General features: G+C 41.8%; 1 protein-coding gene, 1 long non-coding RNA gene and 2 pseudogenes across 2 annotated transcripts; 1 reads left to right on the top strand and 3 right to left on the bottom strand.

Annotated features, from left to right (window-relative positions):
* Positions 1-2,702: 2,702 nt before the first annotated feature.
* On the bottom strand, positions 2,703-11,190 carry LOC122233212. Its single transcript, XR_006210719.1, has 3 exons — positions 11,012-11,190; positions 9,391-9,522; positions 2,703-3,226 (listed from the first exon to the last, which is right to left on the bottom strand). It is a non-coding gene; the product is annotated as an uncharacterized LOC122233212 (long non-coding RNA).
* Positions 11,191-29,337: 18,147 nt separating this feature from the next.
* Positions 29,338-42,148, bottom strand: LOC102954985 (ubiquitin-conjugating enzyme E2 N-like). The gene is given in 3 exon segments (XM_042963494.1): positions 29,338-29,532; positions 29,534-29,779; positions 42,074-42,148. Coding segments are annotated over 3 exon segments (516 nt in total).
* Positions 42,149-42,581: 433 nt separating this feature from the next.
* Positions 42,582-99,299, bottom strand: LOC122232955 (annotated as a pseudogene).
* A 240-nt stretch (positions 99,300-99,539) lies between these two features.
* On the top strand, positions 99,540-102,239 carry LOC102954424 (annotated as a pseudogene).
* The last annotated feature ends 19,657 nt before the right edge of the window (positions 102,240-121,896 follow it).

The raw sequence follows: 121,896 nt of genomic DNA, 5'->3' as shown, positions 1-121,896 counted from the left end.
CCGGGCTAAGACTGTTTCAGGTAAGGAAATAAGTCAGTGTTTATAGCAGTTGGGGATTTTAAAATTGTTTGCCAGGGGTGAGGTCTGCCCCAGTCCTCTTCATCATCATTTTGTAAAGGCTACATTGCTCACTAATGCTTTATGTGAAAGTGGACACTTTTGGGTAAACATAAAGGCGGAGTTGTATCCTATGTCTGCATTAATGCTGGCTAGGAATCTGGAATTGAGAACAGGAAATCTTGAGAATTTAAATTCCTGGGAGTTAGTAAAAACTCCTGGAACAACTTCACATTTTCAAAGGCTATATAATTGGTAATTGGTAGGATCAAAGCTGAGGTGGCCAAGGGGGACAACTCAGATAATATCTGGGGTTGTAGGAGGCATAAGTATATCTGTGATATGAAAAAAGGATGGAGTTGGAAAAATACTAAGGCCCAGAGAAGGATGGAAGGATCTAGAAGGCTGGGGAGGAGTGAAGGGTTCTACTAGGCTGGATGCTGTGGAGAGGGATTGTGGATTCACCTTCCTCTTTAAGGACCCTCTCCCACATCGAAAACACTGTCACTTTTCCATAACTCCATGGTGGGGACCTAGAACTCTAGTCTACAGTACATTTTCTCAGCGCTCAGTTGTTTGAGGCTTCTGTGCACTTCAGATAAACTCTGCTTTCAGATACTTTCTCAATGAGCGTTGGGGCACTAGTTCCATTTTATATTTTCTGTGAGTATGGGATTCCTTTTTCTATTCCTCTACTATTTACAGAGGAAGCAAACTTTACCAACATTTAGGAAAAACAGACACATCAATATGGCAAAGGAACCTTAGGGCCAGCCCCCAGCAGAGAGGAATCTTCTCCTCTTCCTACTTTTCTACACCAGTTATGTTGATACAGAGAGCCACCTGAGATGGAAACTCTCAGGAAAGGCTAGAATGTCATCACAGGGCACAGGACAGGCATAGGAGTGGGAACTGGGATTTATATCTGAAGCTCACAGTCCCTCTATCTGGGATGATAGAGGGCTCCTATAGAACCCTGATAACAGTGAGTCACCTGCCATAGACTGGATTATAAAGAGTGTTCGGGGTACCTGTGGAGGACAGAGTCCCTCAACTCTATTCATCAGTCGTGATTCCAACTCCGGTATCTCTGGGCCAGGGCCTCCCTTTGTGTTGGGGCTGATATGGAAAATAGTGCTCCTCGCCTTTGAAAGCCTCAAATCAGATGCTGGAACCCAAGCTCTGTCATCAGGGTCAAGTCCGATGTGAAGGAATACACATGAACTTTCTGTTCTGGGCAATTTGTGTCCTTTACCTGAAGAGGATAGGGACTGAAAAATAGTTGAGATTGACCTACAGAAAACCCTTTTTGAAATTTTTGTAGAAGGAAAAGTGGACAATATTCTATTCACTTTAAAGTGACTAACAGAGCTCTAATAATTTAGAAAATCAGATTATCCGTGAATAATGAATAATGAATGTCTGCAGCTAATCTAGAGAGAAGAGCGTGAAAATTTGGTCCTAGCCACTCACTGTAGTCTCTTAAGATCAGTGCACAGTCAGAAAGAGGAACAAAGGTCTAGCATTAAAAGGCAAGGTTTTGTATCGTCAACCTTAATCTCACCTGTCCATGAGGACCCAGGTCCACAATCTCTGCGGATGGCAGTTCCTAGAGCAATTCCCATTAGAAAACAGAACTCTTAGAGGGGAGGTTCACAACAAGGATTCCCTGTTCTGCCATGGGGAGGGCCATGTGAGATATATTGGAAACACTACTGGTTTTGGAGGCAGAAACCCCAGATCCTGATTTTGGACAAGCTGTCTGACTTCCCAAGGTTCAGGTTCCTCCTCTGAGGTATCATCTGGTCTCCATACCTCACAGGGTTGTTGTGAGGATCCCATGAGATAATGTCTGTGAAAGGCCTTCCTATTATTGTCATGGCCTATTCTATCTTGTGTGTTAATTTTGTTGCTTTCAGAGTCTTAGTCCCCCAAGAGTCTGCCCCAAAGGATCATTCCACTCGGCCCCTAAAATATCACTTTGCTCCTCTCTTCACCACAAGTAACCCAAGCTCTTGGATTCTCACATTGGAGAGGATGACTGAAAGAACCTAATGAAGCACAGGACGAGCTTTTCTGGTGAACCGGAGATCAATCTCTCTCCCCTCTTTCCTGTATCCCTCTTCCTAGGATGACTTATGCAGTGACAGGGCCCAGTGCAGCCTGGGATTGATACTGGCTCAGAAACCTATAGGGAATATAGGGAATATAGTCTGTGGACTCTCCAGAGGAATATTTCCCTCTGTTGCCTCTTTGCCCGAGTACCTTTTTGGAGCCTATCTCCCCTCAGTGAACTCTTACCATCTTTTCCCCCTCCTTGTGTCCTATTTTCTCAAAACTCCTACTTGTCACTTGTTTTACCACCACCACTGGCTTTCTTTTTGTGAAAATTTGCGTGGAACAGCTAATTTTCACAATGCTAATTTTCTGAGCATTGTTTTGTTTAGGAACCCATATTTCCTTTCTATGTATGACATGACAGGGAATTTTAGAATTCTAGTTGTTTGACCTGTTAACAATATTGTCCATCCCTAGATCCCTTCTTGGTTGAGTCTTATCACCTAGGAAATCATTTGATTAATTCCATGATACTTCTAGCAAAGGAAGTCGGATGGCACCGAAGGAAAGTAAGTACAAACCCAACAGACAGTGTAATTAATTGCATGTTGTAGCCGGGCACTGGACTCGTACCGAGGAGTGACTAAGGTAAACAAACAAACAAACAAACAAAGAGTGTTAAAGATAAAGACCTTGGAGGTATCCTGGTTAACAGACAAGAAGTGTTAATAACTGAAACCTTAACTTTGCAGAGAGGAAAGAACAAAGGAAAAGAGCAAAAGCACGTGCAGGTTAAAGCGCCGCAGCGGGTGGCTCTGGTGGTCTTGTCTGGTGGATCTTGAGGGAAGGTGGCACTTCCTGTGGTTACCAGTGCGGTCCCAATGGTCTTGGGTGGGAGGTGCAACTTCCTGCTGTTATCTGTTCTGGAATGATTCCTCAGATTTCTCTGTGTGAGTGAGGTCTCAGGATAGCCTCCCAGGGATTTCATGTGGCTTATGCCTTTTGACTTGGGAGGCATGGGTTCCCTGTTGTGTTAGTTGTTAACAGTACCTAGTAAGGTCCTTCTCACGGAGGTTTGACTGCATTCTTTCTTTGAGGTCTGACGTAGTAACTTAAAAAAGTAAGGAAATTTGTGTTATTATTCAAAAGGATGCTAGGACAGAGAGTTAATAGAATATTTTGGTGATTCAAAAGAAAACTCTTATCTAGGCACAAAATAACTGAGGTCATTTTATGGAAAGAAAACACGAATTTTATTCTTTTTGTGTATTGTCTATGTTATAATTTGCAGTAAGAGATTTAGAAGCCTTTTCTGTGAATAAATCAATTAACATTGAATATATCCTTGAAATTATCGTTTTGTCATTTATAGAATTAAAGTTTATTAATGTACCTCTGTATGTATATGTAGACATACATAAATATGTATGTATAATAAAGTTAACTTTAATCTTAAAATATAATTTATCTAAGAGGCATCTGGCTGGCTCAGTCAGTAGAGTGTGTGATTCTTGGTCTCAGGGTTGTGAGTTTGAGCCCCATGTTGGTTGTAAAGATTACTTTAAAAAAAATAAAATCTTTAAACATTTATACATTCTATTAATCTATAGTCCTTATATAACGTATGTGAATAAGGATAAATTAAAACTATTATATATATTACACATATATTTCAAAGCTTAGAAACTGTTCAGGTATCCAAATATTATATATCAAGTAATTCAACATTTTTCTAAAGTCTTAACATTTTAATTAAGTATATGGAAATTATAATTTTAGTTAAAACATTAAATCCTTATGATTCATAGTATTGTACGAATTTTATAAGATCAGAACCCTTTAAAAGACATCTGTCCTATGATTTTACTTAAACACAATTTTATATTTTGTAATCTTGAAAAGTTTGCTTCAACCGTGATTCTTTTCTTGTCCCATAAAACCAACATACAAAATTTAGAAGGTTTAAATCTTGAAGTTTTAATCTTAGTTTTATATAAACTAGAATACTGTCTTAGCATTAATCTTATATAATAAAACCAGGGCAATAACTTTATATAATAAAACCAAGGCAAGGGCGCCTGGGTGGCTCAGTCAGTTAAGCATGCCACTCTTGATTTTGGCTGAGGTCATGATCTCAGAGTTGTGAGATCAAGCTTCGAGTTGGGATCCATGCTGAGCATGGAGCCTGATTGGGATTCTCACTCTCCCTCTCTCTCTGTCCCTTCCCTGCTCATGCTCTATCTCTCTCTCAAAATAAATAAACATTAAAAAAAAAAAACAACCCACAAGGCAATATAGGCATATATTGTCTCTAACCAATATGATTAACTCATTCTAATTTATCCAAAATTTATTTATGAGACAATTACAGGATACTTTAAAAAATACACTTTATAAACTTTGTATTCATGAAACAAAATTTGAGTAAACTTAAAGTCATAATTAAAAGCTCTTATATTAGGGGCACCTGGGTGGCTCAGTCAATTGAGCATCTGACTTTGGTCCAGGTCATGATCTCACAGTTTGTGAGTTCGAGCCCTGCATCAGGCTCTGTGCTGACAGCTCGGATCCTGAAGCCTGTTTCGGATTCTGTGTCTCCCTCTCTCTCTGCCCCTCCCCAGCTCATGCTCACACTCTGTCTCTGTCAAAAATAAATAAACTTAAACAAAAATTTAAAAGCTCTTATATTGAAGCTAAGATCTCTCATAGCTATAGTAATGAAGGCTACTATTTAAATACATTTGTCTACATTTTATAATGCAAAATAGTTTACTGACATTTTTATTTTCTTTATTCTTTGACATTTTTGACTATATAGTATGCAAAATAATGACCATGATTTTTTTTTGTCTGAGCAATTGATCTTTAAAAATTCCCAAGTGGGGGAAAAACAGAGGGACAGACCAACAACAAAGTGAGTGGGGTGCCTGGGTGGCTCAGTTGGCTAAATGTTTGACTTCTGCTCAGGTCATGATCTTGTGGTTAGTGAGTTAGAGCCCTGCATTGGGCTCCCTGATGGCAGTGTGGAGCCTGCTTGGGATTTTTTCTCTCTCCTCTCTCTCTGCCCCTCCCCTGCTTCCTCTCTCTCTCTCTCTCTCTCTCTGATAAATAAATAAACTTAAAAAAAAAGTAAGAGGTAGCTTTAGACAAATATGAAATTATCAATGTAAAAGGTTATCTTTTTGGGGCGCCTGGGTGGCTCAGTCTGTTAAGTGTTTGACTTCGGCTGAGGTCATGATCTCACGGTTCATGGGTTTGAGCCCTGCGTCGGGCTCTGTGCTGACTGCGCAGAGCCTGGAGCCTGCTTTGGATTCTGTGTCTCCCTCTCTCTCTCCTCCTCCCCCACTCACGCTCTGTCTCTCTCTCAAAAAATAAATAAATATTTTTAAAAAAGGTTATCTTTCCTCTGTAAGGAGAAGGGAGAAAGTTTAGATGCAGGAAAACCTGTTTCATATATACATAGACCCAAAAGAGAAAGTCATTATAGGTTTAAACAGTAACTCAAGCCCTTGACAATTTTATCAAGCCATACAATTAAAAGCCAGTGTTTATTAATCCCTACAGAATGGAAACAGAGGGGAAATCTACATTAATCACAGTGATCTCTCTCTTTTAGACCAGTTATACGATCTCCTGAGAGTTTCTGTTCCCTTTTTGCCTTAGGCATTTCTCAAATGAACATTCCTGTTCATGTCAAAGTTCCCCTAGTGGCCACTATAATTCTAATTTATCCTCGGTGAAGTTATGCCAGGTGCTAGCACAGACTTATTAGCAGACAAGCCCATGAGAGATTTTTTGACTGTTGTTCAGAGGTAAAATATCACTTGTGTTTTAAGTCCTCAGCCCTAAGGTTAGGCTGCTTCTACTTGCTGACCTGGGAAATCAGCAGCCACCTGGCTCTGTGTGGAGAGATCTTTCAAAGCCAATTTCTCATACCCAGAGAAGACTGGAGAAAGTTCTCATAGACAAACAGAAGCTGGTGGACAAACATAAGGCAGAAGATGGTGTTAAAAGTCAAACTTCACCAGGGGACACTCAGGTCTGACCAGAAACCAAAAATTCTAGCAGACAAATATTAAACTGGTTGTATCTTTGGTCCTTTGATATCGGAATCTAAATTCAGTGTAAAATCACACAATCAGAGACAAAGAGACCTTCAATGTCTTGGGATTCAAGGAATCTCAGATATGCACATTAGTACTGAGTTAAGGAGGCCAAAGCTTAGTAAGGGAGGGTATTGACCAAGTATCAAGAGAACCTTCAGGTGTCCTAATCAGGACACCAGGAACAAACTTATAGTTGACAAAGTCAGGTTTATTGGCTTGTTGCAACGAGGGAGGTCACATACCAGAGGAACCATGGCATGTGCCACCAAGAAAGGGAAAAATTATGATGCAGCTTTAAGGAGGGATGGCATTTAGGTGAAATTTATTTTTTTTAAACATTTATTTATTTTTGAGAGAGAGAGAGAGAGAGAGAGAGAGAGAAAACGAGTGGAAAGGGGCAGAGAGAGAAGAAGACACAGAATCCAAAGCAGGTTCCAGGCTCTGAGCTGTCAGAACAGAACCTGATGCGGGGCCCAAACTCACGAATTGTGAGATCATGACCTGAGTTGAAGTCAGACGCTTAACCGCCACCCAGGCGCCCCTGAAATTGATATGAAACAGTATTTTGATAAGTTAAAGCGAAGGAGGGCTGTATGTAAAAGAGATAACATCAGGTCTGGATGGTGAAATGGGACACAAGGTCTCCTTTTCTTAGAAACTACAAATTAAGATAGATGTAGAATGTTACACCCCTGAACCCCTATCTTGAATCTGTACCTGGGTTGGATATCAAGGCAGTTGCTCTGTGTCAAAGTGAATTAGATCCTGTAGGCAACAGTAGGATGTTTTGTTCTTACTGAAATTATTTCAAAAATGAAGTTTCTGATAAACTATGATTTTAGAAAGCAAGATTTCTTAGTAACAAAGTAATAGTCATGCTACTGAGTGTCATTAGGACACTTTATAGCTGCAGTGTTTCCTTGGGAGAAATAGAATTTTCTGCTAATTTTGCAGCTGGCTTTATCTGTGTTCTGTGTCTGTTTTCCCAGCTTGATGAATGACATGGTGGATTTTCAGTGTCTCAGGCCAAACTAATTTTCACTTTCTCAACATGTAACTCAGTCTCTTGTTTTACCAGCCTGTAGAACTTGCCAGAAGGAAGCTGTGGTGGCATGGGACTTTTTCTGGAAGTGATTAATCTCTTCCCTTCTTTTCTGTTTCCCCGCTTCTTAAGATGGGCTGTGCAATTTTGGGGCCCCAGTGATGCCTGCGGTTGTTCCTGAAGGAGGAACCCACGGCGAACAGAATGAGAAAGCAAGTCTTGGGATGAGGTTTATAAAAGGTGTACAGCTTTCTCCACTATCCAAAACTAGTGTGTTCCTATGAAAACTTTCATAAGCCAAAGAAGAAAAAAATAGCATAAAGCAAACATTACCATTTCTAGAAATTATTTTGAATGTTCCCACCTTCCCCCCCCCCAAAAAAAAAAAAACTTCTTAGGCTTTTCTGATACCTTAGGGCACATCTTGCTAAGGGAGGCACAGAATAAATTGAGATAGAGCACAGATGCTCACAGACATAGTTCAGAGCTCTGGTGGCTGGAGGCTGAGATGCTGAGTGTAGTTCCTGGGGAAGGACCTTGGTGGGGTCGCTCTCACTGCCACTGCTGCTGCTTGGGGTGCGACCTGCCTCTATAACTGCAACACAAACGCTGAATGCTATTTTCACTCTTCACCTTTTGATGGTAAAAGCAAAAATTCTCTTTGGAATTCTTTCGGGTAGTGAAAACAGGTAGCAATGTAGGTCTTTCATAAAAGCAAAGTGAGGGAAGTACATGTATCATGGGTATAGGATGTTCTAATAGGCAGGGGCAGTATGCCTTAGGGGCCCTTACCCTCTCCAGACCCTCTTGTTCCTATTCTGTGTCAGTAACTGCTGGGTCAAGACCTGAGCAGGGAGGGTTGGGAAGGCATCCGTGTGGAGGGTGACCTTCTGTTTTTAGCAGGCCTGTGAAAGATGCTGCTCTGTCAGTGTCCCCTTTGTTCCTTCGGCTCCTCTGCCTGAGTTGTCTTTAACTCTGGCCTCCACTCTTTTACCAGACCTTCCAGAAAACCCATTACCAGCCCTTCAGGCTGAGCCCATTCACTGTTTTTTTTTAAACATTTTTTTTTTTAATGTTTTATTTTTGAGAGACAGAGAGACAGCATGTGAGCAGGGGAGGGGCAGAGAGAGAGGGAGACACAGAATCCAAAGCAGGCTCCAGGCTCGGAGCTGGTGGCACAGAGCCTAATGTGGGGCTCGAACTCACAGAGCTGTGAGATCATGACCTGATCCAAAGTGAGACACCTAACCAACTGAGCCACCCAGGCGCCTCTGAGCCCATTCACTTCTGACCTATTTATCAGCCTCCCTTCCCGGGACCCTGCAGAATCCTGTCAACCCTTGCACCTCCCTAGCTCGTGTCTGACTCTGCTCCCACAGAGCCTGTTTCCTTCTCTCTGTGCTCTGCCCTTCACAGTGGGCCCCACTCCCTCATCCCTGCTTTCCCCCTATTACTGCCGCCAGAGGCTCTCCCAAATTCTCAATCCTCTCTTTTACCACTCCAATGATGGCTTTATCTCCTCTGCCTGGGAATCCTCCTTGCCTTAGTCTCACCTCATCTTTCACTATCCTTCCTTCATCCCCACAAACCAGTTTCCTCATTTTTTCCCCCAAGATCCCTCTGCTTCCATTTGACCCCAGGCTCCCTTATTCAGTCTCATCACTGGGCACCAGATCCCTTTTTGCCTCTGGAGCTACAATCGTAACAGACCGTCTTCTACTCCCCTCATTTACCCTTTCTCCTCTCCTCTGGAACACACAGAACTACTAGACCCTCTTACGCAACCAGATCCCACCTCTTCGTATGATGCTACCCTCTTTGTAAGGACCTCAGCTTCCCATTTCTCACCAATACCTCGTTCCATTCACTCCATGAATCCCACTGATTCATTTGCCTGTCAGCCCCCTCCACCAACTGTCTCTACCCCACCATTGCTGGACTCTGACAGTGTTGGTTTTTGGCTTGATTTCAGTCTTACTGAGCACTGTCCCAGAGAGCTCATCTTCAGAAAACCCCCTTCTGTCTGGCCTCTTCTGTTGCAACAACCTCAAGCATTGATTGCTCGAAACACTTGCTCATTTCCACCTTCTGGTGGCAGGTGTCTGCTGAGGACTTGTTTCTCCCTACCTTCTCATACTGTGATTTCCAGCAGGAGTTTTTTTCTCTTTGTCCATCAGGTTCTATCTCTGGGTAGATCCTGTAACCAGATATGTAGATGCAGGTAGACATGCTTTCCTCAGCTCTACTGTCCAGAAGCTCCTGGAGGTACAAGTCACAAAGAGTACAGATTTCCAGATTTGGGAGGACAAAGAGGAGGGGATCATTTCTTTAAAAACTTTTTTTTAATATTTATTTATTTTTGAGACAGAGAGAGAGACAGAGCATGAGCAGGGGAGGGCCAGAGAGAGAGGGAGACACAGAATCCAAAGCAGGCTTCAGGCTCTAAGCTGTCAGCACAGAGCCCAACGCAGGGCTCGAACCCACGAGCTGTGAGATCATGACCAGAGCCGAAGTCAGAAGCTTAACCGGCTGAGCCACCCAGGCGCCCCTTTCTTAAGGAGGGGATCATTTCTAAAACAACAGAGGACACATTACCAACTCCATTGTTCTGTGATTCCCTTAGTGTCACTTGCTGTTCCATAGCCCTCTGACCCTTCTGGATATGTGAAGGTGAACTAGAGAAATTGCATAGTCTGTAGGAACTTACAAATCCCCAAACCTTCAGAGACTCTGCAGCAGAAATGTAGCTAGTTCTTCTGAGGTCCTTACTCTGCACAGCAAGTTGGCTACTCTCCTGTCCTTTGACCGTTGTCCCTCACCACTTTCTCTTATTTAGTCTCTAATGCCCTCCTCCTGCAACCCAAATGCAGATAACCAATCCCCAGACCTTTCCCCCCACCCTTGGAGGAAAGTTCTAGAGAGGAAGAACTTACCAAAGAAGGAGGGTACCTTCTCTAAGTTGAGTTTCCACTTTAGGAATATGATAATGGAGATAAATTTAGGAATGAATTGGAATTCTTTCAAGGATTAAACAGTTGAGGGAGATAGTCAAGGTCAAAGCATCCCCAGCTCTGGAGCAGCCTGGGTCAGCAGAAGCCCTGTGTCCATAAGCTTCAGGCCCCAAGGAAAAGCCAGAAAAAGAATGTAGCCCCAAAGGATGAGATGGCCCTTAGGATATCCAAAACATACATGCATCAAAGAAAGGAGGTAGGACTTGGGGACATACCAATCCAAGCAGTCACCCTCCCAGCCCAGGGACTTAGGTGACACCCTAATGAACAAGACCCATAGTTTTTGCCCCAGCTGGAATAAAGTACAAAACATCACTTGGGAACAAAGGACGAGATGCTGTTTCAGCGGCTTTGTCCTGGGACACAGGCTAAGGGCAAGTAGGTTGCTTCCAAAAACTCCATCACCTGTGCGTTGTCCATATCCAAATTGAAACCAGAGGGGTCTGGGTAAAGTATCACAGTCATTGTTACAAGCATTTGGGACACATCAGTGAGAAAGACAAAACTCCCTGCCCTTGTCGAGTTTACATCATTGGTTCTTGAGTCTCCTTCCCCTCAAACTGCTCAAAACTCTATCAGACCTCCTTCATTTTCCTCAAGCCCCCTCCTCAACACCTCCTCAACACATTTTGCTGTGTGGCCTGCTCCTGAAAGGTACTGCAAGCCTTCCCATGGGAGCCTTTCGTCATCAGATCTTCTAAAGGATTGCATCCCACCCTCGTTTCCTCCTTCCTTACTGCTGTGTGAAGGAGGGATCCTTCCGGGAGGCCTTCCTTGACCCTCCCAAAGAAGGATGGGTGTCTTCACTTTCATCATCACAACTCTTGTTGCACTATGTTGCAACTCTGGGCGACCTTCCCTCTTCTCTGAGCTTCCCTGGGGGGCCTTCTCTCTCTCCCTCACTGCTGGCCTGTGTGTCACACCCAGGTAACGGTCAATAACCGTGAGGGAATTGACGACAGAGATTGGAGGAAGCCTCTGGGGGCGGGGCTGCATCCCGGGGCGGGGCCACGCCAGGGCGGGGCCACGTCAGGGGCGGGGCCGAAGTCTGGGGCGGGGCCCGCTTGGGGCTCTCTTCACGCTTTCAGGGGGTGGTCAGCCTAGCTTCCCTTCAGGATGTTGAGTCGGGAAGGAAAAGCTGGGGCTTCCCCCTCACGGACCGGGTTAGGATGGGGCCTTCCCACTCTGCCTGCGGGGCTTCACCAGCAGTCCCTCACCTCAGCCCGCAGGGCATTACATTGGGGCCGCACGGGCCCGGGTCGGCCTACGAAGGCCCGGAGAGGCCTCAAGAGGCCCTGAGCGCCTGCCGCCCTCTCTGCGGGAGCTCGGCGCAGGTCACCTCCATCAGCCTCACTGACTGCTGCCTGTTGAGGCCGCACTGCCCTGGCTGCCCGGCAGGTCCCTGGGCCCAGGTTCCAGTGTCATGGTCCCAGGGGCTGGAGCGCTATGCACACCCGCCTAGTGAGGCCGCCGCAGGGGTGGAAGAAGTGGAAGGAGCCGGAGAGCCTTGTTCAACGCCGGGTTCCGGCTGGCCCACAGCTGCCTTGTTCAACGCCGGGTTCCGGCTGGCCCACAGCTGCCTTGTTCAACGCCGGGTTCCGGCTGGCCCACAGCTGCCTTGTTCAACGCCAGGTTCCGGCTGGCCCACAGCTGGTGCTGCAGCTGCCGCGGGGGCTTGGCGAGGCCAGCGTCTCACGCTCCCCCACGACCAGTATCCACCGAGGGTGCCCGGCCAGCGCTGGAAACTGTTTTCTGGAAAGCTGCCAGGAAGGCCCGGGCGCCTCTAGCAAGGCCGGGCGATGGCTCGTGAGAGCGCCGAGGGGAAGGCCCTCAGCGCAACCTGACGGTGGAGGCACGAGGTCACCCCTGAGTGGCAGAGACGGAAGCCCGTGCAGACTCCGGAGTCCCAGGTCCTACCGCGTGGCGCAGGCCTCCAGCACAGCGCGTGGAGTTGCTTCCACGACTCAGGTAGGCTTCTACTCCAGCCTTGCTTTGGTGGGGGGGCTCTCAGCGTCGGGGTCTCCGGGTGTGATGGTCGTCGCCAGAGATGGGAGTAAACGCTGCGTTTCTTCTTTTGGACAGGTTTTCTTGCATGAGTGTTATCTAGCAAGTTTACAAGATACGGATTACCCCGTAATAGTCGTGCTCATAGGCTCGACCCCAAACATTTAATGCTAACACGTGTTGCATTTCTTTCCAGACTTTGCTATGCCTATTTTCAGTGTTTAAATAATATACATACATATATTATTTGTGAAAGGTGGGGAAACATTTAACGTTTTATCGTAAGCAATTTCGGCATTGTTATGTACTGTTCGTAAACATCATTTTAAATATGTTCCATATTAGCTCAGCCTATTTTTTCTTTGATATTCAGGTTTGTTCTAAGTTTTTGATATTATACATTTTGTGCATAATTGCACTTGGTTCTGAACTGTTATTCCAAAAAATCACAAAGCTTTTCCAGAAGTTATGATTTTTTCTTTCTTTCTTTTTTCTTTTCTTTTCTTTATTATTATTATTTTTTAATGTTTATGTATTTTTGAGAGGGAGAGAGCACAAGCTGGGGAGGGGCAGAGAGAGAGGGAGACACAGAATCTGAAGCAGGCTCCAGGCTCTGAGCTGTCAGCACAGAGCCGGATGTGGGGATCAGACTGATGAACGGTGAGATCATGACCTGAGCCCGAGTGGGTTGCTCAACCAACTGAGCCACCCAGGCGCCCTGTGAATTTCAGATGATTTTCTAATCCAGGATTCTACCCTTGAGCCATTTCTCTTCTTTTCTTATGGTCTCCTTAGGTGAGATATCTACCCATCAAGTAAGTTATTTCAATGCTGACTTTTCCCTTTTGCTTCAAATTTATACATCCCGATGCTTGCTAAACATTCCCCACCTTGGTTTCCCACAGGTGCTCCAAACCTAAAATCCATAAATTTAGCTTATCATCTTCCTCTGCCATCACCGCCCTTGCTATCCTAGTCCCAGTATCAATTGGTAGCACCTGGTCACCACACCAGAAACAGGTGAGGCTTTCTATGCTCCACCTCCTTCATTCTTCCCACGTTTAGTCACCAATATTTAGCAACTATCTGCTAAATATTTCTCAGATTTTAATCTCCTTTCAGTTCTTACTCCCCCCTGGTAGTTCAGATCCTCATCATCTGTCACTAAACTATGCAGTAGCCTCTTAGCTAATCTCTGTTTCTAACTTATCCTCTATTTGCTGATCTCTACTTTTTTAGCTTCTTTTGTTACTCTCTACTCTGCATTTTTTTACTCCGGTAATAAACGCCTGTTTTTTTCAGTGTTTCCACATCTTTACTCATTATGATTTTTCTACTTGGAGTGCCTTAGGCAGGTAAATACTAGAATTCTCACTGTCTACTACAGTAGGTCATAGGCTTTATTATTTTTTTTAAAGGAATTTGCCTATTTCATATAAGTTGTTGAATTTATTGTCATAGTTCATAATATTTTCTTATTTTTCTTTTAATGTTAGTAGATCTGGTGATGTTCCTTATTTCATTTTTGATATTGGTAATTGTGTCTTTTGTGATCAGGCTAACTAGAGGTTTATTGTCATTTTCTTTGCAGAGAAATAGCTTTTGGTTTCTTTGATTTTCTTATTTTTGTTTTTTATTTGATAGATTTCTGCTCATATTTTAATTTTGTTCTTCCTTCTGTTTGCTTCCTTCTCTTTCCTTTTCCTATTTCTTCAGGTAATACTTATTAGATCACTAATTTGAGACCATTTTTCCCTTAATATAATTTTTTTTAAGTGAACATAACCTCAAGATTGTATTGTCTTTATAATAACGATCATTTAGCCTTTTCTCTTGTTATCTCTTCCTAGTTCAAAATGCCTGCAGTTCCTAATAGGCAGCTTTCTTTTAGATCCATAGCTGGGCTCAATGCATTCTAGCCTCAGTATAATCTTCTTTGTCGTGTTAACCTTTTTGTGGAAAATTGGCTTACTCTGCTTGCCACAGTCACTTTGCCTCCTGTCCTAGCACTGCTTCCCCTGGACACATGACAATCCTTGCCTTTCTTGTACTGTGTTATTTTGTTGGCATTTGCCACACTTCTTAGAGAAAGTCTGATGGGTTTTAGGAATGTTTACCATGTTTGCATGGCTATTTTCATTATACATGTTTAATGTTACAAATCTTCTTATATATTCTGATTTATCTGTAGCCCATAAATTTTGATACTTTGTATTTATTTTCAATTGAGATTGTTATTTAAATTTCTTTTTTTCAAAGTTTATTTTTGAGAGTGAGTGAGTGCAAGAATGCAAGTGTGGGAGCGGGGGAGGGGCAGAGAGAAACCAAGAAAGAGAGAATCCCAAGCAGGCTCCATGCTGTTAGTACATCAGTAAGGAGTCCTCCATGGAGCTTGAACCCATGAACCGTGAGATCATGACCTGAGCTGAAATCAACAGTTGGACACCGAACCGACTGAGCCACCTAGGCACCCCTATTTTTTAAATTTCTTATTTGGCTTTTTCTTTGAGTAATTTAGAAGTATGTTTTTAATTTTCAAATTTTGGGGATTTTTCCAAATACTTTTGTATTTTGATTTCTAATTTAATTCCATTATGGTGAGAACATACTTTGTATAATTTCAATATTTTAAACTTGAGGTTTGTTTTATGAACAGTGTATGTTCTATCTTGGTGACTGTTTCATGTGTACTTGGAAAGAATATGTATTCTGCTGTTTGTTGGCTAGAGTTCTCAATAAACATTAGGTCAAGTTAGTTTATAGTGTTTTTCATGTCTTCTGTGTCCTTCCTAATTTTTTTTCACTTCCTTTATTACTGAGAGAGCATTGTTGAAGTGTCCAACTCTAGTCATGGAGTTATTTGTGTCTCCTCTGGGCTCCGTCAATTTTTGCTTAATGTCAGCTGAAGCTCCACTGTTAGATATAATACAGTTAGGATTCTTACGTCTTGCTGGTGAATTGTATCCTTTATTATTATCTAATGACTCTCTATATGTGGTAATACTCCTGTTCTGAAGTGCACTTTGTCTGATCTTTACAAAGGCACCCCAGCTTTCTTTGCATTAGTGTTTGCATGGTATATCTTTTTGCTTCTTTTAAACTTTTAACCTAGTTATGTCTTCATCTTGAAGGTAAATTTCTTGTACACCATGTATCATGGTGTCTTGCTTTTTTATCCAAGATTTTTATCCAGAGATTTTTATAATCTCTGTCTTTTAATTGAGGTGCATAGGCCATTTAACATTGCTATTATTGATATGGTTTTATTTATGTATTTATTTTTTATTAAAAAATTTTAAGCTTATTTATTTTGTGAGAGGGGGAGGGGTAGAGAGAGGGGGAGAGAGAGAGAGAGAGAGAGAGAGAGAGAGAGAGAGAGAGAGAGAGAGAGAGAGAATCCCAAGCAGGCTCCACACTTGGAGCCCCACGTGGTGCTCTAACTCAAGAACCATGAGATCGTGACCTGAGCTGAATCAAGAGTTGACGCTTAACTGATGGAGCCACCCAGGCTCCCGATATGGTTATATTTAAATCTACAGGATTTAAATCCTGTCAGCTGTTTACTCTTTGTTCTGTTTGTTCTTTGTTCCTTTCTCCTCCTTTGCCAACTTGCTTTTGGATTATTTATGATTCTGTTTTCTCTTAACTCTTGTCTTGTTAAACCTCTTTTAATTTTTTTTTTACAGTGCATATCATAAGATTTAAAATATTCATCTTTAATTTACACATTTTAAAATATTCATCTTCAAAAAATACTCATCTTCAAATAATATACCACTTCATGTATAGTGTAAGAACCTTACAACAAGATATTTTTTCCTTTACCCCATCCTTTGTGCTATTATCATATACCTAGGGGCTGTATTATTTCAAATTATTTTAAATTTCTTAAGTAATATAAGATTTGTTGAGTAAAAATATTAAAACATTTCAGTCTGAAGTCCCCTTGACCATCCCTTCCTTGGAGGTGAACAGTGTTATCAGTTTCTTATACATTGTTCTAAATCTTTTCTATGTCTGTACCGTGTGTGTGTGTGTGTGTGTGTGTGTGTGTGTGTGTGTTTGTTTAAATACATATATATACCCTTAGAATATGTACAGTTTTTTTGTTTTTTTGTTTTGTTTTTTTTACATATAAGATATCATACTGTCCATACCAGTCTATGGCTTCTTCTTTTATTCAACAGCATATCTTGTCTGTCTACTCATACTAGTACTCATAGATCTGCCTCATTCTTGAATTGCTACATAGTACTCTGTTAAATGAGTTGCTTACCATGTTATTTAAGTTGATGGACCTTTGTTCTCTATTCATTATATTGAACAAGCTTCCAGTGAGCATCCTTCTGTATTCCTTATTGTGGACATATGCAAGTTCTTCTCTAGAATATCTGTCTAGAAGGGGAAATACATTTTTCATAGAACCCTCTAGCCAGAAATAAAGGGGAGAGGGGAGCAGAAATTAGCAGCCCACTGGGGCTGGTGGGTGTGGTAGTAGGGGTGGTTGGTGTGTTTGGGTTATGAGAGAGGATTCAAAGCCTTGGAAAGTCTTTGGAAAATCTTAGGCAGTAATGGCATAATCTTCGGAACTCAGGGACATCTGAGGGGACATGGATTGGGTGTTTTTTTCATGGCTTGGGTATAAAGAATCCACTTTTTGGGTGCCTGGGTGGCTCAGTCAGTTAAGCGTCCAACTTTGGCTCAGGTCATGATCTTGCGGTCTGTGAGTTCAAGCCCCATGTCGGGCTCTGTGCTGACAGCTCAGAGCCTGGATCTCACCTCGGATTCTGTGTCTCCCTCTCTCTCTGTTCCTCCCCCACTTGCACTCTGTCTCGCTCTCTCTCAAAAATAAATAATAAAAAAGTTTTAAGAATCCACTTTTTTTTTTCTAAATTGTGAATGGATAAGGGAATGGTGTGACTCACTTTGATGGTCTATCGGAGGGGTTAAATAACTTGCCCAAAGTCATATGGCTAGTAAAGGGCTTATTTTTTGGTTACCTCACAGCAGAATGAGGGACAGCCCAATGGGCTTGGGAAAGTAATTGAATACAGAGGTCATCTGGTTAGACACCTTCACTATTCACATGGGAAGAGAGGCCTTGAGAGAAGAAAGGTGACTTGTTCAAGGCCCATTATCAAGTCAGTGTTAAAGCCGGAGCTCCAGCCCTAAATGCTAACCTGTTTTGGCCTGGCTGTGGGAGGCAGAAGAGCAGAAACAGGAAGGAGATAGCGTAGTCCAGCTAGGAAGTGGTGGTGGGGGACCGAGGAGACAGAGAAGCAGACAGCATTGCCGCCTACTCCGCCCCCTGTAGCCCACTCTCTTCCTTTCTCCAGATTCCTGCGGACTTCTTTCTTCAGCAGCTTCAAAGGAGTCCAAAAAGGAAAACTAAACAATCCAAATTATAGGATAGAGAAAAAGACCCATTTCCATGTAAATGTTACCATTCTGCAGCAAAACAAACATAGTGGAAATAATGAGGCTTTGGTTTGAATCTGCGATGTGGAAGATGGGAATAAATAGTCTCTAAGCCAACAAGTGGAGCCGCAGTAATTCTCTCCTGGATGGTAGAGAGATGGGGGCTGGGCACATTACCCAAACACTGCTGTTTAAAGAGCGGTCTAGATCCCCTTGCAATAATCATTAATTTCAGGCAGCAAAACAAAATAAACAAAAAAAAACAGCAACAACAAAAGGAGGCATGGGTCATTAAAACGAAAAAACTGGGCACTCAAAAGACTTCTCCCAGCTGGAAAGTTGTGGAAGAAGGATTTGAGACTGTCATCAGGCTTTTGCCTACTTATTACAGCAGAAGTCCTCAAACTGGCCTGTCTGCAAGCAGATTAAGGATGCTCTTGGAGAAGTACAGTATCTTGGGGTGCTATCTTCTGAGTACTTGGGAACAGAATATTCTTCCAGTTTAGAAATGCTCCATGGGAGTTTTCTTTAGAGCAATCTCTGTGCCTTGGGATGCCTGGGATGCCTTTTAAGAAGGCAAATTCCTGAACTACCCTAGCCCAACTCCAGTACTGACTATGGGGGTAGGCCCGGGAATGCTCATTTTAAACATTGTCCAGGTGATTCTTGTGCCTGTCTGCCGATGTTTGGCCCAGGATGGGCTTGTCAATCCTTTTGCAGTGATAAAAGAACGGTCTTTTTGAAAACCTGCATCAATTATGTTGAGCCCTATCAATTTGCTATGTATTTTCTTGTAAGTCAAAAAATAGTCAAATATTGGTAACTTCATATGGTCCAACCTAGTATCTTTGTTTTCTTTAAATTTCTACTGAGCACTAGAAAATGAGTTATCTAGATTTTTGATTGGAGACACTCAGGGTGAAGGGAATTTTCCAGGGTGTGAGTATTAACTGGTAAATGACCTAGGGCAGAGGTTTCCATGCTTGGCAAGTTTGGAAACCATTTGAGGGGGCACCTTAGAATTCCCATTTCTCTTTGGAGGCATGAAGTTCAAGCATCTATTTTATGAGGTAGCAGGTCCTCAGGTTTTGAAGGTTACAATGTTATTTCTGTTTCTGACCTAATCCCCTTTCCAGGATCTCTACAAACACAATGGGAGGAGTTTCTCCCCATATTGAAGAAAAAAAAAAAGGATTTAAGATGTTAAACTTCCTCTGGAATAATGCAAGGACAAACCCATCAATCAATCAGAACAAAACTCCCAGTGGTGAATTGATAGGGCCGGGATCTCAGACATAGCAGGCAACTGGGAGAATTAGGCTTTGGACTTAAGTTTTGGGGAAACAACCTGGTTCTGTAAAAAGAGTATGAATTAAATAAAACTTTGATCCTGAATGAGGATCACCATTTATGAGTCATGCGGTCCTTGTCAAATCAAGTCACCTTCTGGAGCTGTCTGCATTTCTAGAGCAAGGAGGGTGATTTACAGAGCTGGTGGGGCTGGCAGTGCTGCTCTTTGGGTCGGGGGGGGGGGGTGTAAAACACTCAGAGCAGTGCACACCCATAGGAGTTTCTTAGTAGTGGTTATGATTAGTGACTTCCAGGCTGAAGTGTTTTCATAAATGCGCAGCAACATTTCAGGTAAGAAAAGAAGTCTCCCGGTGCCTTTTAGCCTCACTGCAATTCTTCCCCTACTCCCCCTACCACCCTGTTCACACATTCAGCTGCCCTGGGGCATTTGCCCTCCATGGGATAAATCCTTGTTGAAGCTGGCACATCTACTATGGGCACCAGTAGGTGCCAGCACAGGCTAAGCTTTCAGAAGAGCTGCTTCGTTTGATTTTGTCATTCTTCCATCCTTCAGTGTGACTGACTCATGAAAGCCCAGACTTCCTTTCTTTTCATCCGGAGTGATTTCTGTCTCTTAGGGCCTTTCTTGCTTGCTACTCTGAGCTGGGAGAAGATGCTCAGATGCTCAGAATACTGCCAAGTATTAATGAAGAAGGAAGACCTCCCATTTGGGATGCTTGTAACAGAACTAATAAACACCAGTGGCTACATTTGGGCAGTACTTTGCAGTTTGCAGAATCCTTTCATATCTGTTAGCTCATTTAATATTTGTAGAACCCTGGCAAATATTAGTGTGATGGCTAAAGACTGGGCTCTGGAGCCTGCACATTGCCTTGAAATTCCCATCTTTACCTCTTCCCAGCTAAATTATCTTGGGCAAGTAACTTATTGTCTCTGAACCCCATAGATTCAAGCAGGAAGGAGTTTAAAAGTGGTTAATAAGAGCTCAAAATTGTTAGCTAATGTTTCTATTATGCCCATTTTACTAAGTGACTTCAAGTTTTTCCATTTGTCCTTAACCTAACAGGTCAAGCCTTACTTTTTTTATTTTTACCCATCCACCCCCACCTTTTCCTCCCAGCCTCCACACCCACCTCAGTCTCACTCGCCCTTTACACATAGCCTACGCTGAACTTTCCTTTTCCTACACTGTGTGGGCTGTCTCAGGCTTTACAGGTGCTATCCTGTCTGTCCTGAACCTGCTTCCTGAATCAAGTACATACCTACCCATCCCTAAATAGGCTGACTCCCTGTTATCTCTATGTTTCCTGCTTTCTGCACACCTTGGTTCCAATAGTCATACAGACCCAGATGGTCTCTTTCCCTCCCTGCCTTCTCATCAGCCGGAGTGCTCCCTGGGGACAGGGAGCACATCTTCTCACTTGTGTAATCCTTGTGCCTGATATCTATGAGTAAGCAAATAAATGCTGGTTTGAATGAACAAATGCTGTACAAGTCATCCATCCAGCTAAAATTATCTTAGGTAAGCCTTCAAGTCATTGAGCTCAGAGGCCGTGGGTGGGGGGGGTGGCGCGGGGTGGGGGGGGGTGGCGCGGGGTGGGGGGGGGCAGTCCTGGAACTCAGGTGCTTGCTGTTAGTCCTAATGGTGTCTGGGCACCCCTGAGGGTGCCTCTCAGTGTGGCTTCCTGACATTGCTGGGCAATTTTTTGGGCTAAGCTGGGCACAGAAAGACAAAAATGAATGATATGAAAGCACTAGGCTTCATGTTTACAGGCCCAGTAGAGGTTTCCAAAGGACACCAAGCAGCCAGTGTGCAAAGGCCTGCTTTTAATGTATCAGAAAAGACAAAATTACAGAATGCCCGCTTTTGATGTGCCATCTGTTTCGTCTTTCTGAATAAAAGGGAAACTCTGGCTCCAGGCTGATTTTCAATTGCAAAAATAGACTAAATTCCAACCCTTAAATTATCAAAAGTGCCACATACTTGACAAGCAGCTAAGCAGAGAGCAGAAACTACCAAGTTAGTAATTAAACAGAGCTTAAGTCAAATTAACAGAGACAGACATTCTTGTCTGGCGGTCAGAACAGAGGCCTGGAGAGCCCTGAATCTGGTCCTGGTGCCTGCATGTGTCAGAGTCAAGTCCTGATGTGCAGCCACAGTTCTCAAGGAGAGACGCCCCCACCCCCATCTTTTTTTCTGGAAAGGCTCCTATGGTGAGAAGGGGTTGTGTTCCTGTTGAGAGATAAGAAGAAGGGGAGGTAGGCCTGAAAGCAGTCAGGAGGTGGCTGCATTGGGCCAGCTATTCTCCGTTTCAGAATTTGTTTACAGATGTTACAAGGGGCCATGGAAGATCTTTAAAAATATATATAAAAAGATTGTAGGTTAGGAGCTCAGATAGGTACTTTATTATTATTATTATTTAATATTTATTTATTTTTGAGAGAGAGACAGACAGAGTGTAAGCAGAGGAGGAGCAGAGAGAGAGGGAGACACAGAATCTGAAGCAGGTCTCCAGGCTGAGCTGTCAGCACAGAATCTGACACGGGGCGTGAACCCACAAACTGCGAGATCATGACCTGAGCTGAAGTCGGATGCTTAGCCCACTGAACCAGCCAGGCACATAAATACTTTAATGTAAATTATTTATTCACTCAGAAAATACTGAGTGCCTACAGTGGTGGACAAAGTACTGTTATAGACTTGGATTGCTGACATGCTGGTAGAGGAAGGCAAACAATAAAGAAGCAAATAAATGTGTGGCTCTAAGTGAATGGATATAAATAGTGAAAAGAGGAAGAGAGGGAGTTCAGGAATACGAGAGGAGGGTGAGGGGAAGAAGGAAGATGGAGTTGTTATTTATATCAGGCAATTAGGGGAAGCTCTTCTGATAAAGGGTGTTTGAGCAGAAACCTAAAAGCGGACGAGAATTCCAGGCCGAAGGAACAGCAAGTAGAAAAGTCTTGAGTTGGAAGAGTGTTTAGCATGTTTGACAAAAAGCAAGGAGCCCAGTGTAGCCTGATTAAGGCAAGCAAGTGGGAGTGGTAGGAGATGAGGTTTGAAAAAGATTAGGGGCTAGATCGTGTAGGCATTCTAAGAACATTGACTTTTATTCTGAGTTAAAAGTGAAGGCAGGATATCCTGCTTTCTCATGGCTGAATAACATTTCCTTGTGTATGGATACCACATCTTTTATCGCCAGTTCCAGGTTTTGAGCTCTTTTTTGCACAGCTGCCTCTGAGACCCCCCTCATGAAAATCATAGTTTTTTAAGGTTTTGCTGAAGTAGTCTATTTAATAAATGAATGGCAAGGTATTATCTCACCAGCTTCCATGCAGTAATCAAGGTTACTTGGAGAGCTGTGTTGAGAAGGATTCTGAGGCATAATGAGTTCAGCAGAAAAGAGTACCTAGAGTTATGACTGCCATTGGTCTGGTAGGAGTTCTAGTGACGTATTTGCTATACGTTCTCCCTGTGTGTGTGTGTGTGTGTGTGTGTGTGTGTGTGTGTGTGTGTGTGTGTGTGTGAGAGTTGTTCCCTGGAACAGTTGCAGTTTCTCAGAGCCTAGTACAAGAATGGGAACAGGAAGAAAGAGCAGCCTAAACCCATATTGGGTTACTGGAGATGACAACATTGTATACATGCAATCTGAGAGCACAGAATTTTTTTTAAGATGTGGCATGAGCAAAGGAAACAGCTTGAACTCAGAGCAGCCTTACAAACTAGCCTTTGTTCGCCAGCAGTTTTCTCCCTGAATTTTTATTTTGAGAAATTGTGAACCAACAGAAAAGTAAAAGAGTAAGTAGCACAATGAATGTCGAATGTCATTTTCCTAGATTCATCAGTTGTTAAAATTCTCTCTCTGTATGTTTTTATTCTGAATTATTTGAAAGTAATTGAAAAATTCATGACACTTGGGAATTCATCTCTTAAGAACAAGGAATTCTCCTACATGATCAAATCTCCTAAGGATCAAAATACCATTATAATATCTTTAAAAATAATATATAGGCCATATTTAAATTTACCCAGTTGTCCCCAAAAGTGAGATCAGATTGAATGCACTACTTTTTGACAAGATTTTATCTTGGTAAATGATATCTTGTAAGATTTTTCACTTCATTGGTAAAATGTCCCTCAAAAATTAGCATGTTATTTTTATTACCCTGGATATAGTATACTTTATTTTGCCAACCTTTTACTTTTGGGCTTTTAGTTTGCTTTCTACTTATCGATTGCTCTTGTAAATGCTGCTGCAATGAACATTGTGGGCACATGGTATATTGGCCTTAATATATATTCCAACCTCTTTTTCCAGGACCTTCCTATAGTAAGAGGCTACTGTTTCCCCTTGCAGTTTGAGTTCTAGATGTAATTTAGTTTCCACCAGTCACTTGCACTTACCTAAGATTTGGAAGGCAAGAGTGAGGTAGATGTCATGCTTTTGCTGCTCCTGTGTTTCTCTTGGAAAGCATGGCCATTCCCTCCCTTCCTTTCTCGGTGTCAGAGGCTATGGAAGCCATTGCAGAGTTGAGGGCAGAGGCATGGAATGGTATGATTTGTTTTTTTAATTTTTTTAATTTTATTTATTTTAATTTTTTTTTTTTAAATTTTTTTTCAACGTTTATTGATTTTTGGGACAGAGAGAGACAGAGCATGAACGGGGGAGGGACAGAGAGAGAGGGAGACACAGAATCGGAAACAGGCTCCAGGCTCTGAGCCATCAGCCCAGAGCCTGACGCGGGGCTCGAACTCACGGACCATGAGATCGTGACCTGGCTGAAGTCGGACACTTAACCGACTGCGCCACCCAGGCGCCCCTATTTTAATTTTTTTTTAACCTTTATTTATTTTTGAGACAGAGAGAGAGCATGAATGGGGGAGGGGCAGAGAGAGAGTGAGACACAGAATCGGAAGCAGGCTCCAGGCTCTGAGCCATCAGCCCAGAGCCCGACGCGGGGCTCGAACCCACGGACCATGAGATTGTGACCTGAGCTGAAGTCGGACGCTTAACCGACTGAGCCACCCAGGCGCCCCTGATTTGGTTTTTAAAATCATGCTGGCTGCTGTTTGGAGACGAGATTGTGAGCGAGTGTAATTGGAATCAGGATCCCACTTAGGAGGCTCTTGGTATCTGGGTGGAGATGATGGTGGTTTCGACTAGGATGATATCTGTTGGTAGACGAGGTGAGAGATAGTTGGATTCAGAATATATTTTGAAGGTGGAATCATCAGAATTTTCTGCTTTATATGTGGGATGTGAGAAAAAAAAATGATCATTGGTTTGTTTGTCATTAGAGATCTGGATGTAATTCAGTTTCCACCTATCAGATGTACTCATGTGAGACTGGGAAGGCAAAATTAAGGTAGAGGTCTTGCCTTTGCTATTTCTGACTTCATCCACTGCAACTGGAAGGAAGGCAGAGTGTATGGGTTTAGCTGTAGGAAAGATGGTAGATTTTGGGGTGAGAGCATTGGGTGCTTGTCTCCTGGTGTTTCACTTTTTTCATGAACTAAGATGCAAGGACATCAACTGAGATTGGGGGTTGTGGGAAGAGGGACTGGGTTTTATTATTTATCATGTGTTGCTTCCTCTCCTGCTAGGACTCCACGTGATGCCTGGCCTCTGGAAGATAGACACTTTGTTGTTAACTGAACAATTGTCTGCTTTCACAGAGAGATTTTTCCGTAACACATCACCTTTGACTTTAAGGTAAATCGATGCAGTAAACTAAAGCAGGGAAGATTCTCACATTGTTAAAAGAAGCAATCCTTTTACTATTTAAACCTTAGGTTTCAAACAATAGTTGTCTTTGAAAGTGTTAGTAGGTTTAGAAATGTTTTTTGATTCTGATTCCCCAAAGGTTCTGTACCTTTTCAAGAAATGAGTCAGTCTCCTTAGGAGCTGATAGTTTCTTTAAGGGACAAATAGCCATCTATATTTCAAAACACTTGAGAAATCTTTGGGTTTTTTTCTGACAGTTTTGGGAAATAATTTGGTAAACCAGCCTTTCAAACTTTGTGTGATGAAACTGGTCATTCCTTTCATGGTCAGTATTTCTTTTTAGAGCATGTTGAACTTTTTTCACCTTTAAAAATCATCTTTTGCCATATTGAATCCTAATTTCTTGATTCACATTTCTCTACTTAACCTCTAAGTATCCTCAGCTTGGAGTTGAGTGTCTAGATTTTATATGAGGCCTCTGTGGTACCAATGGTGGAAAAAGTATTTGCTTTAGAGCTAGAAGATAACAGTTTTGGGTCCTTGCTCAGCAGTGTACTGGCTACGTGGCTTTGGGTTATTTAATTAAATTCCCAAGATTGAGTTTCCTTATTATAAAACGAGGATGATACCTACTTCATATAGTTACAATAATAATAAGTAACACCTATATAACTTGTAATCATTTTTCCACATATCATCTTATTTGATCTTCAGATCAACTTGATGAGCTTGATGGGGCATGTAATATCAATCCCCTTCTACATACATGGAAACTGAGGCTGTACAAGGATGATGTGAAGAGTTAAATAGGAGGTGTCAGAGCTGGAATTTGAACTCAAATATTTTTTTGTGTCAAAGCCCATGCACCACCCGTCATATGCCATTGGGTTTATATAACAATTTATAAATCTCAAAGCATTCTTCAAAAGCAAAGCATTTTGTTACTGTCTATTCTGGAGTAGACATTCAGTGGTGGTTTTGTTGTGAAAATAAACAGACATGCAGTTTGATTGTCTAGAATTATGCTTTTCATTTTTGGAGCTGCTAGCCACATATGTCTACTGACTACTGTAAGTGTGGCTGATATTACTGAGGAGCTGAATTTTTAAATTTTGGGCAGTTTTAATGAATTTAATTTTAGAAACTAAAGCTCAGTTTTAGCTACTGGAAAACTTGTAAGTATATCTGAAACAATTTGGGTGTGTGAATCTCTTTTTTTTTTTCAGCTGTGAACTTTATGATCTAAATACAGATAAGTATTTCCAATGAAAATTTAGCAGTCATATTGAGATGTGCTGGAAGTGTAAAAAATACATCAGATTTTGAAGACTTAGTACAACAGATGTAATGTAAAACATCTTTTTAATAGTTTTTATATTGATTAAATTTTGAAATGATAATACTTTGGATATATTGGGTTAAAATATAGTATTTAAAATTAATTTCATTTGTTTCTTTTTACTTTTAAATGTGGCTACTAGAAAATTTAAAACTGTGTGTGTGGCTTGCATAGTATTTCTTGGACAGCATTGCTCTAGAATTAGCTATGAAAGAACATTTGTGTTTTCTTGACTAGGTATCTCCAGACCAGACTAGTGCAAATTATAGTTCACATTTCACATTTTCTCTCAAATGAGGAATCTCTGGAGCAACCTATTCTGTATATTAGGCACTGGCTAATTACTGTTCCTTCCAAACAAGCAGACACTCTTGTGGGTGCTCACTGAGGTTTGTTCAGACTTTCTGAACAATCTTGTGCTTAGTCCCAGCAGCCAGTCTGGCAGGAGTAGCCTCCTAACTCTCCTTCCTGTCCTCAAGGCTTCCTGAGCTGGTGGACTTGGACTCCACTTTGACCTGGCCTCCAGCTGGTTCTATCTAATTCTACCCATGCTTGGTTTTTTCCTGGCGAGCCTCCATCTGGGTCTGTGCTGGCTTGGCTGTTTGCTTGGAGTGTTCCACTGTGCAGAACATGATTGCACATAGCTATGGAAAAAGCTAGATTGCAGGTAATCCTTTTATACATATCTACATTCCTGAAAGCTTATGTGAAAGTTCAACACACCCAAAACAAAGCTATATAAGGTGAGGACTGTAAACCCAGTGGCTGAAATGTAAGTCGAAAGTAACTTCTTGTCCTTTATTTTATTTTGATTCAGTGTTTGTATATGTTGTGAAATGATCACCACAATAAGTCTAGTTAACATCCATCACCACACATAGTTGTAAATTTTTTTCTTGTGATGAGAACTTTTAAGTTTATTTATTTATTTTCAGAGAGAGAGCCTGAGCAGGGGAGGGGCAGAGAGAGAGGGAGAGAGAGAATCTCAAACAGGCTCTGCACTGTCAGCACCAAGCCTGATGTGGGGCTTGAACCCAAGATCAAGGAGATCATGACCCAAGCCGAAATGAAGAGTCAATGCTTAACTGACTGAGCCACCCCGGTGCCCCTAAGATTTATTGTTTTAACAACTTCAAATATGTAATGTAGTATTATTATTAAAAACATTTTTTTTAATGTTTATTTTTGAGAGACAGCGCATGAGTAGAGGAGGGTCAGAGAGAGAGAGACACACACACAGAATCTGAAGCAGGTGCCAGGCTTTGAGCTGTCAGCACAGTGCCCAACGTGGGGCTCGAACCCAGAAACGGTGAGATCATAACCTGAGCTGAAGTTGGACACTTCACCGACTGAGCCAGCCAGGCGCCCCTGTAGTATAGTATTATTAACTGTAGTCACCATGCTGTACATCACATCCCCATGATTTATTTATTTATAACTGGGAGTTTGTATCTTTTGACCTTCACCTATTTTGCCCATTCCGCACCCCCTGCCTCTGGCAACCACCAATCTGTTCTCTGTATCTATTTTTTTTTAAATAATCTATTTCATATGTAAATGAGATTATAAAGTATTTGTCTTTCTCTCTCTGACTTATTTCAGATAACATAATGCCCTCAAGGTCCATTCATATTGTCGCAAATGACAAGATTTCATTCTTTTTTATGGCTGAATAATATTCTATTGTATCTGTATCTATATCTGCACACACATGTCACGTTTTCTTTATTTATTCACCCATTGATAGATACTTAGGTTGTTTCCATATCTTGCTTGGCTACTGTAAATAATGCTGCAGTGAACATGGGGATGCAGATATCTTTTTGAATTAGTGTTTTTGTTTCCTTCAGATACGTAACCAGAAGTGGGGTTGCTAGATCATATGGTAGTTCTGTTTTTAATTTTTTGAGGAACCTCCATGCTGTTTTCCACAGTGGGTGCACCAGTTTACATTCCCACCAACCGTGTGAGAGGGTTCCCTCCTTTTTCCACATCCTCGCCAACACTTATTTCTTCCATTTTGACAATAGCCATTCTAACAGGTGTGAGGTGATAGCTCATTGTGTTTTGATTTGCATTTCCCTGATGATGAGTGATGTTTAGTACCTCATCATGTACCTGTTGGCCAAGTATATGTCTTCTCTGTAAAAATGTCTATTTAGATCTTATGCCCATTTTTTAAATTGAAATTTTTTTGCTATTGAGTTGTATGAGTTCTTTATGTATTTTGGATATTAAGCTATTATTGCATATATAATTTGCAAATATTTTCTCCCGTTCATTAGTTGCCTTTAATTTTGTTGGTGTTTCTTTGCTGTGCAGAAACTTTTTAGTTTGATATAGTCCCATTTGCTTAGTTTTGCTTTTGTTGCTTTTGCTGTCAGGTTAAAAAATTTGTTGCCAAGACTAACGTTATGCCCATGTTTTCTTATAGGAATTTTGTGATGTTAGGTCTTATATTCAAGTCTAATCCATTTTGAGTTAATTTTTGAGTGCAGTGTAAGGTAGAAGTCCAGTTTCATTCTTTTACATGTGGCTGCCCAGTTTTTCCAATGTCATTTATTGAAGAGTTTGTCCTTTTCCCATTATATACCTTGTCTTTCTTTTTTTTTTTTTAATAACAAAAAATATTTTACAGAAGTTTCCAGATAAGCCATACAAAATGGTCACAAGTTTTTTTTTGAAGGGAGGATTCTACACTTGACAGCAAAGCCACAGTGTTATTAGTGAGGGCTGTGGTGTTTGTTTAATGTTACCATTTTGGTTCAAGCAGTCAAGCTTGTCCATCTCCCACATCTAAATAAAGTTAGACTTGGCTAGAGAGCATATTCTAAAGAACTGGTTAGCTGCTTTTAACTAAATGCAATTAGATCACCATATAAAAGGGGGGGAAAGGAGCCCATAAGATTAAAATAAAACTACCTATCCCCCTCAAAAAAATATTAAAGAAAAACACCCACACCCTTGCAGTTAGCTCTGACAACTACCTTCATTCACGGTGCTTTATACTTAACCCATAGTGGAGGAAATGAATAAAAGCAGAGAGGGGCCACAGCAATCCTGATGGTACCTCTAGCCTTTGCTTACTTATGCTTTACAACAGTGAATCAGGACAAGACATAGATTTGCTATTGTGCATTAATCACCAAAGGACTGAAATGTCTGAGCTTTTATTCTGTATAAGACTGTATCCATTAAATGCAAACAGAAAAGGAGTAAGTCTTGTCAGATTAGGAGAAGCGATGCACACTTCATGATCAGATTGATTTTAAATATTATTTATAGCATATAGCCTAGTCCATGCTCTAACTGTTTCTATGGCTTGGGCTTTGTTGGTCTTCCACTGCTCCGCTGCATCATTTGCTAATGGATCATCTGGATTGGGAGCACTTAACAAAGCCTGGATCCATAGCAGAACTGTGTGGATCTGCAGTGCTGAGGACCATTTATCCTTCAAGATATCTTAAACATATTCTTCCCAACTACTCTACATTAGGATGATAAATTTTGGTCCTGAAATGTACTTTAGGGGCTGCTGTCAGGTATTCTTTTGGAAGGAATAGTTTAAATTTAAAAGTCCTTCTCTCGAAGGAGGAATCCTGGGGGCCAGCAGTGACCGCATGAAAATAATGGGCGTTGCTCTCTTCTGGTTCTGTTTTAATGTCAGGAACTGGTTCTGCCAGCAAGCGCTGGGCTTTTTTTGATAAATTCTGCAGGGCAGCCCGGCAATCTAGTCAAATCCTGAGTTCTGCTTCTGGTCTTGACTCTGGTTTCCTATACCTTGTCTTTTAGCCACAATCTTTGATGCTATCTTTCTGACATTTCATATATGCTTTTTAATTTTCATGGTTGAAAACACAGTTAACTGGCCAAATGTACCACTATGGCTAAAGATTTGACAGATTTAGCACCCCTAATAAGTGCCCTCATTTTTCTCAAAATACTGTTTGTAAATCCCACAGTTTTTAACAACAGTGTTAATATTTTCATTTTTTCCCATTGTCCATTTTTCAAAACCTTAAGGGTAAAGAAAACAATGCTTCTTAAAAATTTTAACTTTGGATTTTTAACATTTTTTCAAATGAAACCTTATGTACATGCCCAATAAGTAAAGCAGAGCAGTGCAGCAATGCTGTAGTTGGAACAGTGGATGTATGTGTGTTGGGGGGATCCCGAAGGCAGTGCAGCAGCCCTGATGGGAGCAGAGAGATTGCTGCCAACTCAACATGTAAAGAAATCACTAAGTCACTGGAATAAACTATTCATGCAAGGCACAGACCCTTCTTTAGGACAGAGAAGGTGATGCTGCTGAAATCGTTGTTGGCTGACAGGTGGTGCCACCATGATGTTGTTGAGCTGATATACAGTAGCCTGAAATTGGTTTTTGAAAGCTGGTTTATGATTGTCAGAGTGAAATATACAAATGTGGGGGTTGGCTTGATTGGTCCTTGCTGGATTCTTGAATCCCACACTGGACAGTCCTGGAGGGAGGCTTTTTGTGTTTTTCCCTATGAAAACATGCCTGTAATTTGAGGGTGCAGGAGGAAAACTACAGATAGAGACAATTTACTCCATGCTCAATAACCTGGTTTTATTCCCTCACTGTCTAATTCCCCGAAGATCACAGATGATTTTTCTGGCCAAGTTTTTCTCATAAACCAAGACAGTGATGTATGAGACACTTGCTACGTACATAAAAACAGACTGCAAAGCTCTTGAACACCCTGCTTCCCTGCTCCCTACTCCCTGGTCCTACTTGGCATGTTTGGCATCATGACGGGGCAAGAACAGCTCCAGCATCTCAGATGGGCATGAGTGACACTATGTCAATGACTATTTTATTACTGGAGAAGAAGTTCCCACTTTTCCAAACAAGATCTGGTTTCAGTGAGAGGGCAGAAGCTAAGATTCCTGTGCAAGTGAATGGTTAATCAAATTGTCCTATGAATGAAAGCAGATAAACAGATGATCAGACCTCATCCTTCTCCCCATTGAACTTCTTTGGCCCTGAAAAATGGCATTTAGTTCTCAAAGTATGTGAAAAAAAAATGGGATGGGGCATGTCAGGTTTAGATTATTTACCATATGATTTTTGCCATACTGAATACTTTAAACGGCTAACCTCACTGAATCCCCATCGTATTTCTGGGAGGTGGGATATATTTTTCCATTCAAATATGAGATGTCCTAGGCTCAGAGAGGTAGACCATTTGCTGAAAGTCACACAGCTGGTAACAAGGCATTGCTCTAAAATCCATTTGTTTATGTAACACTAGGAAAATACCCTCAGCATTTGAATGAGTAATTTCTACTTGGGATCCCTATATCCTCTTGTACACAATAGAATATAATACACATTATGACTTGTGTTATGCACCTGTCTGTCTTCCTCAGTTTATGTAGGTTCCTTGAGGCTGGGGACTGAGGCAAATACTTTTGGTTCTCTCATCAGCCACTCCTTTCCTCCTCTTTGCCAGTAGAACTTATCTCTTTGCCCAGAATATAGTCACATGACCACATTTAGCTGCAAGGAAGGCTGGGAAATGTAGTCTTTAAGTGGGTCATTTCTGCCCTTAATAAAAATTGAGTTCTATTGGTAAGAAAGGAGGGGAATTTGGATGTGGGATAGGAAGATTTTCTGTATAGAGTTCTTTTTATAAATGAATATTTTAAAATACCTTTAGGAAGGGCACATTTTCTAGCCTACTTTCCACTCCTTTTTCTCTTTAACTTGACCTAATACACACATATGTTACTTGTAGGCATTGGATTTAGAACCTGCAGAAACCTCTGTGGAGGCAGCACTCTCCATCATTCTCCTGACAATTCCTCTCTGAGGTCAGGAGTGGGGTTTACTCACTCTGTACCTGGAAGGGGATCCCAACCACTGGTCAAGATCTGGAAATGCAGCTCTAATCCCTGGAAAGTGGTCCCCTCAGATCTCTGTTTGCCTCCTCCTTGCTTTTTAAAGCATTTCTCCTGTCTTACCAAGTTCTTCTCATATGTTCAAAACACAATTCAATGTGATTTTCACCTCATTTGCAGGAAAAGGGCCATTGAGAAGGGTGAAAGAAGAGGTGCTTGCTACAGCTATTGCATTTCCCTGGAAACTATAACTAATCTAATGTTGTAGTTCTTCAAGTGCATCAAACACCTATGGACATGGTCCTGCTGTCTTACTTGGCTGCTAGTGCTAGAGCAAATACAGTTGGGGGCTTACTGTTTTCTCCATTCCCTTCAGAAGGAACTGACTTGGGTTTTTTGTTTTGTTTTGTTTTTGTTTGTTTGTTTGTTTGTTTTTTAGGTGTTGTGGTTATTGGTACCTGTGATATGATTAGCCCATTTGGAGAAAAGATCCACAGACTCTGAGCCAGTGGTTAGAAAAACAAAGCACGCATTGATTTATTTAAAAATTTCCAGAAGTTTCTTTGATTCTTGGGAAGGCTTTGAAGGAATTGGTGAAATTTCAGGCGATTTCCAAAGACTTCTCTAGTTTTTTTCCACAGGAAATGTAAAAGCACACATTTAATTTTAGTTCATTTGGAAGTATTTCGGGAAAACACATAGAATGTAGAAATAGGGAGAAATGTATAAATAAATAACTTTTTTTTAATATCAGGAAATGAGTCATTTCATATTGTTTTACTAAAACCCGGTTAATACTAATCATGCTTACCATTAGTTATTTGAAGTTCAACTGACTTTTGGCATGCAGGATTGCCTGGTAAGCTGGCTCTGTAGGGCAGAGCTATGACATTGGACTTATTGTAGTTATTTTAATAACCAGCACAGAGATAAGCACAACCAAGGGCACATATGTGTAGAATTGAACTGATACCAGTAGTAGGAAGTTTTATTAATGTACCTAATTGATTCATGTCTTAAAGCTTTGATGAGAACCTTATAAACTTTCGGCCATTCTGAGGGATAAATCAATTTCCAAGTTAATTAACTAGCCTCACGTTTCATTTATTCAGTTCTGATTGTTTATGAACTTTGTGCATATGGTTTTGCTCTGAATGAGAGAATCAGTGCCCATAAATAAGTGAAAATATTTGACTTCTCTGTACTCTGTTTATGTGTCTGTATCATGTATATTATAGCAGGAACCAGGGTTAACAAATTATTTTAACACAAGAGAATTGTAATCAGGAACTTTCTACCTAAATAAGGATGTAAGCAGTTCTCCACAGTGACAGAAAAATAGAAATTTGAATTGATTGGCAAAATAGGTAATTTCCATTAGGTCAGTCTTATAGCCAATGGGGAATCTTTTGACTGTCCAATTAAAAATATCAGCAATTAGGGGCATCTTGTAGAAGCTTGTCTTATGTACTTTTTATTAGTAGCTGTGAAATAATAGAAAAAATATGTTAAATCAAACCTGTTTAATTTCCCGAATGATAAGTGCACTAGGAGTATCTTTGTTTCTAATATTTGGTCTTTGACCCTGATTCCTGACACAGAGCCCCTAAATCCCTTATAGTTTCCTGGGTAATAGCAGTATTTTTTGTTTTAAAGAGATGACTCTCAGTGGGCTCCTGGATGGGTTCTGGTTTCCAGAAACACCAAGCCATGGTTAGATGGTTGGAATTTTCAGCTCCGCCCCCTATTTTCCAGAGAGGGGAAAGTGACTGAACATGAAGTTAACGATTAGTTATACTTATGTGATGAAGTCTCCATAAAAATCGCAGAAGTATGGGGTTTGGAGAACTTCAAGATTAGTGAACATATCTACATATTGAGGGTCCCACACCCAACTCCATGGGGACAGAAGTCCCCAAATCTGCCCCTAAGTATCTCTTCATCTGGCTGTTCATCTGTATTCTTTATTATATCTTTTATTATGTAGTAAGCTGGTGTTTCCCTGAGTCCTGCGAGCTGTTGTAGCAAATAATTGAACCTGAGGAATGGGTAGAGCCCATTGGTCAGAAGCACAGATAACAAACTGGGCTTCCTATTGACATCTGAAGTGGTGGTGGTGGTGGTTGGGGGACAGTTTTGTGGGGCTGAGCCCTTAATCTGTGGGATCTGACACCATCTCTCCAGGTAGTGTCAGAATTGAGTTAAATTGTAGGACGCCCAACTGGTGTCAAAGAGCTGATTGGTGTGGGGAAAAAGCCATACACACCTGGCGGCAGACATATTCTGAGTGTGGCTGTAGTGTGAGAGTACAGGAGACACACGCGAGGAATGTAGGTGTTCTTTATTGTAGCCAGTGGAGATATAGCCAGATTTGCCACATACTAGGAAAGCTTATTTGTTAAAGTATAATTACATATAGGAAAACATAAAAATCATGAGTGTTTAGCTCAAAATTTTATAAATGGAATCTACTCACATAATGAGTACTCAGATTAAGAAACAGAATGTGACCAGTGTCCTAGAAAATTCTTTCATGCTTTCTTGCAGGCTGCCACTGTTTTTTGTTTGTTTGTTTGTTTTTAATTTTATTTCTTTTCTTTTCTTTTTTTATTTTTATTTATTTTGAGAGGGGGAGGGTGCAGATAGGGAGAGAAAGAGAACCCCAAGCAGGCTTCACACTGTCAGCATGGAGCCCAACATGGGGCTTGAACTCATGAACTGTGAGATCATGCATGACCTGAGTCAAAATCAATAGTCGGATGCTTAACTGACTGAGCCACCTAGGTGCCCTTGTTTTTTATTTTTTGGTAGACACACAAGCACACGTTTTTCTAAGGCACAGAAAGAAGGAAATTCCTTTTTGTTTCCATCTATTCTTACTACCATCTAAAAATAAATGAGATCTGACATTTCTGATGAGCCCCCAGAGGTACAGATGTAGCTGGTTAGTGGGACACACTTGGAGTGGCAAGGATCTAGAGCTGCAAGGTCCAATAAATGGCCATGAGCTGTGTGTGGCTATTGAGCACATGAAATGTGGCTAGTCCAAGTTGCAATTGCTGTAACAGAGAAAGAAGAACGAGAAACTGGAGGGGAGACTTTCCTGCTCCCATTCCCTGTGTGAAGTACCCTGAAGCAAAAGAACTAAAAGTACCTACACCACACTGCATCACTCTGTGCTAACTTCACGAGGACATGTACCGCCTCTGTTTCAGTGCATGAGTGTGATTCCAGCACCTGGCCTGATGCCTGACATGTGAAAGTTCTTCATAGATGTTTGTTGAATGAATGTATGAAAGAATGGAAGAACAAATCTATGAAAAAACAGTGGTGGTAACAGGGACCCCAAGATAGAGGAGAAATTCACAACAAACTCTGTATACAACTGCTTGACCTTCTCCATGTAATTTGGTAGTTGAGCTCCATGGAATGAGACCCAGTCATCTTTGAACCCCTCATAATGCCTTGCCTATCTTAGGGGGAGCTCAAACTATAAAGAAAAAAAAAGTAAGTGAATTCTACGGAAGGCAGAGCTGTTCCTTGAATTATTCTCAAGATAATAATATTGATAAGTCTGTTTAAAAATAGTTTTGTATTTCTATTAAAATTATTTTAAAAGGTTTTTTTTTTTTTTTTTAATTTTCTCAACTTCCACTGAGGTAAGGATATTTTCACCACTGTATACATGAGGTGTGAGTATACATAGCTTAGGGAGATCACACGTCCTGCAGGGGGGTCCCAGGACTTAGGAGTTTCAGGGCAGGGTCTTTGCTGCTCCACTAGGAATAGAAGAAATGGATGATCCTTCACTGACCAGAGTGTAATGTGTTCTCAAAGACCTTGAGAATCCTTGGTTTCTGTGACTCACAAAAGGAGACATCTTCATTCTTTATTCAGAAACATTCCAAGTATGCAGATAATTCACAACAGGGCTGGGGGAGAATTGCTATCCATTTAATCATGTATTCATTCTTTCTTGATTACTCTTTGCCAGGCACTGTTATAAACAATAGGGATACAGCATGGAACAAGACAGATATTGTCCTTGATCTCTCTTGGTGCTTATATTCTAGAGAAGGAGACAGAAAATCAATAAGTAAACATAAACATAGACAAGTTAATTTGAGATAATTATAGTATCATGAAGACAATAAATAAGGCTAACATGAGAGTCAGAGGATGGGGAGCATGGGATGGTCAGGGAAGGCTTCTCAGAGGAGGTGACTTATTTTATAAAATAAACTTTCATTGAAGTATAACATACATGCAAAAATATGTACACGTCAACGTGGACACCTTGATGAAATTCTGCACAGTGAACACAACCTGTTAACTAACACTCAGGCCAAGAAATAGAACATTGCCAATATCCTAGGAGTACCTTCATTCCTTCATGCGGTGACTTTCGAGTTGAGACCTTCGTGCTAAATAGGCGGCCGTGCAAAAGATATAGGTTCAGAGTGTTCTCATAAAAGAGGAGAACAATTGAGAAGGCAAGAAGAACCTGGCATGTTTGAGCAGCAGAAAGAAGGCCAGTTTGTACCAGTTTGTTGATTTAGCACAGCAATATTTGAGCTATCTGTTTGTAATATGACTCTCCGCTTGGGATGGGAAAGGAAGCCACACTTTGATTATAACTGCTGTCCAAGCTCCATCTATCAGTAAGTTGGGCTCTTAGGATCCCAAAGTAACTTGGAGCAGAGAGTCTTAGCAGGAAAATCTTTGGATATTTTACTGATTATATAGTGTTCACCACATCCAAGGAGGGCACTTATCCTAGTCCAAGCCCAACTCAGATATAGGGACTTTCACAAATATGTTATAACCTCACACACTACAATAATTCTCCTAGGTTTTTTTTTCAATTCCATCAACCTCCCTCCTTTCACCATGGCAACCCATTAAACAAGAGCTCCTCCTGTTATCTTGTCCAGGGCCCTGGTTTTGACATTTTATATTCCAGGATTTCATCATGACGATGTGCTTGAAAAATCCCAAGTTACCTAAACATTTGAATATAGGATGGGTTGATTTCTGAGAAGGGATGTAGGGGGTACTTACATAACCGGAAACAGTAGGAACACTGGGGAAGTTGTTACACAAACATCTGCCCTTCAGAGCTGTTATGTACAGAGGCGATACGTCAGATTGTTTTCTTCCCACCCTCGTGAAGTTTTCTGCTTTAACATTAGACTGTCCCACAAGTATTAATATTTTCTTGTATGAACACTCATTCAGAACTTGACAAATGAGCACTTACTTTGGTGAGGTTGTCATGCCTTCACACTGGTTTGCAAATTAACCTACTTTGGCCCCCCCACTGCCTGTGCAGAGGCTCCATCTGGGCCTTGCCACCCTTTAGGGTATGTTTCTGATGAGTTCACTGTATATGCACTGCTTTCAGTGTTCATGCTGTGCTACCACGGTGGACTCTGCAGGGTGTGAGCATTCCTGTGGTGGACACCTCTGCTATAAGGGAGGCACTGCCAGGGACACCGTTCTGTGCCAGTGTGTAGATGGCTGTGGCTTTTCCCGCAGTTCTTCCCTGGCTGCTGCCCCCAGCCCTCAGTTGCCAGCAGTGTATGGAGGAGGACTGGCTTCTTTACTTCTGTTCTGCTCTGTTAGAGGGTCCCCAACCAGAGGTGCCTGAGCTCCAAGGTGCTTGTTTATTTACAGCCTTTTGCTTGACAGAAGAGTCTGACACGATCCCACTGGGCTGAGTCAAGAGACAAATTAGAAGGACAGATACCTGGCTGAGGTCAGAATTTTCCCATCCTTAGGAGTTTCCTACAACTTAACAGGATTTTTCTTCCCTTAGGATATGTTCGTGGGGTACCTGGGGTGCCAGTCAGTTGAGTGTCCAACGTTTGATCTCAGCTCAGATCTTGATCTCAGGGTTGTGAGTTCAAGCCCTGTGTTGGGCTCCATGATGGGCGTGAAGCCTACCTAAAATATGTTCCTTCTGAGGAAGCTCCTTAGCCTATCTCCATGCAGATAGCTGTCAGCCACTTCCCATTTGCCAGCTGTGTCCAGACATCCTGACTCCCCAGACTGGATACAGCAGTAGGTCTTTCTCAGGGTGGCTCTGTAGCTTACTGATGGTTCACCATACATGCCCAGGAAGGCCTGAATCTTTCAGCCTTGAGCTGGGAGCCCCTACTCCTTGTAAACAATGTTCAATGCTTTTTTTTTTTCTTTTTTATCAATCAACAAAACCCTGATCCTTGTTTTGACAAGTTGTGTCCCAACAAGAAAAGATCGTTCTTGCAGTCAAACCACCTTAACATGTAAATTTCTTGGGAAGTTGGATCATTTCTTTAGCTCAGTCTTTGAGAGGAGAATGAGGAAAGGCAGTGGGCTCCTAACTTATCTCTCAGACCAGAATCTCACCCCTGTAATTTATCTGCTTGCATGGGGCCATTTGAGTAATCTTTCTAAAGTCCTGAGTCATACCTCTGTTTTTTTTTTTTTTTTTAACGTTTATTTTTTGAGACAGAGAGAGACAGAGCATGAGTGGGGGAGGGGCAGAGAGAGAGGGAGACCCAGAATCGGAAGCAGGCTCCAGGCTCCAAGCCATCAGCCCAGAGCCCGATGCGCGGCTCAAACTCACAGACCACGAGATCGTGACCTGAGTTGAAGTCGGACGCTTAACCGACTGAGCCACCCAGGCGCCCCCATACCTCTGTTTTTAAAACTTGTGCTGCTTGCCCATCACTTAAAGGCCAATTTCCTTTCTGATCTTTCTTGATCCGGTGGCTACCTCACTTTTCTTGCCTCTACTTTCCCTACTTCCCTCTGTGTGCCATACTTCCTGTCACATCAGTCTACTCCAAGCCTGTACCTTTCCTCATGCTGTTCCCTTTGTCTGGTATACTGCCCTCTACTCCGCGTTTACTACCTGGGAAACTACTCAGCCTTTAGACCCAGCTCACATGTCCTCTTCTAAGCAGCCCTTCCCTCCTGATATCTTAAGTTGTTTCCTTACTTCAGGGAAGGCCTCCCCAGCAGGATGAGCCAGAAGGACTGACTCACAGTGTTGAAGCAGAGTTCAAGTTCTACTTAGTGGTTGGTTGTTCCTGGTGTGCCTCTCTATGGGGCATAGATTTTCTCCCTGATTGTGTTTGTGAAATGCACTTTCTCTCCTTATTTGGCTTCTGGGGACAGTGTGCCATCCATTAGTGTGTAAGGGAGTTGCCTCTTCGTGCGAGATCATCAGCTCCTTTAATCCTGCTTTGTAACTAACTGGATTATGTCTGATTTTACCATGTGCCTGGAGGCTTCCTATGGGTCTCATTTCAAAATAACAGAGAAATGTCATACTAACCACCCCTCCCAGCCCCCCTCAGCAACATATTTGTTTTTTAAAACAGTTTAATAGAATAATATTCAGGGAAAGAACAGGAGCAAGAGGGGGAAATAACCCAAAACAGCCTTGCAAATTCATAAGACAGCTAATGCACTAAGTATATCCAAGGACTCTGAGCTCCTCTAGGAGGTCTACAGGAGAACAAAAAAGGGGTTAGTGCCTGAACTGACTGGGCAGATGAAACTATTGGGTTGCCAGTGGGGAGGATCTGTTGTCAACAGGACCTTTTAATCAAAACCCAAACCACTGCTAATTAACTAGGTATTAAAGCAACAAGAGGCAGATACTGAGGGGGGGGCGGTGGGCAGTAGGGCCGGGATCGGGGTGGTATAGGTGAAGGGTGGGAGGATTAAGTCTTGGAAACTCAGAGCTGAGGCCCTTAGAATGAGCCAGATTCTCTGGTCTGTGCTATTCATATCACTCCTCTGTTCAAAAACCTGCAATGCTACCTTTTTATAGCCACTTCCCTCCCAACCCCTGTCCCTACCCCCTGGCAACCAACCACTATCCATCTCTATCATTTTGTCATTTCAAGAATGTTGTGTAAATGGAACCGTATCATCTGTAACCATTTTGAGGTAGGCTTTTTCACTGAGCATAATTTTCTGTGTATCAATAGTTTATCCCTTTTTACTGCTGTGTAGTGTCCAATGGTATACATGCACCGCTGTTCGTTTAACCATTCCACAAAAGGACAGTACGGGGGATTCTTGTGGTGGGAGTTAGTTTGTATCTTGACTGTGGTGGTAGCCACATGAATATACACATGTGATAAAATTGCACAGAGCTAAACATGTACACACGAGTGCGTGCACGTGCTGGAATTTGGATAGGTGGGTGGATCATGTCAATGCTAACTTCTTAATTGTGACTCTGTGCTATAGGTCGAGAGTTGTCAACATTGGGGGAAACTGGATGAAGGATATATTGGATTTACATATATTGTTTCTTACAACTACATATGAATCTATAGTTATCTCAAAAAAAAAAAAAAACACAAAACAATTGGTGGCACTGTCTGTGGAACAAAGGATAAACCCTTTGGTCTGTCATTCAAGGCCCTTCCATGCTCTGGCTCCATGCTCCCCTGCCTTCAGTCTTCTCTCACCACTTCAGCAAGGCTGACCTATTCAACATTTCCCATACCAGTCACTTTTCTTTAAAGTAAAATTTTGTTTCTTTTTAAAAATGTTTATTTATTTGAGAAAGAGAATATATGTGAGTGGGGGAGGGGCAGAGAGAGCAGGAGAAAGAATCCCAGGCAGGATCCAGCTTGGAGCCCGATGTGGGACTGGATCTCAGGAAATGTGAGATCATGACCTGAATGTAAATCAAGAGTCAGACACTTAACCGACTGAGCCACCCAGGAACCCAAAACTTTTCTTTTTAATTGAAGTGTAACATTCAAATGGAAAAGGGGTCAAATCACAAAGGTACAGCTTAATGAATTTTTAAAAGTTTAAAAAAAAATTTTTTTTTAACGTTTATTTATTTTTGAGACAGGCAGAGCATGAACGGGGGAGGGTCAGAGAGAGAGGGAGACACAGAATCTGAAACAGGCTCCAGGCTCTGAGCTGTCAGCACAGAGCCCGACGTGGGGCTCGAACTCACGGACCACGAGATCATGACCTGAGCCAAAGTTGGACACTCAACTGACTGAGCCACCCAGGCACCCCTACAGCTTAATGAAGTTTTATAACATGAAGCCACTCATATAACCAGAACTAGATCAAGCAGTAAAACATCAGCAGGATTCCAGAAGCCTCCCTCCTCCTCCTCCTGTTCATTTAGTACCCTCCAAAGGATAATTGCTATCTGATTTCTATCCCATTGTTTTTTCCTGTTTTTAAACTTCAAATAAATGAATTCATAGATTCATCTTAACTAGCTTCTTTTGTTCAACATTTTGATTAGATTTATTCATGTTGCAGGTAGCCGTGTATTGCTGTACTAATGTGTGAAAAAACTGTAATTATACCATTTATACATGGTACTATTGATGATTAGTGGGTTATTTATGGTTTTGTTTATTTCAAATAGGTCTGCCATGAATGCTCTTTTATATGCCTTTTGGCTCACATCTGTACTCATTTCACTTAGATTACTACCTAGAAGTGGAGTTGCTGAGTCATAGGCTATACACAAGTGTAGCTTTCGTTGGTACAGCCAAATCTGTTTCCAAAGTGGTTGCACCAGTTTACATCCTTCCCAGCAGCATAGGGGAGTTCCTGTTGTTCTGCCTCCTTGCCAGTTTTTGGCATCAGTTTAATTAATTGTAGTCATTCTGGTGGGGTGTGTAGTGGCAGCTCATCATTGAGGACTGGTTGCAAGAGAGTTTTCTGCTCTTTCCCCAGCAGGAGAGTGCTGTTGCTTGTTACTCAGTGCAGGGGTTACCACTGGGATAGAGAGGTTTCCCACTTCTTCCCCAGAGGCAGATGGCTGTGTTCCTATCCCTTCTGCAGACAGAGGATCTTAGCCTGTCTACTCCTTCCCTAGTGGTTTTGACTTCAAACAAAGCCTAGAAGGTTTTGACTTCTTATGAGAGAAAGTTCTGGAAAATGGGCAGTGTTTCATGCCTGCAGGCCAGTGAGGACTCTCTCTCAGCTGTCCTGCCTGCCTCAGTCTTTTTTCTGAGTACCTGGTAGAGATTGCGGAAAAGAGCTTGGGGACATGAATTTCTCTTGTGTCTGAGGTTCCCGTGGATTCTTAACTTCGTGCCAACACACACTTTGCTCTTAAGAATTTTTTGTAATGCTAGCTCTTTTCTTCTTACCCTCTTGCTCCAAAGAGGCTCTGGCAAAGGTGGAACAGTTCTTGTGTACTGTGTCTGTGTGGCAGGGTTTGTCATTCTTAGGAATTCAGATCTCCTGATTGCCTTGTCATGGGCTCAAGGGGAGTTATGACTTTATAGATTGTTTGGTTTTCTCTCATTGTTGGGATAGGAGGTATGTTCTCTCGTGGCTTTCTACCTCACTGTGGGTTTTAATTTGAACTTCTTTCATGACTAATGAGTTTGAGCTTTTTTTTTTTTTTTTTTTTTTTTTTGCAGAGCCAGCTGAATCTTTCTTTAAGAAAAGACACTTGAATTGACTTTTAGTTAGGGGCATGGGCAAGAGAAGATACCCAGGCAGTAGACTACTCCTAAGGGTAGAATGAGGACTGGGGCTGAGCCTCAGGTGGGTCTCCTGTTCCTAGTCACTCCCCTGCACATTCCCCCAAAGGCTCTCCTGTGGCAGCCACAGGGGAAGGGTGACTGGGGGAGGGGGAACATCAGTGACTGCTCACTTGGATAAGACATCAGGTGACTTAGACACCAGCTTCCCATTCCAGTTCTCGATCTTCTTCCCAACCATGGCTTTGGAGTAGCTGAGCAGCGGAAGGAGCTGGAGTCCCTGCCAGAGCTGAAGCTGGACTGAAAGGAGCTCAGGCTATAGTTGAGGCCAGGGCTTGTGAGTCTATGGGGATAGACTGAGCTCAGCCTACCTGAGTATCTGCTCATCATCTTTGTATGGATCCTCATGTTCTGCATCTCAGATTCCATCCAGCTCTCCTCACCCTCAAGCAGATCTTGATGTTCAGGGACAGCTTGATGTTCATGAGCTCCTGGTACTCATGCAGTACCTGGATCCTGTCCATACCATGTCCTTCTTGGCTTGCTGCAGGGCAGCCTCCAGCTCAGCCAGCTTGGCATTGGTGTCCTTAATGACAAGCTACCCGCACTGCTCAGCCTCAGCGATGGAGGCCTTCAGGGAAGCCCTTTTTGGCCTTTGAGGGTCTAGATCTAAGCATGGAATTGTCTGATGTTCCGATTCATCTCAGAAATCTCCATCTTTGTACGATAGGGGTTATCCCCATGCTTCCTAGCCAGTGTCTGCAGTTCCTTGTACTTGACCTGGTACGTGGTCTCAGCCTTCGCCTGGCTATGGTTAGTAATCTCCTTGTACTGGGCCTTGACTTCCGTGTTGACTCCTTCTGGTCCAGGGAGTGGCTGTTGCCCATGAAGAGGACCATGGAGGTGTCAGAGATCTGCGACTGAGGCTCTTGGTTTTCCTCTTCATACAGCGGTCTTAGGGAGTCAATCTTGTTGGGGAGCCACTCCAGGTGGGACTCCAAATTTGCCTTATTCATGTAAGCTTCGTCCCCAGCCTTTTTGACAAGGACAAATTCATTCTCCATCTCTGCAAGCTCTTTGATCTCTCTTTGATCTCTTCCTTATGCTTATTCGTGACGTCCTCCACCAGCCCCTGAATGTTGCCAGGTTCTGTCTCCAGCTTCAGCTTCTTCTGGGCTACTGTGTTCAGCTGCTGCCCAAGGCTGTTGATGCAGCTCTTGAACATGTTGTTCATGTTGCTCTGAGCCATTTTCTGGTCCTGTGAGAGACTCCACTTGGTCTCTGTAATCTGCTTCTGCTGCTCTAGGTTCTACACTTTGTTGATAAAGGAATTGTTTTGTGGAGTTGTTATCTTGGCTCTTGATCTGCTCCTTATCCTGAGTGGGCACGGCCTGGGTGTTGGAGTCTACTCCCAGCTTAAATGGGCTCAGCAGGCTCTGTTTTACTGAGACAGCTGTGATGTTCTATATACCCGTGGCCCTGCTATAGCCCCTGACCACACTCATACTGATGCCCACCTGTGAGAGGGCTGAGGAACCGATGTGGGTGTCAGGCACACTTGTGTATGAACAGCAGCTGAAGGCCCAGGGGCCAGAGGTGGACACCTTGTAGGACTTATGGGTCAGCCTGATGGACACAATGGAGACTGCAGTGGAGGTGAGTAGGCTGAACCAGACAGAGATTTTGAGGAAACACTGAGAAGCTGTTTCTAGGTGTGGGACCTTGAATACCTTTTAATATAACAACCATGTTTTGCATTTACCTGCTCCATTGCCTTTGTCTGAAATGCTTTTTCCTTTTATGCTCTGCCTGTTTCTTCAAGGGTCACTTCTAGGGTCCCTTTGTCCATGCAACTATCTCTAACCATGACTGTCTTCATTCACCTCCCCTATCAAACCTTGCTTTCTCCACCCCTCCATTTACCCAGTATTTTGTGCTGTTTGAACTAGGGAACTGGGATTTGGGGAAAGATACCACTTTTTTCTGGTTTCTATTAGTTTTCCTTATGACCAGCTAGGAGAAGCAGAGCAGGAGGGTGAGAGGTAGTATACATGTTCAGGGTGGATTTTCCTGGGACTTGGAGAGAGGAATAGGTCACAGAAACAATTTCTTCTAAAACTGTTAAGGCTACACTTCATTTCCCCAAAGAAAGAGTTTACAGTCAGGGAATTTGTAGGAGGGTCATCTCATAAATGCCCTGAAGGCATCCTCCTGGTTTGGGTTGTGTTTTGTTCCTTGCCAGGCACTTTTCCTGGTTAATTGAGCCCAAATTGCTGAAAACAAACTTTCTCGGGGTTATCCTCATCCTGCTGGGTATCAGCTTTCCCTAAAACCAAAATTGCTGCTTAGTCTAGACCTGCACGTTTATTGTTCTATTTTAAGAGAAGCCCCAAATCCGCACCAGAATAGCAGAGGTGGCTGCTCTACACAAAACTGCCTTTCTTTATGGCATTTGCTTGTCTCCCTCACAGCCATGAACCCTTTGTATGCTGTCTGTCCCCGGCAACTTCTGGGCAGACCTCAGCTGCTTTGTTACTGTCTGGGGCAGCAGCAAAGCCAGAAATAGTGTTTTCAAAGTGAGAGAAGAGAAAAATAGGATACGTCTCAGTCACAGAAAAGAAGCCTGAATTCTGAGGGTGGTCATAAAAGACCACCTGTTAATTAAGCCATGACCAGACATACCTGGCTGTGTGTTCCTGTCTTTCTTTTCCTCTGACTCCGTGGACTGCATTTTTCCTTTACATTTTGCTTCTCTGTCAGCATTTCTGGGTGAATTGGTAAAGCACATCAGTTTTCTATGATTCTTTTTTTTTTTTTTTTTTAGCATTTATTCATTTTTGAAAGTGAGAGAGACAGAGCATGAGCGGGGGAGGGGCAGAGAGAGAGGGAGACAGAGAATCCGAAGCAGGCTCCAGGCTCTGAGCCGTCAGCACAGAGCCCGACGCGGGGCTCGAACTCACGGACCGCGAGATCATGACCTGAGTCGAAGTCAGATGCTTAACAGATTGAGCCACCCAGGTGCCCCAGTTTTCTATGATTCTTTCCCGTAGTGACCTCAAGGCAGTGGTGTGCTGGTAAACGTTTACTGACCGGCTCTCTGGGAAGAGAAGCCCTGATTTGCAGTGTTTATCCATTTCTGTAGTATAGATACTTTCACCATAGCTGATTAAAAAGATTTTTTAAAATGTTTATTTTTGAGAGAGAGAGAGAACACAAGTTGGGGAGGGACAGAGAGAGAGGGAGATGTAGAATCCAAAGCAGGCTCCAAGCTCTGAGCTGTCAGCACAGAGCCCGATGTGGGGCTCAAACTCACAAACCGTGAGATCATGACCTGACCCGAAGTCGGACGCCCAGCTGACTGAGCCACCCAGCTGTCCCATCATCATAGCTCATTTTAAGCTACTAATGTGAGATCACTGAAAACGGAGTTGGACAGAGACATGCAATAGCACACAATTATATAGCGTCTCCACCATATGAGCGAAATAGGTGTAAGTAACCTCAAGATCATAGATCAGTGATTGGCAAGTGATGGCCCGTAGGCCACATCTGACACATGGCCTGTTATTGTGCAGCCTGTGAGCTAAGATTGGTTTTTAATTTTTTAAAGCATTGTTAAAAAAAACAATATATGACAGAGACTATCTGTGACTCTCACAACCTAAAGTATTTAGTATTTGTCCCTTTGCAGAAAAAGTTTACTGGCTCCAGCATAGATAACAGTAAAATTTGAATTTTTTTACTGTTGGGTTTTAATATCATTTATTTAACTGTTAATGTATATTATTTAATTTTTTATAACAGCTGTGTTTAACAAGCCACAAAGTTCCTCCAAATTGAATAGTTGGTTCTCATGATCTGGTAGGAGCTGACATTAGCACACCACTGCCTCAAGGGTCATTGCTTTAGGGACCTGAAGAGTTCTTTAGTCCAATATCTTCACATTATAGATGGGGAAACTGAGACCCAAAGAGGAGAATGATTTACTCAAGATCACTTGGCAAATTAGTGGCTGAGCCAGGTTTTCTACCCGCTAGTTTTGTTGTGTTTGGTCATTTGATGATGTCTAACAAATACCCATGGTCTCTTTTTTATTGCTTTTACCTCTTAACTCCCTGATTTCCCCTGAAGTCTGAGCTGGCACTTGGCACCCTATGGTATGCCCCAGCACCGCACAGCCTGGGCTAACACGTGGAAGCACTGTCACATTGACTTAACTGTGACCCTGTTCACATTTACTGACTTACTCCTTTTTCTGTTGACTTTGAGGATATTCTTTTTCTGTCCTCTAGATTGTTGCCCTGGGTTTTTTTCTCAACTCCTGACTTTTTACCCAGTCTTGGTTTCTTCTGACAGGATAGTGTTCTTGCATCAGCCTCCTTGACCATCACCTCCCCTTTGGGGTTTGCACTGAGCACTCTTCTGCTAAATCCTTGTTCTCATCAGACTGGTACCCTGTTTTTTGTGAGAGAACCTGATTTTTGTCTGAGGTCCTATGGGTGGGGAGGGGAGAACAGAGAAAGCTGGGTTGAGAAAGAGGAAAATGCTGGTATCAGGGGTGTGTGACTAGGGTTGCATCTCCTGTGAATTGTTGAATGAGGAGAAGGATCCAGGCTGGAGACAGAGAGGGAGAGGTACAGAGAGGAAAAGAGAGAAGAGAGGGAGAGGGAGGAGAGAAGAGAAGCAAGGAGCAGAGATAAGCTCCGGGTTCCATGGCTCCCATAGTCCCATGAGGCTGGGGTGCTTTGAAAGTGTCACTAGTAATCTTATAATCAACTCCCACATACTTTGAGCTAGTCTAAGTGGATTCTTGCTCCTTGTGACCAAAATTCTTGCTCCTTTTTAAAACTTTAAAAAATTTTTAAATTAAAAATTTTTTTTTTTAAAATTTGTTGTCAAATTAGTTTCCATACAACACCCAATGCTCATCCCAACAGGTGCCCTCCTCAATACCCATCACCCACCCTCCCCTCCCTCCCACCCCCCATCAACTCCTTGGGACCAAAATGGTCTCCAGTTGAAACACTGGAAGTCTCAGAATGTTTACGGACTGGGAATAGCTGAGGCCCTGAGAGCAAATGACCCTGTGAATGAGCAGGCACCTTTCCATAGGAGTCCCCTGTCTGTCCAGAAGCTATGGCAGGGTTCCAGTTGCTTTCCGCTGTTTTCACCCCTCTTTTTCCAGAGTGGTTGAATGCCAAAGGATTGTTTATAGCACCATTAATGTGGAAGAAGGCAGCGGCAACTACAGCCTGATTTTGATATATGCTAAGGTTCCAAAAGAAAGTGATAAATTATAAAAGATCTTCTATGAGTGTGAAAGTGAAAAAAAAATCTTAGTTTGAAGAAACTTTTCATTTTATGTTTATTTCTATGAAGCAAAATTACCTGTTCATTGTTAATCAACAACACCTGTAAAGAAAAAAAACACCTGTAAAGAAAAAAAATATATAGTCAGAATTGTATTTCCCTGTAAATAATACTTTCACTTTGACTTTCTGCCTGTCCATCTTTACATAGGTAAACTTTTGCACAGTTGTGTGCAAAATGATACACACACACATTTTTCAGTTATGGAAAGTTTCTATGTTTCTATAATCTGTGGCATTTTTCATTTCTCATGGTTGAGTGACAGTGTTTCTAGTGGATTTGCCACAGTTTGCTTAATTTATTCTATAATTGGATGTTTAGATTGTTTCCAATTTTTGCTCTCATTTTCAGTAATTCAGTGAACATTTTTTTATATTTGATTTTATAATCAAAATGCAAAATTCCTCAGCAAAAATCCCCAGAGTGGGATTACTGGGTGATGTGGGAAGGCTAGCTCAGGAAGAAACACTGGGTTTAGAGTCAGAGACCTAGGATTGATCTTTGATCTACTACCAGTGTGATCTTGTGCAAATTACTGCATGTCAATGATTTACAGTTTTCTCACCTGTAAACTTGACTTATACTAATTCATACCTCATAGGATTTTGAGGAGCATTAATGAGATAATCGTAAGTATTAGCACATAGCATACTTAGATGAGTTAGTTGAAAGAGGATAGACATTTTTATTCTTTTTGTTCCATATCACCAAGTTCTTTTTCAGAAGATAGAATCATCAGTGACAATGAGTATATGCAGATTTGAGGGCAAACTTACCTGAATTGAATTTTATGATTTTAAAGGTCAATATAATAGACCTAATATATTAAAAGATACTTAGGGATATTCTGAAGTGTGCAAAAGAAATGCTTAGATACTAAAAAGTAAAATAAATAAATTACCACAGTACGCAAAGCACAGCACGGTATGAAATGACAGAACTAAGAGAAAGGATCAAAGAGACTGAGGTGGGGAGAGAGCTGTGGCAGAGGAAGTCAGTACTTTTCTGATGCATCTCTAACCTTTGCCAGGTCTGCTTATGGGTGGGCCCTGCTCAATAGTTCCCTTTCCTCTAAATGAGCAGTGCACAGTTCTCTCCCCGGGCCCTGGCAGATGCTCCCCAACTCCATTCTTCTCTGCCCTCCACCCTTAGGGGAGCAGATGTAGTGCGGGGAGGGAACAATGCCTACATTGTAAGCCCAGCTCTCACACACAACTCCGTGCCTCCCTCCCCACCACAGAGGCTGCTGCCCATGCTGCCAGAGCCTTCAGCCCACTCCTGTGCCCGCTCAGACTCCTTCCTGCCAGACCCCAGGGGGCAGACAATGCCTACTTGTACTCAGGCCCTGGTTTCCTTCTTGCAAGGAAGCCGACCTCCCTTTGCAGAATAGCCTTTGGCTCATCTCTGACTTAGGATGGCAGGATTCTCTCTCTACAGCTGAGTCCTTGGCACTGGAAGAAGGGACAGTCCCCTAAATTCCAAGGGATCTGGAGGAAATGACTTGAGTCTATTCCTTCTTCTTGTGAGACTTAAGTGGTCTGGACTGTTAAATGAAGGGGAAGCATCAGAACAACTATGGTGAGCCCATGATTCACAACTGTTCTTCTGGAAAAGTCCATAGTCTCTATAGCATGGTCCTTTTTGAGCACCCATGCTGTGGGCTGAAAAAAACAACTCTGCATCAGGCAGATTTAAAATCCAGTACAAAAACTTTCTGATGTGGGTAGTAGATTTCTTCTCCTTTAATGGAGCTTGATATTCTATAAAGCTCTTTCTCATCTATTCTCTTTGAGGGAGGCGGGAGTATAAACAGGGAAACCGAGGCCCAGGGATGGAGAGTAGTTAATAAGTTTGGAACTGGGACTTTGGAATCTAGGTCATTAGTCTCCTGGGCAAAATTGTGTTCTTTCTGCCACACCATACTGAGCCTCGTGAAGAGCATGGAGAGGGCCGGAAATGAGCAACCTCAGGGATGCAGAAGAGAATCCCAGGGGATAAGCCTGGAGGGGCTTTGCCAACAGCAGAGCTGCTTTGGGAGGAGCTTACTGAGTAGAAGCCATACAGGACTCTGAGATTTCTTCTCAGTTGGGTTTTCACCAGAGCTCCTTTATGGTTTCCTGCAGTCACCTCTCTCCCCAGGGATCTTTGGCTTCTAGTAGGACTGAGAAGACTGCTCTGAGCTAAGCCTTTGTGAGATGCCATGGACTGAGGGCAGCTGCTCAAAACTGGATTGTAATGGCTGGAGGATCTCCGATCGCTTAGATTAGAGATCGATAGTCTATATTTTTCCCTTCTAATTGACCCTCAGTGTTTCTCCCTTCTCATCAAGTGTGATCATTTTAAAAGGAAAGTCCCCCTGCTCAATAATTTTCCATGGCTTCCCATTCCCTCAGGAAAAGTACAATCCCTGCAAGATGACATACAAGGTCTTTGTGGGCTTGTGCTGGACCCTAGCCCCTGATCCTCCTCCCCACTACTTTTTCTCTGACTCCCACCCTGGCCCTATGCTCCCTTTTTAAAAAACTTTGGTGAGTTTCCTAAAGGGAATATGCTGTTTTATGCTTCCATGCTTTTTTCCATGCTGTGCTCTCTGCCTGGAATGCCTTTCTTATTTTGAAAAAAAAAAAAAAAATTTATTAAATTTTTTTTTTTAATTTGAGAGAGATGGAGGGGGGGAGAGCGAGCACTGGGGAGAGGGGCAGAGGGAGGGAATCCCAAGCAGGCTCCATGCTCAATACGGAGCTGCTATAAACATTGGGGTGCATGTGTCCCTTCAAATAAGCATACCTGTATCCCTTGGATAAATACCTAGTAATGCAATTGTGGGGTCGTAGGGTAGTTCCATTTTTAATTTTTTGAGGAACCTCCATACTGTTTTCCAGAGTGGCTGCACCAGTTTGCATTCCCACCAGCAGTGCAAAAGAGATCCTCTCTCTCCACATCCTCGCCAACATCTGTTGTTGCCTGAGTTGTTAATGCTAGCCATTCTGATAGGTGTAAGGTGGTATCTCATTGTGGTTTTGATGTGTATTTCCCTGATGATGAGTGATGTGGAGCATGTTTTCATGTGTCGGTTGGCCATCTGGATGTCTTCTTTGGAGAAGTGTCTATTCATGTCTTTTGCCCATTTCTTCACTGGATTATTTGTTTTTTGGGTGTCGAGTTTGATAAGTTCTTTATGGATTTTGGATACTAACCCTTTATCTGATACGTCATTTGCAAATATCTTCTCCCATTCCGTTGGTTGCCTTTTAGTTTTGCTGATTGTTTCCTTCGCTGTGCAGAAGCTTTTTATTTTGATGAGGTCCCGGTAGTTCATTTTTGCTTTTGTTTCCCTTGCCTCCGGAGACGTGTTGAGTAAGAAGTTGCTGCGGCCAAGATCAAAGAGGTTTTTGCCTGCTTTCTACTCGAGGATTTTGATGGCTTCCTGCCTTACATTGGGGTCTTTCATCCATTTTGAGTTTATGTTTGTGTATGGTGTAAGAAAGTGGTCCAGGTTCATTCTTCTGCATGTCGCTGTCCAGTTTTCCCAGCACCACTTGCTGAAGAGACTGTCTTTATTCCATTGGATATTCTTTCCTGCTTTGTCAAAGATTCGTTGGCCATACATTTGTGGGTCCATTTCTGGGCTCTCTATTCTGTTCCATTGATCTGAGTGTCTCTTTTTGTGCCATCTCCTTTTGCATTCTGAGTTGGATCTTTATGATGGTGGCCCCTGGCTCCCACTGGTCTCACTGTCCATGTCACTAGAGTCACACTGGGTGCTCTCAGTTCCTGAAAGATTTCTTCCTGCTTTAAGAACTTCACAATACTATTTCTTTTGTGTAGAGTGCTGCTCCCTCAGTTTTGACATGCACGAGCCAGACTGACTCTTTGTCAGCCCACCTAGCCTATGAGATGGGAAACCTTGGATTCTGGTGTATGAACTCTTTGAGCCATGTGATTGCTTATTGCTAATAAGGCTTACACGTGTGTGCCCGTGAGGTGGTCACCATGCTTTAAAAGAGTGAAGAAAAGAGAAACAAAGCATTCTGGTGTCTTGAGGAGGTATAGCAGAGGAAAGAAAAGGAAGGAAGGAAGGTAGGAATTAATCAGTCAGACTCTTATCAGATCTAAGTCCAAATTCTGGCCTCTCACTCATTAGGTGTGGGATTTTTGACAAGTTACTTAGTCTCTCTAACCTTAGTTTTCTCATTTGTAAACTGGGGTTAATAATGGTTTTTGTCTCTCATGGTTTTAGTGTGTGTAATGAAGTTTAGCACAGTGTATGCTGCATAAGTCCTCAACTTCATTTATAACTCATTTATTAGAAAACACAGTGTGTGTGAATATATAAGCATTTATTCAAAATCACTTCAAAATCTCTTTTCTCCCTGCTTCTTCCTTTATCTCTTCTCTCCCTTCCTCTGGCCCTCTGTTTTGTCTTTTTCCTTTCCTTCCTCCTCCCTTCCTCCATTCCTCCCTCCCTCCCTCCCTCCCTCCCTCCCTCCCTCCCTCCCTCCCTACCTTCTTTTTCCTTCCTTTCATAAACTTTGTTGGATGCCTACTGTGTGCCAGGCAATATCCCAGAGTCTGGGAAAAGACTTTGGTGAGAAGAATGTGTGTTTTGTTTTCTTACCCACGTCCCTGAGTGAACTTTGAATTTGTCTATATGACTTAGTCTCAAATGACAGGCCCAGCAAATCTAAAGAGGTTAGGGGTGGTGGGGTGTGGATAAAAAGGTTCTGGGGATGAAAAGGTTTCATCTGGGTCTCTCATCTGGTCATCCCCAGATCTCTCCTCTCCGCCCACTGCCCAGCAGGGAAGTCTCCACTTGTGATATGAAAATGCCCTTTCAACAGCACCAGTGTGGAAGCTCAGATGTTTGTAACAGTTGCTTTATTTCAGGAACAGAGATCTATTTTGCCAACTTATGCTCCCACCGGGCCCCTCTCTGCACACTGTGAACTTGGAATGAAATCCAAACCACGAAGTCTTAAACTCTTGAAACTTAGCAGGGGGAAACAAAAGGGAGGGGATGGTGATTTCCAGGTTCAAAGAAAAAAGCTTCACCAGGCTCATGGATGAAGGAGTTGACCTAAAATATAATCATCCAGAAATAATATTCTGAAGATTTCCTTTACTAGAATCAGAGACCTATTGGTAAAACTTTCTTTGTAACTGAGAGATATAGAAAGGTAATGTGGGGGAATAGTTCTCCTTTCCAGAGCGTTCAATCAAGAGTTGTTTTGTGATGTCACCTGCTCAGAGAAAATGTTTTCCTTTTTTGGCTAGGAAAGATCATCTGTGGCAAATGGATTTGTAAGTTTGAATTCCCAGTTATATTGCTTACGTTTTAGAGGTGTATTTCACAATGACCCTGTCCCAAGATGAAGAGGCTTTAAAATGAGTGAGACCAAAGACTATTAGCATAGTTCAAAGCAGATTGGCCATTCATAGGCAAACTGGGATTATGAAAGGTAATTACTCTGATGTGGTATTTCCTATTCCCCCTTCAGAGTGCACCTCAGATTTCAGCTTCTCTGTAAAGTGTTCCTATTCCTCTTCCCCTCAGCCTGTGTCACCTACTTCCCCTGGCCTATTCTCCTAACTCCTGTCAGCTGCCTCCTGCCCCAGATTTGTGGCCTTCTCACTAGACCTGCTGGTCACACACCCTGCCCTAATCTGCTGTCTTCAGAACCACCACTTGGGCCCCTCATAAAGCCTGAAATCTTGGGGAAAAGGGTGTGGGGTGGGGAGTTGTAACTTATCCAAAGTGATGGGCGTTTCCTCATTCAATACCACTCTGAGTCAGAGGGCTTTCTTAGTCTACCTGTGTGCTTGTAGGGAGGGGAATGAGAAGAGATATGGTTCCTGCACCAGTCCCTGGGAGGGGTTGCTGGCTATGATAGTAATCTGAAAGCTCTAGAAGGAAGAACTGCATGTGCAGAGCCTGTCCCAGGGATCAGACTTGGCTTAGCCAGCCTTACCAGTCCTTTGGTGGAGAAGAAGGAGAGGTTGCAGAAGACAGTTTTGCTGGCCTGAGTTGACTTAGATCATGGGTGTGGTGAGGCCTGGGACCATATGAAGGCTACGTGGGTGAAGAGGGGTCTCAGCAAACTGGGGGGCATGAGATTATGGTGTTTTTTTTTTTTTGTCTTTTTTGTTTTAGTTTATTGTGTTTTCTGACTTAAAACTTTTTTTTATATGAGTTTGGTTGACACATAATGTGGTATTAGTTTTGGGTGTGTAACAGTGATTCAGCATCTGTATAGTTATGCTGTGCTCACCACTAGTGTAGCTACTGTCTATCACCATACGATGCTATTATCATATTGACTATTCCCTAGGCTGTGCCTTTTATTCCTGTGATTTATTAATTCCATAACTGGAAGCCTATATCTCCCATTCCCTTTTACCCATTTTGCCCATGCCTCCACCCCCTTCCATCAGTTTGTTCTTTGTATTTATAGGACTTCAAAAACTGCTTCTGTTTTTTGTTCGTATATTTTATTTTTTTAGAGTCCCCATATGAGTGAAATCACAAGGTATTTGTCTTTCTCAGTCTGACTTATTTCCCTAAGCATAATGCCCTTGTGAGCATATGGTTTAAGTTCTGTTATCGGTGCCCCAGAAGTCGGGCCCATGAATCTAACTTGATAGGACTGGAAGAAGCTTCTGGAAGAGTGGGAACTAAAATCCTAGAGCTTTGCTGGGTGACAGGTCTTTAGTATGGGGCAAGAGAAGGAGAAGCTTATACCTCGAGGCAAGATCCTTCCTACTTTCTAGCTTTGGATTCAAGAGCCATGGTTAACTCTAACACAACCCTATCTGTGAAGTCCTCAGATCTCTCCTCCAGGAAGCCTTAAAGTCTGGCCTGGGCTGAGAAGGAGAGGAATGTACACTCCCTGGGCTAGGAGGTTTGGCTTCCAGAAAGGACTCTAATATGAAGCTTTTGTGGTAGTATCGAAAATGGTGGTTTTAAAACAAGTTTACAGTTTATTTGACACCACCCTTCCAGAGGTGGAGCCTAAACTGCTTTTGAATATGGGCTTCCCTTTAGACTCACTTCTAACTAATGGGACATGCCAGAGGGGTTGCTACATGACTTCTCAGGCTAGGTTTGGAAAGGCCATACAACTTCTTGGAACCCAAGCCGCCATGTTGTAGGGAGGCGCAGGCCACAAGGAGAAGCCATGTGTGGGTACTTGAGCTGATAGGACCAGTTCAGGTCTCACCTAACAGGCAGCTTCCATTGCCAGACATTAAATGAGAGAGCCTTCAGATGAAATGAGATGAGCCCTCAGCTGTTGACCCTACCCTGTTGATGCAACCTGCCATCACCAAGTCCTACCCAAGTTGCAGATTCATGAAAGAAATAAATGTTGCATTGTTTTAAGTCACTAAGTTTTGGGGTAGTTTGTTACATATCAAAGAGGTAACAAGAACACAAAATGCCAGAGTTATCTGGCTTCTGTCATTTGTTAGACATGTGGGTATGTTGTCTTCTGCCCCCCAGCAGGAGAATTATTCAGTAAATCATGGCACACTCAAAATGCACAATATCCTACAGCCATTAAAAATGCTATTTTTGAAGAACTTCTTTATAATTTTTTTTAATGTTTATTCATTTTTTGAGAGGGAGAGGGGGAGAACATGAGCAGGGGAGGGGCAGAGAGAGAGAGAGAGAGAGAGACAGAGACAGAGTGAGAGAGAGAGAGGATCCGAAGTGGGATCTGCACTGACATCAGAGAGCCCATTGTGGGGCTTGAACTCATGAACTGTGAGATCATGACCTGGGCTGAAGTCAGATGCTTAACTGACTGAAGCCCCCAGGCATTCCTGAAGAATTTCTAATGACTTGAGAAAATGCTCTTTTTATAGTATTGAATTAAAAAATGCAAGTGCAACTCTGCATATATGCTAGAATCCCAACTTTGTTTTAAAAACATGTGCATATGAAAATAAAGGGGAACACCTGTATACGATCAAGTGGTAGGATTATAAGCTATCTTTAATTTTTGTCCATTTTCAATTTTCTGTAATGTATATATGCTGTTATTATAATGAGAAAAAATTGTCACATTAAAAGAGATGAACTGTGGCTCTCTTTTTTGTCACAGAAAACAGTGTCATTTTCTCATTCTTAATTTCCAGTTTCCAATTTTGCATAAGGGGAGACTTCATAGTCATTCTAGGAAATGGTTCCCAGTAGATAATAGTAATTGAAAAACTGACTTTATCAAAATGAATGTAATTAAGTGAGTTTTCATCAGAGTTTCAAAAAAAAAAAAAATAGCTCTTTTGTTCTTCCCTTCTCCTCTTCTTTTTCTCTTATATAAGCTTGACCAAACCATGTTTCATCATACTGAATGTCAGAGTCTTCTAAAAACTTCCTGCTTCCTGGAACAGTCTCTTGGAGCTGCCTCTGTGTCCTGCTCCGATTCCCATACCCAAACTTAGGATTTCCTTCTCCTTTAGCAGCAAGAAATATCTTTCTGGAACTGTATCTGTAAAAGGCACATTTGTGGTACAAAATTAGTCTCCAGATGAAAGCTTTCTCTCTATACAGTCCTAATTCAACGTTGTAATCCAGGAGATAGTAAATGAGTCAAATAATGTTAGATTTGGAAGAAACCCCATATATGATCTGATTTACCTCTTTCTTCCAAAGAGAGGGAAATCCAATGGTATTCCCAAGGTAATGGCATGAACGAAGAAACACCAGCATCAGGGCCATGTTTTTCTGACTGGAGACAGCAGAGCCTGGTGGAAAAAATGAGGGTGTTGGTACCAGACATCCTTGGGTTCATGCGTTTGCTCTGCTAGTTATTGACTGTAAAATTGGACGAAGTTACTGAATCTCAGTTGCCCCATCTGTAAATTGAGGAGAATAGCAGGTACCTTGAAGAACTGCTGTGATATTAGAAATACTATATTTCATCCTTCCTTCAGATGATCAAAAAAAAAAGTTGCTCTTGCTAGGCTTTAGTTGAGCACATAGTTTCTTCAGAGGAATCAGTTCAAGGATCACTGATACAGACAAGTATGGACCCAAGAAACAAATATAGGCATTTTCAAAGTCCACAGTTTTAAACACCTGAGTTAACAAATACCTTTCCCAGGCCAACACCGTCCTCCTCCCAAGCTGACCAGTTTGACTCTTAACACTTGGTGGGTTGTCATTGCGCCTTCACCTCATTTGCCCCCCTAGCCAAATACCTCATTCTCCTCCTAGTGTCCATGGTTTACTTCTGTACCCATTTTTAATTAAAAAAATTTTTTTAATGTTTATTTACTTTTGAGAGAGAGCGAGAGAGCGAGCGAGTGTGAGAGGATGAGAGGCAGAGAGAGGGAGACACAGAATCTGAAGCAGGCCCCAGGCTCTGAGCTGTCAGCACAGAGCCTGATGTGGGGCTTGAACTCATGAACCATGAGATCATGACCTGAGCTGAAGTCAGATGCTTAACCAACTGAGCCATCCAGGCACCCCTGTACCCATTTTTAAAAATAATCCTTTTCCTTCTTCTGTATCTTCTAACACATGTCAGTTACCCCAGAAAAAAAAATCTCTCTTTTTATTTTATCCATAAATATAAAAAACTCCCTAAGTCCTAGAGGCATGTATAATATACTTATGGTCATGATTCATTTGTGTGTGGGAAAATGAAATCCATATGCTTTTGCTTTAGTGTTATTAGATTGTAATAAAACATGATTAAAAGTGAAATAACATTTTTCATCCATCAGATTGACAAGAATAACAAATACTTATAATATCTATTATTGATAAAGGTGAAGGGAAATTTATATTATTATATACTATTATGTTAATGGTAATTAATATATATAATATTATGTACTAATGTTTTGCATCAATAAGTGATTATTGATGCAGCCCTTTTGGAGAACATTTTGGCCAAATCTGTTAGAATAAAAAATGTATTTATCCTTTATTTGGATGTATGAACAAAGAGGCATGTTTGAGAATATTTACTAAAGCATTGTTTATAATAAAAAACCACAAGTGTTTCTTGGTAGGGAAATGATTAAATGAATTAATGGTTCATTCATTTTATGGAATACTCTGAAGAAGTTAAAAATAAATGTGATAGATCTATGTTTGCCAACATGGAAAGGTATCTAAGACAGTGTTATGTGAAAAGCACAAGATGGTGAACAATGTGTATGGTACGATACTATTATATAATATGTAATTACATTAAAAAATGTGGAAGGATATACTCCAAATTGGTAAGAGTGGTTATTTTTGGAGAGGAAAGTGGGTTTTTTAGGAAAAAAAATTAAATAATTAGGATGTTTTTACTTAGAAAATTTAAAAAAACAAATAACATTTTAAAATTCAATTATGACTAAAACCCACAAAAACTCCCCATGTGATTCTGATGTTTATACAGGTTTGGAGGCCAAACTGTGTAATCTATTGCTCTGTAACAAATTACCTTACATTTAAAATTTAGCAGATTAAAGTAATATACTTTTTAAGGATGGATTACCTAGCCCCCTGCTTTAGGATCTCTCAAAAGACTGCTCTCAAGGTGTTATCTGGGGCTGTGATCTCATTTCATCAGTCTATTGAGGAAGGCTTTGCTTTTAAGATCACTCACATTGTTTTTGGCAGAATTCAATCTCTCATAGGCTGTTGGATTGAGAGCTTCAGTTTTTTATGGCTATTAGGCAAAGACCACCCTCATTGCCTTGTCATGTGAGCCTTTCTAATATGGCGGCTTGCTTCATCAAAGTGTGCGAGTTGAGAAGGCAATAGAGACCAGCAAGATGGAAATCAGTCTTTTGCAACCTAATCATGGAAGTGACGTGCCCTCACTTTGCCATATTCTATTCATTAGAAGCAAGTCACTAGGTCCAGCCAATGCTACAGAGGGAATGGATTCCACAATGACATGAATACCAGGATGTGGGGGATCACTGACAGCCACATAGGATCCTGCTTACCACAGAAACCACTGGCTTAAGTAATTACGAAAACATCTGAAAATGACCTTATTTTTGTCAAACACCATCATTCATGTTTTAGATTTGCTTGTTCAATTGCACTTTCTACTTTAATTATAAGAATTACTTAAATATTTTTATACCTTAATGTATTTCTTAAACAATATCTCATATTGGTTAAATATACCTTTTTGGACCAGCCTAAGAACTCCATCATCATCTAGGTCAGAGTTTCCATGGGATAATGCATTTGAGTTCTGTACAGCACTTCCACACATTATGGGGACATCATTCACTTGTAAACTGGGGGAATAGGACCGCTCAACCTAGAGATTAAGATGACCAGTATATTTTCAAATCTCTCTCAGAATTTGCTTGTAATGGGTGTTTGCTTCAGTTTACATTGCTGTAGAAATGCCACCCCAAAACTTAATGGCTTAAAACAACAGCAACCATTTTATTATTGTTAATGAATTGGTGGTTGACTGTAGTCAGCTGTTCTGACCAGTTGGCTGGAGCTGAGTGGTGTAGGATGACGTCACTCATGTGTCCGGTGGCTGGCAAACCGGTTGTTCAGCTGGGACAGCTCTTCTCCATATGGACTCTCATTCCCCAGTAAGTTAGCCTGGGCTTCTGCATATGGTGATCTGAGGACAAATCTCATTGGTCAAAGCAAGTTACATGGCTGAGCCTGGAGTCAGAATGGGAGGGGAACTGCCTAAGGGAGGCTGGATTCACTAGGGGTGATTACTGAACATTACTACCACAGTGTCAGGAGTTTTCAAAATCTTTTGTCACTTTCATGTTCACATTTTGTTAAACATAGCCACCAAAAGGTACAAATCTTGTCAACCAGTAAAGGAGTCACTACACTTTTGGGTCTCACTTCACGGAGTGTATCTCAGTGAAAACTGATCCAGTCCTTGTATAGCACTAGGCCAGGGCTGTTGCAGTTTGAGGAAGTAAATATGAATGACATTTCTTCCATTCATCTCTGTGCTCTAAGCTCTATCATCGTAGCAGTAAAGGCCAATCAGCATCAACATGCATACCTGGATTGCATTAACTCAGCCACCTGCAAGGAAAAAGCATCAGCAAGTAATAGTTTAATGTCATGCCCTTGACTTTCATTCATGGTCAATATGAAAAGTGATCATTGGAAGAGATCTGTATATCTTTAGTAGAATCAATGTGGAGAATGCTATTAGGAATGATTTTCAGTGTCCCTCATATGAAGTGTCAAATGATAAATTCCTTCCAGAAATTAGTATCAGGAAGATGCTTATTTTGCCTGAAAAGGGTAATCAATCAGTCTTCTTTATAAGGCAGTAAGAATCAATAACCTCTTTTTTTTGGCTTTGGATGGTATAAATAGCTGAAGTTAAATGTAATGGTTATTTATTTATTTATTTATTTGAGAGAGAGAGAGAGAGAGAGAGAGAGAAAGAAAGTGTGTGTGTGCGTGCAAGCAGGGGAGGGACAGAGAGAGGGAGGGAGAGAGAGAATCCCAAGCAGGCTCCGTGCCTAGTGTGGAACCCAATATGGGGCTCAATCCCATGACTGTGAGTTTATGACCTGAGCTGAAATCAAGAGTTGGAAGCTCAACCTACTGAGCCACCCAGGCACCCCTAAATGTAATGTTTTATTACAGTAACTCTTAGCCCTGTTAGCTATGGCTTTTGATACATTTATTTCCCTCTCTCTCTTTACCAAATGTTATCTTTATGTTTTAATCCTAATTTTTTGGAAATGTTTTGGGGGTTAAAATTACAAATACATGAACAAACAGATAAACATATTAAGCAATCTCAGTTTTGCTGCTAACAAGTTATGTAATCATTAAAAAAAAACAATCACATAAGCATTTAAAAAATAATTTCCCTTATGCATAAAATGTTGAGATAAGATTGGACCAAGTGATCTTTCAAGTCCCTTTGGCACTTAATAACTCCCAAACTGTTTCTCCTGTGACTTTTTCACTTGAACATTTTATATTTTATGATTTAGTCCAGCTGTTAAGTGTCTTGAATGGCTTAGTAGAAAACGGTGAATTCCGATCTCTTTTAGTGTGGTTTAAGATTTTTTCAAATATTGTCAGTTTGGCAAAAAGTGATGGATATTGGCAAGCCATTGTCCCTTGTTGTTAAGATCCAGATGTACAGTGTTTCTAGGGAAGTGTAAAGCATATGGCACTGATTCATAGTACAGCTCATCCGCAGTGTTCATCAAAACCCACTTGACATCTGTGAAACCTCTATGGCTTGACATATAAAAAGCTTTAAGTTTGATTTGCTTTTAAAAATAACTTAGAACCTAAAAGTTAGCAAAAGGCAACCATTGACTCTCAAGTGCTCATAAATTCAACCACACACTTTCCTAATGATAATTAGTGGATAATTTAGCTTTTATTTTTATTTTTTAAAACTTTGTTAAAGTTTATTTTTGAGAGAAAGAGAGTGCAAGTAGGGGAGGGGCAGAGAGAGAGGGAGACACAGAATCCAAAGCAGGCTCCAGGCTCTGAGCTGTCAGCACGGAGCCTTATGTGGGGCTCAAACCTATGAACCGTGAGATCGTGACCTGAGCTGAGTTGGATGCTTAACTGACTGAGCTACCCAGGCACCCCAGTAAATTAGCTTTTAGACACTACTCTGGTTTTCTGTTGTTTGGACTGGTTGATTTGTTGTAGAGAAAACTTTTTAAAAAGAGACTTTGGATTGGAATTTCTTAAGAAAGCCTATTAGAACATAATATAATATATAATATATAACATAATATAGTATTCCTGTACAATTTATTAATTGCTTCTGTAGAAACATTAAGGAAGCATGAGTATTTGAATGTGTGTAGTCTCATAGTTAAGGGTTTAGCTGTGGATATCAAACCCCACCTCTGCCTTTCTGAGTGACAGAAAGTTACTTTTCTAAGCTTATTTCCCTAAATTTTGAAAGAGTGGCTATAACTATACTATAATGTAGAAGTGTAAGTAAGAAGTACAGGGAAGCTGGTTAGCACAGTACCTGGCATTACACCCTTAATAACCATTAGCTGTTATTAATGCTGTATTATTAATAATGTTAAATTACATAGGATTAGGTCTATTTTTACCCTTTGTCTCCCTCTTTATGTGAAAAGGTTTTACTGAGTATGAAATAAGCTGAGTGAATATAGAATTGCTGACAGTTTAGCTATATGTGTGTAAAAGGAGCCAGAAGATCTGGGCTTATGTCTCGATTCTTTCACTTACCAGCTGTGTCACCTTCAACAAGTTTCTTCACTACTCTAAACATCATTTTTCAAAGCATCACGTCAGTTTTCCTGCAAACGTGGCTGGTACATGAAGCACTGGGCTCCCCATTGAGTCACCAACATGGTATGCCTTTTCATGAATAAGTCAGCAAAACTGTGATACCAAGATTTGCCTAAGATAATGGTTCCTGACTAGGACCACATGGGGTTCTCAGCTGGGAGGTATTTGGAAAATGTTTGGGGTTACACTGATTGTCACAATGACAATTGTGGGTGTTGTGGGCATTTAACAGGCAGGGCATAGGGATTCTAATTGTCCCACAGTACGCAGTACATGAGTAGTCCTGCACAATGGAGAATTGTTCTGCCCCAAACACCAATGGCATCCACACTGAGCAATGTTGGGTTCGAGGGCTAAGAGAGAGGGGTCTTTGGTTCAGAGTCATTAAGATTTAATCCAGGTGTGGATGGTGGTGCTTCCTAAGAAACTAAGACTGTTGAGGCCAAAGTATGTCTTTGTGCGTGCTGCCTTTTCCAAGATTTCACTGATGGTGTGGGTACTGAGTCATATCCTCAAAGCACTATATAAAAATCTCTGGCTTTGCTATTTACATTGTTTCCTTGCTTTTCCATGCTGGCCATGCGCACCACTCAGGGCCTTTGCACTGGCCGCAACTTCTGTTTAGAACACTGCCCTGGGTAGCTCTACCTCACTTGCTTTGCATCTTCTCTCACAGACACATCAGTGAAGCTTACTGTAACCACCCAAGTTAGAATTGTGCTCTACCCAAAACAACTGATTCCTCTTACTCTGCCTTTTCTCCCCCTTATAGTACTTAATGTCCTAAAATATATTACCCACGTTGATCATGTTTGTTTTTATTTTCTCTCTCCCTGACACTAGAATGTAAGCTTCACAAGGCAGGTGTGTGTGTGTGTGTGTGTGTGTGTGTGTATGAGAGAGGGAGGGAGAGAGAGAGAGAGAGAGAGTGTGAGTGTTTAATTCACAAATGTATCCTAAGCCCTTCATCCAGTGCCTGGCTCTTAGTAAGAGTTTCATGGATATTTTTGAGTGCATATATGAAAGGATGAACACCAGCAAAAAGAGCTAGAAAATATAATGGCATGAAGGTCCAGGTCCCAAACACAATAGCAATAGAAAAAGGTTTTAAAAAAGGAATAAATCTGAGAAATATGCAGGGCTTGTGTGAAAAAACTATAACATGTTATAGAGAGGCATGAAAGAATGGAGGAAATGAGATAGTCTCTGATTACTTGATTTGAGGATTTTCTGTTAAAAAGAGGGCCATAACTTTAATTGTGATTACAGAATAAAAGCTGCCTTTTGAACTTGGCAAAAATGGTTCTCAAATACGTTGGGAGAATAATGTGAAAAAAGCTCAGAAACATATGAAAAAGAAGAATACCAAGGAGAGGCATACCCCAGCTTTATTGAAACCAATTATAAAGTAACTAAAACAGTATAATACAGGTGCAAAAGTAATCAGAGAAATGGAACAGAATAGAAACCTCAGAAAAAAACACAAGTAGGTATACAGAGCTGGAGTGGGATAAAGGTAGTATTTTGAATTAATTAGGGAAAAGTACAAATAGCTAACATTTATTGAGCATTATCCATTATTTATTTATGTCTTGCTGCAGAAGGCATGCACTATCATTACTCACTACAGACAAGGGAATGAGTCAGATGCTTTAAAGTGCAGTCACTGCCCAGCCCGAAGTCCCCAGTTTGTACATTGCAGAGTTAAGATTTGAACCCAGATCTGACACCTCTATCTTACATGGCTAAATATTTGGAAAAAAGAATCACACATAGATTTAAATGTAGAGAATGAAAATGTAGCAAAGACTTAATAGCTTTAGGGATTTTTACAAAACATTTTTGTAATAAAAATTTGAAGCCACATGAATTTATTTTTCTACTTAGAAATAATTATATACTTTAAGATTAAGTATATCTACAAATTGGAACTCTCGGCAATTACCAGAAAATGAGGGAGAGGGATATTTAAGTAATATGAGAAATTATTTGCAACATAGGTTAAAAAAAAAAAAACAACTCGCAAAATAGTGTCCAAAGTATGATGTTATTTCTATAAAATGTATTTATAAGCATCAACAAAAGAAGAACTTCCCCCATCCCCAGTGTAAGTAATGTATGTGTGAGGGAAGGCTAGCTAGCACCTGAAGAAATCTGTGACTGTTTTTCTCTCTTGTGGGATGGTTTGCTACTACTGCCAGGCAGAAAATGGCACTCTGGTACCTTGCGAAAATAGATGCCCAGGTCTTCTTTGGCCATGGTCATTTCTTAACCTGTCACTCTTATCAACAAGCCGAAATAATAGCCTGACTTTCTCTGCACCAAGTTCCCACAGGGTTCCTATCTTCCTTGACTTGACATGTCAAACCCTGTAAAAGACAAATTGGAAGCCTTGTTAACTCTCTTTTGACTCTACCTTGACTTGGAGTGTTTGAAGGTTGAGGCTGGTTAATGATGTCTGTTTTTACAGTTACTCAGCCCAGGGCCTCGTTTCTTACCCAGATGTCAGACTGAAGGGAGGCTGTTCTTCAAGCCATGAACATTAATAAGCAGAGAAGTTCATGCACCAGCTCCCTGCTCCACCTGGTTTCTCATCTGGGACGCCCTGGAGTAGGGGAGGGCTGGGCTCCCTGAGCACATTGACTGCCCTCACTCAGTTCCTGCCTCTGTGCGAACTGCACTTAGGACTTTGTGTCTGATTATTTAATACGAGCCGGCCTGCCTAGTTAAAATATGGGAACACAGTAAGATCAAACAGCCCAGCAGGGGCTGGATCTTATTCATCTCTGTGTCCTCAACACTTTGTACTCAGTGTGATGTTGAGGAAGGAGTCCTGTACTGGGAATTCCCCAGATCTTAGTTGGAATCCTTACTAGCTTGGTAACTTTGGACAAGTGATTTAAACTTTTTGAGCTTCTTCATTGTCTATAAAATGAATCTAGTGATCGTCATCTGGTGTGAGCATCAGTGAGACTAGATATATGAAGGCACATATCCCAGAGCCCGGAATGTGGAAGGCTCTCAACTGATATCCAGTGACCATGTCACAGTGAATCCTGGCCGATGGCTCCAAGTGGATGAAGAGGAAGCCTTCCCTGGCAGTAATCCCTAGAAATGCCACTAGGAGGCGTGTGAGCTCCATGATTAATTTTTTTTTTGGCTCTCTTCCTATTCAAAGCCAGTAGTAATTCAACTTCTGCATTTCAACTTCTGTAACTTTACGTTTATTATTTAAGAGTTGATGAATGCCTGCTCCTGTGTTCCTTTCCTATTCAAATTATTGTCATTACATTAAGATAGTGGTGCTAGCTAGTAAAATGTTGAATCCTTTTTGTGTTTTGCTCATTTCCATGTGAGGGACCAGCCTTGTTAGCTGGCTATCCAAAGTGTAGCCTTCATTTTGTTCTGCGTAGACTTAATACCCTTGACCAATACCTTGTGTCTTGGTCTGATAGTTTGGACTGTTTATGGGAAGGGAAGTGAAATTGGCCTTTCTCCATTATCTTTTATGCCATCAAAGATGCCCACCTGTGGCCCCAACTGTGCTGTGGCTCCTCTTTCCTGCCTTTAGAAGAAGCGTCTCAGCTCCATTTTTGTTTATTGTCTCTGGCTCTGCTCCTTGAGCTTTAGCAGTGCACTTCCAGTCAAAAGAACGGGGTTTGAGCCTCAATGGAGCCTGTTGACCACAGAGATAGTGGGTTAGGAAGAGCCTTCATGGAGGAGTGAGTCTAAGCTGCCCTCAGAAAAGGAGATTGAGGGTCAGAGTAGAGTTAGGACTTTAGGCTTTAGTTTCTTCCCGGGTAAAACATGAGGATTGGGCTGAGTATTTTCTAATATACTTCCAATGCTGACATTTTTCCACTTTCAAGTCTAGATGACATGCTCACAAGCACAGCTCTCCAACTCACCTGGGGTGTGTGAATTCTGGTTATGAAGAGCAGGCAGAGATGTTGTAAATCTGAATGTCACTGTGATTTATGGGTGTTGTAGCAACCTAACCCTTGGAGCCATGTTGGGGCTTTCTCAAAGTAGACGTTATGCCTTGGAACAAGCTGTTCTGATGAGCAACACAAGAATACATCAAACACTCTAGCTCCCCTGCTTGGCTTTGAGGCCCGTGATTCTCCTTTTTATAGTCCTGTGACGTTGGGACAACATCAACATTTACTTCCATTTGCTAAGCAGGGCAACATGCCATGTGAAGGCAATGGTTATGAGTATTCTCATGGAAGTAAGGGGCCAACCCAGGAAAAGAGCTCAGTTTTCTGACACATGTGAGGCATTTGGGGTTGACTGCGGTGGGAGTATAGAGGAAAGAACCCACAACTCGGAACAGAGCCTGTGTGGGGTTTAAATCCTGCCTGCTGTTTACTGGCTGAGTGAGTTCAGGCAGGTAGCTTAACCTCTTTGAGGCTCACTTCCCTTCCTGTGAAATGAGATTGTAAAACCACCCACTGCCCAGGGTTGGTTTGAGGATTGAGAAGGGGGATTACTATAAGGTGTCCATGGAATATGAGACTATTTTTATTTATTTCATTTTGAAGCCCAAAGGCAGTGAAAAATCCTTTTCTATCCTGAATTGGGGGATTAGGTAGAGTTAAAAAACTGAGGCAGGATAATGTGAGAACTTGAAGAACTTAAGTGAGCAGCAACAGAGTCTGAGTTAGGGATAACTGGACATAAAAAGAAAAGAGTGATTGGGCTTATGTGGGGGAAAATAAACAAGACCTACTAATTGCTGATGTCCCTGAGCTTCTGAAAGAAGGGAAGTGAGAATCATGAGTTCACTGGGAATTCCTGAAGGGCCAGATTGCCAAGGATAGTGTCAAACTGGTAGCCATGGCTTCTTCTGTTTTCAATCTGCCAGAATATTTATCCTCTTTCTGACCCTTTTGCTTCATTGGGCCATGCAGACATCTGTTGAGCATCCATCGTGAGCCAGGTATATATCACTTCTGGGGACACTTGGAGGCCAAGGACAGGTCCTAGCCTCCGTGGTCTGATGGAGAAGACCCAGCTGAGACGGTAAGTTGACTATACCTTGAGCAAAGAGCTTCAGTTGAAGCCTTCCCCAGCAAGGAGGGAGGTGTGGGGAGCATCCAGCCCTGTCTTCCAGAGAGGGGTCAGGGAAGACCTGGCCAAAGAGGAGGTGTCTGGGCTGGGTAGAGGCTCCTGAGGGCATGGAGAAGGTCATGGAGGAGCCAGTGATGGGGGAGGAGAGAGCCAGCTCCTGAGGAGAAGTATGCTGTGTCTCAGAGTGGAGGAGATGGTCAGGATTGTTAGAGGAGGCTGTCCATGGTTTCGCCTTCCTTCTCACGTTCAACACAAGGGTTAACCCACAGAGAACACTTAAAGTCAGTGAAAAAGCCTTCTTCTGCCTTTAACTCTAGGAAGAGTGTTCGTACGTATCAATGTCCCATTTTAACTTAGGCCTTCATCATCTGACAGGGTCATCTTAGGTACTAAAGTAAGCATCTGAAGGTAAGAATATAATCACCAGGGAGCATGAATATTTAAATTCATAGTTTCTCTTCAGGGGTGATTGTGAACTAACTCAATTGGTAAATTTTTGAAAAACAAAAAGTTGACAATGCTGATGAGTTTCTGTTGAAAACAACACATTTTTTGTTTACCAGTAGCAGTGAAAATCAGCACAGTGTCTTAGGAGAACAGTTTGGTAATATATAGCAACTAGCAGTGAAGATATGTATATTCCTAAGCCTGCTCCTGGCCCTTAGTTCCATTCACCTACCTCCTAAAGGGATAAAGGAATCTGCCCCAAGGAAGCAGCTCCCCACTGTGACCCATACAGGCTGTGCACTGCACTTTGGGGATGTCACTCAAATACACAGGGGTATAAGTGACATCCCCTGGAGTTGTGTGCTGCTGCGGTCTTGAGAGCAGGGACCTTATCTTGTTCACTGGTAGATTCCTGGGGACCTGGAATTACAGCTGGCACACAGTAGGAATGCAATAAATACTTCCTGACTCATTGTGGCATGCTGAAGTGGCCTGCCAACTCATGAGTCCATTGTCCAGAAATTTAAAATGACCCTCATGAAGATAATACATAAACTCACATATGCTGAAACTTTAACCAGGAGAAAAACAAGACTTAAATATCACTTCTACTGTGTAATTACCACCATGCAAAATTGTATATGAATATGAAAACAAGGCCTGAAATGGAATGGGCAAAAATGAAAATAATTATGTTAACGTGCTGCGATTATGGGCCATCGCTTTCCAACGTTAAGATGTTTCCAAAATGAAGTGAAGTCAGATAATTTTTGACCACACATTTAAGGTGGATTTAAGAAAAATGAGGCAAGACATTATTAGCAGTAAAAATGGATTGAAATAACTACTTTATTTCACAACTTTTTTCCTCCCTTGGAGTTAATAAATATTCTTCAAGCATCTGTAATCCATACTTTGTAGCATCAGTCCCAAGGCAGTCAACAAACTCAAAAGCCAAAGGACTGCCAAGATGGAAACTGAGAAGAGTACTTTTGTTTCCAGTATCTACTGTGAGAAAGCACGCAAACGAACAATAAGGAACCACAGAGAGAAAAGCAAGCCCTGGTTTGTTGGGAGGTTTAGATTCTCTAATTGACCAGACATAGAATTCCCCTGGTGAGCTCAGGGTGCAGTGAGGGCAAGCAAAATAGGGCCCAAAGTTTCCTAGGGCGGGACTGGCTTCGCCATACAACATTCTAATTTGCCTGTTTGTTTCAGCCTCATTTCTTTCTCACTGCAGAGGATGGATGGGTTCCTAAGTGTGGGAACAGAACCTTGAGTGAGGCTTTCTGGGTTCAGTTCCCCATTCCACTAGGGACTTGCATCCTTGGAGGGAGATGCATCCCTTTTCCATGTCTAATCTTTTCAATCTGTGGCTGGCTAACAGTGCTAGTTGCCACTGGTGGTACAGAGATGCCATATACGGCAAAAGTTCTCAGTTTTTGATGGGTGCTCGAATCACTCGGGAGCGCTTGCCAACACAAAGTCCTGGTCCCTGTCCCCACATATTCTGATTCAGTAGGCCTAGGTGGGGCCTGAGAATGTGATTTCTACCCAGCCCCCAGGTGATGCTGCTTGTGGTTGGGGGTGGGGCACACTTTGAGTGGCACTGGTGCACAGCTTTTCCAGGTGGATCACCAGATGCTGTTCCGGAGGGGCACCTGGGTAAGGACCAGGTTACAGCCACTCCCTGTGAAGTAATCCACTTTCATTTCTTGAGAGGCAGCCTGACAGCTTTAGAGTTAGGTCCAGGGTCTAATTCCGGTTCTGGCCTTTTCTCTGTGTCTGTGGGAACCTAATTTTCTGGGCCTCAGTTTCCTTGTCTACAATAGGACTGATGTTGCCCACCTAGTAGAGTTTTCGCAAAGATTAAATGAGACAATATTAGGAAAATACCTTGCATAGTGCCTAGCTTATAGTGGTATTCAATAAATAGTGGTTCTAATAGAATTTATTTTGAGAGTCTACAAATGACTGAAATGGTATTCAGTTAAGTCTTTAAGCATCTCTAGGGAGGTCCACAAGAGCACCTTTATGGATAGGTGGATGGAACGAAAGGTTAGAAAGTGAAGTGGAAAAGGGGGAAAAATAGTATAATTTATTAAACTACAGCTTCTCAATTTGCCTAATTTTTGTGTTATCTGAGGGAAAATACTCTGTTCTGTTCTTCTCTACCTGACCCTGACCTTGACCCCGACCCCTACCCTTATCCTATCCTATCCTGTCCTATCATATCCTATCCATTAAAATTTGAAGTCTCTAAAATGCCTACACCAAATGTTTTCTGTTCTTAAGGAGAAGCAGCCTAATGAGAGGCCAAAATTGTGGATTTTCAAGCAGGCTAATTAGTGTTTGAATTAGGACTCCACACCACCTCCCATGTGTGTCATCTCCAAGCTGGCCATTTCAGCTCTCTGAGCCTTAGAGTCCTTGTCTGTAGAAAGGGAAGATAACAAAGGGAACACTGGGCTGGGAAGTGCTTAGCTAACCTGACTGGCTGGGGGCTCCTGGTGGAGACTATGATGGACAGATGGCGACCCTGACGGGTAGATAGAGCCTGGAGCTTTTGGGACTGAGAGTCTTCCTTGAGTAGCTTAGATGGCTGCTGTATTCATTTTGAGCAGAGCTATGATTTCCACAGGACCCTCAGCTCCTGAGGGACCAATGCAGGGTGGGAGGCCTTCTCTGTAGGGCAGAACTGGATTTGTGATATTCCACTGGGATGACACTGAGAGGGTAGGCATGGCTTTGCAATCACCCAGCCTGAGTTCTAATCATGATCCCACTATTTAGCACCATTGTGACCTCACCATGTTTTTCTTTTTAGCATCCGTCACTGTTTGTAATGACTTAGTTAATGGTTTCTTTTTCTGTTTGTTGTCTCTTACCCCTACTGGACTGTGAACTCCATGAGGGCTAAGAGAATGTTGTTTTCTTTTAACAGCCTGTCTCCTGCCTTATCGATTGCCTGGTAAATATTTGTTGTTTAAATGAATGAATGAATGAACGGTGGCTATGGCATAGACCATTGTTTCTGGACTCTGCTGTCACTTACTAAGTGACCATAGTGCAGTGATTCAGTTTCTTTTGAGCAATGAGTCCCATCTCACAGAGATACTGTGAACATGAAATCAAATAACATATAGGGAAGTGCTTTGTTATAAACCATATAATACTATTCAAGTGTTGGGTGAAGAGGAAATAGTTTCGTTTTCACTGTGGGACTTCGATGAATGTTGAAATCTGTTCCCTCAACATCCTTCTTGAAGTTTTCTCTTCCAATTTTCGGGGACTGGGGAAAAGTTAATGCCACCTTAATTGTGGAACCTAATGACTTCCTGCTAAAGTAATTTTAAACTAATTATGCCTGAAATGGTAAATTCTTGCATTCTCCATAAAGGCACATGATACTTTGACTTCTAGCTATAGGTTTCTTGGTTGGGTAGATAGTCTGCTATGAAGGAATAATCCTTCAACTGAAAATTCGGAGACCTTGGTTTTAATCCTGGCTCTGTCAAATGAAAGACCTTGGGCAACTTCCTTCCCTTTAAGAGAAAGGCAGTATCAGGGCTAGAAGTTAGAGGTCCTCTAGTCTAGGAAAGGCAAACTATAGGCCAGTGAGGCAAATCCGGTCCAGCACCTGTTTTTGTAAATAAAGTTATATTGGGACACAGCCACACTCATTTGTTTACATATTGCCTGTGGCTGCTTTCTTGCTACAAAGGCTGAGTGAGTAGTTGCAACAGAGACCATATGGTGTAGAAAGCTGAAAATATTTACTATCTGGCCATTTACAGGAAAAGTTTGCTGACTTCTGCTCTAGTCCAATATCCCCCTCCCTTTTTCCTTAAATATTGGAAATTAATTCCAGAAAAGGAAAGGAACTTGCCCAAGATCACATAACGAATTAGCAAAAGCAAAAAGGCAAATGCTTTTAGGAAAGAAAAGAACTGAGGTTAGTGAATAATCTAAGTCCAGAGGCTAAACAAATCGATTATTCTAAGACTATTCAGAGACATTTGAGGCACTTTGCCCTCTCTTATTTTATATGTCTCCAAATAAGACTAGTATTGTCACATTAAAAAAGTTTCAAGGAGGTAAGTGCCTCGGAGAGTCCTATAATGAAACTTTTGCACTGTGAATCTATTTAATGAATTCATCCGAATGAAAATACAGCCAAAACATCCATTGGTGTTTTGTTTTTGTAACAATCTCCCTGATGTCAGGATTCATCTGAACTTTACTAATTTGGAAGTTGTGTTAATTTGATGACATAGGCTCTGGTTAAATTTATCTTTGCATACTGCCTGACAAAATGCTTCATTAAGCACATTGATAGTATAAACAAGATTTTGGGGGGAGTAATGTTTAAATTACTTAAGGGGCTGAATTACTTTTTAGGTATTGCCAAATCATTTAAGTGTTTATTTGAAAATAATGATGACCAGGCAAATTATGAATGGTTTCTATCTGCTAATTGATATACAATCAAGGTCCTTCTAATTGGAAAGTGTTCTGACAGTGTTTGTTTGGATGTTGAAAGTAATTTCTCTCAGAATAGTGTGTAACTCAAATTTTCCACTAATTATGATCATCCTTGCTCTACAGTAGGGCTTTAATGAAATATCAGTGTGGGAGAAGACCTTAGAAATTATCAATTGTTTCCTAAACCACAGGAATATTGAGATCATTTAGGTGATAAAGACAGGACATTAATATCAAGTCCTGAAGTGAGAACTTATTCTCATTTTCGTTTCTTTCCATCTTTTTTGATTAGTCGAGGGAAAGTCTCAAGTGGGTGCTGGGATGTCCTTAACACCTCTTTACAATTTATGAATCTCCCTGCTTCAGAGATGGGAGATCTCAGGCAGCCAGACCTCAACAGACAACACTTCCCAGAGATAATTAAAAGCATTGTTCTCTTTTCATTGTATTTATTTTTATGGCTGCCTTCTGTTCTGGCAAGTGATAGTGGTTTCCGTTCACAGTAATTCTATCAAGTTTTCTTTTAAAATCAATTTCAAGGAAGACAAAAGTAAGGAAGTGAGGCAATTTTAGCCAAATACATAAATAATGCAGATGATGTAGATATCACAAAAATTACTATGTGGCATATGTTGATATGGAAAACAGTGATGACGGGCTCACATGAAGAACGTTTGGGAAAAAATAATGTAGTCCAATTGCCTTATTTTATGGTGAAAGAAACTAAGTCCAAAAAGGGCTAGAACAGGCAAAGTTTACCCAGTGCTGATGTAAGAGCTGAGACTAGGAAAAGGCCCCTGAGTCTCAGCTCATACTCTTTCTGCCCTGTGACACCACCTTGTACCCATTTTGGTGCTCTTGCCTAGGTACAAGCAAACATTTGGGAATGTGAGCTTGCTCTCTAAATGTGAGTTTTTCCTCCCACCGATCCACCCTGCATCAAAATGTTTGCCTCAAACTAGCCTGCCCTGGGGTATTGAAGAAAATTTGGCTGGAATTACAGTAGTCAGTGAAATACAGGATTTAGCCTTCACCTTACTGTGATTCTAGAATTCCTTTTGTGACTTACCACACACACTTTAGGGAGCTAGAAAACATCAGCTCTTTGAGAAGAAAGAGATTCTTTTTTTAAAAGTTTTTATTTATTTATTTTGAGACAGAGAATGCACACATGAGCAGGGGAGGGACAGAGAGAGAGAGAGAGAAAGAGAGAGAGAGAAAGAGAGAATCAATCCCAAGTAGACTCTGCATTGGTAGTGTGGAGCCTGACACGGGGCTTGAATTCACACATGTGAGATCGTGACCTGAGCCGAAATCAAGAGTCAGCCGCTTAACTGACTGAGCCACCCAGGTGCGCTGAGAAGAAAGAGATTCTTTCTCAGAATGTGATCCTTTTCTCAATGATATTTCAGGAAGTACTGAGTACCCCCTCAATGGGTAATTCACTACTTCATAATGTGGCCTTTCCCTCCCTTTTCTTTTCCCTGACACACAATGTTACATTAGTTTCAGGTGTACAACATAGTGATTTGACAATTCTATACCTTATTCTATGCTCACCACAAATGTAGCTGTCACCATACAGCACTATTATCCAAACCATTGACGACATTCCCTATGCTGTACCTTTCATCCCTGTGACTTCTTCATCCCATAACTGAAAACCTATACCTGCCACTCCCCTTACCAGTTTTACCCATCCAGCCCTCCCCCTTGCAACCATCAGGTTGTTCTCTGTATTTGTAGGCCTGTTTCTGCTCTTTTAGTTTGTTTATTAATTTGTTTTGTTTTTTAGATCACATATATAGTGAAATCATATGGTGTTTGTCTTTCTTTGTCTGACTTATTTCACTTAGCATAATAGCCTCTGGGTCCATCCGTGTTGTCACAAATGGCAAGATCTCATTCTTTTTTATGCCAAGTAATATTCTATATGTACACATACACTGCATCTTCTTTACGCATTCATTTACAGATAGACACTTAGGTTGTCTCCATATCTTGGATATTGTACATAATGCAATGAACATGGTGGTATTTTTTTGAGTTAGTGTTTTCATTTTCTTTGGATAAATACCCAGAGGTGGAATTGCTAGATCATATGGTAGTTCTGTTTTTAATTTTTTAAGGAACCTCCATATTCCTTTCCACGGTAGCTGCACCAATTTACATTTCCACCAAAAGTATACCACATTTCCCTTTTTCAACATCCTCACCAGCACTTGTCATTTCTTGTCTTTTTGAGAATAGTCATCCTAACAGGTGTGAGATGATACCTCCTTTTGGTTTTGATTTGTATTTCCCTGATAATTAATGGTGTTGCATGTCTTTTTATGTACTGTTGGCCATCTGTATGTCTTCTTTGGAAAAATGTCTGTTCAGATCTTCTGCACATTTTTAAATTGGGTTGTTTGTTATTTTGCTATTGAGTTGTATGGGTTCTTTATATATTTTATATATTAGCCCCTTTTCATGTATATATGATTTGCAGACATTTTCTTCCATTAAGTAAGTTGCCTTTTCATTTTGTTGATGGTTTCTTTTGCTGTGGAGAAGCTTTTTAGTTTGATGTAGTCCCACCTGTTGATTTTTGCTTTTGGTTTCAGGTTCAAAAAATTATCACCAAGGCAGATGTCAAGGAGCTTACCCCCATGTTTTCTTCTAGGAGTTTTATGGTTTCCTGTCTTTAATCCATTTTGAGTTAATTAAAAAAATTTTTTTTCAACGTTTATTCATTTTTGAGAGAGAAAGAGATGGAGTGTGATCAGGGGAGGGGCGGAGAGAGAGACACACACACAGAATCCGAAGCAGGCTCCAGGCTCCAAGTTGTCAGCACAGAACCCAACGCGGGACTTGAACCCGCGAAGTGCGAGATCATGACCTGAGCTGAAGTTGGATGCTCAACCGACTGAGCCACTCAGGTACCCCCATTTTGAGTTAATTTTTGTGTATGGTGTAAGCTAGTGATCGAGTTTCATTTTTTTAAATGTGGCTCTTCAGTTTTCCCAACACCATTTATTGAAGAGACTATCCTTTTCGCATTGTATGTCCTTGGCTCCTCTGTCATAAATTAATTGAGCATATATGCATGGATTTATTTCTGGACTCTATTCTGTTCCATTAATTTATGTGTCTATGTGTCGTGTTTCTATTACTGTTCTAATTACTATAGCTTTATAATATAACTTGAAATCAGGGAGAATGATGCCTCCAGCTTTGTTCTTTTTCAAGATTGCTTTGGCTATTCAGGGTCTTTTGTGGTTCCATACAAGTTTTAGGATTATTTTTTCTCTTTCTGAAAAATGCCATTGGAGTTTTGATAGGGATTGCATATATTCTTAGTAATATCCCAGAAAGTATTTGCATTCTTTCTTCAATGGGCAGCCCATTACTTCATGGTGTGACCTGTTCTATTAATGGCAATGAATGCAATCCTTAGGACCTTCTGGAATTTAGGACAATGGCCCATGGCCCTGAGCTTTCATATGCCCACTTTCTTGAGCTAAACTAGCAGAGATATTGAGGCTTCATATCTTAGAATCCTGATTGGAGTAGGGGGATGCAGTAATGGCCTCCTCAGTTTCTGTCTTTCCTTGCAGCAGGCCTGGAGGAGGTCTTTCAGGGTGATTGGGTAGGTGATTGCCCCATTCTCCCAAGTTCTTGGCCTCTGGGTACAGCTGAGACACTGGGCCCTTCCATCGTGGGGCACCACCCATTGGCTGCGGCTTTCTGGCATCCCAGGCATGTGGAGGATGGACAGATGTCACCTCTTGCTTTGAGAGTAAAGTGACGGAGAGAACAAAGGTTTGCTTCTCAGAGTGTTGCGCCAGGATACATATTTCTTATGCATTTTTCAGATGCCACTTGAGCCTCCTGAGCCAATAATTGTCCTGAAACCACATACCAGCTCTCATGGCACATGATGGCATCTGTTTTCGACAGTAGCTCTTCAAGTGACATAGTGATTGGCAAATCAGGAGATGAAAGGTCAGATGAGGAAGCTGGCTGGAGATCAACATCTCCCCTTGGCCCACATGTGGAAATGACTAAAGCAGGACTGAAAAAATGGTAATAAAATTACTAACACTTGTTGAGCATCTACTTTGAGCTGGGCATTGTCCTAAGCACATTATTTCTCTTGTCCTATTGAATTCTCTCAAATACTTCTAAAGATACATTTTTATAGTCCTCAACTTTCAGATGAGAAAATGAAGCCCAAAGAGGTTAAAGTATTTGCCTACAGCAAGAAGCCAGCAAGAGGCAGCACTAGGATTTGATTCCAGGTCTTTCGGATGTTTGAACCCCTTTTCAAACTGCAGCAGCCTTTATAAAAACACTGCATTGTCAGGACTCTCTGGTCTTGCCCAAATCACATTATTTATCAATGACCCATTGAATTAGAGTCCATTACATGAGAAATATTACAAATGGGGCCTGGGGAGGACTGACATTAAAAGGAAAAGGCTATTGCTGGCTTGGTGGCAGCTGTCCTGTGGTCTCATGTCCACCACACTGTGGATACTTCGAGGACAGGGAGCAGCACCCAGCCCTGCACCCAGGGGCTTCCAGATGAGCTGGATTTGCAATCGTTTACATCCCTGAGACCTAGAATAAACACTCATTGGAGAGAGGGAAAGTCATCAGGAACAGATTACATTCAAGTTTGAAAAATATTAATAAGTGTTTCACGTTTTTAGTTACTTGTTTTTGCCTGAATGTTATCCTCTTTTCTCTTTGAGTCTGTGTCCTCACTCTAATTAAGTCATTTGGATGATAACACCATCTCATATCCAGTCTTCCTGCCTCCCTCTAATCCCTCCCTCTTCCAATCTGACTCATCTCCCACGGACCTGCTAGGACAAGGGGTGTCTTTCTCAAGTGCAATCCTGAGTACCTCTTTCCTCACAAAATTCCTCTATTCTGACAGAACTCTGTGAACCCTTCTTCCCCCTTGAAGCTGGGAGCGTTTTCGATTGTGTATTATCCTTCTCTCAGCCATACTGCTGTGCCTGACACAAATCAGGGGCTTTATAATTTTTTATTGAAGACACTCCATCTTCCTGAAACGTCCTTTCCTTTTTTTCTCCGTTAAAACACATTGCCACTCATTCCTAAGACTGTCTCGGGTCAGTTTCCTTGAAGCAGAGCCTAAGATGGGGATAGTTTTGCATGTGGTTTGTCGAGGGAGTGCTCTCGGAAGAAAATCCTGTAAGGAGGTGAGGCTAACGGAATAAGGCAGAGATGGAGCCAATCAAAGAGGGTCTTTCACCTGAACTCTTGCCTCGGTCTGATCCCACAGGCAGCTCTGGGCATGAAGAGCACTCCTGAAGCAAGGGGCCAGCCTTTTCTACTTTGAATCAGGCATTGACTGGGGGTTGGTGCTGGTTTTTGTGGGGGGGGGGAGGGGCTCTGTCTCAGGCTCTGTCAGGCCACGCGACTTCTGTCTGCTGCAGGTAGTTCTCTGGAGAGTGTGAGCCTGTGAGTCCTTACCAGCTAACACAGCAGCTGGAGGGTGGGCATGTGGATCAGGCCAAGGTTTGCTGGGCTGGAGGCTCCAACAGCGTCACCTCTAAAGACTAAGCTCAAATATCGTCTCCTTTGTGACTCACTGGGCAGGGCTTTAAAAATTACTGCTTTTTACTGTTACAAATACAGAACTTGCTGCCTTGTTCAACATGTGAGTTACTTACCGGTCATGGAATAAACTGAGGCTTTGGAGTCAGACACATCCGGGATTCAAATCTAGCTCTGCCCCTTGCTTCTTGGGCATCTTGAACATTGCTTTACCTGTCTGAATTGTTTCAACCTCAGAGAATTGTTGCAGCTCCACATGAGCAATGAACACATAGCACCAGACCCACAGGAGGCTCAAAAGCGTGGACCCAATCATTATGTGAATGAGCAGACTTGGAATGAATTTTATGCCTTTCAAAGAGCCGTCAGTCCCCACCACTGTTATTATCCCCACTACATGGATGAAGAAACAGAGTTGAGAGATCTGGTCAATTGCAGAAGGTAGCAGTCAATAAATGGCTGGGCTGGGTCTTATATTAGAGCTCCATTAAGCAGCACAAGTGAGTTTTGCTGTATTTTTCCATATAGCTGTTACTTTTAGCTCTGAGGAAACCCTTGTATAATTAGACTGATGGGGAAAGTAGATTGAAAATAGAACTAATATTTATAAGATACTTACTATCTGCCAAGCACTGTGGAATGAATTTTTCTCCCTAAACTCTTTTCATTCTTATAACCAGGTGGGAAATTTTACCCCCCATTTAATAGATGAGGAAAGTGCGCTAGTTGTTCAAGTACAAGTATTTATTATGTGGAGCATCACACTCTCTTTAGACCTGGGCTGCCTTCTTCCAGGAAGAAGTGCTGACTCCTGCGTTTGTCCTCTGCTGTGGTTTGGTCTGACAGTGGTGTCTTATTCAACCCTCATCACGTGCCACCTCCTCCCTTGGTGTATCTCCAGCCCTGCCCACTGTGGCTGGGGATGGTATTTTTATTGCTGTGGGCACAGAGCTAGAATTTTCCCGGGCCAGTGCCATTTGTCTGCCCAGTGGACACTGGAGGCTCTTTCTAGCACATGCTGTCCAGGGGCACATTCCACGCAGTGCTGAAAGGCACCATTGTGTGGGTCCACGTGTGTGTACTTGCCCAGGCATCTCAGTCCCCAGGTGAGGCCCCTGGGATCAGACAGTCTCTCAGTATGCCTCTCAGGAAAGACGTTGGCAGGATTGCCCCTGTTGTCTGTCCACAAATGTCCCTGGTGCTTGGAACCTGGGTGCTCCCTCAGTGTGCATGGAGATGGGGAAGCTTCAGTATTACAGCCATTGCCATTCGTTCATTGGTCTGTCTACTCATGCATTCCACCCCCACTTACTGAGCATCTACTGTGTGTCACTCAATCAGTGGGGAAACACAGAAGGTAAAAGACCATTATAATTTGTACAGAGACGAAAAGTTGTCCAAAATTTACTGTAGAGGCTGCTGCCTTCTCAGGAAAGCAGAGTAATCCTTATCAGGGAAACCCCTTATGTTCCAGCCTTTCCTTTTTCATGGATTCTTCCCTGATGGGTTCAAGCAAGATTAGCCACTCACTCTTCTGTGCACAGCCCCTTGTAGTCACACCCCTGGTCGCCCCAGTGTCACTTCTTCTGTCTACTTGTTGCTGTGAACTCCTTGAGAGGTTAAATATTGTCTGGTCCTTTTTGGCTTTGGAAGTATGGCTTTGGAATCAGAGAAACCTGGATTTGAATCTCAAAGCTGCTGGTTACTAATTTAGGGTCAGGACAAGAGTGAGGAGAGTGAGGCACTCACCTTAGGTTTAAATTTAAAGGGGCATCAACAAACTCAGTAATCAGGATAAATAATATTTTAATGCAATATTTAAAAAAATCAACATTAATGCAAAAAATCCATGATGTACAAAATTTGAAATAAAGACAGGATCTGACTCAGAACTTGCATGACTTACTTCAACTGCCTCTCTCTGATACTGGCCCTGTCATACTAAGTTTTCATTAATTTGGCTTAATTTCAGCATTAATTTTGACTTAAAAAATATTGCCCTTAAGGAGCTCACATTCTTCTTGGAGAGGCAGATATGTACACAAATAACCATAACACAGTACATAACGGCCCAGTCCATCTCCCAGGGTTGCTGCTGCTGGTTAGTGGGATGGGTGTTGGGAAATTGTATGAGAAGTGGTGACCTTTGACTGGGGTCTTGAAGGGTAAGAGAGTTCAACAGCTGGTTGGCAGGTAGATGGTGGAAGGGAAGCAGAGGGGGATTTGCCTGAGAAGCAGAAAAGCATGAGAGTGCTGACATGTCTGGGGCATGCATACAGGTTGGGTGTTAGGTTTAGTGAGAACTATTTAGCTGATAAGAGCAATGGTTATTTCCATTGTTGGTGTGTTTCTGAGGATATTCAAGTGAAGTTTCCCTGCAGGAGGTTAGAGATGCTGGAAGTGAGGCTCTGAAGAGGGATTTTGAAGTCAGAGGTAGTTAGAGGTAGGATGTAAAGGCATAAAAGAATGTTTCTCAAGGGAATGATGTGGGCTATCTGGCTCTGTACAGAAAAAGTTAGCTGACCCCTCGTCTATTACAGAGCAGGTGTGCATCCAGTTGCTTATATAATTATGTCATTCAATTCTCACAACAATCCTGTGTGACAGATTTTATTAGCTTATCTCTCTCTCTCTCTCTCTTTTTTTTTAAAGTAAGCTCTGCCCAATGTGGGGCTTGGACTCATGACCCCGAGATCAAGAGTTGCATGCTCTACCAACCGAGCAAGCCAGGCACACCTATTATCTCTCATTTTAAAGATGAAGGCCTTAGTGAGGTTAAGTAACTTGTCCTAGATTACACAGTATGAGAATCACTAGAATGTAGCAAAGAGTTTAAGTCATGGGAAATTGTCAAGGGAGACAGTATAGAGGCTGGAGTGTTTATCCTAAACCGCTTTCAAAAAGGTCCCAAGCGTCTTTGGAAATATGATGAAAGCTAAGGACACCCTCCCATCCTGCTCCAAGTATGTATATTATACAATATTCTGCACACAACTTCAGGGAGTTAATGGAACCCCTGAAGTCCCCCGTGATACTGTGATTTACAATAAAAAATATGTATGTGGTCTTTGTCCATGTCTGTGGCATCACCATGCCCATGGTCATCTAGATTTTTTCCCATGTTACCTTCTAGGAGTTTTATAGTTTTTCATTTTACCTTTAAGTCTATGGTCCATTTTCAGTTGGTTTTTGTGAAGGGTGTACAGGTCTCCTTGTGATTTTAATTTGTATTTATCTGATAACTAACTGTATTAAGTTTCTTTTTTTATGCTTATTTGCCATTTGTATATTTGTTTTTGTGAAATATTTAAGTTTTTTGCTCATTTTAATTGTTTTTTTTTTTTTTTAAGTTTATTTTTAGAGAGAGCGAGAGTGTGAATGCAAGCTGGGAGGGACAGAGAGAAAAGGAGAGAAAGAGAATCCCAAGCGGGCTCAGCGGGTGTGTAGCCTGTGGGGCTCGAACCCATGAACCGTGAGATTATGACCTGAGCCGAAACCAAGAGTCAGATGCTTAACAGACTGAGCTACCCAGGGCCCCTTTGGGTTGTTTTCTTATTGTTACATTGTAAGGGCTCTTTATATACTCATTTTTTCCTGCATGGATATCCAGTGTGTCAGCACCATTTGTTGAAAAAGACTTTTCTCATTGAATTGATCTGGTACCTTGGTAAAAAAATCAGTTGAGACTCTGTGTGGGTCTATTTCTGAATTCTTTATTTTGTTCCATTGATCTACTTGTTTAATGCCAGTACTACACTATTTTGATTGCGATAACTTTCTAGTGAGCCCTGAAATCAGATAGTGGGAACCTTCCCACTTTGCTTCAGTTTTTAAAGATTGTTTTGGCCATTCTTAGGACTTCTGCCTTCCATATACATTTTATAAAGTTTATTTATTTATTTTGAGAGCGAGAGAGAGAGAGAGAGAGAGAGAGAGCGCGAGTGAGCATGAGCAGGGGAGGGGCAGAGAGAGAAGACAGAGAGAATCCCAAGCAGGCTCTGGGCTGTTAGCACAGAGCACGATGTGGGGCTTGACCTCCCAAACCGTGAGATCATGACCTGAGCCGAAATCAAGAGTGAGATGCTTAACCGACTGAGCCATCCAAGCGCCCCTCCGGATACATTTTAGAATCACCTTGACAGCTAGGATTTTGGTTGGGATTTCTTTTTATTTATACATCAGTTTGGAGGTATGGATACCCAACACAATTGCCTCTTTCAATCCGTGAATCTGATATTCACATATTTAAGGCTTCAGTTATTCTAAGCAGTGCTTTGTAGTTTTCAGTGTGGAGATCTTGTGCGTTTTTCACTAGATTCATTCCTAGATATTTTGACTGCCTCCATTTTTTTGGAAGGCCACTGCTGAGCACTTGGTGAAGTTCTAGAGTGGCTGTGAGGAATGTTCCTCACTTCTTCTGGTCCCACCCTCAGCTGTCAGTAGGTCCCTGCCTTGTACTAGGCAAGTCTCTCTGCTGCTCGAAGGGATCTTTCTCAGAAATTCTGCTATACTTCAAGCCGTTAGAAGCCATCCCCATGCACGTGGGGAAGACTTGGGGCAAGGAACTGGTTGATGGGGTCGGACTTCTCCTGTGACTGACACCCCTGGAATTCTGATCCACTATTGTACTGTACACCTAGACATTAACAGTTCATTAATGTTCAGCTGCTGTCTCTTCTTACCTATAGTAGATCTCTCTCTTCTCCCCCAGGGAAAGTTTGCCACTTTCTGGAATTTAGTTCATTTGGGTTTCTTTATATCATTGGCCCTCTGATGTGTTTCTAAGAAACCATGATTTTGTAGTATACCTGGTTTGGTCTTGTTGTTACGCTGGGTCTGATAGCCTCTTTAGTCTCTCCGCATTCTAACTGGAACTGCTTCAAACTTTTAAACAAATACCCAGAACCTGAGTATTATTATTTTGGTTTGAGATCTGGCTGCAAAGCCTTGCTAAACTTTCAACACCCGTGAGTTCTCACTTATCATCCTCCGCGTCCCCCTCCCCACCCCATCAGTCATGTGGTTGCTGAGTCTTAAATGCTCATAGAACGTGCCAGACTCAGCTTTTGTGTTGGATTCAAAGAGTTCTCTCCTCAGGAAAAATAGCTTGGTTATTAAAGAAAAGAGTTCAGGGAAGCGGATGCTGACGTGATGGTCAGGGCTGGGTGCCCTCTAATTTGTGGGCTTCGTGTTTTGAGAAAGCATGAAAACTTCTAGCCTGTGACACACCCTGCCCAGGACTTGTTACAGCAGCTAATGTTTATCGGCCATAATATTTTTCATGTTCTGTTTTAGGCTGCCTGCAATCTTGTCCCCAATAAGAGGATGGGTCACAGCAGAAGTGGGTAGAATAGGAATAAAACCTATCCTACATGGCTGGTAATGAGGGAATGAGGTAATGTCTATGACATGGATGGCATGTAGCAGGTACTTAAGAAATACAGCCTCTTAATACCTTTAGTTAGAAGAAAAGGGCTCTCAGAATTGAGGATGAGTTTCCTGTTTTCATGTACAGACTGTATGGGGCTGTTCAGAACTTGTGTGGCAAGTAACCCACTAGATCCAAAGCTGGATAGAGAGTTGGGGGGTGTGCGCCACAGTCATCTATTTTCATTATCTACCATGGAGCCTCCTGTATAAAGTTCATCCAAGGGGAGAAGGAGTCAGGTTCATAGCTTGGTCCAGGCCTTGAGGGCAGGGGCGACTCTTATCCTGCTCTCAGTTAGATTTCTCTTCAGCATCAGCCCTTGTGGATTCCTGTAGTGGTCCTGAGAAGAGAGTGCTATGTGTAAGAGTAGTTCTTTTCTCTTTGGTATAAAAATCATTTTGTGTTGGAATCAGGGTCTCAAAGAGATATCCACACTCTCATGTTCACTGCAGCATTATTTATAATAGCCAAGGTATGGAAACAACCCAAATGTCCATTGATGGATGGATAAAGAAGATACGGTGTACCTTTTTAGGTTTAATCCGATAATTCCATTTATGTTAACTGCTGCTTCAGGAGGAATAATGCCACCATTTTCAGGAGAATTGAATAAACCCATTGCAAGAGGGTTCTCTTACAAGTGAAAATAATTCCTACTTACCCCAGGCAAAATTGTCTTGGTCTCCACAGGACCACTGATGTTCACATAAAAGGTGGAGGCTCCAGGTTCTGTCCCACGACTCCATGGGATCTGTAGAATCCTGACTTTCATGCAGAGTAGTCAGTCATGGTATATGCACTGGTGTGTATTAAAACTGATGGTAATTGAATGTTAGGTGAATGAGAAGAATTTACCTTAAGATTTGTAAGCTAGTAACCAGTGCTAAGATTGGGAAACTGGTGGCCATCAGATAACCTCTTAAGTGTGAGGATAAAAAATTAAAATTTTCTTTGATCATAACTGAAGAAAGAAGATGTGGTGAATATATACAATATTATTCAGCCTTAAAAAAGAAGGGAATCCTACCATTTGTGACAAATGGATAAACCCGGAGGACATTATGCTAGGTGAAATGAGCCAGTTCCAGAAGGACAAATACTGTGTGATTCCACTTATATGAGTTATCTACATTAGTCAAAGTCATAGAAGCAGAGAGAAGCAGAGGTGAGTCGTTGCTCAATAGGTATAAAGTTTCAGCTCTGCAAGATGAGTAAGTTCTAGAAATCTGTACAGCTTAGTGCCTATACTTTACTGTACCACTTGAACATTTGTTAAGAGGGTAGATCTCATGGTAAGCATTCTTACCACACCCACAGAAAGGAACACAAAGAAACTTTTGGAGGTGATGAATATATTTATTACCTTGATTATGATGATAGCATCACAGGTGTATGCACATGCCCAAACTTATCAAATTATATACATTAAGCTTGCAGGTTTTTTAGCATATCAATTATATTTCAGTAAGTCAGTTAAAATAAAATAATTCTATGATGCTAAGTCCAAGGCCATGTAACTTGAGGATCAATGCAATAGTATGTGGCATGAGAGTAGGAGAGAGAGATTCTTTCACTTGGCAGTGGGCAGCACAGGTTGCTGGTTATCTTAGTAAGGATCTTGGCTCAGTGACTGACATCAGTGGGTAGAGATAGAGTCTTAAGCTGGAGCACTGTGGTGTCTTTTTAGGGTCTTCCCAACGCAGGGATACCCCCTTTCTCTGGGCCTGACTCTTGTGTTTTGCTGAATGTGGATGGGATGGAAATTTTGGGCCACTGAAGATAGGTTGGTAAAGAGTCTCACTCAGGTTTAATTCACTATCAAATTCAATGCTCAAGCAATACCCTGCTTGACAGTGGAGGGTCTTCAATTGCCTGAGTGGTCCCAGGCCCCAGAGCTGAGCAAGAGAAAGGGGCTGTCCTCATTGCCAAGTCTCTCCTGGCCAAGGCTGCCCTCCAGCAGCAAAGAGAGGGGCCTCCTCTGATCCCCCTCCCTCATTTTAAGTTTATTTATTTATTTTGAGAGAGAGAGAGAGCATGAGCAGGGGTGGGGCAGAGAGAGAGAGAGAGAATCCCAAGCAGGCTCCGCTTTTCCAGCACGGAGCCCGATGAGGGGCTTGAACTCACAGACTGTGAGATCATGACCTGAGCCGAAACCAGTCAGATGCTTAACCAGCTGAGCCACCCAGGCACTCCTCTGATGCTTTTTATTATTTGCTTTGGTGTGGAATTTGCAGACTCAAGGTGAAATTCAATTAGACTGTTTTGCCTCATTTGGGACATGGGGACCTGTTTTTCTTTCATCTATTTTGGGAGACTAACATTTCAGAAGAGCAAACAGTATTCTTCTGACACCAGAAGATGTCTTTGTGTGGATTTAGTGGATGGCATCCCCTTTCCTTTTATGTAGACATGCAGATATCTTAAAAGAAGGGGGCTTACCTTGGACTTATTAGTTTCCCCTGTGCCCCTAGGGAGGAAGAATCCTGTTGAGGCTGATACCAGGTGTTCAGGCACCATTGGGTGATTTTCCCGAGGCTCTCCCATGGTAGGTGGCACCAGCAGCTTTGTTAGGTGTCAGCATCAGGGGCTTTAATGGGGGATCACAGTTGCAGAAGTATTTGCAACAGCATTAAGCAGGGCTGGTGGCTTTGGGAGCATCAAGGGACAAAGCCTTTGCCATGATTCACCAGGCCCTTGCTGGTGGATGCTGGCAGTGAGGTGGTAGGAGGCACAGTTATGTGAGTTGCCACTCAACAGAGGCCCAAGCACTGATAGAGGGTGACACAACAGGAGAAGAGGAAACTGGTGGACACTCTATGGTGGTCAGAGTGAAGAACTTGCTTGTGTGCCCTTGTGTGGTCACCCTGCCCTACTGGAACAGAGTGGAAACTTTGAACAGAGTTCCTAGGACTGATGTAACAAATTACCAAACAACTGGATGGCTTAAAGCAATAGAAATGTACTCCCTTACCATTCTGTGAGCCAGAAGTCTGAAATTCAAGTGTTGGCAGGGTTACGCTTCCTCCAAAGGCTCTAGGGGACAATTTCTTCTTTGCTGCTTCCAGCTTCTGGTGGCTGTTGTCATACCTTGTAGCTGCCTTACTACAGTCTCTGCCTCTGCCTTCACATTGCCTTCTCTTCTTTATGTTTCAAATCTCCCTTTGCCTTTTTAAAAAAAATATCTATTTATTTTTGAGAGAGAGAGAGAGAGGGAGAACAAACATGAGGGGGGAGGGCCAGAGAGAGAGGGGAACAGAGGATCTGAAGCGGGCTCCATGCTGACAGCAGAGAGCCCGATGTGGTGTTCGAACTCACGAACCTTGAGATCATGACCTGAGCTGAAGTTGGATGCTTAACCAACTGAGCCACCCAGGTGGCCCCCGGTCTTTGCGTTTTTCTTATAAGGATACTTGTCATTGGATTTCAGGCCCAGCCACATAATTCAGGATTCTTAGTGTACTTATATCTGCAAAGACCCTTTTCTCAAATAAGACAACATTCACAAGTTTTAGGGAGTTAATGTGGATGTATCTTTTTGGAGACCCAATCCAACACACTGAAGAGGTTCAGGGTCAGAGGCCTAATAATGATCTGGCTGATGGAGTGTAGCTAGAGAGAGTAGAGTCATTGAGACTCCTTCTTTCACCTCATGCTGCTGCATATGGCCTCATGAATTATCCCCATGTTTAGCCATACATGCACTTTGATCCTGAATGCCAGAGCCCCTTCTTGGTCCTGCCCCTTGCACTCCTGCAATCATACACCATCTTCTAAAGCCTTCACATTTTGGTTAAAGAACAATTTGCTGATTTTCACAAAGCCTGAGGCCCCTTCTTTACCAGATGATTAACATATAATGTGTGTGTGTGTGTGTGTGTGTGTGTGTGTGTGTGTGTGTGTGTTCAAAGATTATCCTTTTGCAGCAAATGATTTAGGGGACCAGCACTTTACTCATGTCTATGGGCTCATTGGCATTCTTTTTTTTTTTTTTAAATATTTATTGAGAGAGAGAGAGAGAGAGAGAGAGAGAGAGAGAGAGAGGATCCCAAGCAGGCTCCATGCCCAGCATAGAGCCTGATGTGAGGCTCGATCTCATGACCTGAGATGAAATCAAGAGTCATACATTTAACTAAGTTACCCACGTGACCCTGGGCTCATTGGCATTCTTTGCCCAGGCATAATCTGGCAACATTTGCATTTTTGGGTCTAGACTAGTGATCTGGTGATAGAAGGAAAAGAGGACAGCTTTGGAGTCAGACCTGAGTTGAATGCTGGCCTGGCCACTTGGCTCTGCTCTGGGACTCTTGGGCATGTCACTGAGTCTCCATCATTTGTCTAGAGAAAGGGGTTTATAACTCCTATTTTTAGGATTGTGGTGGGGATTAAAGGAAAAACTACACTTGTGGCGCCTGGCACAAGGGAGGTGCTTAATAGGTTAGTACCTTTTATCCTTTATTTCCTCTCATTTGGGTGTCTTGAGAAATCACCTTCCTGTCCCCCAAAGACATAACTCACTTCTAGTACTTCAGCTCTAAAGACAAACACACAACTCGTTCAGCAGCGACCAATTTTGTGCCATGGCAACCTGCTGTTTTTAATTATCCATCTATAGTCTGTAACAGCTGTGGGGCACTTGGCCTGGCCAAATGTAATTGAGTCTTGTGACGTGCTCCAGATGTGGAGGTGTTCTGCCAGGTGTTTATTTTGAGTATATAATGTGGCATTTTAGCACACACAGTCTTTCTTTCCCCCACCCCCTTGTTCCACCCCAAGTGTTCTTTCAGGAAAGGTCCAGGCTCTGGACCCCAGCTCTAGGCCTGGGCCTTTGAACCAGTGTTGTGAGTTTGGATCTTTTTAACTGGTCTTCCTACCTCTTCTGGAAGTGGGGGCAGGGGAGTTCCTCAGCTCCCCAGAGACTTGCTCTGTTAATTAGGAAAGTCACTGCTACTGCTTTGAGAAGGAGCCACACAGGGCCTTGGGCCTTGCTACCTTCCTTGGTGGTCTGGGTCAAGTCTCCTGGGCTTTCACTTGGCTGAGCCAGGCCTTGCTTAGCAGCTTCCTTTTTTGAGTAGAGGCTTATCTTCCTACATGGGAGGCAGCACTCCCCTTTTGGAATGTGGCTTAAACAATTAAAAATATATGTTATTTAGAATCGAGGAGGCCAGTCTTGAACTTAGTATACTGAGTGGCTCCAGCAGTGCTGGACTGAGAGTGTGTGCTTTCTCACACTGCAGCTGCCCTGGAGCCCTGCCTGGACCTGGGGTCTGGCTGTCACAGAGCAGAAATGGGGCAGCTGTTGTTAAAGTGCTGCTTTTGGAAGTGGAAATGTGTTTTTGGATTTTTTCCCCTTTTTCATAATCTTTGTAACTTTGGGAGCAGTCCTTTGTGTTGCTGAAGGTTTTCCCCCTCTTTTGCATTTGACCAAAACCTTTGGGGTAATTTGTTGGCAGTATTGAACAAATCTGGGTGATGGTGGCTGGTATGAAACTGGGTTTAGGTTGTCATTTAATTCAGTTTCACTGTTAATCCAATCTAATCCACTTCATTTATACATTCAACAATTATTTTTTAAGCACCTACCATATGTCAGGCACTCTTCTAAACACTGAGGAAACAACTGTAAGCAAAACAAAGCCCCTGCCCTCAGGGAGCTTATAATCTAGTACAGAACAAAAATAATAAATAAAAGATATATGTTATTATGTTAGGTATGTTAAGTGTTCAATAAAAATAAAGCAGGAGGAGAGGATAGAGAAGGAGGATTTGTCCTTTTAGAAACCCGCTAAAACAATAGATTGAACAAGGTAGAAGTATACAATTTTTTTTTCTCGTGCAAAATCAAAGAGTCCAGCTCTTTATCCCCTTGTTCCACCATCCTCAATATATAGCTTGCACATCGTGGCTTTACATGGCCGCTTCAGCTCCAGCCGTCACATCTGGAGGAAAGGGAAAGAGAAGGACATGGCCCTGTCTTGAAGGTATTTCCTGGAAGTTGTGCACATTATCTCTATTTTCGTTATTTTGGTCAGATATTAGTCACATGGCCACACGTAGCTGCAAGAAAGGCCGAGCAGATGTTTTCTTTATTCCAGACTTCATTCCATGCCTGGATAATACTCAGGGGTCTTTTTCATAGAAAAAATAGAGAGTGGATAATGGGGGATAACCATAGGTTGTGAGCGAAGACCTCTCTGAGGGGCCATCATCTGAATAGAGACCAGGACGACATGCTTTTCATCTAATCCATTTAATTAATCAACTTACCTGAGTGCCTCCTCTGTGCTTGGTATTAGAGATGTAAAGATGAATAATAATGCAAGGTCTTGTCCTCAAAGGCTTGCAGTCCAGAGCAGAGGTGGCAAACTGGCAACACAAGGGCAGTATCTAGCCAGCATGTGTGTAATTTGTTTGGCTGACACATGTTTTAACAATTAGGAAATTTCAGATTAGAAATTACACTAACAATTAGAAAAAGTCAGATTTCTAGGTTCTCATAGAACTTGATAAGATCTGGTAATATAAAATCTGCCTTCCCACACGGCTGAAGTTGAGTAGCAGCTGACCTTTGTAAGTTGGTCATGAGCTCTGCAGTTTGCTCCAGTCTCCACCATTCCCAACTGTAACACACTGGTTTGTTTTACTCTTTTCTCTTTACCAGCCTGGTCCTTTAGGCAGTTGAATTTGCAGTTCAAGAGGTAAATGGAAATGATTAAAATAAAACCAGCTTCACGATTTTGCTTCTTTCGCCATTGAGGATCCACATCTACTTGTCTCTTCCTTGAGTGTCCAAGAGAATTACAGGAGTTCTAGTAAAATTTACTCTCAATTTCTGTTTTTCTTGATCACGTGATATAGTGGGAAAAACACCACACTTTGAGTCAGAAGACCTGAGTTCAAATTCTGTCCTTTATAGCTGGCTGGATTAGTAGTCTTAGAAAACTTCCCTCCCTCTTTGGGCCTTAGTTTCCCTAACTGCAAAAGAAGAGTGAGGGTAATCATTCCTGGTCTCCTGGTCTTCCGGGATTTGAGGAAGGGCAAACAAGATAATATAGGTGGAAAAGATTTGTAAGGTGAAGGTGCATCATTGTGGCAAGGAGCAAAAAGCCATTCAGACTCTAAGCCCTGAATGAGTCCTGAAGCATGACACAGGAATGGAGCATAGCCTTGCCTGTGAAAATTGGAGCTGGGAACTGGGAAGCTATTAAAAATTGAGGTGGCTTGTGCTCTGTTGGTAGGAGTGGAAATTGGTGAAGTCCCTGTGGTATGGAGGCTCCCCCAAAATGAAAACTAGAACTACCATATGATCCAGCAATTCTACTTCTGGGTATTTATCTGAGGAAAACAAAAACATTAATTGAAAAGGTATATGTGCTCCTATGTTCATTGCAGTATTATTTATGATAGCCAAGATATGGAAGCAATCTAAGTATCCATGAATAGAATAGATTTAAAAAAAGTTGTACACACACGCATACATACAGACACACACACATACACACAATGGAATATTTCTCAGCCATAAAGAAGAATGAAATCTTGTCATTTGTGACAATGTGGATGGACCTAGAGTTATTAGGCTGAGTGAAATAAGGCAAAGAAAGACAGATACTATGTGATTTCACTTAAAATGGGAATCTAAAAAACAGAACAAATGAATAAACAAAATGAAACAGAAACAGGCGCATAAATACAGAGAACAAACTGGTGATTGCCAGCAGTGGTGGAGGTGGGGGATGGAGTGACAAGTAGACTAGATGACAGGGGTTAAGAGGTACAAACTTCCACTTATAAAATAAGTCACAGGGATATTATGTAAGGTGATATTATGTAGGGGTAGGGTGTATAGTCAATAATATTGTAATAATTTTGAATAGGGACAGGTGGTAACTGGACTTCTCAAGGTGATCATTTCATAATATATAAAAACATAAAATCACTATGTTGTACACCTGAAATTAATACAATGTATGTCAATTATAAGTCAATGAAAGAAGAAGGAATTGAAGTGGCTACTTTCTTTTTCTGGGGCCACATGAGTTATTTTCCTTTTTTTTTTCTACCTAAGCCTATCTCCCTCTTCTTTGTAGACTGTTTCTTTTTTCTTCTTCTTATGTACTAGGCAAGAAGGGTAGTTCCAGCTCTAAAGCTACATAACCTTTTAATTTAACTGCTCCTGATCAATTAATGCCAGTCTCTGCATCTTTAATTACAAGTTCTCAAGAGAAAGATTCTTTTTTTAAATTTTTAAATGTTTGTTTATTCTTGAGAGAGAGACAGAGTGCAAGTGGGGGAGGGGTGGAGAGCGAGGGAGACACAGAATCTGAAGCAGGCTCTAGGCTCTGAGCTCTCAGCACAGACCCCAGTGCAGAGATTGAACTTATGAACTGTGAGATCATGACCTGAGCTGAAGTCAGATGCTTAACTGACTGTGTCACCCAGGCGCCCCTCAAGAGAAAGATTCTTAACTAATACATTGGCTTCCCCAGGGTCAAGGGACAAGCTTGAGACCATGGACGCAGGAAGCAGGAATCACACAGTTCAAATATGGCAGCTTAGGCCCAGTCCTTCAGCAGGTACTGAGCATAGCCAGTCCTGGAGCAAGGGATGTTTCTGGACAAGGATGTTAAGCATGTCTTCTGCAACATAAAATACTTAACATTACACCTACAATGATTCTGTCTTGAATGGCTCTGTTGACAGTTCTTCTGGCAAGTGGGGTGGAAGGCTCTTTCTAAAGAGACAAGCCATCTGAGACAACTCTGTAATGAAAACATGATCATTTCCAGGTTATGGACATGTGTACCAAAGTTCTTTGAAAAATTATGCCACCTTGGTCCTCTGTGAAACATATTTAATCTATAGCTGCTGCTAACTTCTGGGCTCCAAAAGAGGGAATGGTGCTCAAAGAGGCTGAGGAAATGAAATGAGGGTTTCCATGGCTACCGGCTTGAGTGTGCATAAGACAAAAGTGTTTGAACTGCAAATCATCAATTCGTCCAAAATATTTTCCCTCTTCTATTTCACTTGTTTACTTGGTAAGCAGAGAAACAGAGCAGAGAATGTTCTGGTACAAATACATAGCCTGAGGGAAATCAGAACCTTTCCAGCTGCCAGGAACATCCCAAACAGAGCTTTGAGTGTTCAACAAATTTTGGGGACACTCAGAACCAGCTTGGGTAAATGTAGAGACCAGGAGTTTGGGTCTCATTCCTGTCAGTCTCTAGCTGGGTGATGTTGGGTGAAAACTTTACCTTTCTGAGTTTAGATGTTCCTCTTTAAAAGATGTATATTCTGGTTGAATGTGAACCCTTAATTGAGGTTAGTGCTAGCTCAACCTAGCTCAGATAAGATTACACTCACCTGCATGTGAAAAAAAAAAAAAAACAACAAAAAACAAACACAAACCCTCAAGTCAAGAATGGCTTCAACACTTAAAGTTTTATCTCTTGAGTAAGTGGCAATGATGATGTGGTGAAGTCATCAGGGACTCAGGCTTCTCCTTCCTGTTTTCTGATCCACCATCTCTAGGGTGTGGCCCTCATCCTCACCAGCCAAGGTGACTGGCAGAGTCTAGCTATTATATCTATGTTCCAGGCAAGAGGATGGAGGGTGGTGCATTTCTGTAATTCCCTTCCCTTCAGTATGGGCTGGATCTACTGAATAGAATACTGCAAAAGTGATATGAGGTCATTCCTCAGATTAGGTTATAAACACTCTTGGGGTGCCTGAATGGCTCAGTCTGTTGAGCATCTGACTCTTGATTTCAGCTCAGAACGTGATCCCAGAGTCATAGGATCGAGCTCCACATTGGGCTCTGAGCTGACTGAGGAGCCTGCTTAAGAGTCTCTCTCTTTCCCTCTGTCACCTGCTCGTCTCTCACTTCACTCTCTCTCTCTAAAACAAAAATAAAAAACAAAAAAACAAAACAAAAAAAACCCAACCCAAACCCAAAAAGACCGTATCCACTCTTCTCTCCCTCCCACCCCCCTCCCTTTTCTCCTTTTTCCCTCTCCTGTCCCGCACCCCGCTGCCAGCTTCCCTGGTGCTGGGGGAAGTGAGCTGCCATGTTATGAGGCAGCCCAATGGAGAGGCCCATTTGGCAAAGAACCGAAGCATGCCAACAGCCATGTGGGTGAACTTAAAAGCAGATTCTCTAGTCCCAGTTACACTCTGAGACAACTGCAGCCCTGGCTGACAGCTTAGCAGCAACTTCATGAGCAACCTTGAACTCCAAGTGTCCTGCTAAAGCTGTGCTCAAGATTCCTGACCCACAGAAACTTTGAGATATGAAATGCTTGTCATTTTTAGCTGCTAAATTTTTGGGTAACTTATTGTGCTGTAATAGAAAATGAATTCACCCTGCAACTGCTTTAGTTCAGTGAACTTTGGATAAATATAGAGACCACCAGAGACAGCCTAAAGGGAAACTGGACTCAGAGCCTCCTGGTTCTCCCAGGTGGTACATGAACAAGCATTTGGGCTGAGGCTTTGCTCAATTTCCTATCATTTGGATATTTTCCTAAAATTTGTTTAGAGGAAAAGAATGAAACCACTGTGAGCACTCCATCCATAGAGCAGAACTGACTTAGCACCCATTCTCAGAGCCTGTTCTTCGCATGCTGTGGTTTGACCCTGTGCTCTGGGGCATGGGGCATAGATCTGGCACAGATGGGGCAGATGGATGGCGCCGACTGTGCTTGCCCTTGCTGGCTCCAGTGTTGTCAGAAGCAGGCTCTCTGGATCCAGGGTCTGCATGGCTAGAGTCAACCCTACACAGACACCAGCGCACGCAGTGCCATTATGGAAATCACACAAGGGCCCCCTTCCCTGGATGTTGTAGCTGTGCCAGGGGGCTCGCCTGGAGCAGGTGATTGAAGCTCTCATGTGTTCCCCTGGCCTCTGGATTGGAGCAGGCTGGCTTGCAGCTCTCATGTGTTCCCCTGGCCTCTGTGCAGGACCAAGGGCCCTATGGGTGATGATGCTGCCTCTGAGGACCAGTTGCATAAGCCATCAAGAGGATGATAAGTAAACCACCTGGTTCTTCTCACAGGGCTGATCTAAGCTCAGAAGAATGGCCTCCTGAAAATAAAATTCTCTTGATTTTTCACCAGGTATAACTTGAGTGAAAAGAATAGATCACAAGACAGCATGAAGAGTATGATCCCATTTATTAATAATTACATGCACACATATAAACACAAACAGATTTCTTGTATTAGCATTAAGGTGCTAATCTCTGGATAATGGAATGGATAATGTTTATTTTCCTCATGTTTTTCTTTCTGTAGTATTTTATTATTTTTTAACATAAGAATGTCTTTTAAGTAGAAAATAACAATAAATCCTCTTTTCACTTTGTAAAAACACCCTTTTCTCTTTCATTTGCATAGTGCTTTGCAGTTAAGAAAATTATCTTCAATTCACAGATTTAGTAACTGAAACTCAGAGAGAAGTTGATTGGCTTACTCATGGAGACCATCCTCCACTCACCTTTTCTCTCTGTCTCCCTGCCCATCCCCCAGGGGTCACCCATCTAGAATTTCATCTGATATCATCAAGCTTATATAACTTGGATTAGTCCTTTCCCCTTTCAGTTTTCTCATGAGGCTAGTAATAAATAGCACCTACCTCAGAGGGACATTGTGAGATTAAATGTGCTAATGTGTGTGAAGCACTTAGCATAGCCCCTAGCATCAATATCTGTTAGTGTTGGTTATTCTTGTGTGACTTTAGAAAAGTCATTTCCCCTGTCTGGGTCTATTTCTTCAAATTCAAAATGCATGGATTGGACTTGATAACTATTGAAAATTCTGCATTTCAATTCTCTGGTTCCAAAATTTCGTTGCTAACATATGAAACAAAGTTGATTTCAAGAAGATGGATTGCAGGAAGAAGTTGTTATTCATTACTCTGTTGAATTAGCTCAAAAATGATTTGAATTTATGAACACCTAAAAAGAATCTGGGGGAAGGGTGTTCCTGGCAGAGGAATAGCATGTGTATACACCCTGGCAAGGGCTAGGCAACCTGGTGGGAATGATAGGAGAAGCCTGGTGCCAGGGGTGTGGGCTGACAGCTCTTTCCAGAACCAGGTTCATAGCTACAGTCAAGGGAATGGTGTCCTGCTTCCCAGTGAGCCCTCCACAGCAGGTTGCCAGACAGCTGAGGTGTTTTTAAAGGTGTAGCATATTCTCTTAGCGCCAGCTTTACATATCTGCTTTTGCTCGTTTGTGTTGGACTCAAGAACATGAGAAGAGTGTTCAGTTCATGCCACATCGTAAATCAGAGGCCTGGATATGGCTTTTCTGTCTTCAACAAGCCCACTAGGACATCTGTGGGGATTCCCTGCCCTGATGGAGCAGATGGTGGGAGCAGATATGGTGAGCTAGGAAGCTGCTGGGACAGAGACATTCTGGAAGTCCCTCTTCAAAGCTGATTCGGGATGTGCAGCTGCATAGCTGGGAGCTTGGGAGCATGTGGGTCATGGGGAAGTTGAACAAGGTGGCCAACCATTGACATGATCTGGCTGGGGAACAGTGTCCTGGCCTTTGTTAAGTAGCTGAAGATGACACGCCCCTTACCATGGTGTCATTGTGCTCATCTCGTGTAAGGGGATTGGTCAGTAACATTGTTGGCAAGCGAAAAGAGTCATTTTTACTCAGCTTTTTGAGGATGGGAATGGAGTTAGAAGACAAACAAAAAAACCCCAAACAGGATGGAGGATGCTGGCCTCTGTCCCATCCATTTTTCTTTCCTATTTTTCACCTCTCTGATAAAACACTGATGAACTACTTTCTGTTTGGATGGTGTTGGAACACTGCCAACCAACTCTCAGTGCATACTCCGCTCATCCAAGTCTTCAGGGCACTCTGCGAACATAGTGACCTGGTCGTATTGTTCCCCTTTCATGGCTCCCCACTGGGTGGAGCAAAAATGCCCTAGCATGGTGTGCAAGGCTCTTTGTGATCTCATGTCAACCCTCCATTCCAGCCTCTTCGTGAAGCAATCCCGTTCCCTCCATCTGAAACCATAGACTGTTAGAACTAGAATGGGTTTGGAAATCACGTAGTTTTTTTTTTTCTTAAGAAACATGAAGGATTTTTCTTAACAGAATCTTATCTGGATCATCAAAAGGGCAGAGATTGTCTAGCTGAAGGCATTATAATGGTAGTGGTGGGAACCCGAGGCTCAGTCTTACTTGCACTCCTTATCTTTCCTCCCAAACCTGCAACGGCTTCTGAATTTATAGAGGGACTGTAGGGCCAGGTGGCGAAACTTGAAAATCATTGATCTGATTCAGTTCTCCCCAGTTACATAGAGGGTGGGTTACTTGCCCAGGGTTTCTGAGCTGGTATATTGAAGAGTCTGTTCTCCAAGATCCAGGGCAGTGGCCTGGCCTATGTGTCTTCCCATTCTCACCTGCACTGTTCCTGCTCTGATGTAGACTGTAAGCTCCTTTGAGATGTTATACAATTGCATTTGCAGGCAAAGTTCTTTCCACAAGGTGCAACTAAAAGTAAGGTGCTAAGTATCTTTGGCCATATATTCCTTTCCCAATTATTGGGTCTTTAGGATCTTGAGGGTGTGGCCACACCATATTGCTTTGCAAAGTCATCCAGACTCACAAAGTCCCAACAAGGAGCCTCTTTTTTTGAAGGTTTACTGATGAGCCCTTTGAAACATCCTTCGGCTCTTAGGGAATATTTTCCTCCCAAATAAACTTCTTGGCACTGGGTCAGATTACCTTAAAAATTTCATCTTTGCTGATTATTTAGTTTCACATCATTCTGAGGAATCCTGTTCTAGCATCCAGGAATTCATAAAGCTGGAGAATGTGCTTCTTTTTCCTCATCTCACATGATGTCCTTCTACTCTTTGGCCTATCCAGTTTCTGGTAAAATTTGGTCAGAACTGACTTTATCTGTTCCATTTACCATGCTGGATGGGAAGACTCATATCCTGGGTAGTAATTGCAAGCATTTGAATTCATGACCAGCTGATTATTTTTGGTGTAATAAATAGGACGGGGAGGCTGAAGTTGACTGGGAGTAAATTTAATGTTCAACTTGAAACTCTGAAAATGGCCTTCCTGACTCGATGATGGTGATGATGTAGTGATGATGGGGATAATAGCATCTGATGTTAATTTTGCATTGACTTTGTGCCACGCTCCATGCTGAGTAGTTTACATATGTGATCTTTTTTCTTTTAAATCCCCATGAAAATCTCATGGGGCAGATTCATTTTAAAGGTGAAAAAAAAAAAAAAAAAAAGGAAGGTCAGAGGGGCTAGGTCATTGCTTGTGGTTATATACCAGAAAACGGTGCAGCCACCAAGGAAAGGCACTTATTACAACTCTGTGTATGATACCACTTCCATGTTAAAGTCAAGAGAATAGCACACACAATGAAAGAGCATGACAGCTGAAGGTTAAGTTGCTTCAGAGCCTGTTAAAGAATGTGGTTTTCTGAGAACCCTACTTCACCTCCATTCTTTGGGAATGGCCTCTGGGGACAGACTGGACAGCCATATTAGTACAAGATAACCCTTACCCCTGGCCAGAGCTGATTGGTCCAGGGATAGATACCTGACTATCAGGCAGTCAATTCATCGCCTAATCAGCAACTTATCAGACTCTCCATGCAAATATAAATGAGACATGGGAACTAGAGTAAGTTGGTATTGGGCCTTTGGCCCAAATGATGAGTCAGAGTGGAAAAGAAAACTGAAGTTGGCTTCCCTATGTGCTTATTTTCACTTATCCAGAGTGTTCTCTTGTTATGAGAGCCGTATGGTAGATGCAAAGTGGAACAGGCTTTGAAACAGAGAAGAGAGATTGGTGAACTTGTACCCCATCCAAGGGTCGCAGTGGTTTTGCGGGGCGGCCTCAGAGAGACTAAGAAATCCAAAGCCAGGGAAGCTGTGTATTGGCTTCCCAACCAGTGGGTGGCAGCAGTGGGCCTTAAGAGGTTCCCAGCCAGGGGAGAGGGAAGCTAGGAAAGGAGAGGGAAGGTTGTGTTTCACATTTGCATCAGGCATTTAGAAAGGAACAATCTGCTTCAAAGAGATAAGCCTGGATTATGTATTGCCCTGATCACATAAAAAAAACTTATTAAATCCACTCTAAATGCGAGTATTTCATAGTAATCATTACATTTCTGTCCTTTTTATCCATAGGGGTAGGGATATGCATGTTTGGGTTTATAAGCAAATGTATCATGTTTCTTAGGAGTTCAGGAAGGTATCTCTCTCTGAAAACTGGGTGGAAAAGAAAAAAAAGGACACAAGGATAAAACAATGATTTCAAGCTGAGCTGAGATTCCCTCCATGGGTTGGTGGTTTTGCTTTGTTTTGTTTTTGGCATGAGATGCACATAAACCCTGAGAAATGTACTTTGTCCAGTTAGAAGTTATTTTTCTCCGTCATTGATGATGTTGGATACTAGCAACTCTGTTTATAATGCACTGTGGGATTAGTTACTCTCTCTCTGTAACACAATCATCATTAAACAAGGGCTTCAGGAAAGCTGGAATCCTTGTTTTGATTGTGGTTACCGTGGCGACCAGTGGCCCATTGGTCCTGAGTCTCTCCTGTGACGCTCACAGTGTTTCCTTGTTCTTTTGTTACATCGTTACATGCAAGTAGCAAGTTACGTTTCCAGTAACTCACGTCAGAGTTTTAACATGCCCAGGCATAAGCAGGGAAAGGCTATGAGGGAGAGGAGAGCCTCCTCAAGGAGAGGGAAAGGGGTGAGGTTGGATGGCTGCTGTCATCAGGCCTAGAAAGTCCTGTGAGGCCAAATAGACCCTGTCCCTGCCTAGCCTCTGCTTTGTTACCTTCTCCCACGCTATACTCATTGACTTTCCTTCTTTCAACTGGCCTCTGCCCAGGCCTTAGATCCCTTTGGACCCGAGTAAACACCCTCAGCCCCTTGGATATTCTTTTTGTGTTGTATATTCTGGATCAAATGAGCTGTCTGGTCATATAAGCCTGTTGCAAGGTCTAGAGCCTTGATCTGGCCTGGGACCCAGTTGCCTCCTGGGGACAGGGATGTGATGACCTCTCATTGCCAATTCTGCCATATAGTATCAACCACTAAAGCCTGGGCTTTCAAGTGTCCCCTGACCCTTGTCACACTCTGCCTCTTCCTAACCATACCATATGTATGTTCCTCTAGGACTCCCACCGTTTACTGAGCCTTACTCCTTTGGACCCTATGCTTATGCCTTACCTACCTGCTAGAATGCCCATTGTCGTATTAGCTTTACCCTCCAGAATTTTCCCTTGTCTTTATAGACTTGGCTGGAACCCAGCTCTGGCTTTTCTCTGCCACTGGTCTTTCATCCAGCTTCACATACAACTTGTTCATCTTTTCTGAAATATGACAACAGGCGAGTGGAACAACTTTTATGTAACTTTCTGGCCTGGGGGGTAGCTGTGAAAATTTGTTTCATTGGAACTTTTTGCTGGATTTTAAAAGATGTACAAATAATGCAGGCCCAGCCACAGGTGAGAGCCACAGAGAGGCACATCCCTGTTACTCTTCTGTCTTAGGGTCCTGTGATCCTTTCTCTGATTTTGGAGAATCAAGCCTTTGCTCAGAAAGCATTACTGCTTCCTTTTGGTTTGCAAATGAAGTTCAACACCTACACAGATGTATCCTCAGCTTGCCTCTGCAGCCTGTGGAACTGGTTTATAGGATGACTGAATGCAGTAGGATACTATCAGGTTTTATTTATCTCTCTCACCACTGCCTCTGAAGGTGCTCCATCACACCCCTTCTCCCACCCCGTGTACCAACTCGGAACAGATCCTGTCACTTGCTTGTCACTTCTATCAGTGAAAGAGATCTAATTTTCAATTAACAGCCCATTCCAAACCTAAATCTTAATCCACATTCAGTTCAAAACTCTCTTCGCACCGTCACCAGCTCAGGCTTGGCCTGTGGCTTGGGGACCCACTTTGTGGCGTCCTGGCCACATGACCATAGATTCAGGAACTCACCAGCCAAGTTTCCTTTCAGAGCCTGTTCTTAGCTGTCTCTGCCCGGACTGATCCTCAGAGCTCGTCGTGTGGGTGGCTGTGTCTCAGGCTTTGGCTCTCAGCTTCAGTGTCCCACCTTAAAAGGACGGATCCTGTCTGAGCTGTGCCCTTGCTCCACTTCCTAGCACATAATTCCTCTCAGCTTTTTCACTATTTTAATTGGTTCGTTAATTTTTTTTTTTTTTTGGTTAGCTGAACTATATCTGCTTTTTCCCATAGTAATATTAACTCCAAGATGGCAGAAACTGTGTTTGTCTCGCTTAGAGTTACATCCCCACGGCTTAATTCCATGTCTGTCACACTGAAGGCACTCAAAAATTTTTGTTTAATCAATATGAATTCCTATTTGAAATTCACCAAATGGCCAAATAATAGATTGAAAGATAGGAAATTGCTGACACTTGATTTTTGGGGGGGTGGAATGGGGGCTGGAAAATGGCAATTTCATATGCTTTATCCTAATATTTGAAGCATTCCTATTAACATTAACAGCAAGGTATTAAGATGGTTGCTGTCACTAATATATTACATTTTCCTGAAAATTCAATTCTGTTCAACATAATAAAATGGGAAAAAACCAGACATAATATTGGAAATACTAGTTGCAAAGGATCAGATTACCTACCTGCAGAGTCAATAACAATCACCTGAAAAATTAAGAGTCTTAGAAAAATCAAGAGTCCTAATGAGTTTAGTTAAGTTGGACATACAAAATACAGCCAACTAGAAAATAATTATGAATAAGATGATAGAAAATATCTTATAATAACAACAATAAGACTATAATAATACTATAAGACTACCCCTTACCCCCAAGCCCTGGAAATTAAGAAATACATGTATATGTATATGTATATGTATATGTATATGTGTATGTATATCATATGAAGAAAACTATAAAACTTCACAGGGAATTCCTAAAGACAACTAGATAAATGGGTTGATGAAGAAGTTTCAGGGTGGAAAGACTCAATATTATAAAAATTCCATTTCTCTCCATAATTAATGTCAACATTTATTTCTATTACAACCAAACCACAGTTTGGGGGGAGGGTAGCCTGACAAAAACAAAGGCAAAGATCATCTGAGAGAAAAAAATTCCAATCAGCCAAGAGTCTTCTCAGAGGCATTGTGAACCTCGGGCCGTGTGGCCGTGAGTGTGCGCTTTGCCCAGGCCCGCCTCCAAGCCGCCAACCTGAGCTACGACCATGTCATCACCGTCTTCTCGTCCTACTGTCACCTCTTCCAAGTGGAGTATGCACAGGAGGCCATGAAGAGGGTCTCGACTGCGGTTGGCCCGTGAGGAAAGGATGTTGTTGTTCTGGGCATGGAGAAGAAGTCAGTGGCCAAACTGTAGGATGAGAGAACCATGTGCAAGATCTGTGCGTTGGATGACAGCGTCTGCGTGGTACTTGCAGGGTTCACTGCCGATCTGAGGATGGTCATCAACAGGGCCGGGGTGGAATGCCAGAGTCACCGGCTGACTGACCATGGAGGACCCAGTCACCGTGGAGTACAATGACCTGCTACATGGCCAGCCTGAAGCAACACTGCACACAGAGCAATGGGCACAGGCCTTTTGGCATCTCTGCTCTTATTGTGGGTTTTGACTTTGGTGGCATCTTCAGGCTGTATCAGACTGACCCGCAGGGACATACCATGCCTGGAAAGCCAATGCCATAGGTTGGGGTTCCAAGTCCATATGTGAGTTTCTTTTTCTTTTTTAAATGTTTATTTATTTATTTTGAGAGAGAGAGAGAGAAAGAGAGAAAGAGAGAAAGAGAATGAATCCCAAGTAGGATCTGTACTGACAGCAGAGAGCCTGAAGGGGGTGGGGGGGGCTTGAACCTAGGAACTGTGAGATAAGGACCTGACCGGAAATCAAGAGTCCAGTAGTTAACCGACTGAGCCACCCAGGTGCCCCCTGCGTGAGTTTCTAGAGACCAATTACACTGATGAAGCCATAGAGAGGGATGACCTGATCATTATACTGGTTATCAGGGCTTTCCTGGAAGTGGTTCAGTCTGGTGACAAAAACATTGAACTGGTTGTCATGAGATGAGATCAACCCTCAAGATTTTAAATCCTGAAGAAATTGAGAAGTATGAAATTGAAAAAGAGAAAAAAAAACAAAAAGAAGAAATAAAAAGAAAGCATGATGGGGTGCCTGGGTGGCTCAGTTGGTTGAGTGTCCAACTTTGGCTCAGGTCATGATCTTGCTGTTTGTGGGTTCCAGTCCTGTGTCAGGCTCTATGCTGACAGCTCAGAACCTGGAGCCTTCTTGGGATTCTGTGTTTCTCTCTCTCTCTCTCTCTGTCTCTCTCTCTCTCTCTCTCTGTGGCTCCCCCACTTGTGCTCTCTCTCTTTCTCTCAAAAATAAATGTTAAAAAAATTTTAAAAAAAGAGAGAGAAAGCATCATGATGTTGACAATCTTGTAGTGATTTTTAAATTCAGATCATGGATGATTCTCAAAATGATATGTAGGTATTTCTATTCCATTCATCTAATGTCTCAGTGTCCTGCAGTAAGCTTCTATATTTGTTAACCTTTTCTTTTTTTTTTTTAAAGAGTCTTCTCAAAAAGAAGAGATATGTGTAGGGAATTTCCATGCCTTGTAGCAAACAAACTATCATGCTACAACAATGAAAATAGTGACAGTGGCCCATGAATAGGCTGACAGATGAAAGAAATGGAATGGGAGCTCAAGAGGCTAAATTCACTGGGGCGCCTGGGTGGCTCAGTCAGTTAAGTGTCTGACTTTGGCTCAGGTTGTGATCTCGTGCTCTGTGAGTTTGGGCCCCGAGTCAGGCTCTGTGCTGACAGATTGGAGCCTGGATGGAGCCTGCTTTGGATTCTGTGTCTCCCTCTCTCTCTGCCCCTCCCTTGCTCAGGCTCTGTCTCTCTCTTTTTCTCTCTCAAAAATAAATAAAAAGATTTAAAAAACTAAAAAAAAAAAAAAAAAAAAAAAAGAGGCTTAACACTTTACATAGTAATTTAGTGTATATATTGGTGACCATGAATTCCAGAGGAGAAAGGGAATGTACCCTAAAAGGTGTTTTGGGATAACTAGCTACCGTTTAGGAAAAAATAAATAAATAAATTCCTGTCTTACACTTAGCACCAAAATAAATTTCAGATGGACTTAAATATTTCTATGTTATTAAACCATGAATATTTTAGAAGAAAATATAAGAGTTATTCAGTCTTAGGAAAGGGCTTTCTAAGCAAATAAACTAAATATACAACTCTGAAGAAAACAGATTGATAACTTTATAATATATGAACAAAAGTATGAACTTCTGTGTATCAAAAATATCACAAAGTTGAAAAGGAGCTATCAAAGTGGGAAAATGTTTTCAACATGTGTGATAGCAAAAATAATTGAAATTCTTAATATATAAAGGACTTTTACAAATCAAAAGAAAAAGTCAAATATCACAATTGAATGGATACAGGACATAAATAGGCAAGTGATGAACTGAGAAAGATAGATGATGAGCCTGTATATAAATGTCAAATTAACCAATAAAGGAGTTGCTTCAACTCAGTTATTCTTGCTGTGTGAAATAATGCACATTTAAGTTATTTTGAGTGGCGCTCTTCTTTTGTTTTTGTTTTTATTGTTATTCGCAACCCTTTCTGATCCATAATTTGGTACCAGGAGTGGACTGTAAGTGACCTAAAATGTAGAAATGGCCAAATCATGGAGAAAGAGTCTTGGGCTAAGATGACCCAATTTTTTCTGGTTGAGAAGTTGGTGACTCTTGTTATATCACCGCAAAGCTTTTTCTTAACCTCTTAACCTCTCACTTTAGAATCTTGACTGTATGTCTTCAGAGATATAGTACGGGGTGGGGGCGGCGTGATAGGAGTAACTCAGGTGTTAACATGGGTGACATAATTCTGTCTTCAGTAGGATTCTACAAGAAAGGGACAAGTTGAGCTGAAGGTGGCCCATCTGAATGCAGAAAGGGAGGAAAATCTAGCTTTGTTAAGAGAAGTTCTTTTTGCCTGTGGCCTTTGATATAGCCCCATTATTTGGAGTCTTTGCAATTAAAAAAGTTGAATGTTGTATTCCAAGGGTAATATAATCCATACAGGGAGGTGGGAGAATTAACAGGAGACAATTGACAAGATTTGTTCCTTTTTCCACTGAAGCGTTCTTTTTTCCCCAACCTATTTCCTTTATTTAAAAAAAAAAAATATTTTGATTTGGATTGTTTATGTCCCTTGGAGTTGAAAATATCCTAAATGATTTAAAAAACAGCAAAATAGTGGAAACAAGATGTCTAAAAATGGAGGATTGGTTAAACTATGGAAACTTCAGGGTGCCTGGATGGCTCAGTCAGTTGAGTGTCTGACTTTGGCTCAGGAGCTATGGAACCTACACACAATGGGATACCATGCAATGCTCTTGATACTTAAAATGAAAAAATTTGGTGACAAAATTGTTACTAGAATGGGGTGGGGATTGGAGAATGATCTTTTGGTATAATCAATGTCATGGTCGCTGCCCTTTAATGAATAGTAGCTAAATATTAGTTATGGTGCTAGGGGATTTACTGGCATTATTTTTATTCCATCTGCCCAACTGCATTCTGAGGCACTGCTCTTACTCCTTTTACAGATGAGGGAACTGAAACTGAAATTTTATAACTTGCTCAGTAAATGTTGGAACAAACAATTCAAACTCAGGTCTGCTTCATTCCAAAGTGTGTACTTAAAACTCTGAGTTATTTTTTGTTTTCTCTGTCTCCCTTGCCATGGTATCTAAGTCAATTTTCAAAGTCTGTCAGTTCTTCTCTTTAAAGTTTATTTATGGGGTATCAGGGTGGCTCAGTCAGCTGAGTGTCCGACTCTTGGTTTCAGCTAGGGTCATGATTTCACGGTTCCTGAGACTGAGCACTGCGTTGGGCTCTGTGCTGGCAGTGTAGAGCCTGCTTGGGATATATTCTCTCTCTCTCTCTCTCTCTCTCTCTCTCTCTCTCTCTCTCAAAATACATAAATAAACTTAAAAAAAATTAAGTTTATTTTATTTCCATCCTTTCCTCTTATGTCCAATTACACCAGCCCCATTCATGCCCTTTTTATTCTTAGCTTGGACTTTTGCAGTAGTCACTTAACTTCTTTCCTTCTTCCATTTTTCCTGTTCTCACACCTTGAATTAACTTTATCTGTCATTACCAGATTAATCTTCCAAGCATTTCACTCTGATTGTGACTAAAATGTTCCTCTCTCCATCAAATACCTGCTCAAAAAAGTCTCTGGGAACTTCTGAATGTTCACCAAAGAAACTCTAAATTCATTGACATTTTGGATTATTACAATCCCAACCTGCCCTTTCAACTATACCTTCCATGATTCCTCTAAATAGAGATCAACAAACTAAGTCCTGGGGCCTGTTTTTGTAAATAAAGTTTTACTGGAACCGAGTCATTCTCATTCATTTATGTGTTATCTATGGTGACTTTTGTGCAGCAGAACTGAAGTTGTGACAGAGACTGTATGGTCCACAAAATTAGAAATATTTACTGTTTGACCTTTTATGAAACATTTGCTAACCTCTTCTTTAGATGAACCCCTTCTTCTAACCAAATGGATCTACTCTTTGTCCCTGTCTTAAATAATTTTTGGAACAAGATAGAATAAGTTTAAAAATGTTCATTGTTTCCTGAATACTACTCGAAATCTCTTACCATCCATGTCTTTTTAAAAATTTTCAAATTTTTAATTGAAATATAATAAGATACACTGTATTAGTTTCAGGTGTACAATATGATGATTCAACAATTCTATACATCACTCAGTGCTCATCACATTGAGTGTACTCTTAATGCTCTGTATCTATTTTACCCATCCCCCTACCCATCTCCCCACTGTCAACCTCCAATTTGTTTTCAGTATTTAAGAGGCTGGTTTTTTTTGTTTTTTTTGTTTTTGCCTGTCTCTTTTTTCCTTTGTTTTGTTTTGTTTGGTTTTTTAAATTCCACATGTGAGTGAAACTTGACATCAACATACAAAAGAATGAAACTAGGCCACTTTCTTACACTATACACAAAAATTAACTCAAAATGGATTAAAGACCTGAATATGAGACCTAAAGCCATGTTTAAAAAAAATGGTGTCTCATGCAATGAGCAAATGGTTAAATTCCATGGCACATCTATCTATACTGTGAATAATATTTAACAATAAAAAGAAACAAACGAACACACCAGTGGCTAAAATTGTATGTCTATGTGCTCATGTATGAAAACTTTTTGATTAATGTGGAGAAATTCATCTTTGAACTCTTCCTCTGAATTTCTAGGATATAGACATTTGTAGGTCATTTTTCCATTACATTCCCCTAGCAAACCAGTGAGGGTAGGCAGTGATGGGCTTATAATTGCCATTTTTTGATGGAAGAAGCTAAGTTGCTGAGGTTCTTTGATGGGCCAGTTGTCACAAGGCTGGTCTTCGGAATCTAAATCTAGTGTTGGTCCTCTTTGCCATCTCCCTGAGAAGAGCAGTCAGGCAGCGTGCACATTTATATTGCTAGTACAGTAGTGGCATTGGGAAGTTGTCAGTGAACCATGGATCAGTAGTTGTCCAAGTGTGTTGCCTGGACCAGCAGCACCATCATCCCTTGGGAACTGCTAGAAATGCAGATTCTTAGGCCCACCCAAGACCTACCCAGTCACTTTAGGGTGGGGCCTAGCAACACATGTTTTTGACAAGCCCTCCAGGTAATTTTGATGCCCGTTCAAGCTTGAGAAGCTGTGGTCTTCATCGTCATGAGACATACATACGTCCTGCTGCTCTTCACTCAGTCTGACTTTGGTATTGAATGGTGGGGAGGCAGGGATACACCCGATTCTCTTCTTGATGATGGTCTTTCATGCACTTAACTGGCGACAAGGACAGCAAGGGAGGTCAGTTCACTAAAATGCTGCAATTGCATGTGCTATACCTGAAATTAAGTTAATGAAGCCTGTGTCTTTCAACATAGGATCAAAGACTAGAAATGCCTTCTTATGTTACCTTGTTTTTACCCCCCAATTAAATAACCTTTACCTTCCCACAGAAGAATGAGGGAATTAGGACCTCAGTAGTGGTGAAATGCATATTATGCTTTTCCACAGATGAAATGAGTGAATGAATGAATGAATTTATCCACTTAAACATCAGCTGCATAGTGTCTAGTACTGAGAAGCCACTGGAACAGTCTTTATTAATAGAGGACATAAGCAGGTAGAGTCTTACAATATAATATAATATGGACAGTAGCAGAATCAAGCACAAGATATGAAGTTACATGGAGAAGGGAATAGTGCCCTTATCTGTGTGTGTTTTTGTACATGTGTGCATGTACATTCATGCATATGTGTGTATGCCTGTTGCATGCAGGTGTACGTGTTTGCATATGTGCGTGTGTCTTGTGGAAGGCAGGGTGGGTTCAGGGAGAGATGTTGTTCAGGACTTTACAAACGAGGACAGCGTTGAGCTGGATTTTAAGATCTATTAGTTCAGCAGGTAGACAAGAAAGATGAGAACTTTCCAGTCATGTTGAACAGAGCATGTAAATGTAAGGAGGCATGAAACAGCATGGTATCCATAGGAAACAATAAGTGTTTTGGTGTTGGTAGAGTCTAGAGTGTTTAGGTACAGCTGACAGTGAGGACAGAGAAGGAGTCAGGAGGCAGATCATGGCTGTGAATGTGCTGCTAAGGTCTGCTTTTGACTCATTGCCTGGTGCTTCCCAAAGTGTTTCTATCACAGAACATTGGGTCCAGGGGGTTGTGTTTGGTGTTCTTTGGAAAAGAGACTTCTCTGATCAAGCAAATGTGAATGTGAAAAGTTTCATAAAATTAAGTGGATTTTTTTTTTTTTTTCTTTTTTTTGGTGAGAACTCTGAGAGCTTTTAACATGTATATTGAAAATATCCAGGATGGAGATTCAGAGGACACGGGAAACTTTCTGATGACCCTCCTCAACATCTTCAGTTCCTCAAGAACAGACTTGGGACAGTGCCACAGTACACAATGGGGAAGGGTTATTTTGTCCTATCCCTGGTAGGATAAAATCCAAGCCCTTATCATGGCCTCGAAGGCCCTGCAAAATCCAGTCCTGCTTACGTTTTTGTCCTTGCCTCCTGCCAACTTTTTTGGGAACATGGTCCACATTCGTTCATTTGCATATTGTCTATGATTGCTCTTAGCCTATATCTACAGAGTAGTTTCTGTAGAGCCTAGAATATTTACATTTTGCTCTTAACAGAAAAAAAAAAAAACTTACTGATCCTAGAATTGTAATATTTCTGCAATATTTCCTGTCTGCTCCTCTAGATTTAGAGCTCTTAGATGCTAGGGTTTTATTTGTTATTTTTAACGTATTCGTCATTGTGTCACTGGCACCAAGCATAAGGCTTAGCATATAGAAGGCACCCAGTGAATAATTAATGAAAGAGCAAGTGAAACTGTCATAATAATCATAATGACTGGTATTTATTTTGCCTGTGGTTTCATTTATACCATCTAATTTAATCTTCATTCCAACCCTCTGAGACGAACAAACAATATCCCTGTTTTACATAAGAGGAAGCAGAGGCTCCAAGAAGCTAAGTGATTTTTCCAAAGTACCACAGCCAAGTTTGAATTGCGGGATGATCTGGTACTGCCATATCCCACATTTGTCCCCTGCCCTTGGATGTCTCACACTGTTGCCCTTACTACCAGATCTTTAGTAGCAGTTTCACTGTGACTCATTTGTCCATTTCATGGTATCCTTCTGTCAGAGGATCTTCCTGTGATGTCCCTTCTCCCTGTCCCAGCTGCCTTCCTCTCCTTCTCTCTATTCTCTTATCTCCCTCTCCTTGCTTGCTTCTGCTCTCTCTGCAATCTCTGATTCAGTCACTGAGGGTTTGTATTTCCTAGGAAGTCCATGCACAATGCAGTATGTGGTCATCCATATTTTGGCTAGTTTTTCGCACAATTAGAAGCCAAAGGTCCAGGAGAAGAGATTGATCTTCAGACCATGCCTCACTAGGATGGACAATATCTTATTCTGTTTAGACTGCTATTGCAGAACACAATAGACTGGGTGGCTTATAAACAACAGTTTTATTTCTCATGGTTCTGGAGGCTGTAAGTCAAGATCAAGGCACCAATAGATTCAGTGTCTGGTGAGAGCCTGCTTCCTGGTTCGTAGATGGCTGTTGTCTTGCTGTGTTTTAACATGGCAGAAGGGCCAAGGATGTTCTCTGTAGTCTCTTTTATAACGGCACTAATCCAGTTCATGAGGGCTCCACCCTCATAAACTAGTCACCTCCAAAAGGCCTCATCTCCAAGTACTAACACATTGGGTGTTAGGATTTAACATACGGATTTTGGGGGGACACAAACATTCAGTCTGTGGCAGACTGCTCTGCCAACAGATAGGGTGTTGCACTTTAGGGCATTGGGCATTTGCTGCTCTGCTCACAGCGCAGTGCTTGAGGTCTGCAGAGAGATGCATTCTGGCCTCTCCTGTAAGACTCTTGTGAGCTTGCCTAAGGGTACTGTTTGCAGGAAAAATATTATGCTGAGCACCCCCGAGAGAAAATGAAGTCATTGCTTGCCTGAGAGTGATTTATTCGTTCATTAATAACATATTTGCTATCTTTTCCAATGATAAATTAGGTCCTTATGGCAAATGCTTTTGTTCCTAACCTGGCTCAAAGGAGAGGCCTGTGCATCACTAACAGGCTGTCAGTTTTCCTGGTGTTCATGTTTGGTCAACTGACAAATCCCTCAAACTCATCACTAGCTGAATTATGTTTGAACTTTATTCTTGAGCTGTCTAATTGTCACATGATATGAGGCAAACCTCTAGAAGGGGTTACTTTATAACTAGCTATTTGGCCTTTGAAGGAGGTACAATATGCAAAAGAAATTACGTGAGAAAAAAAATCTAACACCTTCTCTATCGAAGTTACTATACAAGGTCCAGATATAAGTCTTGTAAAATGAAATCTGAGGTCATAAACATGCTTTGCACATCTGGAATCTTGCCTGTGGCAGATATTCTAAAATTGGAGATGCTATATTAAAGCAAGGAAAAGAGCTTTTATTGAATACCTACTACGTGTTAAGCTTTTTCACATTTCACCTTTTTACAGCAGCCTTGTGAGCTGAGGCCATTATTATCATTAGTTTACATGGTAAATAACTTAAAGTTAAAATTTGAATTCAATAATTTGCTGAATGCATCTTCCTGCAACTCCAAGCCAAGTATATTGAACAGTTTAACCAGAAGCACCAAATAGTTTCACCTGGGGGAGAGGAAGGATTCTGGTTCCTCAACATCCATGAGTAAAAAACTATTTGCCCTGTGTGGGTGGAGTGGTGTAGCACTGTGTGCTGAATATGGGGGCTGGTTTTAGAATAATGCTCTGTATGCAGTGGATGCTTTTAAAATGAACATTGACTGACTGGCTGTTTACAATTCAGTTACTGATTTGTTTTCGACCCTCAGTTCTCTTCTGATATCCTTCCTCACTTTCGTGCTAGAAGATGAAGAACCAGGATTTTATTATTTTAAGTCCTGCCATTTAGCAAAGAGAAGCAACCTTCTTTCAAAAAAAAAATTTTTTTTTTTAATTTTTTAACGTTTATTCATTTTTTTGGTAGAGACAGAGCGTGAGTGGGGGAGGGGCAGAGAGAGAGGGAGACACAGAATCCAAAGCAGGTTCCAGACTCTGAACTGACAGCGCAGAGCCTGACGCGAGGCTCACACTCATGGACTGTGAGATCATGACCTGAGCTGAAGTTGGACGCCCAACCGACTGAGCCACCCAGGCGCCCCTCAAAAAACATTTTTTTTAGCGTTTATTTATTTTTGAGACAGAGAGAGACAGAGCATGAGCGGGGGAGGGGCAGAGAGAGGGAGACACAGAATCCGAAACAGGCTCCAGGCCCTGAGCTGCCAGCACAGAGCCCGACACAGGGCTTGAACTCACGGACTGTAAGATCATGACCTGAGCCGAAGTCAGATGCTTAACCGACTGAGCCACCCAGGTGCCCCAAGAGGCAATCTTCTTTCAAATTATTTCACTAATTTGTATTGTTATTAGAAATCAATAAAATGGTCTCTTCTTTTCTTAGATAGACTTTCCCATTTCTGCCTGCCTTTACCTGTCAAGGTCCTCATTGGGATACCCTTGAGCTCAATAAATTGTGGCACTTTTCCTGTTGTTGAGCACAGGTGTTTTGTAGCCCTGCTGTTCATGAGTGCTGCTCACCATGTCTTTGTGGTTCTCCAGATTCCTGGCCCTGTGGCTGGGTGGGGCATGTGGCCACTTCTGGCCAATGGGTTGCAGCCAGGAGTGATGCATGTCACTTCTATCTCAAAGCACTTAATTGTTGGTGTTTTTTCTTCCTTCTGGAGCAATGACTGAAGATGCTGGCTTCTTGCTGAGCTTCCTGGGCTCAGGTTTCCTGAGTGATTTTTGTTGAGCAGAGAGCTTTTCTGACATCCTCTGATCAACTTGTACTATGAACCAGAAAGAAACATTTATTGTTTTAAGACACTGAGATCCTGAGTTTTTTTTTATCATATTATAATCTAGACTACCCTGACAGATTTGAGGATTGTTTATAGAATGAATAAATCCATTCCTACTTTCTATTCTCACCACTGTAAGTCCTGGTAAATCCTACTACATTGTAAAGCCTAAGTCTTTTTAGTTCTTACTCATTTGTATAATTACACTCTCTTTGGTGCCTGCTAACTTTTAGAGCCCTATTTTGTCCACCTTTCACATTTTTTTTTTTTTTTGCAAATTCATATGCTTATGTAATTTCAACTACTCCCTATATTTATAGCAAAACAGCATGATGTATGTGAAAGAATAATGGATTTGAAGACAGGCTGGTCCTGATTCTACCAGTTCACAGAGGCTTGGGTAAACTGATTAAGACAGTCTCCACTCACTCGTCTGTACAATTGGAGTGATGACTGTCATGTCTGTCTCACCAGGTCACCTGTGGGAATCAGATGAGAGAGCAGCTTTTGTAAATGGTAAAGAATTATTCACGTGGGAAGAAGTGTTTTAGAGAAACTCTGAGCCTCTATCTCAGCAAAGCTTCTGCCCTGAACTTCCTCATGTTCAGGATCTACCTTGTATGGTTGTGTCCTCATTAAGATGACCCACCTCTACATCCATGCACATCTACTTTACTGTGGCTATATTTGCATCACCAGCCTTTTGTCCTTAGGGCCCACCCCACCCTCTCTCCCCACAGGTGACCACATCTTTATTTCTGTGTCACTTTTTCCTGGTGATTCACTTCCAATGGGCTTCCTCAAATTTCACGTGTTCCAACCTGGTAACCATCTGCAGGCTGTGCCCTCAAGATCTTACCCTGCAGTTGTGACAGCCAAGTTCAGATGAACATCGCCCTCTTTTCAAGTTCTCAATCCTCTGAGCTAACTCACTCTCAGCAGTGAAAACAAATTTCCCTAAGCCTCACTTAGCCTGTGTCACTCCACTTCTTAGAATTAAACACTGGCTCCCAGTTGCCTCTGTAATATACATACAAAATACTTCACACACGATTTTTGTGGTTATTACAAAAGCAACTCATGCTTGATGTGCCTGAATAGCAAAATACAGAAAAGCAAATGGAGAAAAAAACAGATCACCTATTATCCAATCACTTTAAGATAATCACTGTAAGCATATCCATTTTTTTTTCTGTGCTTCTGTATTTTATAAAAATGTTGTCAAACAATGTATACTATTTCGTACCTAGCTTTTTCCTTTAGTAATATATTCTGAACATTTTGTCAGGTAATTAGGTAGACTGATTTAATGAATCAGTAGCTTCATTATAGCCCATTGAATACATTTACCATAATTGACTTAATTCCCTATTGTAAAGCACTGATTATTTTCTATTATAAATAATGTTATAAAATATATTCCTGTGCATATGTCCTCTGAGCATGTATTTTATACTTTTTTAGGGGAAAGGAGGAATGAATCTGTACAGGTAGAATTGCTTGGTTGAAGATTAAAGAGTACACCCATTTGAAGATTTCTGATATATATTGCTATTTGCCTCTAAAAGTGTGTATTAATTTGTGTTCTGAGCAGTGTAGAAGAGTGTGAATATCCAAACACCCTCAGTGAGTTATAGTCTTTGATAACTTTATGTGAGGTGTACCCCATCTTGAACTTGTGAGTGGTTTTGAATAATAGTAAAGTTGAACATTTGTTCATATATTTATCAATTGTACTTCTGTTGGAAACTGACTCATATTGTTTCCCCATTTTTATAATGAGGGCTAGTCTTTATATCATTGTGTTATAAAATCTCTTTAATGTATTAAAGTTATTCCTTACCTAACATATATATTTTAAGTTTTGTATTGTATCATTTGATTTTTTTCCCCACTCTATAGTATGAAAGTTCTTTATTTTCAGATGGTTCAATATATCCATATCTCCCTTTAAATTTTCTGACTTTGTTGTTATATTTAAGAGGAATATATGTATATATACATACATATATTTTTCTCTTTATTTTATGATTTAAACACATTAACTCTGGAGTCCAACTCTAGTTTGTTTTGGACTATGATGTAAGTAAAATTGTGACTTAATTTGCCTTTACAGAGTTAATGCATTAGTTCAACCAAATATCCCATGGAACATAAATGCTATCTTTGTCATTTAATAAATTCTCGTATAGTTATACTTGGAACCATTCCTGAACTTCCTATTCTGCTTCTTTGATCTATCTTTCTTTTTTGGCACCTGTACAGCAATATTTTATTTGTTGTAGGTTTATAGTATATTTTAAAAGCTGGTAGAGCAAGTTAAGCCACATTATTCTTCTTTTTCAATATTTTCTTGATGGTTCTCATGCATTTATTTTTCTAGCTGAATTAGAAATTACTTTCTCAAGTTCCAAGAATACCATTGTAATTTTGATTGAAAAAGTAGTAAGTTTGTAAATTAATGTAAAGGCTTACTACCTTTATAAAGTCTGACTTCCCATCTAGGCGTAGGAGATTTCTCTCCATTTACCTGAATCTTTGTCTATGTGTGCCTGATTATAAAATTCTTAAGTTTAAGGAATAACTACTTAAGTGTGTTAGTGATATTTTAATTTTTTTGGTTCCTTATATTGATTGAGATCTTTTTAAAAATCCTCTTTTCTACCTGGTTATTGCTGATCCCTCTGAACTTCTTTTAGTGGTTCTAAAATAAATTTTCTTGATTTTTTCTGGGAGGAAAATCTTAGCATCTGAAAATAATTATAACCTGATTTTCTCCGTCCAACTATTTCTACCTCTTATTTATTTTTCCTGTCTTATTGCATTGATTAAAACTTCTAAAACAAGGTTAAAAATAGGAGTGAGGGTTGGCAGTTATATCTCATTCTGAGTGTTTCCCAGTTAAGTAGATTACTGGCTGGTAGTTTCAGCCAGTTAAAAAAGTAAGTTTTCTCATGTTAAAAAAGTAAGTTTCATTCCCAGTTGGTTGTTGTTGTTGTTGTTGTTTTAAAAATCTTGAATGACTGTTGAATTTTATTAAATGTCTTTTTGGCATCTTTTACAATGATCATATGGTTTTTCTCCTTTGACCTAGAGATGTGATGAATTATGTTAATAGATTTCTTCATATTAAACTATCCTACATTCCTGGAATAAACTCTACTTACTCATTCTGTATTCTTCTTCAAATGCACGGCTGGATTTGATTTGATAATATTTTATTTAGGAGTTTTGCTTCTATGTTTTTGAGATCAGTTTATAGAGTTTTTGAGAGGAGTGTCTGCCAGGTTTTGATTTGAGGGTTTTTTCTAGCTTTCAAAAATATAATGGGATGGTCTTCATCTTGAATCAATTAAGTGACATTCCTAACGTGGACATGTAGGCTCTCAGGATGGTGTGATGGAAAGAACACAAGACTGAGAATTAAAAGATCATGGTTTAATTCCTGCCTCTGTCCCATTCACTCTGTAAGTTTAGGCAAATTAATTTCAACTCCCTAAACTTCGGTTTCCTTGTCCTTGAAATGAGGATTACACCCAGTTTCTGCCCCAACTACTTTGCAAGATTGTTGGGACAATCCTGTGACCTAATGAGAATAGAAACACTTTGCAGAGGAGAGAAACACTTGTTGAGTACCTATTCCATGTAAGGTGCCTTGTGGCATTAAGAAAAATTTTTTTTAATGTTTACTCATTTTTGAGATAGAGAAAGAGAGGGACAGAAGATGAGTGGGGGAGAGGCAGAGAGAGACAGAGATGCAGAATCCAAAGCAGACTTCAGGCTCAGAGCTGTCAGCACAGAGCCTGACACAGGGCTTGAACTCACAGACCACGAGATCGTGACCTGAGCCGAAGTCCGGCGCTTAACCGACTAAGCCACCCAGGTGCCCTGTGGCATTTTACATAAATGATGTCATTACTAAGAATCCTCACTATAATCCTTATATGCTCCAGGCACAATGAGGACTCCTGGGAGCCTTGCAGCAGTGGTCCAGGGAACAACATCACCAGCATTACTTGGGGGCATGGTAGAACTACCAAATCCCCAGTCTCACCCTGTGAACCAGAATGCATTTTCATAAGATATTCAGGGTGATTTACATTCGCCTTAAAGTTTGAGAAGCACTGATGGCTCCCATATCACAGTGGTGCAGGTTCCACAGCATCAGAACAGAAATATAAATGTGGCATTTAGAAATAATTCCAATGATAACTCTCTTTTGTTCATGCTTCTGATATTCTGGATGAGATGGTGGCACTGTTGAGACTATAAATGTCCTTTACAGCAAATATCATGAATATGCACACTAATTTCCAATCCAAAGTTAACTGTCTTTGGAATCTTAGTTGAAATGACCCATCAATTGTGAGTTATTCTCTAACAAGTCCAAAATTAAAAAGTAGTTTTAGTGCCTGCAGATGTACTCTCCTCTAGGGAGACCCAGTCATAGTGTATTCCCATCAGTCAGTCTGAAGGAATTTTTCAGCTGATCCTGTGAGCAACCACAGACCTTTTACTGGGGTAAGGATTACTATGTCATTTTCATCACAAAGATTACACTAGTCACTCCTCAAGCGTGTTTTGGCTTCCACCAAGAGCAAAGGGCAGTATGCATTAAGCTTCATTACACACATTAATATATATACATGCATGCACACACATGCTTAGAGAACACCTAATATCATGGTGAGAACTGAAACCATGGTGACCAAGACATCAACAAAAATTACCTCTGTGGGAGTTCTGCAGGGATGTGTAATGCAATCGAGGTAACTGTTTGTAGGCTGTAGCTGGCAGTTGCCATGGAGACTGGCAGTTTGGTGAGGGAAACCTCCTCAGTGACGTGGTCAACAGCTGTTTTATTCCTCTGGGTGTTGAGCACAAGCAATTCTTTCACACCCTATGTGGGAGGGAGGCACAGGTGTGTCTTTTGCTAAGCTAGGGAAGTATATAGGAGAAAGTCCAATATAAAAATATTCCTAATCATGGCATTCTTCCATGATGGAGAAGCTACTTCTCTTAGAGTTTAAATGGCCATTAAAAAAAAGAGAACATCCATCATGTCAAAGATGCTATCCTTTTAACCCAAAGTGTAGAATTTTCTGTGAATGTGAAACAATTTCACTGTGTTAGAACGTACTTCAGAGTTCAGATGTTGTATTTATAAGGCTTTCTCTAGCTTTCTAGGGCAGAAATAATTGCTTCTATAACTGAACACACTCAGAAATCTGTTTATAGGTCTATTATGACATTTTGCAAATTATATTGTATTTTAGGTATAACCATTATGTTTGTTTAGTTCACTTCCCACTGTCCCCACCTAGGACTGGGCCTAATCAAGCTGTTAGGACAACTGTGCCTAGAACAGTGCCTAACTTAAAAGTACGTTTATGACTGTATTAATTAGGTCCTGCTGTGTCACAAATTACCACAAACTTAGTGGTTTAAAAAAACATACATTTATTATCTCAAGTGTATGTGGCTTACCTGTCTGACTCTGGCTTATCCAGTTCAGAGTTTTATAAAACTGCAGTCAGAGTTTTTATTGGACTGCATTCTCATTTGGAAGCCCAACTGGGGAAGAATTTGGTAACGAGATCAAGTTGTTGACACAGTTCATTTCCTTGTGGCCTGTAGGAGCTGAGGGCCTTGGTTCTATAGGCTGCCTACAGTTCCCTACCACATGGCCTATTTGGGAGTTTACAACATAGCAGCTTATTTGTTCAGGGCCAGTAGGACAAAAGAGACTCTGGAGAGACAGTTTTATGTAATGCAGTGTAATTGTGGGAGTGACATCTTATCTTTGCTATATTCTATTGGTGAGAAGCAAGTCACAGATCCTGCTCATACTCATGAAGGGGATTATGTATGAGTGTGAACACTAGGAATTGGAGATCACTTTAGGGTCTGTCGGCCATTATGAACCTTTGTAATTTGTCTATTGGCCTGGCCTTTCAAGTGCCTCACAAAACAAGTGTTTCAAAAGATCTCTAAATGTTTTCACTTGATTCTGTACAAAATTACCATGGCAGTTATGAGAATGTACCTCTCTGACTGTAGGGAGTATGACTGATCAGTCCCCCAGCTGCTCTGAAGTTTATCACTGTATTCGGGCCAAAGCCGCTCTTCTCACAGTTACTCTTGGCAAGTGAGGAGCCTGGTAGAGATACTGACAGAGGCCTGTTCCTGTGCAATAGGGTACTCTCTGATAGGCACTTGGCCTGAGGAGTTCCCCCAGTGGCATGATCAAACTTTCCTTAGGGCCGAGTGGCAGTCTGAGATACTTCTATCCCGCTTTCCTTCTTTCCTTCTTTCCCTATCTTCTCCACTCAGGGTCAGGCCGATATCATGGTTAGACAGCTCTCCCTGCCTCCTTGGACTCCCTTGCCATCTTTTTTCACAGCTGTTTCTCATAATACATTTCTGGGGCATTTGATCCCATCTTGGAACCTACTTCTCAGATGACCCAGACCAATACAATCATTATCATTTACATAAGTCTGTAGCATGAGACAGTGTTATACCTTTGAATAAGGTCCTTTTCTCTCAGCTGACTCCAGGAAAGCCACAGTGATATTGGAAAGGATATTAGACCTGCAAGACCCAAAGTAGAGTTTTTGTATTACTTGGAAGACCTCAGGTGAGTCACAGTCTCTAAGGTGCATTTATCTCATCTGTAAAAGGAGAATAACACTACTACTACTAATACATTTATGACAGGGTTAAAATGAAATTGTGCCTAAAAACATAATGCCTGGAATAGAGCTGGTGCTTAGAAAGTACTGTGTGGAAGTTTTGCAAGACATAGTAAAACAGTGATAACTTTTTACAAACTGGGAGGATGCATTACCAAGAGATGTATCTTTTCATGAATCCCATTAGAGGTAATCTCTCAGAGGTACAAGGGATACAGGGAACACAGGATGCTTTCCAGGGCATCTCTGTGGATGAAAACATTATAAAAGACCAACTAAATCAACCTCTTCTTGTAACACATGCCCTTGGAAGGCTGGGCCGGGAGGAGGGCAGACAGTGAGTTTTACATTCAAGGTAGTGGGAAGGAGGGCAGATCCTGAGCAAATCTAGCAGGGTGGGGCTTGCTGGCCATTGTCCCCCACTTCTGCTCAGCAGCAGGAGTTGCAGTAGGAGTGATGAGTATGCTTCTCAGAGGGGCTGGAGACAAGCCGCTCCTCGGGTCTTTTCTTTATCCCTTCTTCAGTTTAATCTCTACTGTTCCTTCTACATGGTATTTATGTCTTGATCTAGTGAGATTTCTGTGGTTTCCTTGACCTCTCTCATCCTTTCTCCTCCCCAGTTCTTAATTTACCTAAACTACCTTTACCAGGAAACAGAGTCCTTCCTTCTGCCCTTAGGTATAACCAGCTAAAAATGGAGAGGCCTTTGGGGAAAGCACCTAACCCAGGTCACAGAACCAGTGTGCATCCGTGCGCTGCAGCTGAAAGCTTAAGTTTTGGACTCAAGTTTGGCTTCTACTTCTGCGTCCCTCTCCCTGTGAGACTCTGGGCAAGCTTCTCTGAGTGATTCTCCTCATCTGTAAAATGGGGTAATGGTCTCTTTCTCTAACGTTGTGAGGATGGATGGCCTCTTACAGGGATGGCTTCTTACAGGGGATGGGGCTCAGTAAATTGGCTCCTTCCTTTCCTTATGAACAGCATTGTTTAAAACGGCCTTTCCAGTGATCCTAGTAGCAATTTTGGTTCCCGATAGCAATATAAAAAATTGATGAGGGTTTATGAGTTTTTTGCCCAGGTTGTGGCCATTGAGTTTTGGAAAGTGAGAAGTATAGACGAATCATGTGTCTGACAGCGAAGAGTAAAATGGCCTTGGGCCTAGCTTCAGAAGTTGGTCTAAAGAGAAACACACCACTCTTAAAAAAAACAAGTAGGAAGCAAAAAGCTTTCATATGTATAAATGTTAGGGCCATTCTGCCAGTGTAGGCCAAAAAGCTGTTTTAAGTGGTCACAAGAAAAAAAATTAAGGGGGAAGAGCAGGCAGAAACCTTCTAGCTAGAACCATCCCCTTCCTTCCCTCTCTTACTTTTCCTGGGAAGGGAAGCAAAGTGCTAGGTGTGTGGGATCCCCCACCTCAAGTGAGGGTGGCTTTTGGAAGCAGAGCTAGGGCAGGTGTCTGCAGTATGGCCCTCTGGGTGGTGTCAGAGGAAGAGTGGGAAAGTGGAAAGTTACCAGACACAGAATCTAAAAACCTAGGCTTCCATCTGCAATCTGTTACTTACTACCTGTGTGACTTGGAGCAAGTCACTTCATCTCTCTGAATTTGTTTCATTACTTGTAAAATGGGCGTAACAAAATAAAACATAACATGACGCTGTTATGAGGTTCAAGTGGGATAATGAATGCATGTGGAAGTTCTGGTAAATGACTACGTTGATGTTAGCTATTTATTGGAATGCTATATCCTATTATAACCCACCTGAGTTACAACCTCCCTGTGGCTATTATTGAAAGGTGTCTTTACATCACAAAGTCATGAGAGTCCAGAACAATTGTGTGCATCATACAGTGGATGGTGATGATGAAGAGGAGGAGGATGATTATGACAACATTTGCATAACTCAAAGTGGCAGCTGCTATATATAAGGAATTGAGGAAAGCAATTGGGCTGAAAGTAGATGGTAAGAGACTTGTCTGAAAGCTGTCCTTGCATCACAGAACACTGTTTTTACCTGTATCATGCACTTGTTTGTGTGGAGCAGCTGGGGAAATGTTGGTGAAGGTAGTGGAGAGGGAGGCGGGGCCAAAGGAGGGTTGAGTCTAAATGCTTATATAACTTTTTAATGAGAAATTTTGATCCCCTGTTTAATTTGAGACTTACACCTACTCTTCTGTTTCTTTCCCTATTTTACAAGGAAACTGAAATTCAGAGAGGTTAGTTAACTTGTCTGAGGCCACATAGCTCACAAGTTTGAGCAGGGATTCCATGCCAGGCCTGACTTGATGCCCCTGAGACCATGCATATAGCAGGACTTTGTAAGCAGTACAGGCCCACAGAGATGGACATCATCACTTTTGTTGCATTTAAACAAAGGAGGCAACTGAAGGCCAGAGAAGTGCAATGGGTGGCTTGAGCTCACTCAGCTTAGGAGTGATAGAGGGGCCTAGAAGCTAGGTTTCCTCATTCCCAGAGCATGGCCTGTTTCACTCTGGCTGCTGCCTTAAGTGCTCTTTAGTCTTTCCCCCTGCCCCCTTTTCTTTTTAAAAAATTAATAAAAGGCAGCCAAGCAATGGCTAATGGGCTCATGAGAGGTTAGGAAGCATACTTGTGAGGCAATCACAAGATCGCTTTCAGCGAAACACATGATCTTGGTAACAAAAGGAATACAGAAATAAATTTCTTTGAATGCTCTTCAACCTAATCAGCGCTGATGCTGCTAAACTGTTCCTGACATTCTCTGGTCCCCCCCTCCTTTAAAGCCCCAAATAAAGCATAATGAAATAAGCTATAAGCATTTGGGGGTTATTCAACTCTCTGAAGTGCTTGAGGATGCAATTTGTAGGCAAGATGTTAAGGAATTAAAAAAAAAAAACAAAACTGGCTGGTGCCAAGCCGCATTGTACCAATTTCTCCATGGCCCTGTTGCATGTTAGGTATGCATATGGTCCACACATTTCTCAAAAACATACCCCCAGGTGTCAGGGCCTGTTCTTTAGAGCATATCAACTAAATGTGGAGAGACGGGTGTGCTGAGGAAATAAAAAATAAAACCACAGCTGCTCCTTAGAACATTGCTGTAATTTGGAGGCTTGGTATAGGCTGTAGTGTTCTTGTCTAGAGTACTACAAATTCAGCACCCTAAAAGGTGAGTGCCTGGAGGGCAGGATGGACGGCACTGCCTCATTGTCCTTTGGCCCAGCATGGGGCCCAGCACAAAATAGGGGCTTAGAGAGTTTGAGGCAAATAAATGAATAAGTGAGGGAAGCTAGCAATGAAATTGGTACAAGGACAGGAAAGTCCCTTCCAATCAAGCTAATTAAAATAAGACATGATCCCCAGCCCCATTTCCCTCTTAGCCAATTCCTGCCTAAAAACCCACTCCCATTTTAAAGAACGGGCTGCATGTGTGGTGAAAAAGAGACAAGGAATGGTACTGGAAGACATGGGTGTATGACCAACAGGATTGCATTTGAACCCCTTAAAAAAAAAATTTTTTTTTTTAACATTTATTTACTTTTGAGACAGAGATAGAGCATGAGCTGGGGAGGGGCAGAGAGAGAGAGGGGTCAGGGGGAAGGAGGGAGACAC

This window comes from Panthera tigris, chromosome D4 (assembly GCF_018350195.1).
Source record: "Panthera tigris isolate Pti1 chromosome D4, P.tigris_Pti1_mat1.1, whole genome shotgun sequence".
In the NCBI taxonomy this organism is placed as follows: domain Eukaryota; kingdom Metazoa; phylum Chordata; class Mammalia; order Carnivora; family Felidae; genus Panthera; species Panthera tigris.
The sequence above is the reverse complement of the archived record's forward strand: the minus strand, read 5'-3'. Positions and strand labels throughout refer to the sequence as shown.